The sequence below is a fragment of the Talpa occidentalis genome, unplaced genomic scaffold (genome assembly GCF_014898055.3).
Source record: "Talpa occidentalis isolate TD23 unplaced genomic scaffold, MPIMG_talOcc4v2.1 talOcc4.6, whole genome shotgun sequence".
Classification (NCBI taxonomy): Eukaryota; Metazoa; Chordata; class Mammalia; order Eulipotyphla; family Talpidae; genus Talpa; species Talpa occidentalis.
In genome coordinates, this window is record NW_023604972.1 from 34,331,122 (window position 1) to 34,475,300 (window position 144,179).

Sequence of the window (144,179 nt, forward strand, 5' to 3'; positions counted from 1 at the left end):
TCATCAGAGACAGAGTGGGGAGTAGAACAAGCAGATCCACTGAAATATACTGCTGAAGGGAGCAGCAGGCAAGACGGGAGAGGTCTGCTGTACCATGTGGGTTAGCATCCTGGATGGGGATTGAAATCAGGCTGAGGCTGTGATATTGCTGAGACTTAACCCCCTAGACCACCAGGGGAGGCCCATTTCAGTGAGAGATATCTAAAGCATCCTGGGTTTGCAAGAAAATCTTTGGTTATCAACAAGACCTTCTAGATGATGAAAATAATATGTATTTTAAGTAGAAAACACAAAATATTAAACTAATTCCACTTGGCTAGAGAGGAGCATCTCCTGATCTACAAGGTCAAGGTGTTAACTATTCTTACAAGTTTTAGAGAGCTATCTATAATAATGGTAATACATGAATACCAAAAGAGGTTTTAAAGTTTCAATTAATGGCAGTTATTTAACCATGACAAGCAATACCATAACTAATTTGCATGTTTAATTGATCAATGACAGATCACTACAGTGAACATTCTTCTGAAAGCAAATCAATCGTTGGCTCTTACATTTTGTCAGTCAGTCGATTTATGGTGGATTCGCTCCAGCCAACAAAATCCTATAGTTAAACTTCATTCTCCTTTTGCCTTTGAAACAACACAAGTGCCCTTCTGAAGCAAAAATCAAACCAACCTTTCCTTAGTAGTCACACAGTTCCAGAACAAATGCTCCTCAATTTTCCTACACAAGCTGGACTAGGTTTTGAAGTAGGTATTTCTCAAAGTGTGTGGTTCTCTCTTATTCTGTCTTTAGTTCTGTTCTTGGTCAAAGCTGCAATAGAGGTCATCAGGGCTGGTTCAGGTCTTCACTGTAGATGTCAAATCACCTTGATTTCTTTGCAGAGGTCTAGTTTTAAAGTTTAAAGATCATCAGCACTATTTTGCCATCTTTTTGTCTTAATTGTTTGTCCCAATCCTTTCTATGGCTAGTGACTGCACAGAAGCATTTTAGTCTGAAAAGCAATGAACAAAGAAACATAAGTTATAAGTACAGAGATAGATAAATTTGCTCACAGTGTATATTGTCTGAATACTGTGATTCTGTTTGATAATGTTTTATTTAGAATTTTGGCATCAATATTCATAACTTAGTGTATAGATTTTCTTTAGAGGACTCCATCCATCAGGTTCAAGTGTCAGTTTTATATTATCTGAAACAATTTTTGTCACAATGCAATTTTCTGGTCTTTTACATATTGCTAAACATCCCTAGTGAAAATCATATGAACTTTGATGTTTCTGTGGGATATATTTTTAATGAATTTGTTTCCTACATAGAATTTTGTCTGTTTAGTTTTTTCCTCAACTAAAATCAAATTTGATTCATGTATTTTCCTCAAAAATTATCCATTTCATCTATTTTCAAAAATTTTTGGATCGATTTATAAAATATCTCATTCTTAATACATTTTTATAATGTTCAGTTTTATAACTTTATTTCTAAAAATTTCCATTTTCCCTTTTTTATTTTCTAAATATTTTAGATATTAACTGCTTATAATTTGTTTGTCCTGCCTCATCAATTTCTTCTATTTCCATTACTCCTTACCTTGTCCTTTCTTTTGATCTATTTTTGTCTTTTCTATTTTATTGATTAGTTCATATCTACATTCTTTAATTTTCATTTATAGGTTACTTAAAAGATTATTTTTTCTTCTCTCCACTGCTTAAATGTCCTTTTTTATGAAATATTTATATATATAATTTTAAGAGGTCTACAATTTAAGTATCTTTCATCAAAGGACTTTCAATAGAAAGCTTTCAAAATTCCAGATGCATTTTTTAATTTCTATTTTATTTCTTCTACTTTGTATTTTTATCTGAGTGTGTATAACATTTCAATTGCATGAAACTTAGTGATACTGTTTTAAAATATAATGCCTAGGCAATTTTCTTTTAAAGATTTATTTAAGCATACAAGAGCTGGGGTGTAGGCCAGAGGTTAGGGGTGTTGAGAGGATTCGCCAGAGATAGAGTTGGAAAAAGACAGGTGGATCTACTGAAATGCACTGCTGAGGGGAGCAGCGGGAGAGACAGGAGAGGTCTGCTGCACCATGTGGGTCACCTCCCTGGCCAGGATCTAACTCATGCTGCAGTAGTTGTGGACTGCTTCATAGTGCTAATGATTAACCCCCATGCCACCAGGGAGGCCCCATGTAGGCAATTTTCTATGAATGTTTTATGTGTGCATGAGCAGAAGATCATATTCTTTATTAGAATGTGTAATATTTAAGACATGGTCTTAAAATCTACCTGATGGATTTATGTTAACAACTTTATGACCTTATTGTTGTGTTTAAGTGTGACTGTCTTAAGTGTCCTCTAAATGGGTTCTGTTTATTCATATCCTGTAACTTCTGTTTATGAAGATTATTGCTATGTTATTTTTTGGGTGGAAAGATTCAAAATGTTAATACTTCATTGTGAGTTGGGGCTTTCAGAAACTTAAATTGTCTTAATTAACCTATTTTTATCTTAAATTCCTTTGCCTGATATTAGAATGTAAATTTCTTTTTTCTTGATATTTTCATGTTTTTACCTGTAAACCTTTGCAATTCTTATAGGCTTCATGAGTCCTTTTATTCTAAAAATGTCTCTTGAGTACAACACAGAACTACATTTTGTGAACCAATTTGTAAATCAATCAATAAGTCAAATCCATTTATATGTTCATAAAATTTGTTTTGCTCTAAGTCTGCCATTTTGTCACTTAATGGTGTGTATATATGTAGGTAGGTAGACAGATATGTGTTCCTTTATGTGGTCTAACTCCTTAGCTTTCTCTCCAACTCATTTTAAAACAAGAGATTGTTATTATATATTTATTTTGCTCTTTTTTTTTTGTTTTTCTTTCAGATACTCTAATTCTACATATTATAGATTTTCTTTGTCCCCTGCAAGTATCTTTTTTATCTTATCTTTGTACCTTTTGATAGCCTTATCCTCATTGTCATATCTACTTTCAAGCTTCTCAATGTTCCTTTTTAAATTTTAACTGAGCAGTGATGGTTTTGCCCAATGTTTTCATGTCAGATTAATTCTCATTTTGTAACTTTGTTTTTCATATATTTATATCCTGCATTTTTGAATCCCTGATTTAAGATATGTTTCATATTTGAAAATTCTTATCTAAGAATATTTTATTCAGGCTAGAATGTTGTGTTGTAATTTTCTTCCCTCCTATATATTTGATTGGTGGAAGAATTTTTATCATTTGAAATATTTTTATTCTAATTTCCTTGGTTTTTCTTCAGTCTGAGGGATTGCATAGATGTGTTCTACCTTATTTTCATTTCCTAATTTTATTTTTCACTGGGCCAATGATAACTGCTGAGTACAGTCTTAGGGGAAAATATGGGAGTCTGACAAGGTTTCTTAGTTCAAGACTGCCCTCTGCCATTGGCGTAGTAAAATGCAGTTTCATTGATGGCCCTCTTTAAATTGAGAGAGGAAGTTGAACAATTTCCCCAAACATATGTATGTCTTAATCCCAGCACCTGTCTTACATGACGTGGCAAAAGTGACTGTTGTGACTGAGAACCTTGAAATGGCAAGATTATTCTGGTTTATCTTGAGTGTATTCAAAGTAATCCTAATGGTTCTTTTGTTTTTGTATTGAGGTAATATTAGGTTACAAATGATATACAGGATCTCCCCCTTCAGGTGTTACCACACCACACCCAGCACTGACATACCCATAGTCCTGCAGCATAGTCATTGTGCTCCCTCCTTGCTTTGTTCTCATCTCTCCCTGTCTGGTAGGCTCAGTTCTACAGATGGTGATACTAAAATAGCATTCTTATACTCTGCTTCACAATGTGCTAGGGTTTGCTATTGGTTTGGCTTTGCAACCCTTTGTTTTGTTTCTCTATATTCCATATGTAATTTATATCATCCAGCATTTGTCTTTCTCCTTCTGACTTATTTTGCTTAGTGTAATTGTCTCCAGTTCTATCCAAGTTGCCATAAATGACCAAGAGTTTATCTCTTTTGATAGCAAAGTAGTATTCCATTTTGTATAAGTAACACATCTTCCTGATCCACTCCTCTATTTTTGGGCACCTAGGTTGTTTCCATAGTTTGGCTATTGTAAATACTGTAAATATTTTGACTATAGGCGTGCATATTTTCCTTAAATTAGTGTTTTTTGTATTTACTGGATAGACACCTAGGAGTGGATTTACTGGGTTTTATGGTAGATCCATTTTTAATACCAACGATTCTTGTAAGAGGGACATAAGATGATTCCGAGAGAGAAGACAGTGTGATCATAGAAGCAGATATTTGAGTGATGAGCTTTGGAGGTAGAGGAAAGGGTCAAAGGCAAAGGCCATCTTTTTACCCTTAAGAAAGTAAAAAAAAACTATTTTTCCCTAGGTCCTCCAGAAGGAATCAATCTGATAACACCTTGATTTTAACCTAGTGAAATGACTTGAGATTTCTGGCTTACATAACAGCACAAGAAAATGTGTTTAAAGACACCAAATTATGGTCATTTTATAGCACCAATAAAATAGGAAACCAAGGGTGTGTCTTACAAATTGGTAATTGGCTTGTATTTTAGACGGACCATTACTTTCTGCTTTATCACCCCAAATTTCCAAAGGATACATCCTACAACCCAGTTATCCTGCTAATTAACCTGAAACCTCTTGATTTCATAATAGCTATTCTATCATATTACACACTTTTTCTAAATACTTAGCATTCAAAGTATTATCTGTCTTTCTGAGGGTGAGTGTACCAATGTTCTAGCTAGGTGTGGGTTCTGGAGCTGTTTCTGATGGAATATTTAGTTTCAAATAAAAGTAGATTGATCTGTGCCCAGTCCTAAAACATACATGTAGTAATCATGCTGGCACTGCCGTGTTTGGTTTTTCTGGAGGGATGATGGTAAAGAGGTTTAAATTTAGGTTATTACTATTATCCTGTGACAAACCAGAAATTGAAGCAGTAGTTACTGACTCCTTGACATGGATCCTAAGGGTTTTGCTATCTCAACATTTCCCGCCTTTAAATGATTTATCTAATTTTCTATTGATTATCTTGATAATTTTAATTACATTTTTTAACCTCCAAAACTAAATGAAAAACTTTAAACTTTGTCGATAAGGTTATTAGTAAGAATCACTACATTTTTCTTTCCCCTGGCCACACTCATCTACATGTCTAATTTCATTTTTACTTTAACATGGCAGTGGTGATTTACCCTCTGTTCTTTAGCCACTTGCATTTTCTTGTTTGCTCTAAAATTTAACTTAGTAAATTATGTAAATATCAGTATGATTTTATGAATTTTATTCAATATCAAATTGTGAATTAGAATATTCCTTTACCCAATGGGAAAAAATTAGTTTCATCCTATTAAAGGACATTATTCTCAGGACATAGGTCAAATGGAAACTTTGGTTATTCACTTTAAGTGAGGCTGCACTGTTGATTTAAATGTTTTGTTTTTCTCTACACATCGTTATCATTGCTTTGTTTACAATAATTCACTTAATCTTAATAATTATCCTAATATTCAAGTTGCAACAATGAAGAAATTAAAGCAAGAGCTACTGATGAATATTATAACATAGGTAACAGAACCGATGACCTTTCACAAACCCTGCTGTACCAATGCTAAAACACAGTGTATTCTTTTAAGTCCTCCTATGTCCTCTTTCACCTTTTACATCTTCATCCTCCCCAGAGAGGTCACTCACAGAACTCTCTCCTGCTGTTCCATATAAACAGAATGACACTACAGAACCCAAACCCCACCAACTGGGAGAACATTTTTTCCTATACTGCTCTTGAGGGTTAGAATCAGTGCTTATCGCTGAACCAGTGCTACCGTACACCTGTGCCTACAAAGTTCCACAAAACACACCTGATTTATCTCATTTTTCCCAAACTATAGCCTAAGGTAGTTCCCTAAGAAACAATATTTTAAGAATAGCATATGAAATCCTAGTAATTGATAGACAATTCAGTTGTGAAATATAAGTGCAATTTTTTTTTAACCTTGTGATTTCTTAAAATATTGTTAAATTACCAAAGTTTTTTCATGTCCTGTTTAGGTTTAATCTGCTGATACCATTTTTGTCTTAACAACCCCACTAGGATAAAAACTAGGAAAATTACAAAAGACTCATATTTCTATGAAGAGAAAAGCCTAGCAGAGTATACTAACTTTTCTACAACAGTTTATAGATTACATAAAATGTTTCACAATTTAAAATACCTCTTATGTTAAGTCTGTTTTTTTTTTTTTTCCATGATCCTGAGGTTAAAGATTTTAAATACCTATACTTTACTTGCATTATAACATTTCATTCATAATGCCTATCAAATAACTTGAAGATTATTATTTTAACCAAGGTGAAAGCAAAGAACCCAGTTAATTATGTTTTGTGTTTAAACATATAGTGTTTTCATTGGAAAATATATACCAGCCTGTTTGTTTTCACTCATATCATTAAATGTAGATATATTTTCTGTTACTAAATAAGTAAATTTGAATGTAAGTATTCAATTTTAAGAATTTTTCTACTACCCTACCTATAGAGGTATTCAAAAAAAAAAAAAAAAAACTGGGTTATTCTGACATTGGCCCTCTCAGTTAACCCACAACATACTACATCTTCTCCCCATATGTCCTTTTACAGTTTTTTAAAGGGTTATTAGTTCGTTCTGTGATATTTCTAAATCAGAATTTTTTATTTTGGTTTGTTTTACAATTTGGTATTCTTTTAAATTTAGAGACACTCCTTATTTTTTCTTTTTAAAAATATTTATCTTTTTTATGAAGATTGTGCTTAACTTTGTATTATTCAATATATTAACTGTTCAATAATTTTTAAATTATTAAATTTCTTCTGCAGTTACTTTTTGTCAATTGTCATTCCCTTTTATATTTTTATATGCTTTGGTATTCTAATTTTTCTTTTTTGTAAGACTGGCCTATTTGTGGATGTATAATAACCATTTTCTTTTTTTCCTCTACCAGATTGTCATTCTGAATACGTAGTGTAAAGCTGATAAAGCAAAAAAAAAAAAAAATCCCTAATCATAGTTTAGAATAGGGTTCCTACCAGGCTGTGATTCCCATCCCTCTGAACTCAAAAATGAAAAAAAAAAAAGGTTTATCTCTTTTGTTCCTTAAAATCAGTTCTTGGACAGTTTTTCCTCCTAATTGCTGATTTTATTTTCTTTATTCTCCAGTATATACATCAAAAGCCTTACTTTTCTCCAGTTTATTTTACTACTTTGCTGAATATCTTCTGTACTGCATAGAACAAAATATTTTTAAGGAATTGCAATTGCCATGCTTTTCCTCTACCTTCACCACGCACTCATAGCCATAAATTTTTGCATTACCTCAAATATTCCTGCTTTTCTTCTTACAGAAGTTTGTTAAAATATGTATCAATGCTGTATACTTATATTCCTAAGTGTCATTGATTGATCCCAGAAAGGTACAAAAATATGTATTTGGGTAATCTTTGTTTTTCTCTCCATTGTGTACAGGTTAACTAAAATTCCTTTGCCCACAAAATTTGCCCTCAAATCATGAAGCTGTCATCCCAGAGATCATATAGCATTGCCAAATACTCTGTCCTGAAATAAGACTCCTTTAAAAACCCCTTTTTATATAAGTTACAATTCTGAGGTTCAGATTCCTTTTCTCTTCAAGTTTGCATTACAAAATTATAATTGCTAAATGCTGCCTTTAACCACTACCTCAAATCATTATCTTCCCTTCTCATACCCGCCCTGGACATAAAGCAGAAATGTAGGTGTTACAATGTGTTAGCTACTTCTCCATCATCAAAGTTATTACCTTTTTATTTTCTAATTCCTTATCCTCTTTCCCCCAGCATTTTCTCCCTATGCAGAAGAAAACATTAGCATCCCAGTTTGAAATTTTATTTTTAAATAAATATACATAGTTAGATACATTTAATTAACTAGAATTATTAGAGAGATTGATATTAAATAGAAATGGTTAGCTGTTTCAATTTGTTTCAGAGGAGAATTCCAGTTAGAAAGCACCTTTAAAATGAGCTTCTTTTACTGTAAGAGAGAATTAATAGGCTATTTCTTTTGCCTTCTGAAGACCTGAAAGTGATAAACAACTCAATTCCTAAATGTGAAGGGTTGCTCCATTTAACTGAGTACATGATTTTAAGAATGCTGTTGTTTAAGTGCTTGTCAGCAATGGAAATGTTATGGAGGAAAATTAGTCTGTACATTTTCTGAGAGCATTCATTAGTTTTCTTGTGGTTTTACTCCTTCCATATGTTACCATTCTTGAGTATTGTTGACAAATCTGTAGAAAGATAATGTTCTTGTTTTCAGTATGATGGAATTAAACTCAGTCTTCATTATAGAAATATGTGTACCACTGATTATAATGTTTAAACTATTAGAACATGCAAAATGCACACATTGAAACCAAATGTTATACATATAATTTGCCTTAGAACACATGTACTTTTCCTAATTGGTAAATCATTTTTTTTTAAACTATCCATTTCAAAGTAAAAAGTGAATTTAGACTATCACTGAAATATAAGTGCTCTGCTAGAAATGCAATATTATCAAACAACTAAAAAAAAACCCAGAAATCATTCACTTACTTTAGAAAGTATACATACCAAAAAATTCAACAGCAATATCCACATCATAGCATTTGTTTTTGCAGAGACAGTTCTTTGAATAAGTGTGCTGACAAGTTGATCATTTAGTTTGTCCTAAGTTAAACATATTAGCTACAACTTTGAAAATTTTGTCCCACAATACATTCACATGGATGCTCTTTCTGAACAATATCTTTCCATATAGACAAAATAACTTACCTGGAGTTAAGGCAAAGAGTATATCTTTAAGGCTAACATGAAAGAGTATAATACTTAATTTTTCTTGCAGGTTTATTTCCAGGCCATCAATTCTGTTCCATTGATATGTATGTCTATTTTTATTTCAATACCATAATGGTTTTGATTACTATCCCTCATAATAGCTTGGTGCCAGGGAGCATGATACAATTTGTTCTTTTTCTCGGGACTGCTTTTGCTATTTGGGGTCTTTTATAGTTTCCCCCCTTTTTTTCCATTTCTGTGAAAAATGTGTTTGGTATTGTGATAGAAATTGATTATTTCTGTATTTAGGTAACATGGCCTTTCTAACAAATGAACAGAAGACATTTATGCATTAATCTTTCAACAATTTCCTATAGTCTTTAGTGTATAGGTTTTTATATCTCTTCAGTCACGTTTATCCATGGTATTTATTTTTGATGTGATTGTCAATAACTGTTTTTTCTGAATTTTGCCTGCTACAATTTCATTATCTGCACATAAAAAAAATACCTCACATTTTGCAGTATTTTTATAACCAGCTACTTTAGTGTATTTGGTTATTTCTAATAATTTTTCATTAGAGTTTTTGGGATTTTCTATGTACAGGATCATGTAGTCTGCAAATAGTGGCAGTTTTATGTCTTCCTTTTTGATTTGGCTATGTTTTATATCCTTTTCTTGCCTAATTGTTCTTTCTAGGATATCCATCTCTATATTGAATAATAGTGGTGAGATTAGACATCCTTGTTTAATTCCTGGTCTTAGAAGAAAGACTTGAGTTTTATTTCTGAGCACATTTTGTTATTTTTTTTTATTATGTTGAATATCACATTTTTTTTTCCATTTATGGGGATGAAATATATCACCTTACATAGCAGCCTAAATCCCACTTGACCATGATTATCAGATTTCTTTTTTTTTTGTGATTTCCTTGCCTGGTTTTTAAATCAGGGTAATGGTGCCTTTATAAAATGAATTTGGAAATTTTTCCCCCTTTTCAAGTTTGAGCTGGATAGGTATTCTTTGAAAGTATGGGGACAGGTTTTTTGTTTGTTTTTTTTTTTTCCCCCCTGTTACTCTTTGTATTTACTTCCTAATGATTAATCTGTTTAGATTTTCTATTTCTTCCTGACTGAGTGCGGGAGTGTTGTATGTTTGGAAGAATTTATTCATTCCTTCTAGATTGCAGTATGTGTTGCTGTTTAGGATTCTTAATACTCTGGTTAAAGGTTCATCTATTTTGTTTATCTCTGTCCCCTGGCACGGCTCTGTACCATTCTCCACTTACCTTCTGTCACAAAGATGAGTAGATCTCCTGGTAGTATGTGTTGGTGTCTGAGGTACAGTGGGTGCTACAGGATTTTCAAGGGTGATCTTGGTAATTGTTCTTCCTAGATGTGAAGCAAAGACATCACCTTGATGGCATCTATAATTTCCCCATTGTTTTTAAATGTTTGCTGTATTTTGGGGACTTGTCTCTCATATGCAGGTCCTAAAAATTTGGGCACCAGATGTGGCAATTAAACCTTTCACACACCAGAAACTCAGGTTTGTGAGATCCCTCCACAATGTCAATCACTGCAAATTGAAATTTCTGTCATGATTGTGTCTCAGCCTCTCCTGTCTAGTCCTATGTAAATGTTACCTCATTTGCCTGATGTGTAGAAGTTACTTAGTTTTGGGGGTTTTATTCAGAGGAAAATGTAGCTGTCAATTGTGCCTATGGGATGAGTTCAAAATCCTCCTATCGGGCCTTCCCGGTGGTGCAGCGGTTGAGCGCTGGGTTGCGAAGCTACCCCACGGCCTCTGCAGCAATGGTTTGATCCCCGGCTGCTCCCCGGCCACCGGAGGAGGGTCCCACATGGCGTGTAGACCTCTCCTGCCGCCTGCTGCTCCCCTCAGCAGTGTACTTCGGTCCTTCTGCCTGCTTTGCTCCCCACTCTGACTCTGGTGAATTCTCTCACCTTCCCGCACTTCTGACTGTACCCAGTGCATGTATAAACAAACAAATAAATAAGTGCCTCTTTAAAAATAAAAAAAAAAAAAATCCTCCTAACATATACATGTAAGAATTCCTCCATTTTAGTGTAGAATTGGATTAAAAGTGATATAGTAAAACATTCTACATGACTCATAGATGATAAAAATTCATATTTTTGGCCAGAAGAATTTTCTGAAAGTTATGGTGATACCCAAAGATCTGCTTTCTATCTAAATAGATATAAATTTAGGAGGAAGAGATAGTATATATAATCCATATCTTCACCTTCAAGTTTCTATGATGGTATCTCCAATAATTAATTTATAAAGGGATTTTTCTATATCAACCATAATAACTAGTTAAGTGGATTATTTCACTTTACTGTGCTAATAATACAGTATTATTTTGCTCTCTGGAGAAATGACTCAACTGGTTGTGATGAGGTGGTGGAAATATCATACATTCCCCTAACAAAATATAACTATGCACAACACCTGCACATATTTTCTGGAATATGTATATTCTGATCCATAAGGATGTATTTGAAACTTATCACACAGTGCAATGTAATATCAAGTTGGAGAGGGTAGAGAAGTTTGGATAACATAGCTGTTTTAAGTACATAATGGAAGGCAATAGAACATGCCATCCTCATGATTTAATGACATACTACAGGTTCTCTAGGGGTACAAAATAACCTGTTTGTTAATGATTCTGATTTTAAAAGATTTGATAAAAGTTGATATAAAACTGCTTTGGTATACTTCCATTCATCAGAATTGTCAGACTCCTTGTTGACAATTCTGAGTATAGTGAGACAAGAAGAAACAGAAGCACAAAGAAGGTATGAAAACAGTTGCAGAATTTAAAAAAAAAAAAATATATATATATATTAGATGATGTTGACAATCCAGAGCTCTGTCATAACTAACCTTTCAACTTTGCAAAATAAGTCATAGACTATTAAGGTTTGGTGAATCCTAGTTTAAGCAAAACAGTGACTATTCAAGTTAGTCCAATTTAAAAGCAATGGTTTCTAGTAGTGGAATTAGCTCAAGATGCCTGAGAAATGTTCTATGAGAGTGCTACTTGGGGAGTCATCTCAATAAAACAAAGGATTGCTTTGTTAAGTATGTGTACCATATGACCCTAATATTTTCCTATTCCAATCAAATGTAACAATGTTCAGTTTTCTGCCAAAACTAAAAGTGAAGATCAGAGCTTATAAAGCTCTTATAATCTTAGCTCCTTCTGTTCTTGATATTTTCTATATTTTTGTGTCGTAATTTTAATAAACAGCAATGTGTTTGCTCATGTTTTCTTTTAGAAAATAACATGTGGGTAAGTATCTTGGTAGATAGAACTTCCCAGGCAATACCCTCTTATACTCACCGATTATTGTTTTTACAGTGACAACTAGCATTAAAAAATCCTGTTGGCTGAGCTTATTGTACAGCATAGGTATATATGAAAACAAGAAACAATATGTGTGAAAGTGTTTCAGAAATGTTGAAGTACTATAAATATTTATTAGAAATTGTAACTGGGTATGACATCTCTCACCCTCCCACATATTGCCATCTGTTTTTTTAAAAAATATTTTCATGCCCCTTTCATGCCTTGAATTGAGAAACCTAAATTATGGCATTTTTGTAATGTTTCCAGTGATAATTTTTATAGTAAATAGTGTTGAGTGTTCAGTATTACAATGTTTTAGCATATTGTCTCATTATTGATAGACAAAATTGTAACATTTGATTCATCTTAGTCACTGTTCAAAATATTCTGAAATTTTTCCTTGCATTAACAATTTAAACAAATATGCAAAGTTGAGTAAAGTAACATATATAACACTTCTATGAATCAACTAGTACTAGTTGAATCAACTAGTATGAATTAGAAAGTACAACCATAAATGCCAATTTGGATAAATTTCTAATATGTTCATACATGCTATAATTACTAAAGAAATTTTGTTTCTATAGGAAAAATATCTTTATGCAGTGCTGGATTTCACCTCCATGATTGGCTTCATCATTAGCACTATGATTAGGAGCTTCAAGTTCATCTTAAGGGGTTTGTAAGAAAGAAATCCACCACTGTTTTCTGTACCTAAATTTCACGCATTTGAAGCACTGCTTAAATGTTGTAAAAGTACTCTCCAGTATAGTACCATGATGTTTCCTTATAGATGTTAGCATATCTCAGAATTTCTAGGAAAACATTGTCCAGTATCAATTAGGGTTCTCTAAAGAAATGGATATAGTAGGATATACAGATACAGATTTGGATATAGAGCTTTTAAGGAAATGGCTTAGGAGACTTGTAAAACCAAAATGTGTAGGTTTGATTGGAGTGTCTAAAATTCAGGTAAGAGTTGATGTTAAAGCCTTGAGTCCAAATACTGAATATACAGCAAACATGCTGTAGTTTACTCTTGAGAAAGGAGGAATTCTTTCTAGTAAGGTTTAATTTTTGCTCTTCAGACCTTAAATAAATTAGGCCCACTGACATCAAGGATAATTTGTTTTACTTAAGTCAACTGATTATAAATGTTAATCACATTTGCCAAACAATGGACACTTAGTTGAACGCTATTTAGGAACTAAAAAAAGCAAGAGAAAACATGCATAGTTCTAATTAAAAAATGTAAGCCATGTTGACTAGAACTTAACCATACTTGGTTACTTGCAAATAGTTGGATGTCAGTGAATTTGGGTAAGATATGGATAGATACTCTCTGTTAAAGGAAAGTCTTCTCATTCAGCTTTCCAGTTTAAGTAATGACGTGTAGGCAATGTATCATGTTTTGCAAAGTAAAGCAAATATACTTGTGGTATGTTACCATTTTGAACACAGGCTGGGCCACTATAACAACTTACCATAGACTGGGTAAGTTAAAAAAAACAAACAAAACAAACATTTCTCCTAGTCCTGGAGGCTGAAGCTCACAGGAACACACAGTTTCTGGTAATAAACTCCTTCCTATTTTGTCAAATAGATGCCTTATTGAGCTTACATTTTTAAGAGAGACAGAGAGCAAGATATTCTCTTTTCTATGGGCACTAATCACATCATAGAGGCTCCACCCTCATGACATCATCTAACCTAATTACCTCCCATAGTCTTTACCTCCAAAAACTGTCACATAAAGGATTAGGGCTTCAACACAGGCCAAAAAAAATATTTCTTCCATTTGGTCTTTATGTAAGCTTGATGTTTTCATAAACTTTGAACAGAAATAGATGGATTGCTTAATTTGTAAATGTGCATTCCAGTCTTTCCTGGAGGATGGTATGTTGGATATTTGTTGCTTCTAATCTTTAGAATCTTATGAGATACCTTTTTCTTTAGGTGATAAAAAAAAAAAAAGTTGAAAATCCAACCAGAAAACTGAGCAATAAAAGCTGTAACTACTTATGGAGCTTATTATATGCTATCACCCTCTTTGCTGAAATTTTTTTTTACATTATCTTTATATTCATTCTTTTTACATGTCGGTTGTAGCATTTCATTATCCAGAATGAATTAAATAAGAAAACTGATGTCTGGAGGGTGGGAGTATCATCTTGCCCCAGGAAAAGGCAGCATGTAGTTTTGAATAATAGCCTACCAAGCCACTGTCTACAATAGTTTTGTCTCCTTTGCAAGAGTGTTTTTCTTATTAAAAAAGAAACACCTCTTTGTTCATCTCCTTCCTATCTGTTGAGAAAAATTCAGTTGAGTGTGATTTTGGAAATCATGAATTTTGATTTTGTAAAGATAAACAGTATGAGCACTGAAAATTCAGTCACTATAACCTATTGATGAATATTTTGGATAGAGAGTAGGAAAAAGACGGAATTGCAGTTAACTTAGAAGAGTAAGAACAAGGGAATACTTAGCAATAGTCTCCTGTACATGCAGAGGTCCCCCTTTTTCCTAAATCCAGGTTCTCTTAGCTTCATGGCTCACTGGCAGCTCTGATTGTACTCAACCTGCTGAGCATTCCTTATTGGCAGTTACTCAGGCCAGTGCTTGAAAATTTAGCCCTTGGGGTTGAATTTTTTTTTTTTTTTCATGGAAGGGGGGGGCTCTCTGTGCTCACTACTAGCTTATCTGAGGAACTATCTTTTTTAATCATCTTTCCTTTTTTTAACTCCCTTTCACTTTCCAATGGGGATAAGACTTGTTATAATTCAAGGACATATTCAACTTTCAGTAAAGTCAGAGTGAAGATTCAGAAATCTGAGGTTTAGATTTGCTGCTATTGAAAACATGCCACTATTTGAGAAAGCCTAAATCATTTTATAATATTTCTAATCACTTACAAATCATCTATATAGTTAACTTTTTCTAAACTGTTTGTATTGTCAATGTAGTATAAAATCTCTAGTACTGCATTAAACTCCTCCTCTTAGAGTCCCTGTGAGGATGTGTCATAACAGGTTAGTAAACCAAATATCTTGACTTTTCAAAAACGGCAAGTACACAAAACAATCATAGAAAATAAGATCACCAAGCCCCATGACTTGCATATGGTAATTTTTTATAATTACTATTCTTTTATCTGCTTTGGTCAACTGAGTTTTTCATGGTCTTTCTTATCTATAAGAAATGGCAATGCTGTTCCATTTTAACATTATCACTACTATTCTTACTGTCTGGAATATTTCTCTATTTGACTATTTTCCCTGAGTATGATATCTTTGTAAATGCTTTTTATTCTAATCTTAAAAGCCATTTATGAAAAACAAACTCATTCTATATTTGACTTTCTACTTCAATGTAATTTCTTAAACTCTCTTCTTTTTCTGGTTCTTTTTGTTCCATTTCACAATATCTTTGTTCTTCAGATAAGTCACTTTACAAGTGGAATTAGATTTTAATCTACCCTTAATTTGCAAAGACAACAGCTTTCTAATTTTCTTTAATACTTTGTTGTATATTATACATGCCTTATTGTCCTTAACTTACTCTAATTGAAGTCAAATACTTTTTCTGCTACTTAAATGTAATATTTTACTAGTTTCTGGCATAAAGCTTATCCTAAAATTTGCAATCAGGCTTCTTTAATTATAAATTTACAAAGCTAATTTGGTATTGTAGATTTATATGCATTTATTAATCAAAATATTTGATAAGATGTAGTATAAATATTTGAGTAGTCAGGACAGAAAAACGTATCTTCAGAAGTTGCTAATGTTTCTGACACCATTGTTACAACTAAAGAGCTAAGAGCCTCATGTTGAGTCATTATGCCAGATCTTTTTCTATATTTGCAGAAATAATTAGAGAAAGAAAAATGTTCCTAATCTCAAAATGATGGAGTGAAAAACCTTGCCCCCATATATATAAGGTGATTTGTAGATTCAATGTAAGTGCTATCAAAATCCCTCTATTTTCCATAAAACTGTAAAATTCATATTGAAATATAAAGACCTCTAATAGCCAGAGTAATTCTTAGTAAGAACAAAGCTGGAAGGATCATACTTCCTAACTGCAAGTTTACTAAAATGCTAGTAATTAAAGAAGCATGATAAATTGTCAAAATAGATAAATGTCCAATGTTGGGACATCAAACTGCTCTCAGTAAATTTAAGATTGAAATCATAGGTAGCATTTTTTCTGACCAAAGCATGATGTTAGAAACCAACCACAAGAAGAAAGCTGGAAAAAACATTCATATATTTAGGTAAGATACTTCTGAACAAGTGTAAATCAAAGGGAAATTAATGATATACCCAGAGAAATAAATTAGAATACAGCATACATTATAAGCAAAGAGGGAAGTTGTGGACAATAAAGCTTTATCTCAAGAAACTACAAACACTGAAAGTCAATAAAAAGGAAGGAAATAAAAAATACAGATTAATAAAATTAGAATGCATTCTCTGAAAACATGAAATTGACAAACCTTTAGCTAATTGAGAAGATTCACATAAAAGATGTTATAAATGACAGCACAGAATGCAAAGGATCATTAGACTACTATGAAAATCTATATGCCAACATAATCAAAAGAACTGAATAAATTCTTACAATCATACAACTTTCCAACACTAAATTGTGAAGAAATAGAAAGCCAATTAGAAGACCAATTACAATCAAAGAAATTAAAACAGTAATCAAGTCTCCCGGGGAACAAACTTTCAAGATTAGACGGTTGTACTAGTGAGTTCTACCAAACACATTCAAAGACAAACTAATACCTATACTTCTCTTCCAAAAAAATGAGGGAGAGGCAATCCTTTTAAATGCATTTTATGAGACTAATGTTCCAGCATGATGTGGAATGTGGCTAATAAACTACTGTATTGTATAGTTTATGTTAGTTAATGATGTGTACTGTAATCTCTAAGATACTTTCAAAACAAGAGTTTTAGACTGTATAACAAGGTCATAAAGATAACTTGGCAATTCTACTCCAAAAGCAAGTATAGCAAAAGCAAAAATAGCATTATATCAGTAACAAATCCTAAGCAATCCTAAAATTGTTTTCTACTCTTTTTCCCCTTTATTGACAAGTGGCACCAATTAAAAGAAAAAATAGAACAGATTAAGAAACAACCTTTGTTTAATTATTTTTAAAAACAACAAAATGAGCCTAAGGAAAAGATATAAATAGTTGTCTTTGAAGCAACAGTCATAATGAAAAGCAAGAGGTATAGTTTTTCTAATGAAATAGGACCCCATCCACAAAGAAGATACAATTCTAATTATATAAAAACCTAATATTATATCTTCAAAATACATAAATTATGAATTAAGAATACAGATGCACAACACAATTAAGACAACATAAATTTTTAAATAACTTGCAAAATAAGATATTTTAGATTTGAAAGTTAAACCACTTGACCTAGCTGACGGGCATGAAAAGTTACACTCAAGAATTTCAGAATACAAATTGTTTTCTAATATCCTTAGACCATGTGTGTGTATATATATTTAGATATATATATAGATTGGGGCGGAGCAACATGGCGGCGAGGAGACGCTGCGAGTAAGATCTCCCATTAAAAAAAGTTAATAGGGAGGAAAAGCGGCAGGTCCCAGTGAGAACTGGGACACGGAAGATAAACGGGTGATGCCAGCGAACTGCCCGAAGAAGAAAGTGGCCATAAAAGAGGACTAGAAGGGAGGGAAGCGCAGAACCCTGCTCCCCTCCCCCGCCCACAGAGGCGGCACTCTCTAACCGGCAGAGAGGAGGAAAACAACACACTAAAACGACCAACAAGAACAAATGACGCAGCAAGCGGGACTGTGCATGGAAAGGAACTATTGCAGCCACCACACCCTGTGAACGGGAGCTGAGGCGAACCCTGCAGGATCCGCCGCAGCGGTGAGGGAACGGCTCCAGGCGCCATTAGAGAAGAACAAAGACCCCGGGAGACGCGCACACAGCCCGGGCTGCCGGTAAGCTGGCGCTGAAACGCAGCGGGCTCGGCGCGCTTGAAAAGCAAGTGCAGACCGGGATCGCGGCTGCCCAGGTCCCCGCGCCTGCGACCTAGGCTTGCGGGGAGACGACCTAGGCTTGCGGGGAGACGCGCGGAGGTCCTCACTGATGTGAAGGTCCCTCCCTGAGTGAGCAGGAACCAGGCGCCCAGGCACAGGAGCGGTGCAAAAGGCGCCATTCCCGCGCCACTGAACTGGGCTACAGCCCACGTCCTGGAACTGAGGGCTTTGAACTGAGACCCGGGGCACGAAAATTCGGGGCGTGGGTTCTCCACGACGGTGGGGCACAAGGCAGACACAGCACCCCAAAGCTGTTGAGGTGTACCCTACCATTCCTGCTCTGTTCCCTGTCCCACGGGGTGGGGGGAGGCGAAAAACAGCCCCCCAAGGACAATAGGAGAGATCTCTGGCGCCACCTAGCGACCAGGAAAAAAAAAGTCACTAACACCCCATAGAACAGGAAATTTCTTAAGACTGCTTGAAAAGGGCAGAAGGCTTCTGTAGGACCAGTGGCCAGCCAGGAAGTTATTCCACGCCAGGCCTTCCGACCAGCAGTCTGAGCCCACAGAGGGAGCAGGCACCACGTCCGGGGCAGACCGGGTGCGCAGAAGAGTGTGCCTGAAACCGGAGGCACAGGGACTGCATCCCGCTTCGCCATTTGAGAACAGGGACATTTCTTCAGTAAAAACTGCCTAAAACCAGCAGAAAGCTCCCCCAGAAGACAGAGATGGCTCCTGGAAGAGCCAGAGGGGAGCGGAGAAGTTCACCCAAGATGTCAGTCAGTCGAGCAACACAGTGTCCCACGCATACGACAAATTAGAAAACAGACGTAGGGAGTAGAAGAACCACACGCAACTAACAACTCCTCAGGAAAGAAGCACACACAAAAAGAAACACTCCCCAGATTGCAACGACAGCAACTTGGAAGAACTTCTGAGCCTTCCAGAAAGAGAATTTAAAATTGCCATGATTAAAAAAGTGATAGATCAGAAGAAGGAAATTGAGTCCCTAAAGAGGGAAGTAAAAGAAATGCAGGAGATCAAAGAATTAATGGAGGAACTAAAGAAATCCGGGAAAGCAAGGAAGCAGAATAGATGAAATGGAAGAACGAATAAGTTCTCTTGAAGACACAGAAATAAAAAGAACCAAACAGAAAAGGAAAGAGAAGTACGAAGGAAAAAGAATGAAGAAAGACTTCGGGAACTATCTGAATCCATGAGGAAAGGAAATATAAGAGTTATAGGAATTCCAGAAGGAGAGGAGAGAGATGTAGGAACAGAGAAAATATTCAGGATATAATTGAAGAGAACTTCCCAAATGCGAAGAAGGAGCTGAAAATTGATATACAAGAAGCAAGAAGAACACCAAACTTCCACGACGAAAGGAAAAACACAGCAAGACACATAATAGTAAAGCTCCCAGAATCCAGGACAAGGAAAAAATAATGAAGCTGACAAGAGGGAAGAAACAGATAACATTCAAAGGAAAACCAATCAGGCTGACATCAGACTTCTCTGAAGAAACACTACGGGCAAGGAGAGAGTGGAGGGACATAGTCAACAGACTCCAAGAAAACAGATGCAACCAAGAATACTCTATCCCGCAAAGCTCTCTTTCCTCCATGAAGAAAGAATATGGACCTTCCCAGACAAAGAGAAACTCCGGAATTTCATTGCAACTAAACCCCCACTCCAAAAATACTACAAGGAATCCTAAAGCCAGAACCTCAGAGGACGAATAACAACGAAAGAAGACCAAAAAAAAAAAGTTATTAAAAGAATAAATAAATAAAATCAAAGGAAAGACAAACATAATGGCAAATACAGATGCTAACATATCAATATTAACTCTAAATGTAAATGGACTAAACTCTTCAATAAAAAGACACAGAGTTGCAGCCTGGATTAAGAAACAAAACCAACCTTTTGCTGTCTCCAGGAAACACATTTAGCTACCAAAGATAAAAATAGGCTCAAAGTCAAAGGATGGAAAACAATCCTACAAGCAAATGGGCCAAAAAGAAAGCAGGAACAGCTATACTTATATCAGATAAAACAGACTTCAAACTCAAAAAAATAAAAAGAGACCCCAATGGTCACTACATTATGATCAAGGGGACAATACTTCAAGAAGAAATAACACTCATTAACATATACTCACCAAACGAAAGAGCACCAAAATATGTCAGACAACTGTTGTCCTCTCTGAAAAAGACATCAGAGAAAACACATACGTAGTGGGAGACTTCAACACACACTATCAACAATGGATAGATCAACAAGACAAAAAATAAGTAAAGAAACTAAAGCTCTAAATAAGGACCTAGAGCATTTGGGCTTAACAGACATCTATAGAACACTAAACCCAAAAAAAACGGAGTACACATTTTTCTCAAGCGCACACGGATCATTCTCCAGGATCGATCACATACTGGGGCACAAGACAATCAAACAGATACACCAAGATTGAAATCATACCAACCATCTTTTCTGACCACGAAGGCATCAAACTAGAAATAAATCATAAAAAGAAGGCAAGGAACTATCCTACCTCATGGAGATTAAAAGCCACACTACTGGAAGACCACTGGACTAATGAGGAGATCAAAGAAGAAATTAAAAAATTCTTTGAATTGAATGACAAGGAGGACACCAATATCCTAAATGTATGGGATGCAGCAAAGCAGTAATAAGAGGAAAATATATAGCAATAGAAGCTCACATCAAAAAACAAGAAAGAACTCAAAGAAACAACCTAATCTCGAAGCTCAAAGATATAGAAAAAGAACAACAAAAAAAACCCCAAAACCAGTAGAAGAAAAGAAATAATAAAAACCAAAGCAGAAATAAATGAAATTGAAACTAAAAAAACAATCCAAAAGATCAATGAAACCAAGAGCTGGTTCTTTGAAAAAATAAATAAAAATAGACAAACCCTAGCCAGGCTCACAAAGGAAAAAAGGGAGAAAGCACAAATACACAGGATCATAAATGAAAGAGGAGAAATCACAACGGACACAGCAGAAATCAAAAGAATAATCAGTAACTACTATGAACAGTTATATGGAAACAAGTTCAACAATCTAGAGGAGATGGACAAATTCCTACAACTCTACAATCACCCAAAGCTAGATAAAGAAGAATAGAACACCTAAACAGACCAATTACAAGCAGCGAAATTGAAATGGTAATCAAAAACCTCCCCAAAAACAAAAGCCCAGGGCCTGATGGATTTACAAATGAATTCTACCAAACATTCAGAGACGAATTAGTGCCTATCCTTCACAAACTCTTCCAAAAATTGAGAAGGAAGGGACATACAAACACGTTCTTTGAAGCCAACATTACACTAATACCAAAACCGAATAAGGACAACACAAAAAAGGAAAACTACAGGCCAATCTCCCTAATGAACACTGATGCAAAATCCTCATAAAATTTTAGCTATCAGAATCCAACAATGTATCCATAAGATAATTCACCACGACCAAGTTGGATTCATTCCAGGGGCACAAGGATGGTTTAACATCCGAAAATCAATCAACGTTATCCAACACATCAACAAAAAGAAATATAAAAACCATATGATAATATCAATAGATGCTGAGAAAGCTTTCGACAAAGTGCAACACCCATTCATGATAAAAGCCCTTGAAATTCTTGGGATACAAGGAACATACCTCAACATCATAAAGGCCATCTATGACAAGCCAACAGCCAGTATCATTCTCAATGGTGAAAAGCTGAAAGCAATTCCATTAAGATCTGGAACAAGACAAGGATGTCCACTCTCACCACTGCTTTTCAATATAATACTGGAAGTCCTAGCCAGAGCAATAAGACAAGAGAAAGACATCCAAGGAATCCAAATAGGAAAAGAAGAAGTCAAATTATCACTATTTGCAGATGATATGATAATATACATAGAGAACCCCAAAATCTCCACAGAAAAACTAATTCAACTCATCAATCAATTCAGTAAAGTGGCAGGATACAAAATCAACACGCAAAAGTCAGTAGCCTTCCTATACACAAACAATAAATCTGAAGAAGAAAAATCAAAAAAAACACCCCTTTTATTATTGAAAAAAAAAAATCAATATTTGGGAATAAATCTAACAAAGAGGTAAAGGACCTATACAAAGAAAACTATAAAACACTGTTAAATGAAATAGAAGAAGACACAAAGAAATGGAAAGACATCCCCTGCTCATGGATTGGAAGAATAAACATTATTAAAATGGCCATCCTACCAAAAGCAATATACAGATTCAATGCTATTCCAATCAAAATCTCAATGGCATTCTTCAAAGAAATAGAACAATTATTGATGAAATTCATATGGAATCACCAAAAACCCCGAATAGCCAAAGCTCTACTGAAAAAAATAGAAGGAAATGGAGGCATCACACTCCCAGACTTCAAACTATACTACAAAGCCACAATCATCAAAACTGCATGGTATTGGAACAAGAACAGACATACAGACCAATGGAATCGAATAGAAAATCCAGAAATAAACCCACAGATTTATGGTCAACTAATCTTTGACAAAGGAGCAAAGACTATGCATTGGAGCAAAGAAAGTTTGTTCAATAAATGGTGCTGGGAAAACTGGGTCTCTACATGCAAAAGAATGAAGCTTGACCACTACCTCACACCATACACAAAAATCAACTCAAAATGGATTAAAGAACTAGACATAAGACCTGAAACCATAAAATACATAGAAGGAAATATAGGCGAAACACTATGGGATTTGCACATCAAAGACATCTTTACAGACACATCACCCAAAGCAGTGATAGTGAAGACAAAGATAAACAGCTGGGACTACATCAAATTAAAGAGCTTCTGCACAGCAAAAGAGACAATAACAAAAACAAAGAGAAACCCCACCAACTGGGAGAACATTTTTGCACCCAACACTAATGATAAAGGACTGATCACAAAAATCTGCAAAGAGCTGATGAGACTCAGCAACAACAAAGAAAATAACCCAGTCAAAAAATGGGCAGAAGAGCTAAAAAGAAACTTCTCTGAAGAGGAAATGCAAATGGCCAACAGGCATATGAAAAAATGTTCAACATCACTTGTAATCAGGGAAATGCAAATCAAAACTACCATGAGATACCATCTCACACCAGTGAGAATGGCACATATTAAAAAAACTAGCAACAACAAATGTTGGCGAGGGTGTGGAGAAAAAGGAACTCTTCTGCACTGTTGGTGGGAGTGCAAACTGGTCCAACCATTATGGAGAGTTGTGTGGAGATTTCTGGACCTACTAAACATAGAGCTTCCATATGATCCAGCAATTCCACTCCTAGGTATTTACCCAAAGGACACAGAAACATCAATTCCAAAGAGCACCTGCACCCCTATGTTTATAGCAGCACTGTTTACAATAGCTAAGCTTTGGAAACAACCCAAATGCCCAAAAATAGATGACTGGATCAAGAAGATGTGGTACATATATACCATGGAATATTACTCAGCATTCAAAAAAGATAAACACATGCAATTTGCAGCAACATGGATGGCGCTGGAAGGGATCATGCTCAGCGAAATAAGCCAAAAAGAAAAAGAAAAATACCGGATGGTCTCACTCATAGCAGGAATCTAGAAAACTTAAATAAGGACCAGGAAATGAATATAAGAAAGTGAAAATCAAAATCAACAAAAAACTATGAACCAGAGACACTTTTTGGGGGTGGGGGGCGGGAGGGGAAGGATTGGGGTCAGAATGGGGCATTTGCAATTGTATGGGGGAATATAAAAATAAAATTTAATATTAAAAAAAATAGATATATATATACATTGATAAATTATAATTAAATATCAAAATCATGAATATTATGAAATTAAGAAAACAAGGTAACACATGTGTTCAAGATGAACTCACATAAGTATCAGCATTATAAAATGTCTTTGTAATCACAGATTTAGCAATAGCTTAACAAATTTTTAAGCTTATAAATAATATAAGCTTACTTTTAGGCTTATAAAAATGAAAGTTAAAAAATAAAACCAGAAAAACAATAGAGATAAAGAATTCTGGAAGTTAATTGTTTGAAACAGTGAATCAGAAACCACTACTTTTGAAGACTAAGAAAACAAGGAAAAAATACAATATAATAAATGGGCAGTGCCACATAGAAAAATTGGAAATTATGAATCTATTTCTGCCAATAAATTTTCATATTTCAATTAAGTTAAATTTCAAAAATTAACAGTCTTGAAAGTCTGATTAGTCAATTCCATACCCAGATGGTTCCACCAGTTAGTTTGATATTTAAAGAATAACCAAATTTTTCAAATAGGAAAAATATATTTTCCAGGTGCTTTTATACCACCAAGCGTGATTCCAAAGCAAAAGATACTCAACAACAACAACAAAAAAAAAAATCACAGGGCAACTGTTCTCAAGGACATACATTGAAAATTAAAAATGAAACATTCTTAATCTAATTGTATATATACTTTCTTCTTTAGACTAATTCTGTTTAAGGATATATTCAAGTTGACTGTATAATATCACAAATGAGCTCCAATATCTGTGGCTGCCTGAAAGGCAAGTTTAAAAAAAGATACATAGGGCTCCCCTGGTGGCGCAGCGATTGAGTGCTGGCCTGCAAAGCTGCACGCAGCCTCAGCAGCGCCAGTTCGATTCCCGGCCACCTGGCAAGGGTCCCACATGGCGCGCAGACCTCTCCTGCCGCGCTGCTCCCCTCAGCAGTGTATTTCAGTCCTTCTGTCTGTTCTGCTCTCCTCTCTGGCTCTGGTGAATGCTCTCACCCTCCCGCGCTTCTGACTGTACCTAGTGCTTGTATGAATAAATAAATCTTTAAAAAAAAAAAGAGAGAGAGAGATTAACATGTAAGAAAATAAAAGTTAAAAAAAAAAAATAAAAAAGACACACAAAATTGAAAACACTAGCATATGGAAGTCTATGATCTAATATATTTGATATAAATAGTTGAAAAATAACAGGCCTTTTGAATGACTACCATTTTCTGGGCTAATTCTAAAATCTAGGAATTTCAGTGTTTGTCTAGTCTTTAGACCATCATTCATGAGGTAACATTGAGGTCTGTTGGTATTGTTATTCTTCATGAACTATTTATCAAATTTACAAATATTTTCAAAGCTCACAACCCTTTCTGCCAGTGTTGTTAATCTGTAAGGGTCCAACCATTTAAGAACTGTAGTTTTGGGTTGTTTCATTTATTTTCTATAATATCCAAAGATAACATTTTCTCAGTCCCTCCCTATAAAAGGATGTGTTCCAAACTGCAGAAACATTCATATTCTGCACTATAAAATGTGTCATACCACATTCCAAATGCCTTTCATCCAAAGTTCTATTTTTTAAAAGTTCTCTTAAATAAGTACACCAGGAAGAAATGTATGGGGAAGGGCTTTGTCGTTGGTTCATAAAACTTATATACCTTGTTTAATATTTCTTAATTAATAACCCCATCTTGCTACTGATACAAATGGGAATACAAAAGAGGGAACCAAGAAAGTAAGCACACAGTGGTAGAGGATTGTGAATACTTTGTGGGGGTGGTATAGCAATATAGATCTGAAGAGGTGTGTACCTATTCCCCTATATTGTACACAGTATTGTAAATAGATGATACAATTTAATGGTAAAAAACTTAAACGCAAGTAGCAACAAAATATATTCCCATACTTCAGTATCCTCATATTAAGCTTGATTAACTTGCTGACATTCCTTTTGGCCTTCAAATTATACTCAAATTCAGTGATTTTTTTTTAATTTTATTTATTTATTCATACAAGTGCTGGGTACAGTCAGAAGCACGGGAGGATGAGAGAATTCACCAGAGCCAGAGCGGGTAGCAGAGCAGTCAGAAGGACCAAAGTACACTGCTGAGGGGGGTAGCGGGCAGCAGGAGAGGTGCTGCAGCGGCTGCGAGCAGCTACGCAATCCCGCGCTCAACCTGTGCCACTGGGGAGGCCCCAAATTCAGTGATTTAAAGATGCAGCTGTTTCAGTACTTCCATCAAATCTATACCCCTGCACTCTGTTTCTGAGAATTGCTGTCATTGATTTCTGCCAGTGTGGCCTAGGACTCTGCCCCTCATTTATTCTATTCTCTCTCTATTTGTCTTCAGATAGGTTTGGCTATGTCTAAGGGAAGGCAAAGTGGGTGCTGGTATTTTGTCTTCAATATCCCTGGTCTCTTTTTGGATCTCACCACTACCCTTCCACTGGAATTATTGTTCTAAATCACCTCCCACATGGGTGAGTGGGATAGATTCAATCAGTTATGTTAATATGCACTACAATTTTAGAGCTATTTTCTGGCCGGTAAGGTAGATGATTTTATATATCCTGCCAACTATCCCTATCGTATCTGAAATACAAGATTCTTAGTATCACCCAGAAATACTCCGAAAAATTTATCAAATTGTAGTGCACCTATTGAATATGTTGAAATTGTACCATCATTAATTCATACTCTTGGAACAGAGAGACTAATATTCCTGTGCTCATGATTATGGTCACCCCGAGTCCCTCTCTTATAGACTTTTCATAGGACTATCACATTTTATCGCTCATAGGCTTTATGAAATAAATAAATTTTGAGGAAGCTATTCTAATGGCATTTGTTTAAACACATAACATTTTCACATATATTTGGCACTGATGTAGAAACCCATCCCCAGGTTTCTACAATAACCTTATGTGTAGCATAGATATTATCATGACCACTTTATAGATTAGAAAATTGATGTCAAATGTAATACAGATTTTACACAGCATGGCTGATGATTGCAGAAGCTTTAAAATAGTTAATGTCATGTATCTCTATTTTTCTTATGCCTAGTCAATATAAACTCCAGCAGAAATCATTGCTCTATAGATCTATTTAGATAGCCACCTTTTTATTTCATTAAATCTAAACTTTTCATCTTAATATTTATTTCACATTCTTAGTTTTTCAGTTTTGAAAAAGTGCTTGAGAAAGGAGAACAAGGATATTTGAGTTCACATATGAATATTCTATTTACTTGCTCTATCACCACTTATTTAAATAGTTCAATAATGAAGCCCTTAATATAAGCTATGTTCATGGTAAATAATGCTACTAATTTTATACTTGATATTCACCCCAAACCTAGATTTTTACTTCAAGTGACTTCTTCTCTTGCCTTACAAAATGCTAAATTTCTATCATGATTTATATTTGCTTTTCTCTCATATTACCTCAACCTTTTTCATTCTGTGTACTTAGAAAATTGCCTATGAATTTTTAAGGCCAACATATGGTGATTGTCCCCCACCCCCAGGTTTCCACAATAATTATATGTACAATATTTTATCTTATTTGAAGATATTTCCAGGAGTTAGTATTTAATTTTTATAAGCATGCAACTTTTAGAGTCTTCATAAGACATTTCTCTTGAGTGAGGGCTTTTCATTACATCTTTTCAAGACCCATAACAGAAAAGGGCACTCAAATGCTTAATAGGCATTTTTAATAAATACTTACATTGGAAAAGTTAATAATTACCAGAGAATTTTAAGTTCAGTGCTAATGAGTCTTATTTATGTATTTGTTATGTCAACCTTTATTTTCAGTTACCATAATTATATGTTTTACTACATGTAGTGTATAAATACATTGAGATGTTTAAGATTCTATCAAGAAGATACTCATAAATTGCAATGTGACCTTGAAGCACAATCACAAAATATAACTTAATTACTGTTCAGTTGTATAGATTTTCCTTGTTTAGTCTATAATCAATCTGGTCTTCCATCAAAGCACATACTTATTACTAAGATGCAGAAACTTGTCTGAATGTGTAGTTTGGTTTTAATAAACCAGTGTTATAATTTTAGAAGTAATATTCAGGTTTTTTTTTTTTTTTTTGGGGGGGGGGTGGGCCCTCGCTGGCGGCCAGGGAACGAACCGGTACTGCAGAAGCTGCGGGCAGCCCTGCAGCCCAGCGCTCAACTGCTGCGCCACCAGGGGAGGCCCAATATTCAGTCTTTCTTATATATAATGTCCATCAGTCTCTCTTCACCCTGACATCTGTTTCTTCCCAAATGGCCTGTGGGAATAAGAAGTGATGTGTGTGGCTGTGTATCACTGAGGAGTTGAAATAAAGGAGACTTTATCCTGGAATTTGTTCATATGATGCCTGCATCAGCTGGTCTCTGAACAGTGTCACATGTTCATTGCCCATTGACTTGCCAGCCCTTTTCTGACAAGTTTTGATACTGAAATCTGAAAATGATGAACTTGTTTTATATTCTCTTTAAAAACCTGAAATCCTTGGGTTCAGATATCTAAATCTAAAACTATTTCTTCTATGCAGCCCACTAGACCAAAGATCTACTAAGCCTCTGCTAGAGGGTCACCCCAATCTGCAGCGTGTGGTCCCTCAGCAGAACTAATAGCTCTTTGTCCAGTTTCATTGTCACTGGTAAACACTAAATTAGTTTGCCTGACTTCTGGGGCTGCATCCAGATGACAAAGAAAGGCTTAAGATGTAGAGTTTTTCCAGAGTTTCAAATAGGAGCAAGAAGTGAGTGACAGACCAACATTTTTCCTCTTTCCTCTTCACTATTTTGCTCTTGTCTGTCAGAAGGGCATGAACTGAGTATTTGCCTGATTGATCAAATCCATTTCTCTTTTGTTATCCTCTCCTTCATGGCACTCCCCAGAGTTGAACTTTCTTTGAATGTCCTATACTGGGCCTCCCCAGTGGTGTAGAAGGTTGAGCACAATGCTGTGAAGCTGTCCACAGCCTCTGCATTGCGGGTTCGATTCCCAGCCAGCCAGGGAGATACCCACATGGTGTGGCAGACCTCTCCTGTTGCTCCCCTCAGCAGTGTCTTCACTCTGTCTGCCTGTTCTGCTCCCTGCTCTGTCTCTGGTAAATTTTTTCACCCTCCTGCACCTCTGAACTGTACCCCAGTTCTTGTATAAATAAATAAAAATCTTAAAAAAAAAAAAAAGAATGCCCTGTACCATTCCTCTTTTCCACATTGCAGATAAATCTTAGTGTGTGCTACTATAGTATCCATTTACTGACCTCTGTGCACATACCATCACAAGCTCACTGATAACCGAGGTACTATTTAAGTAGAAATAAATGAAATTTGAGAAACCCTCCCTCAGGACAATATTTAGCTTAAAAGGGCATTGTCTAATTACATAATATTTACTGTGAATTTCAGAAGCTGAATATTACTAACATACCTATTTCCACATTCTATTACAATTCTAAGCTTCACTTATTCCTTCCTCCCCACACATCCACAGACGGAAGCTTGAGGAAACCAAATAAAAAGTTCAGTGCAATTTATACAAAGAGACAAAGTACAATATATTCTGTTAATATACCAATTCTGTTAATAATTTGAATATTACATTAAATCAGTTTACCCTAAGGAAAATGACTATAATTGCAATTTATCCAGCTTTTTAGATTTAATTTCACACACACACAAACTTAATGAAATCTCTAACTAATAGTTATTAAAAGCACTTTCACATGTAACTAGATGTTTCTAGAATACACTTTTGCATCTAGTACCAATTATTTCCATTTTTAATATTCTGTACTATTCTGAATTCTCACTTTAAAAAATAACTTGACCACTTTTAAAATAATACTGTTATAATTAATTCCTTTTGTTTTCTGTTGCTTTACATATAATTTCAAAATAGGACATCTAAAGTACTGTTGAATTTTTTAAAACCATCTAAATATTTTACATTTACATTTAAATTTCAAATTATTGTAAGCTGTGTTGTGAACCTCTATTTATATAAAATATTATTATTTTAATTAAGGTGCTATGAATCTATACTAATGAGTTCTTCTAATATACTGGCAGGCAAGGTCTTCATACACCATATAAATATGTATGGTTTTTGCTATTCAAAATGATAATATAATACAGCAGGTGTCACGTCTTCATTTAAAAGCTAGCTGAAAGTTTTTCAACGTATTCTTTTCACAGTATCTAATATTTTAGTCACAAACTCAAACTTGACATTCCTTTTCAAGTTTTTACTCTAATTAACAGTGACCTAAATGCCATCAGCCTGTCACTGTGTAGGCAATCATCAGGTGGGTGGCCCAGATGGATTAGTTGTCAAGGGAAAATGGAGTTCATGATTTCCCTCTATAGAGAATATTTGTCTTAACTTTATTTTAAGGCATGCTTCTTATCTGAATGACACCTTTATAAAAAGATAAGAAATAATCTCCTAAATAAGAGGTAGACATACAATGGCCTATGGGCCATATATGATCAATCACTTGTTTTTGTAAATAAGGCTTGCTAAACAATCAAAATCACTTTTATATTATCTATGACTGCATTGATGGCAATATTGAGTCATTTAGATAGAGGCCCTATGAATTGGAAAAATGAACATTTGGTGGCCCTTTACAAGTCTACCAAGCCCTAAACTCAACTACAGACATTTAAATATGTACAAGTATACTGATTCAGAAATAAAATGATCTTACATAATAGTAATACTTATACGACATTGGCCTTGTGACACACTATTCTGTATAGATTTGGTGTATTTACTCATCACAGTCATTTTATGAGAAACACTGAGTGGCAGAACTGAGATTCAATCCTAAAAATCATACTTCAGAGTTTTTGCCCTTAACCAGTATTCTACACTTATTCCTGTACATGACATGTTTCTCATCATTGAAGATGTTTAGCTGGTTTTAAAGGAATAACTTGCCAGAGGTTCAGGAAAAAAAAAACGACTTTTAAGGTCATGTTCCACTAAAGAATCCCATGAATTTGTCATATCCAGATCAACAGAGCAATTTGAAAACAGTCAAGTTTCTTTTTTGAAGATTCATTAATAGTTTTATGACATGACAAACTTTAGATATTTCTAATATTAGAAAACAAGTTAAGATCCAAAAAGTCAAATATTTGATCTTTTAACCTCATGAGAAAAAGAAAAGTGGAAGAGGTGGAGCATGGAAATTGTGTTTTCAAAATTCACTTGGTCTCTGATGTTTTAAAGACTATGACTATGTTATATGGAATCTTACAACTTAAAGTCACTTTCATCACAAAAAATAGTGCATAAACAGAAATTCATTAAAACTAAAATCACACTTATTGATACTTGACAATAGAACCGTAAACAAGTATCTGCCTTAGTAATATGTAGGATACTTATGGTGCAGGTATATATAATATCTGTGTGACAAGATCATCTTGCTGTGTTTTCCCAGATTAGTAACCATCTCATGAAACAACATTCACCCTAATGACCATCCTTCCCAAGTCACTGCTACTTTAAAGGCATCTGAATCCAAAAAATCGTTAGGGAATGTCTTTTTCTTATGAAAGGAGATCTACAATGGCAATACAGTCTTATTCCCTTTTTCATGGTCTCATGATATTACTACTAATCCCTTTCCTTGCCCTCCTTTCATCCCTGTCTCACATGGAGACCTTTTTTACTCTAGTGTTATGGTAAGTGAATCTGAAAATAAATGTCAGGTTTTAATTCTAAAGGATTGTGTGGTTGTCAGTGAATAGTACAATTCTACTTATTTCCATATTTCCCATTAGAAATAGAGTATACTAAAACCTACCTTATAGAATTTGGAGATGATAAATGCAAATTAACATAAAAAAATCCCAGAAAAATATTAGCATGCATTGTTAGGTATTCAGTGTGTATTTGATCAGTCCGAAATGATCGATTCATCATGTCTTACTAAAGCTCAGCCATGGGTACATTTCAAGTCATTCTATTATTTCTCACTCAGTGTGTAGGTTTTCATAATGAAATTTATATTCTCTTTAAGGAAATATTGTAATGAGAATCAGAATGGTGGAAGTTATAGTCACTTCACATACAAGAAAATATTAGATTATAATTGAGGAAGTAAAACTTATTTCATAAGATTTAATATGTCTCAATACATTTTGAATGAGACTAAACACAATATGCATATTTGCCTCAAATTTATATTTGCATAAATTATTTCCCATTGCTTATAACAATGCTATATAATTTCCCAAAATATTCTAAAACCTACTGTAAGCCATGAAGCTTAGCCTTGGAATATTGGGATGAAAAACAGTAAAATCAGGCAAACTCACCCCTGAACCAAAGCAATGACCTTACACATTTTAAGGGAATATGATTTCAGCAAAGGCTGGGATCCAAATGTGGCAAAATCTACAAACAATGTAATCAAAAATACTGCACTAAAATACTGCACAGCATCAGCTTCCCATCATAATCTTGTCTTTTTCAGCAGATCTACAAATAAGGGAGGGAGAAAACTGACCATGTGACTATCAAATTTTCAAAAAAATTTAGCAAGTTCGCTTCTTCCACCATTGGCAAAGATTTAGTTAGTCTGAATCAATGTTTCAGCGATACCATCTGCTTTTGTTGTTACATAGTTTGACTAAGGATTAAAGAGAATATGATGCATGACTTGTTTTGAACATTACCATAATAGAAAATAATATAATGCTGGAATAATCTGAAGCACCTTTGCTTTGTAACAGCCCCGTACTAAAGACTTAAGCTCACTAGAGTTCTTCTCTTTTAAAATGATATTCAAACACAGGAATGGTAGATTTTATACATTTTCAATACTTATCAGTAGTCAATTTATTTTCAAAAGTAACATAAATATGAACTTCTGGCAAAAAATCTGATTTCTGATGTCACACAAGAAAAATTAGCTGTTCTGAATGTAAGTTTAGGCAACATAAATGAAAATTTTGAGAATTGTGTGCTAGGTGTTCTAATTTGAAATTAAGTGTTCCTATGAGGCATAAGAAAATAACATCTCTGCCTTGTTAAGTGCATTTTGCATATGAGCAAAAGATTTGTTTTATAGCATTGTTAATTCAATTACATGCAATATTTGTTGATGTTTATCATCAATACTGACACTTCACACACATTAATTCAGCTGTCATAGCATTGTCAGAAATCTATCAATTCTTTCATTATGATGAATTTTCATTCATTTCTATGATACATCCATTAAAGCATTAGACTAGTCCATAAATTAAACTATGAAATTATTTTATGAATCTCATATTCAGAAGTACATGTTCAGCATTCCTTTAAGTAGTGTTGTAAATACATAGATTACATTTCTTTGCTCCTTGTTGGGCTATATTGTTCCTCAACTCTTAAAAAGTAATTTATCAGTAGTCCAAAACAATACTGAATGATGCACATATTCTATAAGCAACAGAATAGAATTGGCACATAATTTACTACAGTTTGAAGACATCATGCTGCTTGACAACTGTAGAGGCTTCCTGACTAATTAGTGTCCTATAAGTATGTAATGTCATTTTATCACAATCATATAAATGAGGTCTTCCAGAATGACATTGAGTAACTAGTCCAATATGTTGAAAGTAAGTCTTACTCCCTTGACTTCTCCTGGTTACTAGTTCTTAAAACAACAGAAAGTTCCCACCTGCATGCTAAGGACAGTTTCTGTTTGGAAAGGGAAATGTTTCAGCAGCCTCAATCTCAAAGTTGTCGGTTTGGAGTTTAGTCACAGCCCTGGTATTTCACAAACAATGATTATCAGCTTCTTTATAATTCCCTTCATTATCACCTACCTTGCATAAACTTTTGTACTGACAGTACAGATTATAATGTACCTGAGAGTTTCAGAACACATGAATTGGAATCATTATGTTTACTTGGTCAAAATAGTTCCTTGGTGTGGGATATATAAGAACTCTCTGTACTATCTTCACAGACTTTTCTGTAAATATAAAACTATTCTGAAATTAAAAGGGTATTTTAAAAAATCAACTCCTCTAGGTCCCAAGCTGTATCTACTGCATTTTAATTTCTAGAAGGGGTATAAAAGAAAGCACATTTTAACTAACACCCCAGATGATTCTTTTGCACACTAGTTTCCACACTATCCAGTAATAGGGCTACCCCTATTAATACTGACACTGTCCAATTCCTGACAAATCCACCTTCAATGAGAATCTAGAACCATAAATGTTGTTATTTCTCTTTGCCCATGACTTATGTTCTTCGATGTATCTATTGAAACTAGCTGCTTCCTAGGGCTAGAAATTACATCCTCACCTGGGTACAGTTGTTGAGCTATCAAATCATCACTTGGAATTAGTAACTGGCATAAATACTAAACACCCTCACTTTGTCCAACTTTAAATCCTAGACTAATAGACCTCTCTTAATCATTTTTACCCAAATTATGAATCCTCCCACTATAGTGATTCTGGGTTAATGGAGACAAGGAGAATGGGAAACTTTGAAAAAACATAAAAGTAGTGAATGGGAGGATTTAATATGTTTTCTATTGCTTTCTAGAGCCAGAACATTTATTATTTCTTATTTTGTTTGCTTATTTTTAATTTTAAAAAGTTTTCTATTACGTTAACACAAATTAAATATAAGTCACTAGTTAATTGTAATAACTGATTAAACTTGCTGAATCTACCCAGTAACATCTGAAGAAAATCTAAAATGTGTCACATTCACTTCATATGAGGTCTTTTTAAGAATTCTGAAAATTGTTTTGAGAAAACAGCCTAACCATTATTAGGTCTTTTAAAAAAAAAAAAATCTTTATTGTTTTTACTCACAGGAGCCCATAAAATAATATGTTAAGGCACAAATTGGGCCACCCAACCCACTCTATCCTCTCATTTTCCCTTTAAGACCATCTTTCTACACTTTTCAATTTAAATGTACCATTTAAGTCTCCTGGTCCCAAAATGATTGCAAAGAGTTATGTTTCCAACAAATTTCTTAAATTACTTGATTTCAATCTTGTCTGTTTTCATAAGATTTAAATTAATGAAGAGAAAATGTCTATGTGTGCTTAACTAGAGCAAAGTCTGAAATATTAAAACAATGTGATGAAACTTGATTCACATCATCCTGTGCTGGGGAGCCAGGGTCAGGCATCCTGCCCCCCTTGCTGCTCTCGTCCAGTGGGGACCATACCAGAAACAACTAGTCATTGTGGAGAATTATTTTAAAATGAATGTGCTGAAGATTTTCTGATCACATCCATTATTCACTGACCTGTTCTCAATGGATTTCATAAAGAGAAGCAAAACTAATTACCTCAGGCCAGGCTGTCTGCAAAATAATGGCACAGTGATTTAAAGAGAAGCATTCATGCTGTAGGGGCCTGTTGGAAGTGTATTTTTTCAAATTAAGTACACACATTTTATGATAAAACTTTTTCATTTGAACTACTGCACCATTCTATTTTTTTTTGATTAATAAACAATGAAGGGCTTTGTGGGGTAAATATAAGTATGATTAGTTTGCTTTAAGTCCTCTTAAACTTGAGACTTTGCACAATATAGGAAATTGTATGTGTGTGGATGGGTATAGAAATAAGGAAAAGAATATGACAACCTAATGGAAAGTCTTAGTGTAATTCTGTACCATTAGTTACTATAACTTTTTTTTTACTGTAAAATAATTTTGTTGAATAAAACACACATAATTGACGAAGTTTTTTTTTCATGTCTTTTTTTATTATTTTTTTATAATAAATTTTATTTTTATATTACCCATACAATTTCAACCCCCCCATTTTGACCCCAATCCCTCCCCTCCCTCCACCCACCCCCTCCAAAAGTGTCTCTTGTTCATAGATTTTTGTTGATTTTGATTTTCACTTTCTTATAGTTATTTATTTTCCTGGTCCCTTATTTAAGTTTTCTAGATTCCTGCTATGAGTGAGACAATCCGGTATTTTTCTTTTTCTTCCTGGCTTATTTCGCTGAGCATGATCCCTTCCAGCGCCATCCATGTTGCTGCAAATTGCATGTGTTTATCTTTTTTGAATGCTGAGTAATATTCCATGGTATATATGTACCACATCTTCTTGATCCAGTCATCTATTTTTGGGCATTTGGGCTGTTTCCAAAGCTTAGCTATTGTAAATAGTGCTGCTATAAACATAGGGGTGCAGGTGTTCTTTGGAATTGATGTTTCTGTGTCCTTTGGGTAAATACCTAGGAGTGGAATTGCTGGATCATATGGAAGCTCTATGTTTGGTAGGTCCAGAAATCTCCACACAGCTCTCCATAGTGGTTGGACCAGTTTGCACTCCCACCAACAGTGCAGAAGTGTTCCTTTTTCTCCACACCCTCGCCAACATTTGTTGTTGCTAGTTTTTTTAATATGTGCCATTCTCACTGGTGTAAGATGGTATCTCATGGTAGTTTTGATTTGCATTTCCCTGATGACAAGTGATGTTGAACATTTTTTCATATGCCTGTTGGCCATTTGCATTTCCTCTTCAGAGAAGTTTCTTTTTAGCTCTTCTGCCCATTTTTTGACTGGATTATTTTCTTTGTTGCTGTTGAGTCTCATCAGCTCTTTGCAGATTTTTGTGATCAATCCTTTATCATTAGTGTTGTGTGCAAAAATGTTCTCCCAGTTGGTGGGGTTTCTCTTTGTTTTTGTTATTGTCTCTTTTGCTGTGCAGAAGCTCTTTAATTTGATGTAGTCCCAGCTATTTATCTTTGCCTTCACTATCACTGCTTTGGGTGATGTGTCTGTAAAGATGTCTTTGATGTGCAAATCACGTAGTGTTTCGCCTATATTTCCTTCTATGTATTTTATGGTTTCAGGTTTTATATCTAGTTCTTTAATCCATTTTGAGTTGGTTTTTGTGTATGGTGTGAGGTAGTAGTCAAGCTTCATTCTTTTGCATGTAGTGGCCCAGTTTTCCCAGCACCATTTATTGAACAGACTTTCTTTGCTCCAATGTATATTCTTTGCTCCTTTGTCAAATATTAGTTGACCATAAATCTGTGGGTTTATTTCTGGATTTTCTATTTGATTCCATTGGTCTGTGTGTCTGTTCTTGTTCCAATACCATGCAGTTTTGATGATTATGGCTTTGTAGTATAGCCTGAAATCTGGGAGTGTGATGCCTCCATTCCCTTCTTTTTTTTTTTTCAGGAGAGCTTTGGCTATTCGGGGTTTTGGTGATTCCATATGAATTTCATCAATAATTGTTCCATTTCTTTGAAGAACAACATTGAAATTTTTATTGGAATAGCATTGAATTGGTATATTGCTTTTGGTAGGATGGCCATATTAATAATGTTTATTCTTCCAATCCATGAGCAGGGGATGTCTTTCCATTTCTTTGTATCTTCTTCTATTTCTTTTAACAGTGTTTTATAGTTTTCTTTGTAAAGGTCCTTTACTTCTTTTGTTAGATTTATTCCCAAGTATTTGATTTTGAGACTTTGCACAATATAGGAAATTGTATGTGTGTGGATGGGTATAGAAATGAGGAAAAGAATATGACAACCTAATGGAAAGTCTTAGTGTAATTCTGTACCATTAGTTACTATAACATTTTTTACTGTAAAATAATTTTGTTGAATAAAACACACATAATTGACAAAGATTTTTTTTTTTTATCACCCAGGTGAGAGAATGAAGATGTGTTATATATACACAAAGGAATATTACTCAGCAGTCAAAAAGATAAACTTATGTGGCAACATGGATGAGCTTGAATGGACAATGCTAAATGAAATAAGTCAAAAGAAGAAAGTGAATGTTTTCTAATGAAGTTTGTCTTAATACAAGTGCTTACTGATCCTATTGACATGCAAGGGAATTCTGTGAACCTTATAACTCAGTGCATAAAATGGTGGAGACAACATAGAAATCTAATGTTTTACAAGAGGACGACAAAGCTATCATAATTTGGTTAGTACAAATATGACATGTGGCCCAATGCATTGTGGAAACTAGTAGAGTTTGAAACTTTACAGAACAGCCAAAATAAAAGGGGAAGAACTATAGGTAATTACTCTCTCATGACCACAAAAGTAAGACAAATCAACAATACAGTGGGAGCTTGACCAAATAGTGGATAGAGCAATCACTCCTAGAAGACTTTATAAGGGGTATTTTTTCTGGCAGCTAAAATATATATATATATATGTAAATTAATAAAGAGGAGATATAGAATCTTACTCCAATGGTCTAGTTGACCTCACTTTGAATGATGCATGGAAGGGTTTGGAAGATATATTGGAAAGTGAGGTCAAGAGGGAAACAAACTGAATAATATAGAAAATGTTAGTGTATGTAAAGTATAATATTTAATACATCATTTACACTGAAAGAACTGGGTCAAGTTCAAGCAGTTCTTTTTTTCCTTCTGAGTATTCTAAAGTGATTTTAAGTAGCAAATCTCATCAATCTTTACATTGTTTCACTAGTGTCTGAAGAGCACCTTGGAATGGGCTAAAGGTAGAAATGACTACATTTGCCCATTTCACATAGAAAGGGCTGTGGGGTAAGAAATGAAAATCAACTGGTAAAAATTATGTTTCTATTTTTAATTTTTTTCTCCCCTCATCTTAAAATGTCCTGCTCCCTATAGATGAAAGCAAATATACATTAATATCAATTTCCTTAGTTTTATTTTGTGGATCTTGACAATTCCTACCAATGCACAAGAAACAAACTTATTTTGAGCCTAAAAGAAAAAAGTATTATTTCTGAAATATTCAAGCAAATATACAATCTTTGGTTATTTATAGTAAGTACAAATAGAACTAATCTGCTTCCAAAATTTGTAAGACTGAAAATATTCATACAAATACTCAGATGCCATGTTACATACATTAAACTAGATAGGCAAATTTTATTTTTATATTGACTGGTTGTATAGACAACAAAGAAGAATGCCCAAAATTAATTCAGTGTTATTTTAGTTGTATTAGCAATAGTATTATCTAACTTTATGCCAAATTGGTTATGATTGCCTGTTCTTTGTTTCTGTCTAAATACTGTTGTAAATGTGATTGTCATTTAGCAAATTGTTACTCAAGGCACTTGGATAGAGATTTTCTTGTTGACCTCCCAGAGAATACCTACTACTATATATCTACTACTTTATAACCTTATATTAATGTCTCTTGTACTAAAGTCATACCACATTATGATTATCGATGTACCATCAATATACTTCTCAGTTGCATGCCAAATAGTTGAATGTTAAGATTATTCTTTAGAGGAAAAAAATCATCATACTTGAAGAAAATCTGGCAAATTATACTAATTGTTACTTATGATTGCAATTTCCCTACTAAAAATATTAAAAGTCAATTCTAATACTTTGAAAATTTAGTTAGGAAAAACAAATTCTCCACTCATTTGCAAATGTGTTTAGTGAGCATGCAAATTATCTGGGGTAATCTGTCAATGAAGCCACTGTTGTGGTAATGTCTTATTTAGGAAAAGACTTGTCAGATCTTTAATTTCTATATCTCATTATATTAACCCACCTCAAATTGGAGTTGTTTACACTACTTGAGAAGATCCAGCATAATTTCAGAAAACTTAAATGTCTTCACATATACTTTTATCAGGAATATTTTTGCTTAGCTATAACTGTCTAAAACATTTTTTCCCCTTAATCTTGGGTTTAGAAGTACAGCTATGAAGAAATTTATTAAGTTTAAATATAACAAATGTCCAAATTCCCAACTGCATCTCAACTTTCATTCCAGGTATACTAATTTCAGCATGTTCTGTGAAGCAAAATGTTGGGAGACTTATTTAGGCAGGCAGAATATAAAAAATATTTCTGCTCTCATCATACCACTTTGTTAGAACCTGCGAAGGAAATGTAACAAATAACTATGTTCTCTACAATCAAGCTAACTTGTATGTTGGTTTTGGTACTTGCAGAGTATAGTGTTAAAGCTTTCTGTAATTCAAATTTTTTTTAATGTAATAGCTTCTAGTCCATCTTGCTTGAATATCTGATATCTGACAAAGTGTCTCTAATATTAATCTCATGTCATGTAGATAGTTTTTGGATTAACTAGAGTGGCAACACTATTTTCCAACATAAAGGCAAGAATTCTATCACATTTTCTGTATTATACTTACTTTTCTAACATAATTAAATCATGTGGAAAAAATAGCCATCATGTCCTCATTTACATGTCACTTATAGCCTTCATCACATCTGTTTCATTTGTCAGACACATTTATGTGACATTTTCTTTATTGATATTCCATTCCATAAATAATTCAATCAGATCCACTCAGTGTAACTAGGTGGGATGCAGAAATTTCTCAACAAGACAGAAAGGCATGGTTTAATTCAGCATTTTATATTGTATCTGACTAGATGTGTAATAGTGAAAATAGGAAGAGTACACAAAAATGCTGGCAAAACAAACACACCAGATTTACCCCCTCAAGATGCTCATAGCTAAACTGTAGCAGAACAAATACAATCATCCTAAAAGATAAATGCACAATGATAGTACTTATCAGGAGCAATGATTTGGTAAAGGAGTAGAAATATAAGTACATCATTTACAGTGATGCAGGTGTACTGCCACCCTTTGGAGGGGGGTTGTTTGCAGCTGTACATACTCCAATCTAGGACACTAGGTACCTGGGACTATACTGGAAAAGGGGGTACAAAAAGTTGACATACAGGATAGAGTATGTACTATAGGGGGACTATAGGTACAATATACAGTATAATGATAATAGATTTGAGTTGAAGCCGGAACAGGGGAGAAAAAGGAAGGCTCCAGATTGACTTGACTGTCTCCTCATGGACAGATAACTACTTGCAAGCTGAAGCTGCAATATTAAAAATAAATGCCATCCTTATACCCAGGGCTAAATTTGAGAAAACAACTGAACATTTTCAGTAACCGGAGCCTAAGAACCTATAAACAGGAGCAAACACCCTGGGATAAGGCTTCATGTAGGGGGTAACAAGGACAATTACTGGTTGCTAACCATGTTTCAACTTCATCTGTACCCAGTGTTTCATCCAGTGCTCAAATATGGCCTCAAGATGAAAACTGACATGCGACTATATGGGACACTTAGACCAAGTAGCTGGACTGAAGGAGGGAATCACTGTGAATGTCCATCACAAAGTCTGGTACCCCACAACAAGGTACGAAGCTTGAATTCATGATACCCTTCAGGGCTCTACTAACCAGGTTCCTTTCTATTACCCTATTACCCCTTGCTAGCACACACATACACACACATACACTGAATGAAGGAGCACCAAGTTAAGACAATTACCAATAAAACTAAAGAGATATTGACAACACAATATTATTAAGGCAATTAAATACTCCACTTACAAATATGGACAAATAAGGGCCTCCCTGGTGGTGCAAGGGGTTAAGCACTGCACTATGAAGTAATCCAAAGCCTCTGCAGCACAAGTTCGATCCCCAGCCTGCCAGGGAGCAACCCACATGGTGAAGCAGACCTCTTCTGTCTTGCCCACTGCTCCCCTCAGCAGTGTATTTCAGTTAGTCTGCCTGTTCTGTTCCCCACTCTGTCTCTCTTGAATCTTCTCACCCCCCAGACCTCTGGCCTATACCCAGCTCTTTTACACAAAAATAAATCTTAAAAAAAAAAGGACAAATAAGCAGAGTAAGTGAGAAGCTAGACCAAATAGTGTTCACAGTTATCTACAGATCACTCCACCCAAAAACCTCTACATATACATTTTTCCAAGTGCACATGGAGCATCTTCAATGTTGCATACATTGGGATAAATATCAATTGTCAAAACTACAAAGATCAAAATTATAACAAGTACTCTCTCTGACCTTAATGCCATAAAGGTAGAAATCAAATATTAAAAAATACATAAATACATGGATACTGAACAATATGCTACTTCATAGTTATTGCATATAAGAGAAAATTAAAACAATAAAAAAATACTTTGTTAAAAAACAAAGATTGAAGCTGTCAGAATCAATGGAATGCAGCAAAAATGGTCTTAATCGCAATAGGGGCCCAAATTAAGAAGGAAAAAAATCCCAAATAAACAACTTATCCTACATCTAAAGCAACTTGAAAAATGGGAATAAACGCGACCCAAATAGGCTAGAATGAAGGGGAAAAAATGAAATTGAAAAGAGATCAGAAAGACTAAATGATTGATGAAATTAATAGCTGGTTCTTTGAGATGATAAAGTACACAAACATCTCGCTAAGCTGATTAAAGGAAAAAAAAAAACAAGAAAATGTTAACAGAATCAGAAATTAAACAGGATAGTCAAAATAGCTCAGAAATACAAAGATGACAATAAAATTGACAATCATGAAGCTACGGACAAATTTCTAGATCACATAATGAAATATAAATAGGGAAAAAAACATGAGTTGAAAAAACTGATCACAGACATGGAAACTGAAACAGCAATTAATTTTTTTTCTAGAAATAAAAATTCCAGGAACAGGTGGCTTTACAAATGAATTTTATCAGACTTTCAAAGAAAAGCTAGATCCAATTTTGCTCAATTATTTTTAAAAATACAAGAGGGAAAACTTCCTAATACATTTTACAATGCCAACATTACGGTCATATGGAAACCAGATAGACAGCACTAGAAATCAACATTATAAGAACAATATCCCTGATGTATATGGATGCAAAAATCTTTGAACAAAATACTTTCTAGAAAACCAAATTCAACAATATAGCATAAGGATTATACATTATGATCAAGTGGGATTTATCCCAGGGAGTTAATGATAATTCACACAAAAAACAATAGATGTTACACAGCAAAACTAAAAATGTATAGAAAAATCATGTAATATTAAAAGACACTGAGAAAACATTTGATAAAATTCACTAATTATTTATGATACAACCTCTAAATAAAATGGGAATAGAGGAAATATACGTCAATATAATAAAGACCATATATTATAAGCCAACAGTCAATAAAATACTTAATGGTGAAAAAATGAAAGCTTTCTATTTTAGAACAGAAATGCCCCCTGCCACCACTTCTGTTTATAAGTTGTGTTTGTCCAAAGTTGTCAGACAACAACAGGAAATAGAATCCAAGGCAGAAAATAAGTGAAACTATCACTACTCATTGACATAGAGTTACATATAGAACACCCTAAAGGTTTCACTAAAAAGCTATGAAAAACAATAGATGACTAGAGCAAAGTTGCAGGGTAAAAATGAATATACATAAATTTTAACATTTTTATGTACAATCAAAAATCAAGAAGAGCAAGTTAATAAATAACTCCATTTACAAATGCCTCAAAAATAGCATCTCAGAGTTAACTAAGGAGGTGAACAATCTGTACAATGAGAACTAAAAAACATTTTTATTTTTAATTTTTTTAAAGATTTTATTTATTTATACAAGAACTGGGGTACAGGTCAGAGGCATGGGAGGGTTAGAGAATTCACCAGAGACAGAGTGGGGAGCAGAACAGGCAGACAGACTGAAGATACTGCTGAGGGGAGCAGCGGGCAAGACAAGAGAGGTCTGCCATGACCTAAAAGACATTATTAAAAGACAAAGACATTAAGATATAGAAGGCATTCCCATGTGCACTATATATGAGATACATTTTGATATATATGATATATATATAATGATATATATATCATGATATATGTGATGATATGATATATACATATATAATACAATGACCAAAGTACCAATAACATTTTTCAAATAAATTTAACAAAAATATTGATATTTATATGGAATTATGTAAGGCCTCAAATAGCCAAAACAATTCTGAGGAAAAGGGATAGAAATGGAGATATCACAATATCTAAGTTTTCACTAGAACCAACAGTATTAAAAACACCATGGTAATGGCACAGAAATAGATATAAGGGTTAATGAAGCTGAATCAAAAACCCAAGGGTAAACACGTACATATTAGTACCTAATCTCTGATGAAGTTGTCATGACTGTACAATGGTGCTGGGAAAATTGGAAGGTCACACATTAAAGAATGGTGTTTGATAATTTTCTAACTCTACACACACACTCCAAATGGATTAAAGACTTAGATATGTCTTGCAACAATAGAATGTATAGAAGAAAACATTAGTGATAGTGATAGAATCCATGACAGCAATGATAAAGATATTTTTTGGAGACTAATTATAAGCAATAATAAACAATTGTGATTACCTCTAGTTGAAAGGCCTTTCACAGAAAAATTGAAAATAAGTACATTAAAAAGACATCTTAAGCAATGGGAGAAGGTATTAATACAAAGTATAAGCAACAAAAAATTACTATCTTTGTCAGTACATGAAACAACATACATGAACAGACAATTCACCAAAGAGGATATCCATAAGGCCAACTGATACATGAAAAAAGTTTATCATTGATTCCAATTAGAGAGATGTAGTTTCTAATCACAATGAGATAACATCTCACACCCTTGAGTAAGGCACATATCCGAAAGACTCCCAACAAATGCTAGAGAGGCAAAAATAATTTACCTTTGTTTAAAAACAAACAAAAAAAAAACTCTACTACACTGTTAGTGGAAATGTAATTTGGTGTAACTCTTATAGAAAACAATCTGAACTATCTTAAAAAATGAAGCTACACTAAACTAAAACTAAACTAAAAATGAAAATACCAGCAATAAACCAGCAATTCCAATCTTTGGCATCTATCTAAAGAATATTAAACCATCAACACACAAAACTATATACTTTACAATGTTTACTGCAGCACTATTTAAAATAGCTAGGACATCTATCAAGAGGCAATTATATTAAGATTGGTACATTCACACTATGGAAAGTTATTCAGCCATAATCAAAAATAAAACACAGTCATTTAATGCAAAATGGAGAGATATGAGGGAATTATGTATACTAAAACAAGTCAAAATGACAAAAACAAATACTGGACACTTATGTAACAGTTTATTTTACAGAGTAAGTACAAAAACTAGTAGACATCAGAAAATGCAGGACTCTGAGGTTAAGAAGGAAGAGTCCGGGGAAAGGGATATGAGGGATGGTGTTTGGTAAAGTATAAAACTGCCTTTGGTTAAAACAAAAAAGACTTTTGAGAGAAGTCACAAAAATACCCAAGTACAATTGATTAAACATTGCTAACTTATTTGTTGGTATGCACAGCACAATGTGTCAAAAACTAGTTGTTTCAGTAGTATACTTTTATAGATAGAATTGTTAGAATTCATAGCTTGGGTTCAACTAAAAATTACTTGATATTCATACACAAAAACACATGACATTTTATTACAGTCATTTCAATTAGGCTTTGCTCAAAAGTTTTGCCTTAATAGGATTAAAGTCATTAAGGTATCTACTTCTGAATCACTTGTGATAGTGCTATTTTGAAGTCTGATGAATTATAACAAACATATGGGTCTCAGTACATTATTTCTCTTCAACATTTAACATTTTTTTCTTGTTTAATATCAGAATTGAAGATGATTTATCATGGGCATTTTGGGGCATTTCTCCCTTATGAAATTCTTTGTGACATTCTGTTTTTAACTGGTATTCTCAACTGATACAGAATTCCCAGAAAGAAATAGCAAGGCCAAAGCCAAATTGTCATGCTTCCCAAAGTATGTGTTTATTCAAATACCTTCTCCACTAAACTACGAGACTCTTAGGAAATTTATTTTCTCTTTCGTAGCATCAAGAATGGAACATGAAAAATATGAGAGAATCAGTGATCCCTGGTTTACTGAAAGAATACATGTTTAAAATGAGGCAACATGATGTAATGGAAAAGTATTTATGTTCACAAAGATATTTTTCCTTTTGCTGGCATTGTGATATTTGGCAATTTAATTAACATCTCTGAACATAAATTTCCTCCTCTGCAGAATATCCCTGAAACTCCCTGTGTTGTTGTGATATTTATAAGTGTTTTAAAACACCAGTACAATGCTTGCCATCCAGTTGGTGCTTAATATGGTGACTAATAGGAAGGAAAAGAAGTGCATTAATGTTTGTATTGATTAAAGAATTATTTGCTTGCTAGTACATAAGCACATTTTAAAGAAACTAGTTTTCTGAACACAATTTAGTGAACTGAAAAGAATAGTATTCTTCCATTAAAATCTCAAATTTTTATCTTTGTCACAGTATACCTCAGGGATACATGAGATATTTTCTGAGTAGAGACTTGAAGTTTATCCATTTAATTCTCAGAATGAAAAATAACCAAATTTTATTTGTCCAATGCCTATGAATGTTTCTGCATTTGTGTCATATTCCTATCAATTATAAGGACAGTCAATAAATCATTATATTATATCCTTACAACCTCCATTATTTCTAATAATTAGTAGGACTTTTTCTTGATTTCAAAGCAGCAAACTCAAAAAAACCCAAAATTTTACTTCTGTGAGTTCTGCAAACTTCCAGACCTATATGAGAAATTACCTTAATTACTCACATTCTTCCCTCTTTCTAATTCCTTTAAGTACTGGAAAAGTATATTAACTACAATGATGTTTTAAATGTTAATATTCCCATCAGTCATTTCATTTTCACATTCTCGATTACTGGTACTAATCATTCTTTGTATAAATTAGATTTAGGTGCAAAGATGTGCAAATATTTTTAAGCTATTGTGAGCCTACTACATATTTTATCCTCCCCCAACGATCTAGGCTCTAAGAGAGCATTTCAGCTTGTTTTCTAATTAATTACCAGCAGCTAGCATATAGTAAGTGTTCAATAAATACTTATTGAATTACTGGAAAAGCAGATTAACTGATACATTACATCTAAGAGATAGCTGTTAGTATAACAAATATATCTGCATATATTTACAATTGGTATATCTGGTATATGTAACCATATATACTTCTCCAAACAACACTAAATGCAATCTAGTTTTATAGATAAACACTAGACCAAGAAACATTAAATTACTTGCATGATATCTTGTATCATGGGGTTTTTCCAAAACTAGCATTTGTGTCTAGGCCTCTTATCAAAGATGCATCTTTTATCCAGAAAAATGAAGATAAAACATTAATAAATGATCAATTCTCAGATCAAACTTCACATTAGAATGACCTGAAGAACATAAAACAAATTACTGTGGGTCAGACATCATTTTAGGATAAATGAATCAAAATATTTGAGAGCAGGGCATGGGCAAATACATAGTTATGATTCTGACTGGTTTTTTAAAAATCTAAGCTTTTTTATATAACTTCCTTTCTTCAGACTACCAAAAAAATACATAGGGGCAAATATTAAGTAATGTGAGAAAAGTACACTCTGAGGTTAAAAAATCAGTTTATATATATTGGCAAAGATAAAAAATGCAAAGATTTCCAGAAATAGCAGTGCAAAATAAAACTTCAATGTGATACTTTTATACAGTCCCTCTAACATCAAGGTTCCTTTTTCTCCTAATCTTTGGGAGCACTTGTTTTTGGTCTTTTTAATATGGGCCATTCTCATAGGACTGAAATTGTAACTCACTGTAGTTTGATTTGCATTTCCCTCATGATAAGTGATGATTACCCAGAGTCAGAAAGCCAAACTAAAACACTCTCCCTGGAAAGCAGACAATAGAAAGAAGGCAAGAGGAGAGGGTCAAGAACAAAGTTGGAAGCAACACATGACAACAATGCCTGAGGGCAGATCACACACTTCTAAAAACAATGGTGTAAAACAATGTTAAAATTAGTTTTAAAATTAAAAAAAAAAATTGAGGAAATTCAAAGAGTTAAGATTACAAATAGAAATTTCAATTAAAGAGGCATAAGATAAGGAAAGAAAATGACCTGTACTATGTTGTTTCTGAGGTATAAAGGGTGAGGAACATGGTAAAGTCTGAAGAGATGGTTTGGAGCTTCTGAGAAAGATTTCACTGCCATACTGAGCAGCCAGATTTGAATTTTGAACCAGTTATTCACTCAAAACCAAAGTCTTTAATGTTGATTTTTTAGGTCAGTAACTCTACAATAACTAGTCTCTTGACATACTATGGGAGTCACAATGAACTAATACTTTAAAGGTGACTACATATGATGGAAGTTAAGAGTAGAAACGTTGGAAAGGAGGCACCACAAGACTAGAAATCTGGCTCATGCCGTGAGCTAGAGGTGGGGGTAGAAATAATTAACATCATCATTAAACTATTTATAGAAATGAAAAATTCTTTGGCGCCAACCTTTAGACCACCTAACCTCTTGATCATGAAGTGCAGACCCAAAGCAGGTAATTAGACTGCTGTAGACAGTGTCAAGGGGCACAGACAGGAGGTGAGAATATGGAGATTTAGGGTCATTGTAGAATCTCTGGTCCTTTTCAATTCCTACATAGTTATTCAAAGTCAACAAACATGAACCACTCCACAAAGGAATGAGCCCCTCCTGAGAGAAGAAGACTATTATTAGTGCAATTTCTGCACTGGTATGGGGCAGCAGTCCTTCTGCCTTCCTGTGTCTATGCATGTGCTCCTTGCCACCAACTCTATCCCTCTGCAGGGCAGCATCCCTCCTGCCCACCTTTGATCTGTGACCATGTAGATGTCTCTCTTCACTGACCTCCATGTCCAAAGCAGCAGAAGGCAGCTCTCGCAAGGCTGCCCACCTGTGACCATGCAGTGATCTCTCTTTTAGCAAACCTATGCCTTTAGGTGCAGATCTTTCTGCCCACTTGTGTCTGTGCAAGCATACTTTATTCTTCTCTCCCTTTTTCATAATAAACCCACCCTTTTGGATAACTAAGGTCTCTGCCTCGTGGAGAAACTCACCACGGGTCACTTAAAGGGGAGCTCTGGTGAAATATTTCCTAGAGTTAACCCAAGGATCCCACTTTCCAAACCCACCATCTCCAAAAACAACTTAATATAAACAAAAATCACTCTAGGACAAATTGACAAACAATCATAACTATTGTAAATACTGTCATTTTCTTTGCCCCATTTATTATTCATTTTTAACCTTAGAAACATTTTCCTGAAGATATATCACCCCCAGTCATTTTCTTAATTGTTTCAATGAGTCATTGTGGCTAATCTTTAAGTTATGGATTTAAAGTGTTTAAAAACTTACTTGTTTCATATTTTTTATGTTTAATCAGAAACTATCTGCTATTATTTTCCAGGTATCTGTCAAAATTTGGATGTGGTTTAACCACCATGGTAACTAGCAACTAACTCTGCTAACATAAATTGGAAAGTTACGGCTAGTTGCCTGAAGTAAATATTCCTGACTCTGTCTGCTTCTGTGTCTCCATGCCATTAAGTTATTCTGACAAGCAGCACCTCATTTCTTTGGAGTAGGTATTTCTTCTGTATGAAAATCTCAATAAAGAAAATGAATCGTTGACAACAATGACCATATATTCACACATCCCATTCTATTTTAAGACTGTTGCTAGGTATTAGCTCAACTAGTCTTCCACAATATAAAGACATAATTCTCATGATATTAATACATCCTACCACTGGCTTTGTTTTAACGTGCAAAGGAACTTATCTCCCCCTTGTCATAGATTAGTATAATAGTAAACCTTGATTTTAGCCTGTGCATGTTACACTTCTTGAAAATTCTTTAGTTAAATTTGGTTTGGTTGGCTGTCATACACATTTAGAGAAAAGAATTACAAAATAAATGGCATTGTCTTATCCCTCATTTAAAAAGTTTGGCTTCAGGGTTACTTATTAACAAAAAACATAGATTTCCACATAAAAGAGATAAAACAACTGATCAAAGTTTCCTTTAGCCAACCACTTGTCTCACTAGCATTTTAGAACACCAGAATTTGAGTTTTTGGTGTATGTTCAAACCTAAAGCTATTTCTACAGAATGTATCCAGAATCTACAATCAAATTGGCATCATTTGACCTGAAGACCTTTATCATATATTAGTTTTCAAATATCCCTAGAAATGATATAAGGTGTTACTAAGTGGATATAATTTTAGTTGAAAATGAGGAGAGTTCTGGAGTTGGGTTACATAACAATGTGAAGGAATTTATGATAAAGAATGGTAAAGATGGTAAATCAAGTGTATTTTACCACAATTAAATGTTTTTATTAAAAAAGAGGATATTTGTGAGTTGCTTAATTAAGCCCATCTATACCTTTAAAAACATTGTTATCTGTACCATAAAGACAATATTAATCTCATTAAGTTAACAAAATACTGAAACCATCAGTTCAATGAATTGCCTAGAGTTAAAGAGACTTGTAAATGGAAAACTTTTTTGAATTCAGAACATTATATATATATATATATATATAATCTCTTTTTTATCCCACAAAAAGTTTGTGGAAATATGTTTAGGTACTAGAAGAGGGTGGGGAAAAGGTGTAACATTGAATGAAATTCAGAAAACTTATGTCAGAAATCTGATAAAAGCAAATCATTGCAAAAAGTCTGGGAAACTTGAAACCAAATCACCTATGCCAAGACATGCATTTTTTTTTTAACCTGTGCTCTTCCCTACCTATTACAATATCTCATTTAAAAAAAATACCTAGTACTGAAGAAGACACCACTTGCCTTATTGTAAGCAAGGATTGTGAAGAAAGAAGAAAATAAATCACTCTCAGGAAAACATGTAAAGAAAGTAGAAATAAATGAAGATAGCCAAAATGAGAACAAGTAGACCATTCAGATGTTGCTATCTAAGGAAGTCAGCTGTCTATCACTTGACTTCAGGAGAGACTCAAAAGGGAGGAAGGTGAGCGGAAACTTTAAGGTGGTGGGGTGAAGGCTCAAGGTGTGCTTTATTTGGGGTTGGTAACATGGGGAAAATGGAGGTGAAATGCTTAGAAGAGGGGGATTCTAGGTGACTGATTTTGCAAGCAAAGGCTTTCTCAGGTTGGTTTCATAACAAAATTAGTCCTCGTCCTTACATGATTATTGACAATCTTGATCATCTGTGCTGAATGTTTCACAGGTTCTTAGACTTGTTGAACTATTACAGACCACAGAGACTCTAGGTCTAAGTTCAGTTGTAATATGTGTTCTGTAATATTTTTAGTCTCTAACAACATAGGAAATGTTTAAAGATTTCATATTAGGATGTTCTATTGTGACTTTTTCATGTAGCTGCAAAAGTTTTGATAGAAATAAAAGTCCAAGGTGATCTCAATAGCTAAAGCAAAATACGAATAATACTTGCAGTATTTAAAAGATCTATTTAAACAGGCACGATCTAAGTCTAACAAAAAAGGGGGATCAGCAACAAAATATATGGCTTTCCCCCGCCCCTCATTTCTTAGTGAGTATCTCATTTTTTCCCAGAAATAGGAGTTGTAGCTTCTTTCTCAAAAACCTGTCAAGTTCTCAATTTTTGACTACAAGAAATCTTCATTATTCATTTAGGGAAGAAATCATTCAGGCATATACAATTTGCAAAAAGAAATTATGCAAAAGCTTAACTTGAACTCCATTCAATATATTTTTCAATATAGAGTTCTTTTTATGAAATATGTAGTCATTCAGATGTCTCAAATCTACTTAGCTACATTTATTTCCACTGTTAAATGTGTCAATCCATTTAAGAGTAAAAGTCATTAAGATAACTTTTACAATTATCTTTAGAATATCAGATTAAAATCATCCCAATTTAAGAATTACAATGAGGGAAATGATTTTTTTTGTTTTCTTTTTCCCTCCTTGCTCTTTCTTCCTGTTCCCTTCTGTTATATCTTTTTCTCTTCATTCTCTTCCTTTTCTTTCCTGCCCCCCCCACTTTCTTCATTCCATCTTTTATTCCATCATAGAAACATGTTTTCTTTCTTTGTGATTTTATTATGTGTTTTATTTTCAGATGCTATGACATCTTATGACCTTGCTGACGTGGAAGAGACTGACATTCCCATGGCTAGTCAATTTCTAGAGATACTAATATACTCACAAGCAAAGTGTAATTTCACATGCAAATTAACCAACTAAAAAGTCTATCACCTAAACCATCTGCTTTATCCAGTGCTCACTGTACGCTTACACCCTAAGACACGATCTTTTCCTTATTACCTACCTACTGGGTAGCAAACAACTGGAGACAGTTCTTTAACTTCAAACCTGCTGAAACTATTCAAACTTCTCAATACCAAACCTTACCTGCCTATCCTCTTTATTGCAGAAGCCAAAATAAAAGCTGCTGCCAGAACTTTTTCCACTCCTGCTGCCTCCTGCCTGACTCTAGTGTAGCCCCCTTGGACCTACATGTCACAGTATGTCCCTCTTGAAAACTAAAAGTAATAAACTAGCTTGTCAATGACAATTGTCTCCTGATCACACCTGAAAAATGAAATCTACATTTTCAAAACAGTGATACCTGATGGAAAGGTGGCAATGGATTGCTGAGTTGGGGGAAAATGTGAGCTCACAATTATTTTACAGACTTTGAGTTCAAACAACTGATTGGTTTTCTGATGAATTCTCAAGCTCCGCATGTATATAGTCCTTAATGAGCACTAATGCCCTGACCTTCTTTGAAGAAAGCATTCTGAAGTAAATTTATGGTAGATGGAAAATTACACTTAAAGCACCTGGAAGACTTTTAATTTTCTTATCCTCAGAAAATAGAAGAGTCATCAGACTTGCCTCTACAACTAGCTATGCATTTCTTCAGAAAAAACTGAATAGCGTCATTCTTCAAAATAGCCAACATATAGAAGCAGCCAAATAATTAAATCACCTCCCTACAAATGAAGGATTAAAGGCAAAGAGAGCTCATGAGACATATACACAATGAAAACATTCCCTAAGATTGGCACGATTAGACTGCTAATCTAGAGAAAATAGAGAAATGTTAATAGAGAAAATAAAGCTGGTTGGTATCTAAAACCTGTGTTCTCCAAACACATTTGATGGCCCCTCCCCTTGAAACAAAATCCTGAGCACATCTCTTAGTATAACCTCATTTCTAAAAACGTGTGCGTACATGTGCCATCTGACCAATTAAACATTAGTGAAACAATTTATTTTGTGATTTCTAGACTGACTTAAAGAAATAGAATTTATTTTCTTTTTTACCTCATTGCATCATTATGACAGTCCCACCAATACACACATCTTAGAGAACTTCAGATTACTTATAGCTTGCCATCTAGTCCAGATTATTCGAATGACCTGCTTTTCTTGATCCCTATGCCTTGGTGTCCCTTAATCCCTCCACAACAGTCAGTGATATTTTTAAAACATTAGTCAGTTGTGTGCTTCTATTTAGATTCCTCCAAAATTGCCCAACTGTCAGAGTTTGAGTTTCTCAGATAAAACTCTAAGATGAGATTTGGTATGCGAGTGGTTTTATAAGAAAATGTTCCCAGGGAAATTGTAGGGAACTGTTCCCAGGGGTGGGGGGAGACTGGGAAAGCAGAAGAAAGGGGAATATGCAGGCAATGGTGTGATCACAAGCTGTGTCCCAAAGAGGCTCATTTCTGAAGAGGAATTCCAGGCACAGTATTAAACCATAGGGTTTTGTTGTTTTGTTTTGTTTTTTTTTTCCCTCAAAGGCTCACCTATGAATTACATAATTATTGGTTGGGGGATGGTCATAGACAAATTTTCAGATATGTTTGTCTCTGCAGTGTGGACTAGGAAGGCTCCAGCGACTAAGGGCATTCATCCAAAAAGAAAGTCACAGGCACTAGTTTTTGGAAGAAAAGCACACTGAAGCTGAAATATGCACAAACATGGTCATACAGATCCCTGGAAATCTGGGCACTAATATTATCCATTGCATAATCTCACTTAGAAAAGCATGAAAACCATTTAAGATCATTTCCGAGAATTTAACCTTTATTATATCAGCAAACAATTCTCATACCACTCTTCCACCTCACCCCCCCCCACCATACCAAAGCTAACCTACAGTCTCAATCTTTAACCAAGTTTACTCCATACAGTTTTAATGGCTTTACACACTTTGCAAGAATTTTCTGAACTATTTATTGGTCATGATTAACTCCATTATATAATTCTTACTATAATTCAAATGACATTTTTTACAGAGACCTTTCCTTATCTACTCCAAAGAAATTTCCACTCTCCATGGACTCTAGGTCATGTGAATTTGTTTCATTTTCTATAATCATATAGTGTAATCTGAAATCCTATTTTTTTTAACTTAGGCGACATTGATTCTACTACACTATATATGATTTAGAGGTAATAGGTACAGAGCATATTCTTCAGGTGTATGTCACCAAAACCACACCCACCACCAAGGCACCAATAATCCTCCACTACAGTCCATCATGCCCTCCCCACTTCGCTCTCCCCCTCACCTATTTCTGTTAGCTTCAATTCTACAGTCAGATTTCTAAAGTTTGTTATTGATTTTATTTTATCCAACCCTTTGTTTTATTTCTCTCTAGTCCACATATAGGTGAAAATATCCAGTATCTTTCTTCTTCTGACTTAAATCACTTAGTAGAGACCCCCTAGTTTCATGCATGTTGTGGCAAATGACAAGAGTTTATCATTTATTTTTTGTAGCTGAGTAGTATCCCATTATGTGCATATATCATATCTTCCTATTCTACTCATCTGTCTTCTGGTCTTTCGGCTGTTTCCCTATGTTGACTATTGTAAATAGTGTTGCAATGAACATGGGAGTGCAAATTTCCCTTCAAATTAGTGTTTTGTATTCTTTAGAAACTTAGGAGTGGAATTGCTGGGTCACATGATAGATCCATTTATAATCTTTTGAGAAAACTCCATACTGTTTTCCATGGGGGTTGGAACAGTCTATATTGCCAACTGAGTATCAAGGTTGCCTTTTCTCCACATACTCTCCAATACTTGTTTCTGGTCTTTTTGAAATGGTCATTCTCATAGGTTTGATGTGGTATCTCATTAAAGTTGTGACTTGCATTTCCCAGATAAGTGATGACTCGATTTTCATGTGTCCATTGGCAATCTATATGTCATTTTTGGAGAAATGTCAATTTAACTCTTCTGCTTATTATTTTTTAAGTTGTAAATTCTTTGCATATATAGCACTCCCTTGTCAGATATATGGTATGCCAGTATTTTCTCCCATCCAGTAAGGTTTTTTTTTTTTTTTTTCTAGCTATCTTTCTTTCACTGTATGGAAGCTCTTTAGTTTGATAGAGACCCAATTTTTTGTATTTTATTTGGTTCCTCTCGCTTTTGGAGATGAACCCACAAAGAAACAATTGAAGTCTATACTATGGAAAGTTTTTGCCTGTTTTCTTCATGTATTTCATGCTTTCAGCTCTTATAGACAGTATTTAATCCAATTTAAGTTAATTTTTGTATGTGGAGTGAGTTAGTGGTATAGTTTCATTCTTTTGCATGTGATTATCCAGTTTTCCCAGTACCATTTATTGAAGAAAATCTCAAATGTACACTTGTGGGTCCTTTTTCTCTCTCTCCTTCAAAGCCATGTGATCATGTCTATCTTGTTCATTTATCCTCACCATGCAAAGTGGGAGGGGTCACAATAGTTACTTATTTAATAAAAGGTTATAAATGACTTACTTATTTTCTGTTCAACCTTCACCTCCTTGGATTACTATCTTCTATTAATAGGAATGTTTCTGGGAATTGGAGGGCATCTCATTAAGAATAAATTAAGGAAATAATTTAAGAAAGAATTTCCTCAGCATAAAATCAAACAGTTATATTAGCTATGAAAGTGCACTGACATGTTATTCAAACTACCTGTTTGTGCATCTCAATTATTGAATCTTTGATCTCACTGCTGTCCCTTTCCTTGAACAGACTGAACAAATATGAGAATCTATTTGTGTTTACATACACTGTACTCCAGAAAGTAATATACCTGAACAAAATAGGAATGAAGTACACCCTGACTTTTCTTATTTCTAAAATGGCATATGTGGGTGTCCAAATTTAATTCTGATTACTTCAATTATAAGAGAGAAATATGCCTAATTTAGTTTGTCTACAACCAATGACTGTTACTCCCCAAGTTTCCATTTACTGATTAGAGAAAAAAAATTAACTTTGGATACTTTTGGTTTAAATTTAAAAATTTAAAAAGTCCATGTAATCATTTAAATCTAATGGCATGATCTGAAGAATCCACTTAATTAATGATCAGTCTTATGGAAAAATTGCTCAGTTGATCCCTGGTATGAATGCCAGAATCTCTGGCATCTACTTCTTGCCCTTGATGCTAACTAGGGTTGGATATAAATATGTGGCGAAAAGATGTACCTTATGTATACATATGGCCACAGGAAGGAAGCCTTTATTGTCATTGCTCCGGTTTACCCCTGGACTGTCTTAGCTACTTCCCAAAGGACAAAGTATGTGATTAACATGACTCAAGTATTTTCTTTTTTCTTTCTCATGTCGTTATGACATATTCTGAGATTACATTTTATTATTATGGGTAGAAAATATATTTTTCTAGAAAATTATATAACTATTTACAATAAAAATAGATATCATGAAGATTATATCTCTATGTTTCTTAATCTAATTATACATCACATGTCAAAATTATTTCATTTACATTACTGCATATATTTTCTCTTGCATTTTGTCACTAAGAATTCTAACATTTTATAACTAAAATATTGGAAATAAATCCATTTTACAAATAGAAAACTAGGTCCTAATTACCAGTATATCTTTCTCTTTTCTTCAAGGATTCATGTAAGATTCTTTGCATTTCCAAAACTGATGTTAAAATTCAAAGGGCATTTCTTAATTCCCCTTGGTATTTGACAATGCCTTTGGTTTTACATAGTTACACATTATTGCATCTCCTCCATGTAGTATTCTTTTAAATTTTTTCTTAATGCTTCCTTCTACTCATTCTGTACTTTAGCTAGAAGAACTACTTTTCAACAAAGCTGTTTCCCACTTTCTAGTATCTCCCCTTTCTCAGGACTCAGAATCATTGGTTCTATTTTTCTCAGTGGTTAAAACTAAGTAGATGAGTCACAAATTATCTTTTAAAAACTCTTTAAACTTCCTTCTGTCATTCCCCACACTAATGAAATTCCTTTCCAAGTAATCACATTCTATTATCAGAGACTAGTTTTCCCTATTTCAGAAATTAGGTATATCCTAGTTAACTTTACATTCAGGAATAAAATTATAACCTCAACAGATAACCTGAGCCTGTGTTCTTGTAATTGTTTTCCTTGTGATTCAAAGTAAGTGACACTTCTCATTTGGTGATGTGAGGCTCCAGTGATTCTCACAGACTAACCATCCTCAAAAGAACAGGAAACATCCATTTCTACTGCATATGTATATGACTCCCCTGTATGTAAAACTTTTAAAATTATTTCTCTCCACTTAAATTTAAATACTTTTCTTGACTTATTTTCCATAGAAATTAGATATTTAGGGCCTCCCCTGGTGGTGCAGCGGTTGAGCGCTGGGCTGCAAAGCTGCCCGCAGCCTCTGCAGCACAGGTTCAATCCACAGCCACCAACTAGGGTCCCACATGGTGCACAGACCTCTCCTGCCGTGCCTGCTGCTCCCCTCAGTAATGTATTTTGTCAGTCTGCCTGTTTTGCTTCCCGCTCTGCTGAATTCTCTCACCCTTCCACTCTTCTGACTATACCCAGTGCTTGTATAAAATAAATAAATCTTAAAAAAAAAATTAGATATTTAGCTCCAATATTATTAACATGTATTTTGTTGTTTACTATAATTTCTTATCAGTTATTGCTACAGAAGGGTAATAAAATCTTTTTAAATAGATCTTATATGACAGCCATGAACTGTTATTCTTATAGTATCATATATTTTAATATTGCTAAATCTTTTCTATAAGAAATCTATTATTTGAAAATTTAAAAAAAATAAAAATGTGTTCTAATATATTTGTATAATGCTTTATGTTAATTCTGCTATTTTTCATTACACTTGAATTTTCAACTGTAGAACTGAAGAAAAATCCATTTAACCAAAAGTCACATATTATGATCTCTTCTGTCATTAATCTCTGGCAAATCAAACTTTCTAGATCACTTTTAGAACAACTTTGAGATATTTAATATGATAGCACGTTTGTTCCAACCCCTCTTCTCAACTCCATATCCCATTCATTCATTCAGAGAAAACCCTGTTGTACTTAGTAGGAGGTGTTAGGGAAGAACACACATTTCTCTCCTGATGTTTCTTTGCACATAACAGAATGTCTGATGAAGAGATTTAGGAGAATGTATAACATATAGCTATGTTATACAGCTTCTTCCACCTGGCATCTGACAGGCAACAGAAATCCTAACCTGGGTCTCAAGTGATCATTAAACTTGATTAAATATACAAGCTCTGACCATAACTTTAGTTTTCCACTAGTCAAATGTAGCTTCGCTCACAAATAAGTGGTAGATTTTTCCATATAAATAAATAGTAAAGGAGATTTATGAGAATATCCTATCTACTTACATTTAATCAGATGAACAAATTAATGACATGATTAGAAAGTTAAAGGCTGATAGAATCTTATAAAATTTGTGCTTGAAACATCTGGCTTTAAGAATTATTCTCAGAGAATCAAGTGAGGTGATTTGAAAAACAAGGTCCAATTCGCTCATCAGATAAAAGCTAGTAAAATAAAGCAAAAGAAACTGATTATACTGAGAAAAGAGAATTTTCTCCTGGGAAAAGTTGAATTTTAGAAAGACATTGAACAGATATAAATTGTAAAGTGATCCTTGAAGTCTGGATAGAGAAATATAAAGGGAAAATGATATAGGTATGAGAATAACTGCTGATACTAGAAAATATCAGGAAAAATCATGTTTAGTTGTTATCATATATGATAGTACCACTTCAGAACAAAAAAAAAAAGCCAAGATCACAGAAAGCAGACTAAAATGATTTCTCAGGTAAGACTTTGAGTCCAGGAAAATATTGAGAATTGCTCCGTTGGAGTAAAAAAAGACAGGAGCCACTATAATCTTGCACCTAAGGGCTGTTACAAGCATATCAAGTGGTTACTGAACTCTTGCACAAAATTTTAGAGATTACTATATAACTACACAATCCTGAAAGAATGGCTATGTGGTTTCCCACGTGAGTCCTTTACTAGAGAGTGAGGTACAGGATTACCTATGCCCTGGACACACATGACTGCAAATGAATTAAACTTTAATTAAGGCCACCTCTATCCCATAAGGCAAAATCACATAAATTTAAATAAGTTGCTCTGTGCTTTGAAAAGAACATAAAGTCACGTAAGGGCACACAACCCTTTAATGGAGATGTAGAGTGCATACCTCCTTTTGCAGCTTACAACCTACAAGCCAAAATGTCCTCTGAAATGAACTCTGTCAAAGGGAATTCAGGAAGATCTATGCTACATGTAGTTCAAGCTTGATGTCGATGTTAGTTTGATGGAAAAATAGTTCTTAAGTGAGATTATTCAACTCAGGATAAAACAGAGAGATGCAAATTTTTGAATAGTGGATTTGCAGATCTATATTTCCCATGAAAGGACCCCCCCATCCCAGAAAATCTTAAGAAGTAGATTAATACAGTATAATGTAAAAAGTATAACAGAAAATGCAGAAATGTAAAACAAAAGTGGTCATTACATACCAACAAACCATATTCTTTCATATGTTACAAAATGAAAAGTATCAGCCTAAACAGATTAAAATGTTAAGAAGGATCATTTAATTCTTCCTTAAGAAGTAGGTAACTTGTTCACAACACTGTCTGTACATACTCATACACTGGAGATACTTTTGAAAAGTAATTAAAGATCATATCCTAGCTCAGACTTACTGAATTTAAAACTTATGTAATGAGTTTTTTTTTTTTTTTTAAGAACTTGCCCAGTGATTCCCAAGTATAGTCAGAGTTGAGAGGCACTGCATTACAGAAGATTCTACTATGCATAGTGACACAACTAGATTGGAATGCTATCCCAAGTCCATCCCATCCAAAGCTGGAAAAGACAATGACTTGAGACCAGCAAGGTAAGGCTATTATTGTTCACTCTTCAACCCCTAACAGAAACCATTGGGATAGACTGAGGGTTCCTTCAAATTAGGAATCTTTGGGAGGTAATTCTACAGCAGAAACAATTATGGGGACTAGGTAAAGTTTCCCTAAGAGATACTTTTCACTGGTATAAGCAACTCCATAGCAAGAGACAATAACATTAGTGAATGAGTAGAGGGCAGAAAAATGCCTGCTCAGGAAACAATAGAAAAGCTTTGTCACCAAGAAGAGCTCATGCTCAACACTGCCATCAAAGACTGAGACATGGAGAATCAGGGGGAAACAAAAATTAGGTATCTTAAACTATTGTACATTAAGCCCTGAGGGCTAGAACTTCAATGTTGTAAATTTCTATTATTTCCGAATACAGGAATTATTCAAATGCCACTTAGAAAGATCAAGCAGAAGTTTTACTATGTTTCACAACTAATCACCCTGATGTTTGGCAGAAATACAAATCTAGAACAAGAAAATCTAAAGCCCCTGCTTTTCCTATTGATGATTCTACAACCTTTCCAGGCCTTATGTATTCCCTATGAAATAATGAGTAGGCTTATGAAATAAACCTCTTTTTCTGCTTTACACTTCTTTATGGATGCCTGTTCACAAACTGAAAATTCTGAAGTCCAGGAATCCTTTTTTTCTCATGTATAGCCAAATTTCTTCTCTCTCTACCAACAAACCACTTCACTCTTTGGTTAGTCCCAGATTCAAATTCTTGTGTTTGTCTTCCTTATCCAGATTTTTTTATGTGAAAATAAAGGAAAAGTCCTACCATAATGTTAGATTTATGATCTAAAAATCAATCACATACAATGCAGGTCACAAAAAAAAATGCAGTTTTGAGATGAATGGAATGACTGGGGTAGATCTGAAATAGCCAGTCTGTCAAAGAATCTGAATCTGAGTTTCAAAGCGATCCAAGTCCTGCCTGCAATTTGGTGCCACCTGGTGGCAGCTATTCATTCCAGCTTAAATAATGGAGATAACTCTGGGTCCTGTGACAGACTGGAACTTCTTGGACAGAAGAGTGATTCCAGGAATCAGTATAGACCTAGTGCTGATTTTATAGACCCAGTCTGGAGTTATTGAGCCAGGAGTGTAATAGGGATAGGAGAATCCAGTTTCTCAAGATGCAGTTGTCCCCTAATGCCCTCCTTGGCCATCTCTTCCTTCCTGAAGGAGAAAACTTTAGACTAATCCCATTCAGAAACACTGGTTGAGTACAGAATGAGAATTAACCACTAAATTCATTCATTCCAAAACTTGATTAGCTCAGACTGAATGATCATCGACTTCTGCTGTTTTTTTTTAGTTCATGTCATTTTCTAATTTTACATTTTAGTTTCTTTTTCAAGACCTTTGTCATATTTCTAGACAATCACAGCAAGATCAAATGTACTATTTCTTTCATCATGAATCAATTTTCAAATGAGGTAACAGATATGAAAGTACTCAGGTTTAATGGAACAGATACAAAGATGTAAACCTACTTTACCTTAGTAATTTGGAAAAAAATTTTTAAAAAAATGTACAAAGACAATGGCCAGTGGCTTCAACAAACCTTTGAAATGAACCTACTTTTAAAAATTATTTAATTCAAACATATTTTCCTAAATATTTCCAGTCTTCTTCCCCTGACTTACTTGAATACTCTTCCTCTAACCCTCACTTGCATTCTGCATAAAGTTTGTTTGTTTGTTTTTTTTTTTTTTTCGGGCATATCAGCCTCTCATAGTGTATTGCTTAGTCATATGCCCTCTGGACCTTGAGTTGCTTTCAGATAATGACCTCTATTGTATTCCCAGTATTGACCACAGTGCCCAGAACATTGATGATTATGTAGGTGTTACTTTAGTGATCCCCCCATTTTAAATATTTGTAAAATTACAGATCATTTCCTCATTGGTCCTTTAATACTTGAAAGAGTATTTTACTGATCATATAGCAGAATCACAGTTTATTTAAGCAAATACTAAAAAAAATCTTTGTCTAAAACTTAATATTTACATCATTGATTTAATATAGAAACTAAATATTGACTTCAGGATATTAATTTTTAACATTACCACTGTCCATATGAAGTTACCTTTCCCTTTATCTTTCCTTTTTCCTCTTCCTTACCAATGTCAGACAACTTTTAATCACCAGGTCATTTGTGTCCACCACTATGGACAAGACATATGCTGGGCAAAGTAGAGGACAAAAAAGTAGCTGTTCTATCCTCTTCAACTTAAAATGCAGTTAAAGAAATTATATTGGGAAAGTTGAAAATAACATAGTCAAGCAGATTATATACTAGGTATTGTGTTATTTTTATAATGACCTGAAAAACATTTGTACATTTCCAAACCCATGAGAAGTTTGGGGATGTAAAACCTGCCCAGATGTAAAAAGTGAATGTTTTATATCAATGGTCTATGCTCTTAGCCAGGCTATTACTCACAGGTTAAAAACGATATTATAGGCAGGGTAGAAAATATTGTTGTGAAAGATGAAAGGGAAAAGATAACATTCAGGTGATTTATTCAAGACAAATTTCACAAAAGAAGTAGAATTTGGACCGGGTATTGAGATCTATGAAGAGGACAGAAGTTGAGGGTGAATTAAGGAAATTATGTCTGGGACACAGGTGACCAGGCACCTGATTTCATATTACAGGTTTCTACAATCTTTCTTTCTTTAGTTTTTAATAAATCTCTCATTTCTTCCTTCTATGATGTGGCATTCACATTGATTTATTGTTAAGAAAGACTGAGTTCACAGGGATCCATCTTCTTACTAACTTTTTGCCTGGGACCTTTGAGAAAAACAAGTTTGTAGATTCATCTATACAAAACCATCTATCAGTGTGTAACTATGCAGTCAGATCAAATGTACTATTTCTTCCATCATGAATCAATTTTCAAATGAGGTAACAGATATGAAAGTACTCTGAAAATGAATGGTGATTGAGAACTTTATAGTATTGCCATTTCTATTATGTTTATATTATCTTTCTATTGTACATATAAATCTTCCCCCAAGATATCTAGTAATCATTCCTCTGTAGAAAATATGAGCTTAGAAGTATTCTTTCATTGAAAAATAGTAGGTGTACTTAACTATTTTGCTTAGAAATTTCTGCATCTAGAATATTTTTTGTCCTTATTTTATTTTGTCCTTAAATATGTCACATACACATGGTCAGATTATATAAAAAAAAAGTTTGGCAGGTCAAAGTTTCATAATAAAGATAGTTTTAAATCACCATTCTGTGGGGTCTTTCTGGTTCTCTAAATATATTCATAAATTGTATTCCCTAGAAAATCAGTTCCTTAAAATTTTAACTGAGGGGTTTTCTGTGATTAAAATATGCACTAGATTTAAATAATTATAACCATAGTCATACTAATTGACTAGTTTCTAGAAAAAAATTAGTACTAGAATAACTTATTAATAGCTCAGTCTTTCCATTTTACAGGTAAGCAATTAAATTTATTTAGAGCTGCTAAATGTAAAGTCACATGGTTGATTGCAGAACAAAGACCTACATCAGGCCTTTTCTATTGATTTTGAAATTGCTTTCACATTAAGAAAATAATTCTTATTTTTGACCCCAGACAATCTTCAGTCATTTATGTTAGTATATTAACATGTACCACATTCTATGCATCTCTAAGACAGCTGAGAGTACTTCCAGTCTTATTTCAAATGCATAAGAATCAGGTAAGCCAATGATGCAAGTTTTAGTCTAAAGGACAACACATGGGCCTCCCTGGTGGCACAAGGGGTTAAGGCAAAACCTATGAAGCTGTCTGCAACCTCTGCAGCATGAGTTCTATCCCCGGCCAGGGAGCTACCCACATGGTGCAGCAGACCTCTCCTGACTTGCCCGCTGCTCCCCTGAGCAGTGTACTTCAGTCAATCTGCCTGCTCTGTTCCCCACTCTGTCTCTGGTGAATCCTTTTACTCCCCTACACCTCTGACCTGTACCCCAGCTCGTGTATGCATAATCTTAAAAAAAATTAAAAAATAAAGGAAAGCATGCTTAATATCCTAAGGGAGATAATTTTTTCAGATTGAGTCTGAAGGCAGGAATATGACTAATGTCCAGCTCAAGCAGACAGGTGTCTGGAGTTTCCTTTTAACTCAGTCTTTTTGTTCTTTCCAGGTTTTCAATTGATTGAACTAGGTCCACCCACTCTGGGGAGGACCATCTGCTGTATTCTGTCCACCAATTCAAATGTGTGTCTCATGCAAGAATATTATCACAGTAAACCCAGGATGACTGATAAAATACCTTGGCTTCTCATGTCCCTGTCAATTTACACTTACACAAGCTAATAAGTTTATCTTTGAATCGAAAGGGAATAGGGATGTGATTTTCTAAAATCCTTATGACAAATGCCCTCCTTTTGATGACCAATTCTTAAGACCAGTGTACTATAGAACATCTTTCAGACATGTTGCTGAAGGATTTAGAGACTGTTACTACATCATATTCTCTTCAGAAACTTGAAATCCTTGAAAGGAGTTATTCCTTTTTTTTTTTTTTTTTAATCAATGTGCCCTTAGAAGAAATAACCCTAACAGAATCTATTAGAATGGCGGGGGGGGCTTTATTTTTTTAGGGAACTTTGGTAGAGTGTTACAGTAATGGTCTCAAATTTGTTCATATTTGTCTGTACCAATGCCCTTACATGACCCCATGACAGACTAACACTATACTTGGTGATCCCACTTTCTTTTGTGAGACACAAGCAAAGATTTGAAAAGTAATTGAATATTGGATTTTCTTTCTTTTGCTGAATTTTTTTATCTTCCTCAATGACAGATTATGGCCCAGTCTTCCCTGTCCCCTCTGCTGATTACAGTCAATGCTCGAAGCTGAGATACTTGCTTACCAGAGGTGACTTGCAGATGATTGTGTTTATTCTAGTTACAACCAGCATAATTACCAACCATCACCTGAATTCAGGAAATCTGCTAACCTGCAGAATCAATCATGCCCAAAAGCGTGTAAGTCTTGATGAGATTTGTTATTAAATGTTTGAAATTAAAAGACAGAGTAGTACTACAAAGTTCTAAGTGACTCAATACCTGCAAACCTTAGCTTTTCCTCTTTGAAGTTAGAACAGTAATAAAATTTACTATATACTGCTTTAATAATTAAAGCAAATAATGTACTTGAGAACTATTTGGTAAACTAAAAATAGTATCCACAAATCAGTTATGAATTTTTTCACATAAGAGCCTATCTATCACTATCATTGGTGATCATAAATCATTATCATTGGTATTATCTGTATGACATTGTTTGTTCCTCATTCAACCAGTCCTCCCTCAGCAGTTGTACAGATGATTTTCTACCTTAACCACATGAATGTGGACCTGGTCCTTAGACTACAAGTAGAATGAAAGTTCAGAATAAACAGTTTGGTGTGCCTGTTCAGTCAGTACCTTATGTTGCCCCCATGGATCTTTGTGGGTAATCTTCAGTAAACTCAGTTCATGGAGAAATCTTTGCAAAATATAATGGATTCCAAGGACTAATTCTGCTAGACCCTCTACAGCATGGGAGAAAGAGGTGGCCAATCTGAGCCACCTCAGTCAGCATGGTGTCAGAAACCTCCTTGCTTGACTTCCCTTAATGTTACTTGAGTTTCCTCTATCTCAGCTGCTTCATCTACTGAAAGTGGGAAACTACATATGTTGATAGTATTATGAGAAATAAATGTGTAGATGCTCAGAACAGTGCCTGAAATATTCTAAGTACTCAATAATATGCATCATCAATATTCAATAAGTAGATAGCTATTATTACTTTACTATCACTGTACAGAAATGGTACTAATATACAGCTGCTACTGTTTTATTGTATTACTGTTGTTTGGACTTTTCGGTCAACAGCACTGCTGGTGCTTTTATTCTTTAGTGCATTCAAAAGCAAGCATAAATGTGCAAATATTCTAAACCAGTCATCTAGACAATTTTTACAGCAGTTACATTTAGGTAAGACAATTTCTTGATGATTACATTCATTTCATTCATTCAGTATTGATATTTCTGGTTTAATGAATTCCTATGTATCCTATGCCCCTTACTGATATCACATTGCAATTTAGAAGTTGCAGCGCCAAGTTAAAATTGTTTGCAGAATATCATGAATATATCAAATAGATAAAACAGGGGTTTTTATGTTTGACAAAGGTACAATAGGCATACTTATATTTTATCAACTTTAAATTTCCTTGAACAGAGATCTAATATTAAGTATCAGAGGAAGATATTAGTATAAAAATAATAATGATGTATAAAACTTCTCAAAGGAATTCACTGTCATAGGTTTGGCAAGGAGATTCTTGAGGATACTGAGAATTGATCTTCAATTCTACTGGAATGCTAAGTTCACACTCAAGATAACATGTGGAGTATTAAAAGAAATTCAGAGGTTGTAAATAGAAGATTTTCAATGTAAGAGTCCTCTCTAAGTGTATTTAGGTTTTTGTACTTCATAGCAGATGAAAAAAATTGATTTCTCTGGTCACAAAATTAATTCATTTATAAGCCATTTTGCATATAAAGAAAGGGCTATGATATGGAAATGCAGTTTATGAATATAGTAGTGTGAATTTAGATAGTAATTAACAAATTTTGAGTTGAAGGAAATGCACATAAATTATCAATTACAGAATTAAAAAGTAGCTCTTACTTTAGAAGGCACCTAAGAGAAACACTTGCTTACTGGATTTTTTTCTCTATTAAGAAATTGGGGTGGAGGGTATTTTTAACTAAATTAAATTATTTCAGATAAAGGAAAAGGTCAGAAGTTTTTTGTCATTGTTGCTATTGTTGGATGCATGAATAATTTCAGTTTTCTTATTCATATTCAGCATTAAGCTATTGGTGTTCTCATCTTCAGAAAATGTTATTTATGATAATGTTATACAGAAATATAGAAGCCATGAGCAGCAAATACATTACACTGAGAAGCTCAACTTATAGAAAATACTACACCTGATAATCTTATACTACCCTCCACTAGACAGTGAAGGAATCAATGAATGAAGCAATAAAACATAAAAACAACATGATCAAAAAGAATTGTTTTTATACCAGATGGTCACAGGATAATCATGAAAGAACCCTCGTGAATGGATTAATAACCATACAAAAGATATCAATGAAATCCCTACCCCCTTTCACCAGATAAGAGCAAGGTGGCAGTCTTCAATCCAAAAGACAGGAAGAGATGAAGACCACAATCCAACCATGTGGATATTGAGTATCTGACCTCCAGAATTGTAGAAATAAATTTCTGTTGTTTATAAGCCACCCAGTTTGTATATCTTATTATAGCAACTAAATGCACTAATACCTTAAAGTATTTTATCTTTGATAAATCAAGTGAATATAGTTTTCCTTTCATGTTATTATAAATATAGAAATGGAAATAAAATTATAGGAATTCTGGTAACTAAATTCTCAATGTTTCCAATAGGATTAATATTTAAAAAAAAGTTTTTTTTTCATCTTTTGTGCTTGCTTTCTAATGCTAACAATTAAAGTACCGCAAAGAGATGTATAAAACAAGATGCATTAATCATCTATGGCTCAAAAACCAGGAATGGAGAAGCTACGACCTCTGCTCAAAGTTTCTAGGTGTCAACAATCACTCATTTTCATTCAAGTCTTACTTTCTTCCAAACTTAATGGTTATTGGCAGATTTCAGTTCCTTGCCATTATAGAAATAGAATCCCTCTTTTCTCTATGAGTGTTAACCAAATATCACTTTTAGTCTTAGAGGCCATCTTCAACTTCTTGCCTTCAATAGGAAGTTCAAAATATGGATTTTATTTCAAGGTCAACAGGAAAAATCTCTTCTACTCTAAATCCATCTAACCCTTTTAATGGCTCATGTGATTAAATCAGACTGAATCAAGGTAATCTTTCCTTTGATTAACCTAAATCACTGATTAGGAACCTTAATTACATCTTAAAAATCCCAGTGCCATATCATGTAACATAATCACAGGAATGATATTTCATCATATCACAAATCCCTCTCACAGGAGGATGACATACACAATATGTTCGTAAGCTTGATGGGAATCCTAGATACTAATTCAGGATTTTGCCTATGACAGCTGTAATTGGGGTATTTTCAATTTTCAATTTGGATGTTATGCTACCTCCAAAATTACATAAACTCATAAATTTGTGAACAAAAGTTAAGTTTCAACATGAACTTAGGAAATACTACATAGAGTCATCACACACGATTTCATGGCATTGATTGAAGTTGGCTATTTTTTCTCAGTAAAGAAAATTATTGGCATTTTGCTGGATTTTCTAAATAACTACCTGCTTATATTGAAAGGCCAGGTAAACACCTGGCTACACAGATCTTTAAATAGATTGAAAGTTGCCACTTCTGTTATTACAAAAGAAAAATATGAATAAAATAAAGCAATGACATATTTAGCCTATCAAGAAACTGAGGTCTCATGGAAAATTGCCCCCCAAACATTGGGCAGAAAAATACAATCACAGATAAGCTCTACTTGACTAGATCAGTAACTGCCAGAGCCACACATTAATAGTAGGAACACTGAAATAGCAATTTGATGACCTGAAAAAACCTGGAAGCTGCAGTTCTGGTGATCTCCCCATACTTTCAGTTTTTACCCTCAAGTTTTTTCTTAGAATCTCATATTGGAGATTCAAGAGTGATGCCCTTGTGACTCTAGGTGGAATAGAGTAACTGGAAAATATGCCCAAGACATTCGTCAAAACAAAGATGTGACTCCAGAGGAAAAACTTTGCCAGTGCCTTTTCCAATCTGGGAGAAAACTTTGCACTTCCCATCCATGTTTACCTTTCTATTACATTTGTGGGAAGTGTACTATATACTGGAGAAACACTTGTGATGGTCACAGTATAGAGACTGATATCTTCTGATTAATTCTTAGTCATTGAGTTGATGAGAGAACACTTCCCCTCACCAAATTATACCAATACTCAAGTGGGGTTGCAAGGAACTGAGCTGTAATGGAATATAAAAGAATACTTAAGGAATCCCAGATTCCACAGTAGAGACAAAGCAAGAAATATGAAGCCTCTGGCATGCACACATACAGTAAATATTAAATACACCACAATTTCTGGTCAAAGTAAGATGAAACCACACATGATTGGTCTATTTATCACAGCTCTAATTCCCTAAAACAGCATATATGGCTTTAAACAAAAATTACATTCACCAAGATAGACTATACTCTGGACCATTAAAAAAATAATAAAATATAAAAGAACGAAATGATACAAGGTATGTGCTTATATCATTATGGACTAGAAATCAACAAAATGATTTCTATTTTGTCTGGAAAATGACCAAATAGTTGGAGATCAAAGGAAACACTCCTGAATAAAGCATGGACCAAAGAAGCGGTATCCAGAGAAATTAAGAAAGTATTTTGAACTAAACAACAATGAAAATGCAACCTAATCAAATGGATGGAATGCAGTGACTTGATACACAGCCTCAATTAGAAAATAAGAAAAAATCTAAATAACCTGAGATTTCCTCTTAGAAAACCATAGAATGAAAAGCAATTTGGCATCAATATAAAATTTAAGAAAAAGCAGAAATCAATAAAATTTAAAATAGAAAAGTAAAAGCTAATGCCTTTGAAAAGAATGTTTACTTGATAGACCTCTTGCCTGGAGAGGCAGGGAGGGAGAAAGTGATCACAAATTTACAACATCATGCAACCATATGGTAGACTATATAATTCAGCAATGGAAATCAACTGGCTATGAGGCCACTAAATATACAGATGAATTAAGTATATATTGCTTAGTATATGAAGCCTTGTATGAAAACATTAAATATTGCCTTATAAGGCAAGATAACTGATAACTGAGATAATAAATAGATCAGTGGTTGTTATTGTTTAAATAGGTAAAAATCACATTTTTTTTTAGGAGAAAAAAGAACAATTCTGAATGATATCATAATTATGGATCATTGATAACTTCTTAATGCCTGTAAAATATAGCACAAAGAGTAAATGAAATGTATATAAATTTTAAAAATCTATTTTGGAATTCAGAAGATCCCAGTATAGAATGCAGAATCTGACAAAATAATTTAACTGTTATAAATATATGAAGCATGACTCACAGTGGGGGCTGGGGAACAAAGTTCCCAATCTAATTTTGAAAATCAGTAGACTTTGCAAAACAAAGACCAAAGAAATTTTACATAAGTTGTGTGCTGTTGTTAACAAAATTCATTTCACAGAACTATGAGCTGACAATCCCAATGTCTCTATACATGTATACTGGTAAGTGAATAGCAGATAGTGGGACTGAGATTTCTCACTGTTGGAGTGGAGTTGTAAACAAGTAGGGCCTAGAAAAATTCACGTAGTAACTCAAGTTGGAGATAGCAATATGAACTATCGTTTACTTTTCATTAATATACACATGTTTATGTGTACTACATGCACAAATATATTTCCTCTCTCTGTCAACAGAGGGTATAGAAGCCAACCACAGCAGCACTGAGAACACCTGCTACATAGAATTTGTCTTCTATACCATGCCCCAATTAAAAAAAAAAATCAGGGTCCCTCGGAACAACTGATTCTAGAACTAGGACAGGAAATATACACTCAAATCATATTATCATACAGAGTGAAGCATATTGTCATGTCATGGAAATAAAATTGTTCAAAATATTTAATTTTTTGAAAGAAAATGCAATAATGGCAGCGCATCAAAGAAATAAAAGCTGAATCCCAATAGTCAAACTTTAAAAATAACTTGTGCAACAAAGTAGTATTAGATTAAAACCCAAAATATACAATAATTGCCCATGAGTATATACTGATAGAAATGATAAACAAAATTCTAGTGGAGAATTCTAAATTTTTATAAGCACTCTTTCATCAAGCAGATGCCTTAAACTTAAGTGTGAGAAGCCAATAGCACTCACCTCCAGAAAGTATAGTATGAAAAGGAGACAAAAGTACCTTCACAGTGGAGAAACTAATAGACAACACCTCAGCAAAGTAATCAGTGTTAACATCAACAGTATGTCACACTGACAATATAACCCTTGAACTGATGTGATGAAAACAGCACGTTATGTCTGATTGTCCTCCAAAAGAGGCATAACCCCAGTTCAATCATGACATAATCATGAGACCAAATACAACTGATTTTGTAACATACCTAATCAGTAATCCTCAAAATTGCCAAAATCATCAAAATGAAAGTGAGTGATAAATGGTCTTAGCCAAGAGGAGTGTCATGAGAAATAACCACTAAATGTAATGTGATATCCTAAAGGGGACACCATTGCCAAAAAAGGAGGGAAGATAATAGAGGCAGGGATGGGAAAGCAAGGTAAAAATTAACAAGTGTAAAATTTGAACTTCAGTTAATAATACGTGAACATAAATTCAGTTATTATAATAAATGGATGATACTAATGAAAGATGCCAATAACAGGGGGGCACTGAATGAGGGGCACATGAGAATGCTCTATACTGTTCTGAAAATGTTTCTATAACCTAAAACTCTTAATATTAAAATTTTATTCAAAAAGAAAAATATTTAACCTGCTATTATGGACAAATTGTATCCCTCCTCCACAAAATTCCTCTGTTGAAGTTCCTAACTTCTAGTGTGATTTAATTTAGAGATAAGGTCTTTATGGATGTCTTGATTACATTAAGGGTGGGACCCTTTTGGCTATGTCTATTAAGAAGGGGAAGAGAGACCCGAACATTTTTTTCTCTCTCAGGATATACACAGAGGAAACACAATATGAGGACACAGCAAGGAAGTGGTCATCTATAAGTAAGGAAGAGAGAACTCACTATGAGACTATATTTCTGATATACAAGCTACCCAGTCTATGGTATATTATTATGGCAGCCAAAGTAGACCAATACACAATCATTAAGAATGAGCTCTGAAAGAGATGCCAAAATAGATTTAGAGGATTTGAAAAAAAATTGTCATTAAATGTAAATATACTCAAGGATATTAATGGACTTGCTGTTTGATGTGCAATGAAAATAAAAATAGAATGCATGTCTATTGTGGGGGAAGTAATTCTGAATGATGAATAAGCTTATTATTCAGAGGGAAAAATTGTGCTTAGGCAGCGATTAGAACTGTAACTCACCCACAGTGTTTTGAGCATTTCAGTGTGCTAGCGGGCAGTATTTGATACATTTCTAGTCAAATGAGGTATTTACTATTTTTAGAAATACAGAGTGAAGTTAGTAAGAGAGTAAGCTAATCTCAGTACCTTTGTAATTAACTCATGGATCAAGCTACTAGTCCACGTGTGCTTTAACTATTTCTTCAAATTGGGGCTATTCCTATATGTCTGTATCTTTGGGTAAACCTTTTCCTATGTTTTAGTTTGGATTATTATGATCTTGAGATATGATATCCTCACCATTACTGTCATTATGGACTTATACATTTCTCATTTATAAAAAGTCACATCCTAACTAATCACCAGAATTGTATTTTTTTTTTCTAAATGAACATGTAATAGTTTTGTTGGGTGAAAATTCAAATAATGATGTTTAGAGGTACAGCACTTATTCTCATTAAAAAACATTAAATATCTGCCTCCTGTTTTGACTTAATTCAATAAAATCATTGAAGTAATTTTCCACTTTACTTTAGAGAATGGGTATTAGGAAGCATTTCCACCCACTCCAGAACCAACATTATTTGGAAGGTTTGTAAAGTAGAGTTTTAATTACATCTCTTCTCAAAGAATAATGAAATTACATAAAAAGTTTATTTGACTGGGAACAATGGAAAGCTAGTAACTCATTGGACACTTCTCTCCAAAGGCATGGTTCTTAATAACCTCAGTTAAATATCAGAATATTCTTTTATTAACTTTAATAACCAATAATTAGAGCTTTGAGCACCAAATTACATAAAAAATGCACATGTCCAAAAAATGTAGAAGACAGTTCACCATTTTATGTTTCAGCTCTTGCTTCCTGAACTGAAGCATACATTCTTGGGTGACAGGGATCTTTGTTTAATCACTATTCCCAGCACTAGACATGCACTGACATAATAAGCAGTCAATAAATGCTTATTTAATGATAAATGCAACTATTATGACCATCACAAAAAGTGACAACTTGAAAATTATTTTCTTTTATCTGAACTTGTTTTCCCCCTAAAGATATAAAAAAGGCCAACTTCTCTGGAAAATAGTATGGAGTTTATCAAAATATTAAATAATGAATCTGTATATGATCCAGCATTTCCACTCCATATCTACCTGAAGAAAACAAAAACACTAAATCAAAAGAACAGGTTTCTCCTATGTTCATTGCAGCATAATTTATAATAGCCAAGCTATTGAAACCTAAGAGACTGAAGACAGATAAGTGGATTAATAAGATAAATTCTAAAACATGCTACACATTACATATCAAATATAATAATACATTTATGAGCACCTATATACAACTTTCACGTATTAACCGAAAGCTAGTTTAGTAGGGTTACTGTTTACCATTCATTAAACTAGTCTCAAGAAGCAGAGAAGTGAACAAGTGCTGTTCTGTCTTCATAGAGCTAAGATAGCTCACTATGCATTCCTCATGATCTAGTCACTAATGCAGTTTACAGGGAATGACAGTTCAGGTAATGGGGCAGAGCAGAGAGGGAAAAAAAATCAAGAAAGCTGAGATATCATGTAATATCCTGCCAATATTATACAACTATCTAGTGGCTCAGTCATATTAGAACCTAGACTGTTTAATTTCAGTGCCCCTCTAGGTAAGATCTTTCAAAAAAAATCCAAACATTCATGTAAATTTTCCTTATTTTATGAGACATTTTTATCAGTATCTCCGTTAGCAAGTTAGTGAGTTTTACTTTCTGGAGTTTCAACTTTTCATTATTACTACTAGTCTTTTTGTATGGTTCATATTTAGACAGGAAATATTCTTTGACAGCTGCATAGTCCTGACATTACATATAGAAGTGTGATTCTCAATTTTCATAAAATATTGACTTACAACAGATTTATAAGCTTACTTTGACCCTTGATTATCTCCATTTTTAATGGAGCAAAAAGTGATCATAGTTAATTGAATGGGCTGAACTCATTAAGGTATAGTTAGGAAATAGCTTTATTTTTATTGAAGTACAATATACATGGAATAAATAATGTTCAATGAATTTTCATAATCTGTAAAATGTCTGTATATCATAAATAACAAAGCTATAATATCCAAGAAATGCCTGCCGTATTCCTTTCTAGGCACAATACCCCTACTCCTATGGGTAACTGCTATTTTGAGTTATAATATAGAGTTCCTTTATCTATTTTTGATTATTATACAGCTGAAACCACTCTATGTATACTCTTCCATCTGGCTTTTTTTGTTCAACTTTGTGTTTATATGAGTCATTCCATTGTGATACCACATTTTTTTTTTTTTTGCAGTCTAGTGTTTATGGCTATTTTGCTTATTTCCTCTGTGTTGATTACAATTAGTGTTGAAATGAATAGTGTCACTTCTTTTCTGTTGAAAATATTGGTGCATTTTATTGTGAATATGCCTAACGATGGAACAGGGTGTATATATATATATATATATATATATATATATATACACCCTGTATATATATATACACCATATATATATATATGTTCATCTTTGATATATATTAGAAACTATTTGTCAGTATGCTCTACTTTCACTAGCAATGCAAGAATTTGAAGACTAATACACTGAACATAGGTGGCATTTTTCCATCTTGTTTTCATTTTAGGCATCTGATGGGTGGAAAAACCATCATACTTAATGTGTCTATCCACAATGACTAATGAAAATAAACATGTTTTCATTGAACATTGTATAACATCTATTGTGAGAAGAGTATTCATGGTTTTGCTCATTTTTCTCTGTGATTTTTCACATGTAAAGCTTCAATATTTTTGATATTGGAAAGCTTAATATATAGGTCTTGGGGTTCACTAATATATAAATTCTATAAAACCAGAAATATTACTTTTCTGTTATTTTTTTCCTAACAGCACCAGTTCCTGAGCCAGTACTGTTAATGTATTTTCAGTAAATATTGAATATATTAATATAAAAAACTTAATCATTAATTTACATATGATAACATATATCAAGTTAGACTTTAAGTGTAAGAACCTATCTTAAAGCTTTAGTCCTTTAAATAGTTGGATTTTGTTAAAAATTATCCCATTATCTAGGAGATCAAACAGTTTGTGGTATGTTATCTACTTGTTTTCTATCCACAAGACAACCTCTACAGATCCATTTATATTTCCCATCATGAAGCCTGGCTCTACAATTTTCATCCTCTTTAGAAAACCCTTTTGTCCTTAACTTGTATATAATTGTCATATTCATTCACAGTATTAATCTGAACAGTATGTTCCCTCCAGCTCTAACTGCCTTTTCAGTACAAAAAGTAGAAAAGCAAACACAGCTTCTTTCCATTCAAGTCATCAGAGGAAGCTAGAAATCCAATTTCACGATCCCCAGTTCTGTTTTAAACAAAATACTACTTAGTGAACTTTTGCTACTATACCTTTAAAAAGTTCTAACTTTCGTAGTCACAAATCAGCATGGTACAGTGTTCTTCAAATTCAGAAGGCACACACAGAAAGGAACAGGGAAAAACAAAGTTGTGAGGAATGTAATTGGGTGGGATTTGACTTTAAAACATTCAGTTTAGTTTACTCTTGAATTCTACATACCCGGTATCTTGGCATTGTCACTTGAAATTATTAGGGTTTTGACTCAGAAAAGAGTGAAATAAACAGAAAAGACGACTGCTGGCTAGAAATAAGACACTAGGCATGTTAATAAATAAAGACAATGCCTGGGGTAAAGGATTATAATTGTGGATTCACACACAACTATACATTAAAATATACAGATCATACATAATAAAGACAATACCTTTTGAAGCCCTTCATTAATAAGTTAGAAACTAAGCCTTTCACTGGCAAACTTATGTATCTGATAGTAAATTAGAAATACTAAATCAAACCTCATAAAATATTACTGTAAAATAAAGATGTTGCACTGAATTATATTGAAATTGTAAAGAACACTGAACACTATCCAAATATTATGGGCATTACTCACATGGATATTACAAAATAAAATTGACACGCTAAGAACAGAGACAGGCATTTTCATAAAATGAATTTCTTTTAAGTTAATAGCTGGTGTTGTCATTGCTTTTTTGCTGTTAACTACAATGTGAACTGAAAGCGGGAGTTAAACAGAAAACCAGTGAAATTACTGGTAATAGCAGGTTCTGCATTCTCTCTCCCATCCCTATAAAGAATGTTCAATAAAATTACCAGGATAGAATGCTTCTTTTGCGACATTCATTTTTTAAATGAAAAAAAAAAAAAACATTCTCAAAGTAAACTGTATTCAAGGTATTTCTTATTTTATTTAATTGAGGTAACTTTAGTGTACAACACTGCACATGATTCACAAGTACAGGATCCTACCTCTTCAGATTTATGTTACCACACAGTGCCTGATACAATGGTACCCATAATCCTCCACACAGTCCATCAGCTCCCGCCCTATCCTACTGTATCTTCTTTTTAAATTTAAAAAGAAATTTTAATATCTTATCGTGTGAATCATCTACAGGCTAATTCACATCACTTTCTGAAACAGTTTATGAAATCTGGTCACATTTACAGTATTTATTGACAATAAAATATAATTTGGTTTCTGGGATAGTAAATCAATGGATAAGGACCACAGTATCTAACACACTATTGTGCATTTCAAGATTCACAGTAAAATAAGCCAGACAGAGCACAGCAAATGAAAAAAAGCCATATCAAAAAAATCCCTACTATCTACTATATATTCAAGAATATGAATAACTGCTTTATAGGTCAAGAGGAAAAGAAAAAAACAAGGAAAAATAATATTGATTAAATGAACATAGGTATAGTACTAAAGAAAGATCTGCAAATAGATCAAAGCGATCTAGAATCAACGACGGAGTTTTTTTATTATATCTAAATAAACAATGAAGAAATCATCAAAACCAGTGAGGACAACATACACAACAGATGATTTATAGTAAATATTTAAATAAAAACAAGAAAAAAACAAGTTTTGCCTCACACCAAAATTGTTAGTTCCAGATTAATGAACACATTACAATTATAAATATTCTATGTACTAAAAATTAATTGAATTTCTATTTAAGCATTACACAAATGATTTAATGATGGACATAGACTTTAACAAAAAGTCACAAACATATCACTAAGAATAATGAAGTTTGTCAGTAAGCAGACATGGACCTTTTCTGTCGACAATCTCTTACTAAATTGCAAACTAAATATTGACATTTGGCAGTGAATATATGAGACAAAGGGTTAACTGAATTATACAGCGTATACAAAGTAATAAAGTATGTCATTGGAAAAATGAGGAAACAACCTTGAAAAGATAGTTTGCTTCTCTTGGTAATAAATTAAAAGATAAATTTAGGATAAAATACTTTCTCACATTTTAAAAATAAGCTTGTAGGAGTCATCTTTATTAAACATTTAGAGATACTGAGAAATAGTATGGTGTAAGAAACCACACGATAGCATAACAAATGATGAAAATTAGAAACATGAATTTAGGGATATTTGATTAAATTACACTATGGCTACGGGATAGAATGATTGGGGATCTATTATTGGGGGATCTATTGGGGATCTATTATTGGGGCTCTATTGGGGATCTATTGCTTTCTCATCTATAATAAAGACCCAAAACTTCAAAATATAGAAGTAGGTGATGAAAATAAGCATCTAATTCTTTGAATAAGGAATTAGTCACTGAAATGTATTTAATTATATATCTACTCACCTACCTATTTAAATACTTCCTGAAAGGAAACAGACAAAAATATCAATTGATGGCTTGCAGTAAAAGCCATGTTCTTTTATTTAAACTGTGCTTTTCTGTTTTCTGCCATAGCATATATTAGTCACATTATAAAATGAAATATTATATTTTAATCTTATATAGATATCCTGGTTAGAAGAAAATGTCATACCTAAAAGGAAACAGCTTTACTGCAGAGTGAGGGGGTATATAAGCAGAATTAGTAAACCATCATTACACAATTTAATTTTGAGCTTAAAAATACTTTACCAGTCATACATTTTGCTTAAAATATTTAATGTGCAAAAAAAAAACACATTAAAACATTTTTACATAAAGAGTGCACACTGGAAGTAATAATTAAGACAAAAACATATTGATGGTAAATTATACCACTGATCAGTGTAGATTTATTGCTTATCAAAATGACTATGTCAACCCTTGACAGTTCTTTCTTCCTTGATTTATATCCCAATCTTCAGCACTAGGAAAATAAAATGACATTTATATTTTCTGGTAAATTTTCCAAGCCATAAAATGGAAATTATGATGATAGTCCTATATTTTTTCACAAGATTCAAAACAAACTAAAATTCAAAGCAGTGGGACAAGACGACGTAAAAATTCACAACAATAAACAGATTATCCAAGTTATATTAAATACTCAACTAATTTTTATTGTGTAAATGAGCATAAATCTGAGTATTTATTGGGATGTCTTTGAATGCAAGTAACAGATTTAATCAACACTCAGAAGGAAATATTTTGGCTTGTGAAAAAAGAATTTTCATGTTAAATTCAAGTAGGTTTCATCCTGAGACAGTGTCAACAAAATCCAAACCTCTAATTTATTAGCTCTACTTCACCTCTGTTAATTTCATTCTCTATGTGGATCTTATATCTAGTAACAAATTCAGAATTTGACTATTTTGTTATTTTTTATATCCAAGTGCCTATGCCTAATAGTTGTTATGTAAATATTTTGTTAGATGAATAAATCGATCAATCTAAGCAACTTAAATACAGCAGAAAGGAGTCTGTTCACCTGTATCAGTAGCACCAGTCCAAATCTCATGAGTCTCCTTAGCCCATTTGCAAACCAAATACTCTGTTCAGGCATGAGCAGTGACTAATCCCAAAAGGTAACTAACCTAGCTCAATCAAAGACAGAAGAATGGGTGGTAACCCAGAAATGTGGTATAGCTGTCAGGAACTCAAAAATATGGCAAATAGTTACTACAGTATATCTTTGTTAGTAAAAATACCTATACATAAACCCAATCCTAATATTTAAGTTATGCCTATGAAGCAATAAATATACTTCAATTCATGAAGGGAAGGCTTGAAAAACAGCCCATAAAATAATTCAGGGTTTATGTTTTGCAAAATGTCTTCAATTTGTCTGACTGAGCCAAGAAACTAAGTTTGCACTGGTCACTCAAAATGAAATTGATATATGCTTTTCTTGGTAAAGGGGATCACATAGAGTATAAATTTAAGACTAAAAAAAAAAAATGATGACCTATTATGATATATCGGTTGCCTTTGTATTAAAAAGTAAAAGCAAACTACAAAAATGGATGACCCCACTCACTGAAGGCCTTCCCATTATAATTTTATCTTCAGTATTCTTCAATGGATTGGTGCAAAATGCATTTTGAACTTGTTTCAAGATAAATCCATTGATTTACTCAGAAGTTCAGCTGTCAATACAGCGTCTCCAGGATGTCTGGCACACCAGTAACCTCCAGGCAATGTTTTAAATGAAGGGTAGGTAAAATGACTTTATATTATTGTAGACTTTAATCTATTGATTAATAATATGCTAAATAATGAAATGTAAAAAATTGCCTGTTGCCTAGTATTTTTCTAAGTTGATGAGACTCAACATGACACTATAAACCACTCCATAATCTGTTTGATGGTGCTTTATAAACATTTTGTAGGTATACCCTTTAAGTATTTCTTGAGGATAGTTCAATTTAATCATTTTTTAATTCAGCATATGCAGAAATTGAAATGTGAATGTTAGTGTTTAAATATTGAGCCCTAGAATTGACTATTTCAAAAATTCATGTTGTAATAATTTAGTGAACACCCATTAAATATGACATGTTTTAGAGCATGAACTCTGGAATCAAACCACTATTTCAAAAATTCATGTTGTAATAATTTAGTGAACACCCATTAAATATGACATGTTTTAGAGCATGAACTCTGGAATCAAACCCCATTTTTACCACATGCCAGCTACGTTACTTAAAGTTATTTAAATTTTCTGTTTCAATTTCTTCAATGAAAAGAGATTATGAGAGTATCGGCATCTATAAGGCTTTTTTTTAATGCATTGATACATGTAAACCACTTAGGAAAAACTTCTGACATAATAAATGCTCTATAATGTTGGTTACTAGTGTTATAAGTAAGGTGTTATAACAACACGGTCAAGAGTTTGATAGCTAAACATACAAATTATATGGACTGTGAATGCATGGTCCTTTCTTGTCCTGTTAAATATAGCTATGTGACTAAGCAATTGCTAAGGAAATATGAGATGCGCCAATGCTATAAAAACTTCCTTATATTCAATGGTCATACTCCCTTGTGATTGGTTCAAAAACAACTTGGCAAAAATGACAGTTTCTGATAGTCTGAGTTTCTGGATTTTGATGAGTTTCACAGCTACTTGCCCAGGATTTTCCATAAACATGAAATAATCTTTTGAGTAGAGCCATTGCTTTGAGGGTTTGTTTTTATTTTTGACTATGGTCTGTGCTCTTCTAATTAATATAGGTAGCAAGAATAAAAAAGATCAATAAGACACATTCTTTAGTTAAAGGAACTTACCAATTTATGGAGAAGCAGAAATGCACCAATTAAAAGCTCAATGTGAAAAGTTTTTAAAAGAAAAAAAATCATGAATTATAGGAACTTAGACATTTCCAGGAAGACAAGAGATAATGCTTGGTTGGGAAATCTTTGAATGTTCTAGCAATTGTGCCTTTTGAACTGTGACTTCAAGGAAGGGTGGAATCATATCACCCTTCAAGGAAGGGTGAAAAATATATCTAGTGTCTCAGGCACAAGGAACAAAGAGGTATAGTGAGAAAATGCCACATTTTTAGAGAACAGCAAATACTAAGTTTTCCTGGAGTGAAAGAATGAATTACCAAAAATGGGAAAGTGACTTGTATCAGATTATTTAAAAATCTTCATGTCCATGTATAAATACTCAGAATTGATTTGTTATGGGATTGAGAACACTTGAACGTATGAGAGAAGAAAGTGCTTACAGGTATGCTTATAAATTGTATACCTCTTTATAATGTAACTCTGCATTTTCTGCTTTTTATATTCCATAATCCAACTATATCACACTACTTGAATATTCCCAACTTTGGTATTTCATATTTTATACCATTGTGATACTGCTCCCTTAATTGCAATACCACCTAGTTTAAGTGTTACCTTTGTCAACAAAACTCACCATTCTCCAGGTTAAATTTTTCATTATTCAGAGACTACATTGTGAATATGAGTTTAATGACTGTAATTCTGCTGTAGATTGTCTCACATTCGCTATCCTTATTATAACACAATAAACCCAGAATCAAGTATAAAAAAGTAATGATCTGTGAAGGTATATGTCTTATGTATGTGTTATATATATTTAGCATAATCCATAATATTTATCAAACTCAACTGATGTGTGGGGCCTCGCTGGTGACACAAGTGTTAAAATATAAGCACTATCAAGCTAAAGACAGTCAATGTGGCATGGGTTTGATCCCTGGCCAGGGAGCTACCCACATGGCACAGCAGACCTCTCCTGTCTCACCCGCTGCTCCTCTCAGCAATATATTTCCATAGATCTGCCTTGTCTGCTCCCCTGTCTCTGTTGAATCCTCTCACACCCCACTCTCCTCATCTCTGGCCTACACCCCAGTTCTTGTATGCATAAATAAAAATCAATCTATAATTTAAAAAAAATGATGTGTGGTTTGGATTTATTGGAAAGTAGAACTTTTATAAATGCTACCTAAATTCTTATCCTTAAATAAGCCAACATAAGGTTATCCCAAACACATTTTTCATGTTATTAGATCAACATAAAAAAGCACACTAATGAATTAGTAGCTAGTTCAATATAAATGAGTTTGGGATGCCACAGGCCATTTTTAAAAAGCATAATGTTCTTTGGATTGATGCTTTAAATAGTGGTGAGACTGAAGCTGATGTACTCTCAGCAAAGTGAGACACCAAAAGACCCCTTGTATAATCATATTAAATCAAAGCAGATATAATTTGTAAACATTGATGTAACTTAAAATATGACTCAAGGTATGGTAACTAATGTTTAAGAGAATTGTTAAGCAGACTTGTAAAAAAACCTGACCAATGCAACTAACTTATCACTTCTGTCAGTTCCTAGAACCTTAACTAAACATTTCAGTTTAGACTGTTTCTTTTAAAAACACTTTTAGTTAGCTTTTTTAATTGACAAGGTGATGTTGGTAAAATTATAATTCAGTTGTCTAAAAAAAATTAATATTAGTTTACTGATATATAGAGAGACCATAAAATATACAGGATATGAAACCCATTGTTCCTGGTGTTAGTAAAACATTCATGCATGAATCATTAGGAAACAACTAAATCTCTTGACATTTGACTTAAATTGGTTTGACCATATCCTTATAATTGAATTGACATGCTAATTTCAGAGACATCTCAGTCTATGTGCTTATAGAATTGTCAGTCCTTAAAATACAAAGATTTCATCATGTTGTGTAGCATTTTATTTTTGTTACTTCTGGCCCTTCAGAGCTTCACTTAAATACCATGGTTGTGTAAGAGTTCTGGGAGAATGACTTCTATACTGGAATTAAAGGAATTTATAGATTTTTGGCTCAGTTTTTGATGAGTACAATGCTTCCACAAAGAGTATCCTAGGAGATGTTTCTTCCATCCTTAAAGGTTAAGCCACCTGTGAGTATAGCCTATGTTGAACTATCAAGTATTTCCTCAAATACCAATGAGTGAAATGAACTCAACGTGCTCAGAGTTTCTGTTTGTCTATTTGGTTTATATTTTCTTGTTTTATATCCTTTTATCTTAGTTTACGTAATGATAAAATACAATGAAAATAATTTAGGTGTGAATCAACTGTAGAAATTCTACATTGAGTGTCAGGTGAAGTATTTAAAAGCTCTGGATCTGGTGGAAATGATTATAATCTCATATGTGGTATGACCTTGGACAAGTTGCCCATCCTACAGGACCATGTTTTCTCATCTGCAAATGGAGGAAAATACTAGTACTTGCCTCCCAGTATTGCCACAAAGATGAAACAAGTAAATAATGTACATAACTCTTATAGAATGTAAGCACTGTAAAGTGTTTGTTTTTCAGTATCTATATACCTAAGCTTGACCCTATAGCCATACTTGAATCCGCTGCTCCTTAAAATCACTACATTAATTTAACCTAAAACCAAATGCTTTTTTTTTTTTAATAAAAACAATCATTCCTGTGGCCCTTAAAAGTTCACTTGCTGGGGGCCTCCCTGGTGGTGCAAGGGGTTAAGACATAGTACTATGAAGCTACCTACAGCCACTGAAGCACGAGTTTGATCCCTGGCCAGCCAGGGAGGTGACCCATATGGTACAGGAGCCCTCTCCTGATGCACCCACTGCTCCACTCAGGAGTGTATTTTAGTCCATCTGCCTGTTCTGTTCCCCACTCTGTCTCTGGTGAATCTTCTCACACACCCCTGCACCTCTGGCCTGTAACGCAGCATAGTTCTTGTATGCATAAATAAATAAATCCTTTTTTTTTAAAGATTTATTTATACAAGCACTGGGTACAGTCAGAAGCACGGGAGGGTAAGAGAATTCACCAGAGCCAGAGCAGGGAGGAGAGCAGGCAGAAGGACCGAAGTACATTGCTGAGGGGAGCAGCGGGAGGCAGGAGAGGTCTGCGCCGCCATGTGGGACTCTCCTCCCGTGGCCGGGAAGCAGGAGGAGATCGAACAGCAGGGGATCGAACCAGCGCTGCAGAGGCTACGGGCAGCTTCACAACCCAGCGCTCAACCACTGCACCACCGGGGAGGCCCCAATAAATCTTAAAAAAAAAAAAGTTCACTTACTTATCTAACATCTCCCTATTCTCATGCTTGAATAACTGCAACTGCCTTTTATCTGGTTGTTCTACTTCTAGACGTGAGGTCTTAAAACAACACAAAGAACTAAAAATACCACTTTAATCCGGTAAGCTGAAGACAGCTCTTATTGATACATAAAAACCAACTAATAAAATTTCAGGGACCCTTCGAGTGAATTACCAAATTATTGGTAGCTTCAAAATGGCCAAGAAGCAAGTATTTGTACTACAAAAGTTAACAAACTTTTCAGTCAATTAACCAGCACACAACACACTAAATCAAGATTAATACTTTCAAAGCTCAATTGTGATGATGTCATTTTCATGCTTAAAAAAAAAAAGTCAATTAGTGGACTTTTCCCCTTCCTACTCAACTCTGACATTTGCTGTGACCAATAAGAGATCAATCTCCACATCTTTGCTGTTTTTCTATTTATCCAATCCTGTCTCTGCCAATACACATATCACCTTGTGCCTGCCCCAGCTCACCAGAATCACCAATCACTCAAAATCTTAGAATTCTGTTGCCCACATCTCCCTGTTTTGTATAGCCCTCTCCTCCAATAAGCCTGTTAGCCCCTATATTAGATAACATTACCGTAACTCTAGTCCCAGCCATCCTTTGTAATCTGGGCTGTACTCCTCCAACTTTATCCCTTCCTTCCAGCATACCAGTAACTCCAGAATTCCAAGGTGAGTTTAAATTCTCTAGTTTTGTTATATCTCATTGAAGACAAAGGTGGCGCTGGGTCATCATCACCTAGCATCAGGAAACAGGGAATAAAACTATATCCATATTGTGGCAAAATGTTGGTTTTCCTATATTTTTTAATGAACCATAAGCTAGGGCTGGAATATATGGTATGTTTAGATATGGAAATAAAATCACAAGATCAATTAACTCCTGTAGCACAATATGGATCATTCTCACACCCTCAACATCACCACTAATAAAAATGATCAAATTATGGAAAATTAGTGGAATATTAGCAGTATAATATAAAAGACAAAGAAAGAAAACATAAGATTTTTCCACAATACCAACACTCCAGTCTGATCTACTGTGCTCAATAGAGCTGATAGAAGTAAAAATCTTTGCAATGATCTACCATCCTGTCAGTGACCGTGAAACCTGCATGTCAACAGATTACCTGAAGATTACCTTCTAGCACTGAGAGTTCCCTTCAGTGTCAATTAGAGATTTTCCTCTGTTGATTCCAAATATCACTGTCACATATATGTATATTAACATTTTTTTTTAAATTGGAGAGTATGTAAGTCCTGCCAGCTAACTGCCTCCTGTGCATAAGCTCAACTAAAACTCTCAAAGAGTTGATACCCTGAGGAAATTACTTTGACCACTGAGTGATGTCTAAGACATATGAAGAAATGTGATAGTTTGTGATACCTGTCTTTTAAATAATCACAGTTGAGTAAAAGTCATATGCCATAATGAAGTATTAATACATGGTAATAACTTCTTATTTTTGAACAAATAGAACTATAAACTCCATGATGGAGTTTACAAAACTCCATGTTTTGATCACCACCATATCCTCACCTAGATACTTAGCATATTCTAGAGGCTTAATGAATGTTGATTTAATGAATACATGGGGCTTTGAATGTGTTGGAGAACTGTAGAGAAGGGAGCCAACAATTTTATTTCACAAGCACTATAAACTGTTCTGCCCCACATGATATAGAATAAGTAACATGATACAGAGTAAGTATAGTTCTGTCTTCAAGGAACTATCAGTTTAGATGAGATCCCAAAACTTAGATCAAGATATTGATTTTGTCTTCCTATGAACATAGCACAGAAGTCAAGTATCTATATCTCTGATGAATGTATTAAGTGAAGAAAAGGCTCTATTTGTATCCAAATTCTTTGTTTACAATGAAAAACAGTGCAAGTGTTCTGGAATATACTTATAACTAAAAGAAATGTGTCCTGACATTGGAAGGAACAAGGCACTGGGCCTCTGTATCTTTGGCCTGCAGAACAGGTCTCTGGACCTGATGAAGGTCAGTGTGAAATTCATTGCAGGAATGGAGAAAGTGTCACTGCTCTGACTCAATCCACAGTCCATGACTCAGGCATAATTTCTGCCAGTACAGACAAACTTGGAGAAAACTAGACTTAAAAGATTATATTGCCTCTTAAAATTTTCCAGCAGAGTGGTTGAATGAAACTCAACAGTGATATGAGTTAAAACATAATTGTATAATCTCCTGGGAACCTCATGTAGCCTGTGGAAAATGCCACCTTAAAATAAACTCACTTTCCTACTGGTACTCCTTTCTCTGATCTGGGACTGTGACCTTGACTTGGGGATAATGAGGTTCTCATGCTCTTCTGGTTCTCTGAACATAGAATGATGTTTCCCTAGGCCAGCTGAATTTTAGAACCGGAGCATCAACTTATAGTTCTATTTTAAATAAGCCAAATATGAAATGATCCCTGATGTTATTTGTGTGTATAATGAAGATTAATAGGTAGCTATTATTTGAGTCTTATTTTGTTTTAGATATCACCTGGTATATGACAACAGTGAGTTAGAATTAGAGGACAATTGTCAATGAAATAAGCCACCAACAGTGAAAAGCAAATATTAGATGTTGATCTTCAAGTCATCAGCTAAAAGGCAGATTTTAGATGACCTATATTACATGCTAAAATTTCTAGCTTCTCACCTTAATTATATCATTAAATTTACTTGAAATGACATATAAATTATGTCATAATTTTACAATTACAAAGATTATAAGGCAGGAAGATTGAAAAATGAGAACAAAATTTAAGGGAAAAATCAGTAAATTGGCAAAATTTATAATAATTCAAGAAGAGTTACAAATGACCTTTATGTATACCTGAACCATCAATGTTAAAAACAAAACCTTGTGACTGTAAATACTGATTTTCCATCATATTTTGATTTTGGGTATATAGTAAGATTAATATGCTTTTTGTCAAGTTATTTTTTAGAGACATTACCACATGCTAGTTAAAAAATGTTGGGAAATACCTACCCCAAGACCTGGGTGAGTGAAAGACGCCAAGGAAACACATGCCTGGTCTGGCTGAAAACATATCATAGATCAAAGCAGCACCCCAAAGTAAGGAACACAAAAGGTGGACATAAGGTAGAAACAGAAGGGATAAATAGGAGTAAACAAGATGAAAATGGAGGCAAAGGGGAAAAAAAAAAGAATTGGTTTCTTTTTGTTGAGTTGTATAAACTCTTCATAGATCTGACATTAGTCCCTTGTCAGATGTAGTACTGGTGAGGGTGTGGAGGAAAAGGAACCTCAAAAGATTTAAAATGGATCTGCCATATAACCTAGCAATTTCACTTTTAAATACCAATCAGAAGAATAAAAAAAAAAAAAACTTTATTCAAAAGGAAATTTTCATTTCCATATTTACTGCAGCACTATTTAAATAACTAAACTAGGGGACTCCCTGGTGGTGCAGGGGTTAAAGACAGTGCTATCAAGCTACTGCCAGCCTCTACAAAATGAGTTCAATCCCCAGCCAGCCAGGTAGCAACCCACATGGTACAGCAGACCTCTCCTGTCTCGCCCACTGCTCCCCTCAGCAGTGTATTTCAGTACATCTGCCTGTTCTGCTTCCCACTCTGTCTGTGGTGATTCCTCTCACCTCCCGCACTTCTGGCTGACACCCCAGCTCTTGTGTGCATAAATAAATAAATCTTAAAGAAAAAAGAGCCAAGCTATAAGACCAGCTCAAGTGCCCAAAATCAGATAATTGGGTCAAGAGAGGAAAACTCAAATATTATACAAAAATGAACATTGATGTAAAATATACATATTTAAATAAATATATTTAATTTTAAAAAGATGTGATATACATACATGATGGAATACTATTCAGTGATTAAAGAAGATAAACTTATACCATTTTGTGGCAACATGGAAGGAGCTGGAAGGGATTCTGGTAAGCAAAGAATGTCAGAAAGAGAGACACACTGGATGATGTTACTTATATGTGGAATACAGAGAAACTAAAGTGTCAAAGACAGACTTTAAAAAACAACCTTTGAAGCTGACTATAAAACTGAGGCATCCAGAGAGGGTGGGGCAAAGATGGGTGGGGGGAGAGCACAGTGGATTTTGGTTGAAGACAATGGGTAGATCAGTGGTGGATGCACTGCAGTGACTACACATGAGGGGAGAAACTAATATAGAAAACACAAACAAGGAAGTAAGCACTTAGAATTTTAATTTAAAATAAAAGATAATGATCAAACCTCTAGACTGATAGGTAGCAGGCATACTTCCCTTTGACTAGAGCAGAAGGTACAGCAATGTCAATATCAGTATATACCACAATGCCTGATATGTATTAGGCACACTCTAAATATTTCTGAGTTACATTACTTTAATTATCCACATCTTTCATAAATGTTTTTACTTTTACACTAAAAAAGGGAACATTAAAAATAAGTTATAATAGGTTTTAAATATGATACCCCAAATTGCCAGATTTTGCAAACCAGGTGGCTGGGGATGTTTGTTTTCATATAACCAATCCACTAAAGCACATTTGCCATGTATATTATAATTTTTAACTATAATTGTTTTCATTGTCCAGCAGACTAAGTTCTTTGAGGACAGGTGTCTAGATCACCAATATCCCTTAGCACCAAACATAGTTCCTGAGGCACACTGCACGTGTGTGCCAAATAACTCTAGACAGTTATTTGTCAACATTTGTGTACTTAGTTTAGATATCTGCCCATCTCCAAATCTATACATCAATACTTCTTGAACATTTCAATGGAGGTCTCAAAGACACTTGAACAAAAAATTTCAAAGCATGCCCCTTTTCCATACTCCAATATTAGTAAATGGCAACATCACAATTGATGTCATTAACTTTTCATTACCCTAGATTTTTTCTTTCTCAATTACTGACTGATTCCCTTTGTTAATTACTATGACCTATACATTCTCCCTTCCTAAATCTCTTGAATTCAATTCACATTTGCTATTTCTCCAGCCATTCTCTAGTCTCCGATTCATTATTAACAGAATTATAGTTATATCTTTCTAATTCCAGCAACTTCCAGCTCATTGTTACCACGGTGATCTTTCTAGAATGCAAATTTGATTAGATTTTACCCTTTTTATATCCTTTAATATCATTGGGATACCATTTAGGATAAAATTTTAGACTTTACTTTAAGATAGTTCTTAAAATAATCTTTTAAGATTAAGAATACCCATCTTTACAAAGAATTTACTGCCCCCAAAAGGATTTGTAAATACTCCTAAGGTTTTGCTCTAAAGTATGGGATCTCTACAATGTATAAAATATAGGAAATCATGAGTTACCTACTAAAGTAAAATGTAGGGTATTTTTTTTCACTCTAGCATTACCAGCAGATTCACTCCCTATTATAGCTTTCTTAAAGACCCATAAATTTTTTCATATGTTTTCTGCTTTTTTTCCTTTCCTGATTTTTGACATTCCTAGCCATGCTGACCTTTAGGCCTAGATTAACAGGACACTTCCAACTTTTATGTATCCCCGTTAAGTCACTGATACTGAGGAAGGGTCAATAATAATTTCAGTGTATTTTCCTACGATTCTTGTCTCTTACTAATTTCTAAAAAAAATTTTCTTGCCTCATTAAGTATTTAAGCTGCAAGGAACAGGCAATAGTCTTCTCTTGTTTGTTCTACAGTATAACTGTTCTTAACTGCAATTTCTCTAGGGCAGCAATCTATTATTTGTCTCAGGTTGGTCTACCATGTACAGAATCTGTCTTAAACAGTAAATCATCTCCATTTTTTAGCTGTAGTGTACAAGAATAGCATATCCAGATTGACAAAGCAGCTCACAATGCAGAACATTACAATCACCTTAGGAACCCACATGTGCATCAAAGTGGTAAAAAGTCCAATTGCCCTTCCTATCTAAATGAGTCCACTCATCTATTTATTTCCTCACTAAGCTACATGCTTGTTTTCCTAGTACATACTTAAGTCCTATAGGTAATTCACAAATTGCATAGGTATTTCTGTCAATAATCTTAGATTTGCTTCCATTGACTGATTTATTGGTTTTATACGATGAGACTTCAATTTCACAGAAAACCTTAACTTCCTTCAACTCTGTCTCTTGCGATGGACACACTATAGGTATTTCATTTTAATGCAATCAAAATTTACTTATTAGGCATCTCATTTTGAATTGACCCAAGGCTTCAATTTTTACTTTTCAGTATCAAAAGTCATTCTTATGTTTTCTCTTGCACAATGTAAATTGAAACATGGAAATTTCCAATAAAATACTACAAATAAATCTTGTGTATAAAAATACTATATTCAGGTCCAATTGGTTTTTACAATATTGTTTTTACAAAAAAATTGTAATTACATGAGTTTTCTCAATTTTATGTGTGTGTATATATATGTTTATGTATATATGTATATACACACACACACAAATATATAGAGATTACCCAAAAGTCACAACTTCTTTTATCCCTCTCTGTATGTATATTTGCAATTTGATTTTGCTATCATGATTTGTGCTCTATCACTCCATCTTTTGCATCTACATTTGGTCATTGGGCCACTTTAACTGGACATTAGTAAGTGTTATGTAAAAGGCTTGAAAATCACTTTTACAGTGTGACTCAGTTTCTTTTACTGTTAGGAGTCATTTCCGCACTGTGTGAAAGAGTCCAGATTGTTTAATGAAACCACATGGAGCAGAAACAAGCCATATCTATAGTTAGTTTCTCCAAATAGACTAACTATCAAAAGGAAAATAAAATCATTCCACAATCCTCATTCCCACTCTGGTCATCAACTGAACATAGAGATCAACCATGATAGCCCAGACCAGAGCAATTACCTACAAGCTACAAAAGAAACAATGGCTATTTAAACTTTAGGGCTAGTTTGTTATGCAATAATATTAACAGATACAAGATGATTGTTTTTTGTATTATGAACAAAGAGTGGACAATGGTGCAATGCACAACTACAAATTAATAGATTATATCTTGTTTCTACTGCCAAGAATTAATTATTGGGCCTCCCTGGTAGCGCAAGGGGTTAAGACTCAAACTATGAAGCTGTCCGCAGCCTCTGCAGTGCGAGTTCTATTCCCAGCTGGCCAGGGAGAAACCCACATGGTACAGCAGACCTCTCCTGATTTTCCACTGCTCCCCTCAGCAGTGTACTTCAGTGGATCTGCCTGTTCTGTTCCCCACTCTGCCTCTGGTGAATCCTCTCACCCCCACACTCCTGGCCTGTACCCCAGCTCATGTATGCATAAATAAATAAATCTTTAAATATAAAGTATTGTTTAACTTCCTTTAGTCTTCCCTATGTTTTTTTTTTTTTTTAAGTCTCAACCACCAAAACATACTATCCAAAATCCCAAACCAACCAAGAATGATTGATGCAAAGGGAAAATCCATAAACTATGCAAGAGAAATGATATGTACACATTTAATTGCTATCAGCTACTGATCAGCATGCCTTTTGTATTCATTTCATTGTTGAAACTAGCTTTGTGTCAGTTCTGGTGCAGACCCTACAAAATAAGCATACAGATAATAGGAATTTACACATCTATCCATAAACATGCTTTGTTTTCTGTTTTGTTTTTTGTTGTGGTTGTTGTTTCTTTGTCTTTTATATGTTGTTTCTTTGTCTTTTATATGAAACAGCCTGCTTTAGGTCAGATGATAGCATTAAGTAACAGAATTCTGGGGATGGGGGTTGGAGCAAAGATCAGAATGATGGTGTTTAAGTATACAAACTTGTAATGAGTGGTAAACAAGCCATAGAAATCCAATGGGTGGTATAATAGACAATACCATTGCAATACAATGATATACTTTAAATATCCCTTCAATGGCAATCACATTATCACATGTAAATATATCAAACTGAAACACTCTGTAACTTAAATTTACAAAATGTCAAATTTATCAATTAAAAAATAATTCAGAACTAGAGAACATTGGCAAAGCAATAGTCATATTGAGCTTACTGGTAATAAGGGAGACTCTTTGTTATCTTTAGTCCATACACAGGCGCGATGGTTAAATATTATGCAAAAAACTCTGGTCTTGTGGTGTCCTCCAATATGTGCAGAACTGCACTGACCACTGAGCCTGGAATATGCCTTTAGGAGGATTAAAGCTGGCTGTAGAGACTCCCACACATGCAGTATATATCTTTCTGTTTTTAGTTCAGTGATCAGGCAAAATGAAAAAGAAATGCAACCCCATTTTGAAATTGTCATCTAGAGGATCTTCTACCCTGGACCCACCATCCTCACCTAGCAAAATGTATGCACATATGCTACTTTATAGCTACTCTGACACTTCTCCAATGACTTGGGCTTTGCGCCTCCTAGCAAGGCTTCTGTGACATGAATATAAGCAAAACAAGCACATTAATAGCATTATCCACCCCTGAAATATACCCAAATGTAGCATTGTACTTTTAAAATTCTCTCCTTTCAAAATAATAATTTACAACCTTAAGATATATTTTCTATTTCCTGTGTCTATGCAAATTAACTGGGGCTGTAATATATTGTATTATTTATATTCCTAGATTTTAATCCCTTGGTGCCTTAAAGTGGTATAATTTATAAGATAATCTTTTCCCAGTATCATATAACAAATAGGTCACCACAATTTTTCTCCTAAACTTAGTAGTGTGAAAAATGAAACCAGACAGTAAGAGGACCTGAGACCTATGAGAACCAGGCTGGGAGGGGAGCCCACAAGTGTTATTATCTGAAGTTTGCCATCTGCCAGGTCTTGCATTGAACTTTTGGTTAGTTACATGCAAAACAAGCACATGAAAGAATTAAAACCATTTTTTTGTTGTTGTTAAACAGCAAGTACATGGATATACAAGAGACTCCGTACTCCCCCAAGGTAATATAAGACTCAATCGGTGTCATGGGATAAACTCCTTATTGAAAGTAAACTATGGATTTAATTTTTCTATTTCCTGGAAGCCAAGGCAATAAAGACAATACAGTATAGAGAGCAACATATTCTCTGCACTAAAGTCTGGGCAGTACCCACACTGTGCTTCCTAATATAAGGTTATCATTATAAGCAGTATTGTCAGATATGAATTTGTAAAAGATACAGAATCATTGTTAAAAACAATGTTCTATAATATGCCTTAGTAATGAAGTCTGGAACATGAAACTAACAGGACAGCATTATATAAGCACTAAACTATATGTCTTTTAATTTATCATGCTCTAAATACAAGGGATGGATATAGAAAAACTATTGCCTAGATGAATGATGTATCACAACACTATTTTAATAACCAAATTATGGAAACAACTTAAGTGCCCAAGGACACATGAGTGGATGCACACACACACACACGGACTACTTAGCTAAAAAAAAAAAAAAAAAATGTTCAACTCTTGCCTTTGCAACAACATGGATGAAACTGGAGGCAATAATGTTAAGTGAAATAAGTCAGAGGCAGAAATATAGATAAGGGATGATATGACTCATGTGGAATATTGAACAAAATATAAAAAACAAAACAGACCCTAGAAAATAACTGCCAAATGGAAGCTACTGGAAGGTGAAGGCCAGGGTGAGAAGCAAAGGGGTTGGTGCCCAATAGACTGTGGTGAAGGATTCTAAGTGCTCTGGTGGTGGGTTTGGTGTAGCAGTATATATCTGAAGAGGTGTTACCCTATATCCCTATATCACATACAGTACTGTAAAACATTATTACCATTTAAAAATTTTACCATTAATACAATTTCTTTAAAAAAAAAAAGGATAACCATTGACCTGCTCATTAGACTTTCTCAAAGAAGTTTGCACAGAGATTTTGAGATTGTTCAGTTATATATGATTCAAATTTTAATTTTCTATTTCTATTACTATCAAGTTTTATCCTGTGAAATGGTTATGGGGTAATAGCTTTTATAGCTCTTTGTATTTTAAATAACACTTTCTTTTATATCATCCTTTCTTATCCAAGAAAGCAAAAAACCTTGGTTTATATTCTTTTTCCATTTTATAGATAACTTAGCAAAAAGTGGATTGTCCAAGACCAGGATATTTAATACACTGACATTAATTATCTATTCACTACCTCTTTTGTTTTTCCCTTCATTATAGATTAATTTGTAGTGGGAACACATGGTAAGTGACTACAAGACAGATGTGGTCTCTAAACCGAGTGTTCCACACAAATCTCTTTCTTTAACCAGATTATCTGACTTCCATCTTCAAGGTCCATCACAACCTTAATCTCAAATCCAAATCCCGTACTCTACAGAGATGCGATACAGCAGTAAGACACATTTATTGCAAGCTGGTCCCTAATTTATATCCAAGATCAAGCAAATGTCTTTTTTATTGCTGAAAACCAAGCCTGATTTTCGGTTAGTTTCTTCACATCATTGTGAATGTCAAGAGCAAAATCATTCAAGGTAAGTTCATATGTTGAAACCTGAGGCCAGCCATTTACCAATTTTGCACAGTACATTATATATGCAAGATTCAGTGTCCTCAACAATAAAACAAATGAACAAACAGGTAATAACATCTGGAATGATTTTCATCAGCATCACATCTAAAATATATTTTAAACAATACCAAGCATACACTAAACGCTTATTAATCCCTAGAAGCATCACAGCAGCACATGTGAATCTCAGCTCACATTAGAACTTAATTATCTTCAACTCAGCTTAATTACCTACACCAATCTATTCTGCTCAAATGGCTAAATACTGACCTCAGTTCTCAGCCCTATAGAAGGTTATGCCTGGGGTTACTGGGGTGGCAAGGAGAAAACTGAGCTAAAGGTCCTCTGTCATCAGTGGGCTCTGTTGTGTGCTACAGCCTTCTGTCCCACACTTGAGACAGGGAAATCCAGGTCATGGCAACTTCATTTTCTCTGAGATGTCCCCTGTGACCACACCCTTTAGGGCTTTTTCTCTCTCTCTATCCTAAGACTGAGATATTCCACATTCTCTAGGTTTATCCATCACTATACAATTAAATCCCAAAATCGGAAGGCGAAGGTTTAACCTTTGAGACAGAAAAAACAGCCACTACAACTTTTTCCCAATTTCCTCATCATCTTCCAAATACATGAAAGCAGAAAAACACATACACAAATGCTTCAAAATATTATCTTGGTTATAGTCCCCATACAATTCCCACCGCCCTTGTTTTGATCGTACCCCCTTCTCCCCTACTTCCGCTTCTTAAATGTCTGAGGTTTTGTACTGCTGTCTGCACATTTTCCTGATGCCTATTCATGCTCCAGCTTCTTTTAAAAACAATATCTATCCCCGATGTCAGCACGTCTCCCCACCTTTGTGAGGAACGCCGCACCCTCTTACCTCTGAGAAGTCTGTCTCCCAGCCGAGATGCTGTGTGGGACTTTTCAGGCTCCACCACAGGCAACAACAAAAGCTCGCACTGGCCACCCTCATAGGGAAAGCTGCCACTGAGTGGGACTAAGGACTCGTACTCGCCACTTCATCCCAGTCTCCAGAGCTGTAGTCCAGAAGCCGTGACCAGCAGCCATGTTCTTCCCTACCTTGGCGATCTGAGACTAGCTGCCTTTTTCCAAAGGCCTCCCCCAGGTGCCTCTCCTTAAGACCTCATTATAGGGGAAGGAGGAATCTTGAACAGCTTTCTCCACTCTGATTCTGTTTCAGTCACTCAGCTTTCTCACTGTTTGCCTTCTCTTTCCCCTCACTGCGGGACTGTACACTGAGGCGCCTTTTGTTCTGGGTGAGTTGATGGCCACGTGGGCCCTGATGCACAGACCCGCACCTGGCCACCATTCTATGGGGGGTGAAAAGTGCAGAGTCAGCACTCTCTCCTCTTTTGTCCCTTGTTTACACTCTTACAATAAGTGGTTGAAGGTTATTTTCATTTTTACTTTTATCTTAATCAACTACTTTAACACCTGGCAGTTCAGCTCTCTCCAGTTCAGCCCATCTCTGGTCAACCTCCTTTACTTGCACCTTGTCTGGACTTCAGTCTATTGCTATATTCCTAGAACCACATTCCATTCAGGACAGAATTTCATAGCTTGTTGCTTCATGTCTTCCTATCTACTGTGATATGGAAAATTCATTTAGTCCCTTTAGTAGTTATGTCAGGACTTGCAGATGTAAATTAAAATCAAGAGTATAAGGAATCACCTGGCCCTGTACCATGCTATAATAAATGAAATCATCACTTCAAAGATCTCTTTCCCACTCTGAATCTTTATAGTATTATGTTACTGGATATGGAGAATAATTGCAGCCTTCACCAAGACTATGAAACTTGACCAAATGATAGACCAGTATATGGAATTGATAAAATGTCAAGGAATGTTTTAAACAATCTTATCAGCTTTGTCATTGAAATGAGGCCGAGTATGGTAGTCATCCTCAATAGAATTCAATCTAAAATTTATTTGCAACTCTAGCCAAAGGAAGGGACCACGCAGGATCTCTCTGATGCTATGCAGACGGGTGAAGGAGGAGTCCTGGAGCCCTCTGTGGCTTTTTCAGGCTTTTATTGAGTTTACCAGGCACATGGTAGGCAGCCTCCTAGCCCCCAGTAAGTCTTTCCTCTTTCTTGGCTCTCCAGTGTTCTCTCATGGTCTCGTTCTCTTTTCTCTGTTTGTTCTCTTGTTCTGCTGCTCTCGCTTCTCTCCTGGCATCCCCATGATGCCGCCCTTATAAGCCCAGGTGAATCCAACCTACAAATGTCACACCCTACTCCAGGTGCCTGCCATCAGGCATGCATTCAGGACTGCAGGGATCCATCATCAATCCTAATGGCTGGAGGGCAGAAAAGCCTGACAATTATTTACCCTATAGTAACTAACAGCAGTTTAATAAAATTTTAATAAAAACAACTTACTAATCAAAATATAATTTTGATAGATAAGCATTAAAATGTTTCTAGAATTTAATGGAATGAATCAGATACTATCTTTTTGTAGTCAGCCCCACACCAGACCTTTAGGTATATAGAGAAAATTAACTTTTTAAAATTACTGATTTCACAAATACACATCCACCTTGCTTTTATTCTTCCAGCAACAGATACAGTAGGGGTTTCTTGTGTTTATTGAAGTCTAAGTAAAGCAACATTCCTCCTTTTTCTCCCCAAATCCTTCCAACACATTTATAATACTTCCCTATGGCAAAGTACTTTATTCAAATATATAAAGTAGTTGTCTTTCTGTCTGGATTATCTGTGCTAATTTTTTTTTTTTTTTGATTTACAAACTCACTCTCCAAACATTAATTGATTCTTACAATGTTTGAAGGATAGGTGTATGGTAAATGGAAGTTATCAGGCTTAGGGCAGGACTGGATACAGTGCAGGTTTTCTGATCCCATGCAGATCGGTAAAGGAGGAGTCAGAGTCCTCAGTAGTTTTGCAGGTTTTTTATTTGGGTTCACCAGGCATATGGCAGGCAGGGTGCTGGCTGGGGGCTGGGAGGCTGGCAGGCTCCCAGCCCCAGCAAGTCTTATCTGGGCTCTCTGGCGTTCTCTGCTTCAGGTTCTACTGCTGCTGGCTACGCCACCCTTAAAGCACAGTCTTAGCTCAGCTAATCCATCTACCTATGCCCACACCATTCCAGGTGCCCGCCATCAGGCATGCATTCAGGACAAGGATCCATCATCTATCCTGATGGTGGAAGGGCAGAAAAGCCTGACATTACCCTACACCTGCTATTAGCATCTATGACCATCACCTGTAGTCTTGCACATGTGCTATTGGAGTATGGCATTGTGTGCGTAAGTGTGCACAAGTGAGCCCCGTGGGCTGAGGCTCTAAGGGTGTCGTCTCTTGGCTAGGCTGTGGTGGGCCAGACAAGGCTGCAAGAAGAAGAGATAAGGAGGTAAAGAGAAAAGCCAAAGATTTGCCCCAGGGGTGGGGGGCTGTAAGTTGTGGGTTTCCACATAAGACATTGCATTCTGCTGCTGAGGCCATAGCAGCTGGGAACATGTGGCTTTCCTACTTGTAAAGTCAGGACTGGGCACAGTGCAGGTTTTCTGATCCAATGCAGACTGGGTAAAGGAGGAGTCAGAGTCCTTAGTGGGTTTTTGCAGGTCTTTTATTGGGGTTCACCAGGCATACGGCTGGCAGGCCTTCCAGCCCCCAGCAAGTCTTTACTCTATCTGGGCTTCTCTGGCATTCGTTCTGCTGCTTCTCGGCACTGCTGCTGCTGCTGCTGTCCCCGTTATGCCGCCTTTAAAAGCACAGTCTTAGCCCAGGTGAATCCCATCTACCTATGCCCATTCCAGGTGTCCGCCATCAGGCATGCACAGGACAAGATCCATCATTATCCTGATAAGGACAGAAAAGCCTGATATTTTCTTTACCCTACACTACCCTTGACCAAATTAAATGCTTTGCATTCCCTCCTCCCATTATCAAGTCCTGATTGCTGATATAAAAATCACATACTCATGTCTCATCTGCCATAAAGCACAAAAGAACTCAAGTTTTATAATTGCAGATAAACTCTAACGAACCAAGTCCATAGAGTAGAATGTTCTCCAAAGAAGATAAGAAAGGGGGGAAATGAGGATAATATGTGGACAGACTAGGGAGAGATGGGGACAGGAGAGAAAGGAATAAGAAGAGGAGGGAGGGAGGAAGAAAGGAAGGTTGGGTTTTATCTAAGAATAAAAATGTGAGAAGGGCATAGAGACTGCATGTGAACAACAAGCATCTTGGGGCTGTGAATGGTATGTAAACATGAATAAACTTTGAGCCAATTATTTTTTCTCTTAGCCTCTAACTTGACTCAATTTCTTCATGTTTCTAGTCTCTAACAAAAAAGAGATGGTAACTATATGAGTAATGAAAGAGAACTCTTTGTTATGTGATAACTCTGTAACTCAGGGCATCTGGTGTAATTGTTGGGTAATCTATTAGTCTCACCTGGAAGATTGTTTCTTCCAAGTTTTAAGTTTTTCAGATGAGTTTCATTGACCATAAACAGGATATAACACACCTTTCTTTATTCTCTTTTTTCATCTCTTTCCGAAAACTAGAAATGGATAGGTAATATCTTTCATCCACAGCATATGTGTACAAAATGTAATGATAGAGGGCATCCCCAGTGGCGCAGCGGTTGAGTGCTGGGCTTTGAAGCTGCCCGCAACCCCTGCAGCGCCAGTTCGATCCCCGGCCTGCCGGCGAGGGTCCCACAGGGCGCTCAGACCTCTCCTGCCGCATTCATTGCTCCTCTCAAAAGTGTACTTCGTCAGTCTGCTTTTTCTGCTCCCCGCTCTGGCTCTGGTGAATTCTCTCACCCTCTCTCGCTTCTGACTGTACCCAGTGCTTGTATAAATAAATAAATAAAGACTATAGATATGAGTCTGATTTATTTACAAACATTTAAAGACAATGAATGTTCTAACAGCTTTGCCCTTTGAAGTCTATACTTTATTTTAATAATGCTATTTGTATTTGGTTACACCGGGAATTCCTCTTTCAGAAATAACCATCTCATTTTTTTAGAACATACAAAAATTATTCTCTTTGTTCTTAGTTACATTATATTTTTACTAACCATACAAATATATTATCAATAAAAACACAACCTTTATTATATTATTTATTAGACTTGGATAGGAATAATTTTTGCACTAATTTTTCAATCCATATTAAATAAAATTGATTTTCCCACCTAAAAAGAATATTTAAAAAGTAGCATTGTCTCTGGAAATAATTTCTAAGTTTATATTTTGCTGTGATTTTTGGAAAGCAGTTTCATTTGATTATAACATCTCTCATGCTTGTATTTTTCAAAATATATAAAATAAATCTCTTTGCTTTAACACATATTGTGTGAAACTGATCAGTTTTAGATCATGTTACAACCTGTTTAAGCAATTTGTTAGCCCTGGTTTCTTGTTATCTCACAATATGTATTTACTAACAAGAGAAAAATATAATCTATGGCAAGAAAGAAAAGAATAGAAAATGGAGTAGAGAAAATAAATGATATAGTCCTACCATTACATAGGCAGCTATTTAACCCCAGAACCTTCACGCCTCCTGGCTAGATTTCTCCGAGAGACATCTTGAAAACTAATTCCATTTCCTTAGAACTCTCTAAAAGCTTCAATTAAATTGCGTACATACACAGAAGCTGAACCAAAGGTCACCTACCCAAGCAAACAGGGAAAACGCATAATTGTAAAACATTCAATAAATGTATTTTAAACAACTGCAAAATGTGCCAGGTTAACTTCCAAATTATATAGCAGAGTAAGGAGTTAGCCTAGGAAGCTGGCACTTATTTGTTTTGCCAGCTTCAACTTCCCTATTTCTAATAGCATCTATGATGTATCTTAATCATTAAGAAATTCCCATTATTATTTAGAGTGTTTCCTTAATTTCTTTAAATCATGTCCATTAGCTTCATCTAAATATGCATTAATAAATATAATTATAATTGGCTCTGGGCTCCTGAAAGGAACAAAAAATAAAGCCAAACATTAAATGCGTCTTTAAGTAGCTATTTGAGTCACTAAAATATGAACCATTTCACAATCAAACAAAAACCCATTTCAGCAATCCACAAAGGAGGAAAATATAAATGGACAGGTAGGAAAAAAATGGCTATCTCTTTTCACAGCAATTGTTTCTACAATATTTGGAAGAGCAGAGAGCTGTCACTTTCTCCAACTTTATTTGCAATATTTCTGTAGCCAAGCCTATTTCGTCTATTTTATTTGTTTGTGAAGCATTTGTTTTTGCAAGGCCACAGCAATAAAAAGAAATAAAATATAACTATAATGCATCATATCACAGCCTTACTATTTTATCATCTCACAAGTGTGATGGTAGAAATAGAGCTTATATTTTAGAAATTAATCAATTTTTCAAGGTGCATAAATGCAGGCAGTTTTACAAGCAAATATTGTACACTTTATATTGTCCAATGATTAGGAAAAAAGTGAGAGAAAATGTTGCTTTTTTATTGAGGAGTGGCAGGTAAGCAAACTTTAAAATAAAATTGATGCCTGGATATGTAAAAATGAAAGACTACATTGCTATAAATAGATATGGTCAACTTAGAGTGTGTTTCCTGAAGATTTTGCAGGCTTTTGACCTTCTATGTGTTAAAGAATAAAGGATCAGACAAAATAATGAACTGGCATGAACTACTTGCTTACTTTTATGAAATCAACCCAGATAATCTATTGAAGTCAGAGAGAAACTTGGATTTAAACCAGTGATTAAACAACACCAACAAAAATTCCAGCAACAATAATAATGACAAATCCACAAGTAGTCAGAACATTTTCTTCAACTGTTGTGTGTTAGATGTAGAAGGAATGAGGTTGAATGTGTCAACCCAGGATCAAGGATTGCCATAGATGTCAAGATGAGCTTAGAAACAGAAGTTTGCATTCTTCTCTTGCCTCTCCCTGCAAGACTTCAGAAAATCATACTGACGTCTATCACCAGAGCAATCAACAATAGCAGTCCAGATGTAAACACAGAAGTCCACGGGAGACTGATCAGATGAGCAGAAGATCTACTCCCTACTGAGACAAGGATTTGAAGGAAACAGAACAGAACTGATCCAAAAACCACAGAGAATTCACTCCACTACTTCCCTTTCAATACTCATATGATTGGATCACAGCCTGAAGTCAATGCCTCCCCACCAACAGATTTCTCTCTGTATGTTTATAACAACTTCACCCAAGACATAGATTAGCCTGTTGTGGCTGTGGAATTGTTCCTCACAGTGTTCATCCCCCTCTAAATTCCATGATACAAACCCAGCACAATGTCTGGTTTTAGTCTTTTCTAATACACAACCCAAATAGCATACCTCATATATCTTCCTAGAAGAGCATGAAGTCACACCCGGGGACACTTAAGGTATATAACTACCATAATATAAAGTAACTTACTGAAAAATATATCACTCTGTTGCGTGAGACAACACCACACTGACAAATGGGAGTCATGGAGCAGGCTATATAATGCAGGATGCTGCTGAAGAGCAAGATCCTGGCCCTTTTATTGACACACATAATTGGTTTTTAGGAGATTAGGGAGATTAAGGAAAGGGGAAGGGTGTAGAAGATTAGAGATTGTGAGTCTGCCCTCCAGGCACTTCTAATCTACTTGATGCTACACCCTAATCCCCAGCCATGGTTCTAATCTTATCAACAAGGCTCTCCACTGATCAGCTTCTGGGGTCCCTTGTCATACATCCGTCCTAGGCCCCCTGGGCATTCTGGTCATACCTCTGTAACAGGGTGGTCCCCAGGAAAGGGGGAGGTTTGGGCTACCCCTCTCCCTGTCCTATAACACCTCCTGATGTATAAATCTGGAGTATATGTTATGTATCAGTCCTCAGCCCCCTGGGCTTTCTGGACATACCTCCTGATGCACATGTTATGCATTGGTCCTCAGCCCCCGGGCATTCTGGACATACCTTGTGATGCATAACCTTCCCAGTGTGATCCAGCTTTGTGCTCTTGTTTGATCTGAAGGGCTTAAGGGTTTGGGCCCCTGTTTCTAACTGGCCGGACCACTTTGACCTTGTTTAGGTGACAAAATGGCAGCCAAATAGGCTGCCTAGGACTAGCAGGCCCACATCACTCAAAACAGAGTTACTGAAAGGGACACACCAATAGTTTTAAATAATAATGATAGAGCATTTATGTTTAGGCAATAAGAAAAAAGTCATGGTTAAATTTAAATTAAAAATTGCAATAATGAATCAAAAAGAAGAAAAATGAGAAGAAATAATACATATTACATAAATAGGAAGATGGACTTTGCTGAAGAACATATTAATGAGTTAGAAGATCAGATTCATGACTTATTGTAATGATAGAAGGAAGAGATCAAGAAATATAAAGAATATGACAAACAGATATGCCAGTAACAATAAATAAGTCCCATAGATGAAATTATAAAAACAGACAGATGAAAGATGAAAATCCCCAAATTTAAATGATTCATTCATTGACAAAGTAGCTGTGAAATGTAAAAAACACTAAAGACGAAAGACAATTCTATAAGCCTGTAAAAAAGAGATAATCTACAAAAGCACAAGAATCAAAGGCTGTCAGATGTCGCCATATAGAGGAAGACAGTGTAATGCACCCAAAACATTAAAGGAAAATAATATCAATCCAATAATTTAATATCTAGCTTCATTATAACTTAAGGATAGCATAATAGCAACAAAAACAACAAAAATCCTAGCCTTATGAGGTCTTAGAAAATGTGCTCTGTAGAGACCTGAATTGGAAATACTTTCAGAACAAAAACTCAAGTAATAAGGAAACTCAAAAATGTAAATATCTGTGCGGTATTTGTACCTCGGTCAGTCTGCTTATAAAATTCTGTTTTCACTCCACCATACTAACTCTAAAATTAAAAGTGGTGCCTATTTATAATTTAAAGCACAGTTTAAAGCACAATACAGAATCATACACTCTAGCACTATTTTTTAAGCACTTGGTAGGAATTTTGCAATTATTATAAATTCAACTAACTTAAATGGCATAATTTCCTTTACATATTAACAATATTTCCATGATTTTAATAATTTTACTTTATGATCATTGTGTAAATCAATAAATCAATACATGTCTGAGAAAGAATGTGAGAATCCCAAAATAATTAGAGACAGTTAACATTCCAGTTGAAACAACTCAAGTATTTATAGAACCCTTTTTTGTGTGTAAGACATTGTGTTGGCATTTAACAAGAGTGAGAGGAGATGATGGTTATAACAGCACAGTAATTAAAAAAATAATTTCATTTTTTCTACTTGATGACATAAGTAAATACTATTTATTTTACCATCAAAATGTATGTCTACTCATAGCTGTCACCATCATGTTCTCTACATCTACATTTTCTCCCTTCTATATATTGTTTCCCCACAATAGCTACAATGATCATTTTAGCACTTTGGTTAGTATTCTACTCATTCTTTTTCTAGTGGTTTCACATACATTGAAATATATGTACATTTTCCATGTGCACAGCACCATATTAAGTATTGATTCATTTATTAATACCTAAAACATACCTATGTTTCTGATAAGTAAACTAAAGCAGCAAGAGATGATGCATCTTACCTTAATTTATCTAACCAGTATGTAGTAATCAATTTGGAGTTCATGGCCTTTTTCTTTGCTTCAGCCTTATCCAAACTACCTGATTGATGAATTTAAGCTCCTTCAATATCACTTTTCTTCTACTCTCTTACTATTTAACATCACCCTTACATGGACACATGGGTATTTCAGATGAATACCTTTTTGCCCAGCCTCACTTGGGGTTAATTTTCACTATGTGCCTAAGTTACAGCCAAAAATATATAATAATAATAATAATAATAATAATAATAGTTTAAAAATGTAATTTTTTTCTGAAGAAACCAAAAGAGAAATTTACTCATCAGATATCTAGAGGATGCCTTTTATTCTTTCCCATCTCCTTACCCTTCCTAATGGCTGAGAAACAGTAATATGGCAGGTGCATGAGCAGACTTCTTGGAGCTGAGATGGACTAGTGGTGGGAGGGGAGAGACCTACACTTCAAGGATAAAAGGGAAAGTTAGAAAAACCTGGGTTCCTTATCAAAGCCAGTCTTGGATATCTACCTTTAGGTTTACGGAGGAAAAAAAAAAAAAAACTCTATCTTGCTTATGTACTGTCATTTGAGATTTTTTTTGTGGCACATGTGCCCAAAATAATCCTAACTAAAAAACTTTCAAGTGAAAATGTTGAGTATTTAAGTCAGCTGTAAGAGAGAGTTGAGGCCTTTTACATTAACTATAGGTTATATGTAGAGCCTGAAGATATAAATAGCACATAGATACTATTTAAAGACATGGAATGGATAAATATTTGAAAGTATACAGGCAACTTTATCACATTTCTCAAATAAGGTAAATGCATGGGTAAGATTACTATGCATATGATATTTGTGAAATTAGAATGTTTGCAGTTTCCAATTTTTGAATTTGGTATCAAAGCTGATTATAATAAAAGGAAGATATTAAGGACTTACTGTGTTCTCAGTACTGTTACATGTAAAATTTTGCTAGATTTATGACATTCCCAGCAAACCAATGATGTAGGTACTCCCTCCATTTGAGATAGGAAACCGAGACTCAGTGAGGTAATAATCAATGACCAAAGTGTTTATAAGCATTGGGAATTGGAGTTAAATTGCAAAAGTCTAAGTGTATATACATATACATTCATTGCCTCTGTCAGAGACTGTTTTATCAAGATTATTGCTTTTTGTTGATTTTTTCTTAGTTTTTGATATTCTCTAGGCAAATAAATAAACCTCATGCTGCAGTTATTTTAGTGTGCAGTACACAGGAGAGTCATTGAATAAATATTTTTGAATGAACAATAGAATTGATAGATATTAATTGAACTGAGTACCCCAACTCCCTATTTATTAAATCCAAAGGAATTGATTCCTAGGACATTATTATTCCCAACATTAAACACAAGTGTCCTACACTTACATTATATTTTAGGCTGCAGTAAATCTATCCCTTCCCATCAGTGAAATAAACTAACAAGTAACTCACATGGTACCCTGTCTGACACAATCAAAAAATTATCCTGGAATTTTCATTTAAGAATGTGAGTCTGTAAATTAAAGCATTAAAATATGGTTCCAATTAAGACATAGAACTTGATTGCAAGATAATGTAAAGAAATGTTTGTTCCAGATAAATCTCTGCCACTTTTATGGTGCTAACTGGTTTTAAAATGTTAGAGTATTAAGATAAAATACCATACATTAGGTTTTGGTTTTGTGGATTTGTATGAAATTGGCTTTTTTCCTCTTCTGAATTCATTTTTGTTCTGCTTCCACATGGACCAATTCATTTATTCCAGCCAAGTTCTGAAAGATGCTGGGTTTTTTGTTCTTTGTTGCCCATTGGCTCAGCATTATATCCACTTGCATACTTACCTCCACAGAGTCACACAGTTAGATTTTTGGAGATGCCTGTAAGTTGAACAGTTCCTTCCTGATAACTAAAAGGCCACCTCACTACTCCCTTCTCTGTTTTTGTTCATATAGTTGTATATGTGGAAGCACAGATAATCATTTTGAATTGTTGAAAGTCAAATGTTTTCATGCAATTGCCTTGGCTCAATTCCTACCTCCCAGCAGATGTATGAATATTTTCCCAACCTTCCATTACAAATCAGAACCTGCATTCTGCCAAAAAGAGCCAATAAATTCCAGACTCAAATCCAGAAACTAAAGAATGAGAGACTCATGGAATTGAATAAAACCAAAATAAGGTTCCCAGCAAGATTCTGAACCATTACCAAGACTCACCTGATCAATTACAGGTATAAACATCACTAATAAGTGCCAGAGACTGGGGGAAATGCCGGCAGAAGTAAAATAAAAAGGCCTTCCTCCAACTTGTTCAGAAAATCCTAATAAAATCCCTGTGCCTTACTTTGCCAAATCATGGCATGATGAATAAATGTAATAAATTATATGCATTTAGACTAGAAAAATTTCCAATTATGAACACTAGAGAGAGAGATACAGAGAGAAAGAGAGAGAGAGAGAGAGAGAGAGAGAGAGAGAGAGAGAGAGATTGCATGGCAAGATTTCTAACTTCTTCCTTTCTATAAAAAAAAAAAGGATTTAAAGCTGTATCCTTAGATCCCAAGATATTTTGTTTCATTCAGGTCTACACTTTTTTTTTTTTTTTCAATTTGGACATTGTATAAATGCTGTCAAACATTTACTAGTACCATTACATGCATCATCCATATTCCCTAATGGGACCACATTCTAGAATTTTCTAGATAAACCCATACCTGAATGGGAGTTGAGGCAATGCCTTTTATACCAACACTTTCCAATGACTACTATTCAGATACAGTGCTCACCACAGTTCCATAGATCAAAGCCATGAAGCACAGAGAAAATGAGTCGGGGCCATTTCTGGAAAAAACAAAAGATAAGAAAAGGATCTCTTATTAAGCATTTACAAAGTACTAGCAACTTCCTAAACATTTAATACATATTCCTTAAGTTTATCCTCTGAGTAACTCTAATTATTACTATTGTTGGCATTTTATTTCATAGATGAGGAAACTGAGTCCCCCAAAATTTAAGCTATTACTTAAGATCAGAACAAGTAAGTGATGTGCCAAATTTGAATCCAGGAAGTCTCATTCCAGAGCCTACTCTCTTAACAGTGATAACTCTCATAATAACTAACATCATTAAGCATTTTCCAAGTCTTTTCTAAGTGTTTTGCAGATGTGGGATCATGAGTAGCTGTAACTTTTCAAGACACTCAGCAATTTTGAATCTTAACTCCTGATGTTCAAGTCACAGTTGTCCAGTTAGAGTATTAACTGTTAGATTTTTGGAGATGCCTGTAAGTTGAACATTCCTTCCTGATTACTAAAAGGCCACTCACTACTTCCTTCTCTTTTTTTTTCTTCATATAGTTGTATATGTGGAAATGAGGCAGAAATATTCTGTAGCGGTATGAAAGGAATATATTTGGTTCACACCACTAAAGCTTTAAGTTAACCATGACCTTCACAAATCTACAAAAATAGCACAAGATTGGCATTTTGATTCATGATTCATTTTTTATTAAAAATTATTTTATCCCAGGCCTCACCTGGTGGTGCAGGCGGTTGAGCGCAGAGCTGTGAAGCTGTCCGCAGCCTCTGCAGCACTGGTTCAATCCTGGATGGCCAGGGAGATGGCCACATGGCGCAGCAGACCTCTCCTGTCTTGCCTGCTGCCCCCCTCAGCAGGGTATTTCAGTCAGTCTGCCTGTTCTGTTCCCTGCTCTGTCTCTGGTGAATCCTCTCACCCTCCTGTGCATCTAGCCTATACCCCGGTTCTTGTATGCATGAATAAATAAAAATTTTAAAAAATTATTTTATCCCTACTGTCAATCCCTTCTTATATACCCAGTTTGAGATTTAAATATGCAAACAACTTTGGGAGATCTGAAGAAAATTTAATCTGACTACAATGTGATTCGTGTTCACTTCATTTTATTCTGAGATTTCTTTTTAAAGATTCATTTATTTATACAAGAACCGGGGTACAGGCCAGATGTGCAGGAGGGTGAGAGGATTCACCAGAGACAGAGCAGGGAGCAGAACAGGCAGACTGACGAAATACACTGCTGAGGGGAGCAGCGGGCGAAACAGGAGAGGTCTTCTGTGCCATATGGGATTCTCATGGCCAGCCGAGATCAAACCCACGCTGCAGAGGCTGCAGACAGCTTCACAGCGCGGCACTCTCAACCACCTGTGCCACCAAGGAGGCCCTGACTTTATTTTAAAATGATATGTCATTGATTTCAGAACTCTCAAATTATAATTGGAATGAGGAAATGAATTAGGAATCTTGGTAGGAGGAAAGAAATTGATAGATACCTAAAGATGTAGCAGAAGCAAGTATTGCTTTTAAGGGAAAAGAGGGATTTCATTGCCTTTATTTTATTAACCATTTAGTAAAACCTGCCATGTCCACAATGTTAGGAAAGTTGAGGAACGTAGGGAATATCTAAGCATGAGTGAAAGCCAGACAAGGAAATAAGATTACTCTTTATGAGACAGTATGTGGAAATTTGGAGTTTGCTAACCTAATGGATGTAGCAAAAGCTATCAAGCAGAGGATGAGGTCCAAAGAAGCAATATAGTAAGCAAAAGATAGCCTACAGCATGGAAGAAATGATAAATTTGGAGACAGTTGTTTCCATTTGATTTTTTTTTTTCCCCCTTTGGGCCCTAATTACCCTTTGCTATCCCCGTCAGTAAGTGTCCATAATATCAAAAACATGTGTGAATGGTGATTTAGGACAATGAAGGGAAGGCTCAATATGCTGGGTCTGGCATGATAGCAGTTTCTGGAGTTTAGTGTGATGATGAGAATGAGCTTTCAACATTGAAACCAGATGCAGTGTCTTAGAAGTATGCAAACACCCTGAAAGTGATGGGAATATATATAGGCCATAAGAAAGAAAGGGGTATTGGTTCTGCCCACAGCCTCTGCAGCGCCGGTTCGATGCCCCGGCTGCTCCCCGGCCACTGGAGGAGGGTCCCGCATGTTTTGCAGAACTCTCCTGCTGCCCGCTGCTCCCCTCAGCAGTGTACTTCGGTCCTTCTGCCTGCTCTGCTCCCCTTTCTGGCACTGGTGAATTCTCTCACCCTTCAGCGCTTCTTACTGTACCCAGTGCTTGTATAAATAAATAAACAAATAAATCTTTAAAAAAAAAAAGTCTGAATTAACACTTGTAACTCTCAGAGTAGAGAAATCCCACAGAAGTCACTGCATCCAGAGACCCAGATCCCAAACTCAAAATATAATCACATTATCATCTTTTCTCTTATAAAAACAATGACCTCAATGCAGTGAGTTTATTCAAAACAGAATGGAAAAAAAAATATTGCATTAGGCTGTAATTGTTTAGCTTTGTCTGCCAATAGCAAATAGTATTAGTATCATGTAGATGAAGGAAAGGAAACAAAATTTAAACAGAGTTTGACACTTTTAAAGTCTGGCTGTGCATCAGCTTTCACTTAGTGACCAGGATGCCCATGAGCACCTGCATAAAGGGAGTAAGGAGAATACAATGTTGAGCTGATGGTGGGACTTTTACATATGTCAGAATAAGTAGAATCATACAGAACAGTTCTTAATCCTGAAGACAAGAGTTAGAGAGAAACACATAGTATTATATTTATAAGGTCATGAAAATGACCTAACTTAAATAATTAGGGAGGAGAAGGAAGTAAAAATGAAAGAGGAAAAAGGAAGGCATGGTGGACAGGATGGAAGGAGGCAAGGAGATGAGAGGAAAATAAAGGAAAGAATTTATAATCTGTAAAAGTCCACTTTTCAGAACTCATAGGGAGGTAAAGAGCAAGATAATAAGTGGAGCTACTTAGCCAAAGCAAGCAGATTTTCCTCATTTCTATATTTGTATTATAGAATGCATGTCTTAGACTTCACCCCCATCCCACCCAGGTAGTATATCTTAGTCTATTTGGATTGCCATAAACAAAATATTATTGACCGAATGAATGGCTTATCAACAGACATATATTTCTCACAGTTCTGGAGGCTCAGAAGTTAGCAGATTCCATGTCTGATGAGGGCTCACTTGTTGCTTCACAGAAAGCTGCTGCTGCTGTCCTCACATGGGTAAAGGAGCAAGAGAGCTCTCTGGGATCACTTTTATAAGGACACTAAAACCATTCATGTTGGTTCCACCCTCATGACCTATTCACCTCCAAAAGACCCCACTTATTAACACCATCACATTGGGGGTCAAAATTTCAACAAGTGAATTTTGGGAGGACACAAATGTTCATTCCTTAACAGATGGTGACACATGAACAGACATGAAATGATCAGTCAGCTTCTAGTGAAAGAACATGGAATTGAGTAGGAGGCTGACCTAAAAGGGGTCACAACTCTGCTCACAGCCTGGAGAGAACAACTCATCACTCTCTGTAATTTATCAAGGGACCAAACCTCTTCTAACTCAGTGAAAACACATGCCATTCAGTGGGTAGAACTTTTCTAGGCATTTTATGTTATTTCAAATTAAGAATTGTCTCTAGGGCCTCCCCCGTGGCACAGCGGTTGAGCGCTGGGCTGCGGAGCTGCTTGCAGCCTCTGCAGCGCCAGTTCAATCCCCAGTCACCGGCCAGGGTCCCACATGGTGCTACAGACCTCTTCTGCTGCTCCCGCTGCTCCCCTCAGCAGTGTATTTTGTCAGTCAGCCTGCTCTGTTCCCCACTCTGGCTCTGGTGAATCCTCTCACCCTCCCACCTTCTGACTGTACCCAGTGCTTGTATAAATAAATAAAAATTCTTTTAAAAAAATTGTCTCTAGTGCTGTATCCCGTGCCCTAGGATAGAGTTGCACTAAAGATGTGATTTCTGAATTTCTAAGATAGAGTATGTATCAGGAAGATACATACACACGTTCTTTTTTGGGGCTTCAAATATTATATGCCATCAGATTTGTGTTCCATATCCTTGGAAGAAATTAATTTATCTTTTTTAGTATATACTTCTCACCTCTCTCTATACACAGTCATTTGGAAACAAAGAATTTACAGGTCATAATAAATTAAATATTATTTTGCAAATTGATAACTACAAATAAGAATGCTGCAGACCTTGTTTCTGCTTTGTTATACTCAGGACTTCTTATGTACAACTGCTTTGAAGAAAGGGTTGGCAATTTTTTATAAAATTAAACATGTACTTACCCTACGATGTAGCATAATGCAATAAAATAATAAGAATTATAGTATATCTGCTATCACATTCTGTCTTTAATACAATCCATAAATATAGTTCCTTATCTTGCAAATGAGAAAGTGATTAAGTAAATCAAGACCAAACAGCCATAGTAAGGAATAGCTGCATCATCTGTTTTGGTGACCATCCCATGTTCAACCAAGTATTGGCACAAGATTTATTCAACAAGTATTTGTTGACAAAATGGTCCTGTTTAGAAATAAATCCATCCTTCTACACACCAAACTCTGCTATATTTACCAATACATGTTAATATATTGTAGGTTATATTTGATAAAAATAGGGGAATATCTTAGATAAACATGAAATAGGGTGGGAGTAGCATTTGGCCATTATGTGGTTAAATGTGGCATCTGAATAACATTACAGCATAGTAGTAGGCCATCAGGAAATATATTAATAATGATTCTGATGGTGATACTACATAGCAATAATTTATTATCATGGGTAATAACCTCATATCTATAACCATATATAATGTCATCTTATTTTCCTCACATTCTTTAGAAATAAGTGTTGTTCCATAAATTTTTCAGGATCCAATAGATAATAAATGGCTGTTCCAGGATTTATAATGTGAGATGTCTGATTTTGAAGCCACTATACTAATACCCAAGAGAAGTGCTTTCCTGGCCCAGGTGAGACATGATGAAGCTAAGGATTAAAGTGACAGAAATGTATATGGAAAGGAAAATGATTAATAGGGTAAATTGGTAATGTCATTAGAAATTTTAAAGAATAATTAGATGTGGAAATAAAAGACAAGCTAATGTAAAAAGTGGCTTTAACATTTTTAAGAGTAATTATAACATCACCAGCAGAGATCACAAGAGCAGAAGGGTTAAGAGGGTGGAAGTGAGGTGGACAATGATTTAAAACACGTTTCTCAAAACATTCATTCCTAATAAAGTGAAATATAAATTACAATAGAATGGTTGGAGAAAAAGGGTGAAACAAGAAATGGAAAAGCATACCTCAGGATATATTAATAGGTTATATAAAGATGAAAGAAATAGAAAATATAAAATTGCTATTGCTCAGGAAAAGCATTTGTGCTTAGCTGAAAAGAAAAAAAATATAAATCTTTTCTCTGACAAATTGTTTATAAGATGCACTACCTTACAAGTAGCATGAATAGAGTAAATGATCAATACAATATTTGTGGTTGATGATAATACTTTTTTAGAAGAAATATCTATCTCCAATATTTTGTTCAAAAACATCTTAGAGACATTTTTTTACATTTTTCTCTTTCCCCCCAAACTGAATTCTAGCCTTAATTTCCTAGGCAATAGATTTGTGATGATTAGTCTTGAATGCTTTAGGTTTACAAAGTTAATTCATTGTTCAGCTAAAGCGACAGGCCATCGTCTCTCAGCCATAGGGAACACAATTTTACATCAAATGCTGTTTCCACACACACTAGTGTCAATGTGCCCTAGTCAAATACGACATTCATTCTGGTTCTTGAACTTGCTGGCTCAGGTCCATCTGCATTGGTGGCAGAGTGCCCATTCACAAGATGCTCTGCTGCTTTGTCTGGACAAAGGTACAGCCAAAGGAGGTTGGGAAAAGGAGTTTGTTTCACATACAAATAAACATACTATATTAGTAAAAATGCACCTAGTCATTGAAGATGCTAGATCTGAACTGTGAGCACTGAAACATTTCACACCATTTGATCAGTATAAACAATATCCTTCAAAATATTTCAAGATTTAGTTTGTTCCCCAATGTGTTAATCACGAGTCTCTCTCATTAAAACTGTAGAAACTGTTGATTCTTCAGCATATCACTTCAGATTTTAAAAGCAGGATGTTTTTGTAAAAGTTAAATTTATATAATGAAACATATTCTGTAAAATTAGTGTTGTAGAAAAAGAATAACAGAGAACTCAATAATTAAACTCTTCCTGATTGTGGCTAAATGAAATTGTTCAAATATTTGGTCACTCTTCAGTCACTATTTTGTCATTTTGCTCTTTATATCTGCGACCTCACCTTATTTTTCTAACATATGTGACTGTTGTAATTCCAGTGTCATAAAAATGTCATGTAACTTCTCTTGAGAGTATAATATAAACTTGAACAATGTTTTAGTAGAGAATCTAGATGCTACAAAGGCAGTCACCACTTTTTTTAAATTTTTTTTAAAGTAAAACAGTAAGATCTCTGTAGTACCAGATAAAAAAAATTACATAGCTAGCCAGTTATTAGAAATAAACAATTTTGCTATTTTTGCTTCTATGTCAGAATTACATTTTATTAGTCTACTAAATATTCACCAATTATTGACAAATTAAAGATTTTACTTATTCAACCATTCCTTTTTGAAAATTGTTACTTTACTAATGACTAAACTTTCCGGGAAGTTCTCAGTACACCAACTACATTTTTAACCTCCACTTACAGGTATGCACTTCCTGTACTCTAACTAGGAGCTTCTTTTTACCCTTCAGAGATATTTTTGTGATCTAAATAGACTTTTTTATTGTATAACTTTATATCACTGGTTTTCCTCATGGCACTAATTATTACTTGAACATAGATTTATTTCTTCATTAATTTGTTAATCATATCTTTCCCAATTTCAACTTTTTTTTTTAAAGATTTATTTATTTATTTATACAAGCACTGGGTACAGTCAGAAGCGCAGGAGGGTGAGAGAATTCACCAGAGCCAGGGCGGGGAACAGAACAGGCAGACTGACGATACACTGTTGAGGGGAGCAGTGGGCGTGGCAGGAGAGGTCTGTAGTGCCATGTGGGACCCTCGTCTAGCGGCGGCTGGGAATCGAACTGGCGCTGCAGAGGCTGCGGGCAGCTTTGCAGCCCAGCACTCAACCGCTGCGCCATCAGGGGAGGCCCCCCCAATTTCAACTTTTACATGCACTTTGATGTCTGCTTTAATATGCCAGCATAAGCAAGTGAACATTTAAACCAGTGTCTTATGCTCAACAATTCTTTGGAATAGATACATATGTGAATAAAAATTATATTATGGTATTTTACGGGGCTTCCTTCTTTCTACATTCAAACTGCTGTACTACTTCAAGAATCTCAGTTGCAAAATATTCTCCTATTATAACCTATAACTAACTCATAGAATTTGGGGGAAGCCCAGACAACTAAATTTGATGCTAAGTAGCCAAAATGACCCCACCAGAAGCTATAATCCAATGTTACCACTAGAAACTGCTGATGCTACCACCTGCGGTTTGACAGTCATAAAAAGCAAAAGTCCGTACATTCATACATCAGAATCCTCTCGACAGATGTTGTGGGAATAAAAGTCCTCCCAGCACAGGCTGGGAAACAACTAGCCTCTGTCCTCGCCTTCTCACTTTCAAGTATGTGTGTGTTTTTGGTGGAAACAATTCTCATTGGAATTCTAGATACATTAAAAGCTAAGGAATATATTCTATAGCTTCACAGCCACTGATTTATAGAAAAAAAAAACTACAAGAGAGACAACTAGGGTTAAATGAGCCAATCTACAATAATTTCAACAATCTCTGTGACTGAAGAGCATATAAAGTGATAAAGAATGGAAAGAAAGCTAAGATAGCTGAAGCACAATCAGGTGAGTGTGCACCAGCTCCCTTGATTCTCACCACAATCTTCTCAACCAGACAATTGATAATTTAAACCCATTTGTATAAGTACAGATCTGAGTATCTACAAATTCAACTGTATTTCTTATACCATTATTATGAAATAGTGAATAAAACTCATTCAACTATTGTTCCCACATTACATAGAAAATATAGAGACAGGTGGATATTTCAGGACTTTAATAATTTTTTTAAATTTGCATAATTTTAGACTGTTTTTCAGCCCCTTATTTGTCCTTTATTTCTGTATATTTTAAAATCTCCATTATTGCCCATTTATAAAAGCCTGAGTAGTCCCACATGATTCCTGAAAATGAGCTGTCAATGTTAGTTTGTCTTGTGGGAAACAGTCCAAAAGTATCCTGTTGGTCTACTTGAACTCAGTCATGCATAATTTACTGGATAATCACTAGTGTCCTAATCAATAGCTCTACCTACTCACTAATCCAGTTCAAGAACTATGTGATTTAACATGCAACAGACTCAGGACTAGCCTTGGGCAGTATTGGGATTTGTCTGTGATATCTTCACTTCTCCCTTACCCAACTATCCTTCAAATTTAGACAGCCCTTCTCATAAAATTTAAAGAAAAATAAAATGATTCTAAATGCTTTTTAACTATGTCCTTCCTCTGCATATGCAGCAATTGAGCTTACAAAGGGTAAGGACTGACGTCAGGCCATCAAATTAAACAATGACAAGGTCAAAGCTAAAAACCTTGGCCTGGGGCATGCTGAGTCCATGTTACATGTAACTTCCAGGGTCCCTCTCTAAAATATTTCTAAGACTGTCTATGACTCATGGTCAACGCTATTATACAGTTATTAGTAAAAAAAAACAAAATGAAACAAAAATATAAAAAGAGAGAGAGAGAGAGGGAGAAATACATGACAGTATTTGATAGAATAAAGGTCCTTTTAGTTACAGCTAATGAAATTCACATTAGCTTTAAAAATGCTTTGAATACTAAAAAAAGAAACAAAACATAAAAAGAAATTCACTGGGTTTCTAGTCTAACTCTGGCACTACCCAGTCCTACCTCTTATCTAGGGCAACTAATTTCACCTCTCTGGGCCTTAAAAATAAATTATTTATAAATCAAGAAATTGGAATTGATGACCTCTAAATTCCCCTCAGGCTTCAGAATTTAATGCAATAGCAATTCTACTATATCCACTAAAAGGAGGACCCTATACTAGTGATGGCAAATTCATAGCATTTTTATATATGCAACCACATGTCTCAGTTTGACCAGCTTATCTTAATTTATATCTATTGTCCCTGTGTAATTAAACACTTTCATTTTCAAAATTATTCTGGTTTGAAAGATAAACTCTAAAAGTAATCTTATGCATGTAGAAGCAGTCATATTGGGTCAAGTTGATATATTTATATACTATATAAAGTACTAATAATGAAAATGACAGTTTCTACACTTACAAGAACAACTGCTATGTGCTTATACACTGTTTCTTAATTATTCCGGGGGATCTCATATCAGGTTACTAGATTCACTCCTAGTTCTGCCACTCACTTACTACATAAGCTACTAAAAATCTCACGTTCTTCATTCAAAATAATGACAGAAATGTTTATAAGAATGTTGTGTTGTGGGCCTCCCCAGTGGCGCAGCGGTTGAGCGCTGGGTTGCGAAGCTGCCCGCGGCCTCTGTGGCGCAGATTCGATCCCAGGCTGCTCCCCGGCCACCGGAGGAGGGTCCCACATGGCGCGCAGACCTCTCCTGCCGCCCGCTGCTCCCCTCAGCAGTGTACTTCGGTCCTACTGCCTGCTCTGCTCCCCACTCTGGCTCTGGTGAATCTCTCACCCTCCCGCGCTTCTGACTGTACCCAGTGCATGTATAAACAAACAAACAAACAAACAAATAAATAAATAAATAAATAAAAAAACATGCCTCTATTAAAAAAAAAAGAGTATTGTGTTGCATAATTTAAAGAGTAAATTCAGGACAAAGTATTCAATAGTAGCTGGTGACTTATAACTGTTCAATAAATATTTGGTATCATTATTCCCAAAACAGTATATGATGGATATCATTAGACATGTTTTTACAGATTCTTTCTTTAAAAAAAAAAAAAAAGACTTATTTATTTATACATGCAAGAACTGGGGTACAGGCCAGAGTTTTGGGTGGTGAGAGAATTCACCAGAGACAGAGTAGGGGAACAGAATAGGCAGATCTACTGAAATACACTGCTGAGGGGAGCAGCAGGTGAGTTAGGAGAGGTCTGTTGTGCCATGTGGGTGTCTCACTGGCTGGGGTTGAACTCATGCTTCAGTGGCTGTGGTACACTTCATAGGTTGTGTCTTAACCCCTTGCGCCACCAGGAGGCCCTGTTTTTAAGGATTCTTATTCGAGGTTTCTGGAAGGCTTAAAATCTTGCCTAAAAGGTTTATTTTCCTTCATTCAATTTTCTACCATGCTCAATTTTTGCATGCTGCTTAAGATTCCTTTCTCATTGCTTCAATAACTCTTCTTCCATTCTTTTTAGGGACTCAGTAAATATCCACCAAGACCAACTAAGCCGCAAACTCCAATTTCTGTTAGTTTTTGTCACACTGCTCTGCTATTCATAGCATGGATCTCAGTGTTTAATTATATTTATTTAATTGGTTTCCCACTTATGCCTGTTTTCTTTACTAGATTAGACACCCAATAATAATAAGGTCAAGATTCATGATAGACTTTTTCATTATAGCATATTTAGTGCTGCACAAAGTAGTTGGCACATAATAAACACTTCAATAAATTTCTGAAAGGATCTTGGTGATGTTCAATGAATGGACAATGGTAAGTGCCTAATTCATGATTTGAAGTTATTCATTTGAAGTTCTATCAACAGTATATAACATGACTTGTTGATGCATTCATTATACTGTACATGGGGGTCAAGAAGTCCTTTGGGGCCTCCCCTGGTGGTGCAGGCAGTTGAGTACCATGCTGTGAAGCTGTCCGCAGCCTCTGCAGTGCTGGTTCGATCCCAGCCGGCCGGCGAGAATCCCACATGGTGAAGCAGACCTTTCCTGTTATGCCCGCTGCTCCCTTCAGCAGTGTATTTCGTCAGTCTGCCTGTTCTGGTCCCCGCTGTCTTCCCGCGCCTCTGGCCTGTACCCGGGTTCTTGTGTAAATGAATAAATAAATCTTTAAAAAATAAAAAGAAGTCCTTTGGAACCATTAGAAATAACATTGAAGCTACATGCCTTAAAACACAATTTCTAGTCATTTCTAGAGTTTGTGTTATCTCAAACACAGGAAAAGAGATATATGTCTTAGGTTTAGCCACTTAAAGAAAATATTTTTACAGGTTACTATCAGTTAAATAATATCCATTCAGGAGAATAATTCATCCATTATAAGGATATTTCTTGTTGGTTATTATTTTGAACTATGTATAGCTACCCTGATATTAAAAACAAATGATTTAAGGGCCTCCCCTGTTAGTGCAAGGGTTAAGCACTGAACTGTGAAGAAATCCACAGCCTCTGCAGCATGACTTCGATCCCCAGTCGGCCAGGGAGCAATCCACATGGTGAGGCAGACCTGTCCTTTCTCGCCTGCTGCTCCCCTCAGCAGTGTATTTCAGTCAGTCTGCCTGTTCTGTTTCCCACTCTGTGTCTGGTGAATACTTTCATCCCCCTCTGCATCTTGTATACATAAATAAATAAATCTTTAAAATAATATTTAAAAATAAATAAATAAATCATCTAGAGGCAAATGATTTACTTATAAAAAGAACAAAAGAAACTATGAATTCTGCAAAATGGATATTCATTACAAGTACCTAAAGATAAACTAAAGAAATTAATTTTTTTTAATGTTTTGACCTTTTTTTTTTTTAAAGATTTATTTATTTATTTACACAAGCATTGGGTACAGTCAGAAGCACAGGAGGGTGAGAGAATTCACCAGAGCCAGAGCGGGGAACAGAACAGGCAGATTGATGAAATACACTGCTGAGGGGAGCAGTGGGTGGCATGAGAGGTCTGCGCGCCATGTGGTACCCTCGCCCTGTGGCCGGGGATCGAACCGGCACTGCAGAGGCTGCGGGCAGCTTCTCAACCCAGCACTCAACCACTGCGCCACCAGGGAGGCCCTAAAGAAATTAATTTTTACTAAATCTTATATGAGGACTTCTATATCTATTAGGGTAATCTTGTTATTAATTATTAGTTTTCTTTGTTTATGCATATTAATTTAGGGTCAATAAAGAGCATAAGGTCAATATAAATATTCCTTTCATATAGCACAAAAGCCATTACCAAAGAAAGTGAACCCAGGCAATTCTATCCAAAGGAAACAGTATTTAATTACTAAAAATAAGGGAGATGGTCATGGTTTTAACTATTTTTAGCAAAAGTTACTTTTGTTTCTTCATTTTATACTAAAACTAGGCAGATGTAACCTAGTTTCATAGTCTCCCTGGGACTGAGGTTCTTTAAATAAAGATTAAATTAGATACCACAGCTGATTACAGTGTTTAAGAAAATTTATTTCTAGGTTTTCCCTAATTCTCCCCATCATATTCAGTTTAGAATTTAGCATCTTGAATGCAGTATATTTTATATTATAAGCAGGTAATTAAATAAAACTGCAACTAAGAATTAATTAAATCTTTGAAATGATTTCCCTCCTTCCATTCTTGCATGAATCATACACTAGAAGAAACATCATCTGCAGGATGAGAAGATTAGCAGAAGAGATTGTTTAGTCAGTTTTCACATTAACAGACAGACCAGTTGAAATTACTCCCCAGACTTGATTTGGACTGCAGCCAGATGGTTGATAGTCTTAATAGAGAAAACATCTGTTTACTCTAATGTGTTAGTTTGCTATGCTTGGAGGTCCATCAACATGAACCACTGTGCACAGGTATCATGAAAAGAGTAAATAAATTTTTTTGAATTCGGAAGTCAAAATTATATACAGGAATTTTGTTTTATAGTCCCTATATTAGGCCATGTTCAAACCTTGAATATAAAGAATTACAGACAAACCACTCAACAAGGTGCTTTCATTTATTTTAAGTATTTCCCCTCCTTCATTCCTAAGTGAAATCATGCCTTTATATGTGTATTAAATATATATTATATATATATATATTTAGTATATATGCATTGGCTAAAATGAAGCAATTGATAAGGAAAATATATACATTGCATATAGTTAATCAACAAATTCAACAAAATCACCTATTATTTAATTCTGTGTCTTCTCTAAATTAGTTTCAGAACATCAGCCTGGAATTTGCATCTGAAAGAGCAATACCTCATTTACATGTTTTACAGAAGTCACGTCAAATTCACAGATGGTACTGAAAATCCAACACTGTGAACACATGAAGCCTTGCAAACTGTCTAAATGTGAGAAAAAAGACACAGAAGTAGGATATCTCTTCAACAACCTGAGGGGAAAAACCGGTTCAGAGACATTCTTACGAAGGTCATAATGTGACCAAGCTCTTGTACTATCTTGAGTAATTATGCAAACCTTCATAAATAATTATTGGTTATTGAAGTACAAGGAAAACAAGTTTGAGTTTATAGGGAGAATGTCATTACTTAAATGTAGACTGTCTCATTGCTTTGTGGGATAGGCTAATGAAAAATGTACTTGCTCACAACAGCAAGAATCAGGGCATGAACTGAAGCCATAAAACTTTTATGGAGCTTCTCCACAGATACCACATGGCTTTCTTTGCTTTTACTCTTTGCAGTACACTTATAGGGAAAAGCAATGTGCAATACCAACATTTTAAAAAGATTGCTCAATCTGAAATTATTTTGCTTTGGGGCTAAAGGAAAGAGTTTTTCTCCAGTTTTGCTGGCTGCAGGTTTTCTAGGAGGTAAAGTCACGCTTCATGCAGTGTGGCAAGTACAAAGTATAAATCAGGTTTCATAAATATGCCCATTTGGTGTACTCAATTGACTGTAAAATAATTATACTCCGCTGTGTAATTGTTGTGCTATGGAAGAAAGCAGGACTTCTAAACATTTAACGGAAAATGATTATACAACCTGTATTAAGACTGTATTTTCTTCTACCCATCTTTTGTAGCACAGCAAAAGAATTTTGTAACAATTTCATCCTAAATCTATAGGGGGCAAGGCTGCCTGGGTATTACTATACTTTTTTTTTTCTTTCTCTTTTGTGTTTCCTACTTGTTTCTGTCTATTCGTCCTCCTGCCCCACCATTTTAGATGCAGACCATAATTGTAGCACATTTCAGTGAAAATATCAGAAAGTTCTTTTTACTCTGGCAATATTTTCTTCACTGAACGTCTATTGGAAGGTGAACATCAAGGCTTTGGGTAGAGATACTCATTGGTTAAAATATCTTGTTTGGTCTTTTCTGTTTTATTTTAAACTTTTTCTAAAAAGTTGGTAGTTTATGTTTCAAAAACCACTCATCTGGGAAACTTTGGACATATTAATATAAAGATTTTAGACACACATTGAAATGTCTACCTAATATTATAACAGCATCAATTTCCCTATCATGATAGAACTTAAAAGAAATGTAAATCTCTGTGTCCTTTGTATTTTTCCAGATATTTCCATTGCATTAAAAAGAAAGAAATTACATCAAAAATAAGTTTAGAATTTCAAATGGTAATATTTTCAGTTCTTACAGTTCACTGTTTTAAAAAATCAATAAGTTCTCATTATATGAACCATGTGACAAGTTACTGACAATCCTATTAAAAACTTTTCTATTTACTAAATGTACATTTTAACATGAAAACAACTTTCCCACATCCAGTCATCAGGGTTCAGAACATTTGTGAGTTAGTATATACTCATGTCTAAGTACCCTGAGTACTGTCTTAATGTGAGCCATAGTGTGGTGGCACATCTTAGTTTTTTGTTTTTTGGGTTTTTTTAAAGATTTATTTTATTCATTCATACAATCACTGGGTACAGTCAGAAGCGCAAGAGAGAGAGAATTCACCAGAGCCAGAGCAGAGAGCAGAGCAGGCAGAAAGACCGAAGTACACTGCTGAGGGGAGCAGCGGGTGGCAGGAGAGGTCTGTTGTGCCATGTGGGACCCTCGCTGGTAGCCTGGGATAGAACCGGTGCTGCATAGGCTGCGGGCAGCTTCACAACCCAGCGCTCAACAGCTGCGCCACCGGGGAGGCCCTGGCACATCTTAGTTTTCAAATGCTATCCTTACAGAAGTTGCAGTAGATATACACAATGGAGTACTATTCAGAGATCAAAGAAGATCCACTCATGCCATTTATGGTAACATGGGTGGATTTGGAAGAGATTACCCTATGAGAAATAAGTCAGAAGGAAAAGATAAATATCAGATGGTTTCACTTATTTGTACAACATAGAGAAACCAAACAAAGTGTCAGGAAACAGAGAAAACATGCAAACTGACCATAGTTCTGCAGTATTCAGCAGGGAAGGAGGATGAAGAGGGATCAAACAGGAGGGAATGGGGCCTCCCTGGTGGCATAGGGGTTAAATCTCAGTGTTACCACCATGAAACCCTGCAGCCTGAGTTCAGGGAGCTAACCGCCATGGCCCAGCAGACCTCTCCTGTTTTGCCCTCTGCTCTCTTTAGCAGTATATTTCCGTTTACCTTCCTTTTTTAATCCCCACTATGTCTCTGGTGAATCCCCTCTCCCCCCTACCCATACCTTTAGCCTGCACCCCAGTTCTTCTACACAAAAATAAAGAAATAAAATCTTAAAAAAAAACAGACAGGAGAGGGAAGAGCACCAGGCACTATAGTGATGGATGTTGTGGTGGTGGAAGAACTAAGGGGAGAAATCAAATACTGTACAAAAATTAACAATGATGTAAGGAAATAAATAATTAAAACAAATGCTATTCTATACATGTAGAAAAGCCTCTTTAGAAGCAATCTTTTAATCAATTCTTAGCCTTTCACATCCAATTTGCTATATGTTTTAAATTTTTTATGAAACTAGAAAAGAAAATTGGGAAAATGGTAGCTGTGAGCTCTTCAATCCATCATTCTTAGCTTCCCTTCTTAAAAATAATGTTCTTTCCAACACAAATTTGTCAACTCTATTTTGTGTTTTCTGTGACAGTTTGCTACCAATTACAACCAATCTAGTCTACAAACCTCAGGGTTCTCATCATTAAATGATTCCTATTTTTAAAAAGCCTACCTCATCAACTTTTTCTTAGCCAACTCAAATTTTGTGGTTGCTGAAGAACTCTGAATGTCTAGGGTAAAACCATTATTCTTAGTTCTAGGTTTCTTCAAAGACCATCAAAATCTATGGGGTGGCTACTTTGAAGTTTATCCTTTTTCTACATGTTCTTTGAATACCCAGGAGGCAAGCATTTAATATTTCTTAAATCCAGAGCCAAAATGACTTCCTGCTCCAATGCTGGTCTCAATTATGTTGTAAGAAAATTAACGTCTCTTAATTAAAGGAATCATAGTGCTTTCTTGGAGCACTGAACAGTAAATTTCCAGGGGTAGGATGACCATCTTTAGATCAGTATAAAATATTTTGCTTTTATATCTGCTCTGGCCATAATTTTGGAATAAAATCATTTCTATGTACTTAATATGCAAATAACACATGTAAATACCTAGAATTTGTTCAAATAGAAAGACAGGGTAGACATTCAAAAAATGATAGAGTTAACAAAGCAATAGCAATATTAATTTACTTAAAATTATTGAATTGAATATGCTGCTTTTCTGGAGAAAGAAGAAAATGGTAGACTAGCTTTGAAGAACATTATTAAAAACTTTGGTGATAAAACATTGCTCCTTATTTGATCGTCAATCATTGATTTATAAAATCTTTGGAATATATAAGGCAGTATGATTTTTCAAAGCCTGATTGACGAATCTCCTTCTAAATTATTCCACTAGGTGAAATATGTGCCTTTTTTTGCCTCTTCATCCCTTACTTATTCTTAGATAGTAGATAGAGAAACATTTCATTATTTTAAGTTCACAATCAGATTCTTTAGTAACAGTCTATTAAGTGCACTCATCTGCAGCACTTCAATTAGAGCAATGCTGTCTAACAGAAATTTCAGTGATGATGGAAATGTTTTATGATCTAAACTGTCCAATATAGTAACCACTAGCCTCATGTGGATATCAAGCACTTGAAATGTGGCTAGAGCAACTAAGGAGCAAAGTGTTTAATTTTAATTAACGTTGGTTTAAATTTAAATGGTCACATTTGGTTAGTACTGTATTGGACAGTGAAAGTTAAAAGACATTCCATACAAATTCTCAGTAACTTGGTCAGGCATGAGTCTTACAAATAAATCAATAAAAAACATTATATGGTTAATCACTTATGTGCAAATAGATATTCTGTAGCAGTTTTATATATATATGTATTTATTTATTTCATACTGTACTACTCTAAACACAAGAATTAGTCACAGTTTAATATTCTCATCTATATTATATCATAACAGTATTCCCTTAGAAACTGATGAGTTGAGAAGAATGACCAGATCAAAACTCTTATCAATAAGATTTTAAATGCGAAATCCAAATGTTTCATAAAGTTTAGATGAATTTTCGTACCATCCAGGTAGATTTATATGTGGCAAATGTAAAGTGTCACCTAAGAGTGCTAAAGCAGTAATTGCTGTACAAAGTCAATTCTTAATTGTTCTCTACCATCTTTCTTGAACACAGGACCTTTGCACTGGCTGTTTGCTATAAGTTTTCTCCAAGGCACCACTGGAATTGCTATGCCACCTCCTTCAAATCTGCATCACAATCATCCTTTGAGTGAGGTCATCTCTACCCCCTCTATTCAAAAACACATCTTGCCTGTTTCCTCATACTCCCAGGTACCATTACCTGATCTGTTTTTCCCCACAGCATTTATTACTTCTTAACATACTATAAAAATTATTCACTTACTTTTATTTCTGTGTTCTCCAAATAGATGTGAGATCCATGAAAGCTAATAATTTGGATATTTTTTTTTCCTCACTGATGTATCACCAGCTCCAGACAGTTGATAGCCCTCAAGAACCATTAGATACTGTGCAAAAGACTTAATGAATTACTTAATTCACAGATTGACAATGGTATTTTTTTTCTACCAAGGGTAAAATAGTATATATTTTTAGCTTTATAGGCCAATTATGCTTTCTATTACAAATTGGTTTCTATTACAAAATTCTATAAAAATGTAGAAGCTTTTTTAGCTGGTAGATAGTGCCAACAACAGACTGTGGCCCAGATTGAGCCCACAGGCTATCATTTGCCAACCTTGGTCCAATATAACAGAGAGGTACAACTGAAAAATACCCACAGGATGAATAATCCTAGAATTACATATATTTGATATTGCAAAAAGACTTTGTGATCATGTATGCTGTATCCAACTTCCCTCACCTAAAGAGGAAACAGTATTGTGGTAAAATTAGTCAGAATGGTCAGAAAACAGTCTAACTTGATAAGCAACATGCTTTCCATTCTGCAGTCTACCAAAATTGGTATTATGGATCTCTAATAAAACATTAATACCAAAGTGATGTTTGTTCTTTAATAGATCATGAACCCCATTTAAGAAGTCAATAAAGATTGTAGACTCTTTCCCACCAAAAAATGTATATATAACCATGATTTTGCATACTGATTTTAAAGGCTAATAAAAATCACTGAAGCTTGATATTAAGAATCCATTCTCTTCTCTTTATATTTGCTATCTCTTTAGTTCACATGTGTTTTGTGTATCGAATACAATGCAACAGTTTGCTCTAAATTGCCTTTCCTTCAAACTTGTCAAATAACATAGTAAAGAATATCAGGGCTTTAATCAGAAATAGTACCTAGAATTCAGCAATTTTTTTTTTGTTTGCCTGAGGTATAATTTAGGCAGACAATTGCTCTATTCATCATAATTTCATCAAAATGAAAAATATTTTTAACTGTGTTTGTTTTCAGTAACCAAGTCCATAGCATCCTTAGATACCTCCTTGGTAAGATCCTCAGTCTTTCATTTTGAGGGTTGACTGTCCTAACACAAATAAAAACAAGAGTATGACTCAGTTTCAGTTCTTTCAATTCTTTGCTAGTGTTACCAAAAAGTATAGGAAGTTTTTTTCCCCACCTTTCTAACATAAGCTATTACTAATTTCCTAAGAACAGGTTTAATAAAAGAGGCATACAAAAATAGCCATTTTACTAATATCAGAGTTTTCAGCATTATGTTCAGGCATTAGGTTTTTTTTTTTTTTAAAGATTTATTTATTTATTTATTTATTTAATTATTTAATTATTTATACAAGCACTGGGTAGAGTCAGAAGCGTGGGAGGATGACAGAATTCACCAGAACCAGAGCGGGGAGCAGAGCAGGCAGAAGGACCGAAGTACACTGCTGAGGGGAGCAGCGGGCGGCAGCCGGGGATCGAACCGGCTCTGCAGAGGCTGTGGGCAGCTTCGCAACCCAGCGCTCAACCGCTGCGCCACCAGGGAGGCCCTCGGTCTTAACCATTATGTAGAATTGCAATTCTCAATCACAGTTAATATAAAGGTGTGCCTTCTGGTGAAAGGCATGTTAACTGAATTGTTATTGATAATATTTAAAGCAACACTTTTCCCAAATAATCCACTTTGCAAAAAAAATGTTTAAGGAAAGCTGTTTATCATTATTCCTAGAACAGCAGTTCATTGAACTTTAAATAAACATTTATGAATAAGTGGGAAAAAGTAAACTCATGGTGGATGGACAGGCCTCCAGTGTAACTCCATGGAAACATGTTGGTCATGAAAGCATTATCTCTCAAGTAAGTTTTGGCAGAAATTAGCAAATTATGGGCATCCTGTTTAAATCCCAGGGACTAAAATCAACTGCTTAGGCAGTTGAAAATATAAACTGAAAATTATTCTGTTGTCTAGCTAATCACAATCTACTTACCGAGGATGCTTGGGAAGAAATGAAGACAAATTTGTGGCAAAGCACGCAAAGATTAACAATGTTAAGGTCAAATTCACATATATTGCTTAGAAATGATGAAAGTCACAGAAAAAAGAAAAACTAAGATAGAACGAGGATAGTGATTTTTTTTTTGAAATAGAAATGGATAGCTGCCAAAAGGAAAAAGGCTGATTTATTTGTTTGGTGATTCATAAATCCTGTTGCCCATTGTAAAGACATCTCTGAGTCATTTTTTTTTTTTTTTTTGCTTTTTAGTTAAAGAAAAACCAAAAGATATCCCATTAGCCAAATACTAGATAACATTAAAAGATCTGAATTTGAGATGTATAGCATTCATAAAAGGACAAGTCAGTTATGAGTAGAGGGGATTTTATCTCCTGTTTCTTCCAAATATAATACTTTTTTTAAGATGAGAGTGCATATCATATGAAATTAATAAAGTAGAAAATGACACTATTTACCTCTATCAAATAATATGTCAAGAATTTTATAGCTCAGTTCCTGGAAAATCTGTCTTATTTAGCCTACTGCTTGGTATAGCATTTTAATAGCTGGAAGCAAATGAGAAACATAAAGCATGCTAGGCAAAAATGTTATTTTTAAAAAACTCTTGTGTATAGATTCACTGTGCAATATCATTCTTTTTCTTTTCTGAGTGGCACCTTCTAATGTTACAGAAATTAACATGTGATATTAAGTCATTGAAAGTGACAGAGAGTTGCATGATAAACAACTAGCTAAATCATCAAAGGAAGACATCTTTGGCAAGGTGACTTCATGTTGTCATGATCCCAGGCCCCTCTACAGATTACCACATGTTCCCAAGAACACCAGGGTAAAGGTCATATTTCAAAGAATGAGCATAAAAGGGGAAAATTTGCCATTCCAAATCATGTTAATGATCCATTTAATCTAGCATCTTTCCTAAAGCAGTGGTCAGTGTTTCAGGAGAGGGATCCTTCTATAGCTTTTTTACCATTATCATAAAAGTGTGTATTCTATGTGAACTCTGAAGGGAAAGATGAATTCATTGTTCCTACCATGAATTAAGAGCATTTCTTTTTCATCTGGTATTTGTAACTGAGAGCAATAATAACAACAACAACAACAACAAAGCAAAATGTAGTCTTATTATTATCAAATCAGTTTCTGTTTTTCCTTAACAATTTGTTGATTGAGAATATAATAGAAACTGTTGGAGGCCAACTCATTTATTCTAGAAGTTATTTATCTCTACCTCTCTCTCCCATTATGCCTTAGGACACAGTATATGTTAAAGCTGTTCCATTTCCTTTTACTTGTTTTTCTTCACTTTTAATAATATATGATTTTCTTGAAGACCAAAAAGGTCTTCAATCCTTATTTTTGTGCCTAATTATAATAACTATACAAAACAATGGAGTGACAATGAGGGAAATGAGACTGGCAACTTCATGAGTACCATTTCTTTTCTTGTCTACTCTGAAATGCCAAAATATAAGCCAAACACAAAAGTCAAATTCCAAGGATAACTTGTATACAGGATTTTAATCTAACAAAATTCCTAGAGTTTTCATGTACACACAATTGTACTTGTGCTGCCTAAAAATATATTAAACCAAAGGTGTAAAATTTAATTGTTTAAGGGAACTAAGTCTATATTAATTTGATTGTCAATGTACTAATTATTTCTACTAATCTTCACATAATGTAGTAAATCTTTGTTATTTAAGATTTTGTTTCAATCCATTAAGCTTAAATTTCTATTTACCTGCTTTTTCCATTGCCCCAAGTTGCCTTAATCCCTCCATGACTATGTTTTTAAATTAAAACTTTAAACTCTTTCCACAGCATTTTCTTCACTTTGGGACTTGATTTAAATTACTAGAAAACAGCAATGCTCTCAGATATGGTACATAATTAAACACAATAGCCTATAGTTCTCTCATATAAGATGAAAGAATAAGAGTAAAACTGCAAATGCAAAGATTTAAGTAAAATAGCTGGAAGAACTGTCATTGGGAATTGTATACAAAATAGATTTTCTACATAATTGTTATAGACAAATCAAAATTCTGGAGAAATCTAGGATATTATGAGATTGATCATTTTCTGGAATTTTGAAAGTACAGCTTAAAAGCAGCATCCTGAACATTTCTTCTTTGGGGATTTCCATTTCCACAGTTACCACAGATTTTTTTTTTGTCCCCATTTTCTCAACTCTCTCCAAAGGAATTTTGAAACTCTTTCCATTTCAATCCTGACACATTAAAATTAATCTGGCATTAATCAGTCATCACTGATTTATTTCTAGTCTAACATTATTTGTAGTCTCTGCTACATCTGGGGTTTTTCTTGTTTCTTCTTGAAAGAACTATTCTGTCTTAGCTATCCATGACAACAAAATCTGCCTGTTTTGATTCTCCTTTTAAGTTTTTGATTCCCAATGTACTGATACTTATCACTCCATTGATTTGTTTTCCTTGTCATGTCCATAAATATTTGTACTCACTAATATACCATGTTCAATCCCTTTTCACCCTTCATCATAAATTTCCTCACTGTGAAATCTCATCTACTTCTGAGTCTTTCACAACCATAACGATGCATAAGGTTTCTTTCACCAAATACATAACCATGTTTAAACTGTCTACACATTCTCAGTAGAATGACTCACAGATATATTTAATTCAACATATGTAAAAATGAAATTTTTTTTAGGTAGGCATTACAGGATCATGATTAAGAGCTTCATTCTAGAGCTTACCCAGGCAGCTCCCCCATCTACTAGATTACTATCTACTTGAACAAGTTTTTAACTTATCTCAGCCTCAGTTACTATATCTTCAAAGTGAGGAAAGAATTATATTATCTTCATGAAGTAGGTATAAAGTGTCAATAAGCTATTAAATAACATAAGTGAATGACGGTACAAATTACTTAGCATAATGCCTTGATAAAACAGAGCCTCGATAAAAGAACCATTTTCCTTTTTATTTTTCTTTCTTTCTCAATGAAAATCATCAATAAATATCAATTTGCTCAAGTTGAGACTTTGAAGTAATTTTTCCATCTTCCTCCCTGCCCAGATATTTAGTTCATTAGTAGATACTTCCTATACTTTTGAAGTCTCTTGCAACTCTTCTTTTCTCCCTCCTACTATAAATGGCATAATTCTACACTATGATCAGAACATTCATTTTAAACTTCCTTATTATGTCCTCTGTCTCTATTCTCTCATCTTCTGTGAGTGTTCTATTTGTCAAAACAGAGATGAATTTTTTACTTTTTTCCTTCAAAATTGGTGTCTACTGATTGCTTTTGTTATAAATTCCAAACTCCATAGCATGGCACAGAGATCACACTCTGCCCCATTCCTTGCCATTAGCCTCTGATGATATGTCCCTGTTCATGTAAACCACTCCCTTGTAAGTGTTCTGTGCATGAAAATTTTGCCTAAAGCATCTTTTCTACATAGCAAACTCTTATTCATTCTTTAGGCCCCATTCCCAAAATAGCTCTGTCACACTTTTGTCATTGTATTCTCCCTTCCTCTGAAAAATTTCCTTACTTTTTTTTTTTCCTTTTTCAATCTGTCAAAGAGATTTTACATTCCCTCACCATTACCTATTTTTCTACTATTCTACTCAGCCTTCTGTCTAAAGGACAAAAACAATGTGGTCTCCAGCATGTTCTAATAACTAGTTGATTGTTTGGTACTACATTAGTTTATGCTAGTTACTTATAAAAAAATACTCCCAAATATAAAAATGGTACAAACACAATAGAAGCTTGTTTCTAACTCACAAGGAATGCTTATGCCATCAGGGAAGTTCTGCTAAACATATTGATTTAGGGACATTGGCTGAAGGAGACTCTGTAATCATCAGCTTGTGGTTACATAGGTTGGTCATGGAAAAAATATCTGACTGACAAAGAGAAGAGCTTTCAAAAGCCTTCATGGAAAGATCTTTTGTCTTTTCATTGAAATTACAAATCACTTAGGTTCACACTGTATTGTCTAGAACTCATTCACATACCTAACTCTAAATGGGGCTGAGAAATACAATTGTTCCAGGAAGGAAAAAACAATTCTAATGTGTAGCTATTAGAATTTATTACCACAGAAATATGATAGGTGAACATTCACACACACACACACACACACACACACACACACCCCTGAGTGAATTCAAAGGCAAACTAGCTCTTAGTAGAATTCTCTATGACCTTTTTTAAAAACACTAACACCTCAGCCACTACCCTAAGCCTTGTGGTTGTAAATATCCACCTGTAGAGTTTAGAAATCTGTATTTTATAGTTTCATGATGTATCTGCTATGTAGGCAGGGTAATGACTCTACAGATACTAACTAGACAAACTGATCAACAGCCCTTTTTAACATATAGAAATAGGATTAATCATTATGGTGCAGACTAATCAGAAAAAAATTATAAACAGGTTGAATTCTCAATAGAGCACAACAGTCTATCTCATTAAAAAAACAATAAAATAAATGTTGTACTCAATACTTTAGAACTCTAGATTGTATTATTTATTTCCTTAAATTTTCATCTGTAATAAATACATACTGCTGATCAACTGAAGTATAGTCTCCGAGATGACTTTTTTTCCTTTTCTCCTCTAAGAGCACCTCCAACAATAATTATTACATACTTGGGATCAATAGATATCATAGGATTAAGTTCTCTCATTTGCCCTTTGCTTTGTAACAGGTTTGGTTAGAGGACTACACATAAATTAGTGAATGACTTGAGAAAATGGATAAGTGGCTTTACTTTACTGATAATGGCATCTATTAGGTTACATATCTATGTGACACTCCCACTTCATACTTGTTTTAACTTTAATTTTGTGTTTCTGAATTGCTTTTGGGACACCTAATTGGTTTATGACCTGTAATCAATTTAAACTTGTATTATTCACTGTGAAAATATTTATTCATAAATGGCAAAAAATAGTAAAATTATACAGAACTACACTCACCTATTCTGTGTTCACTAAATTCTCAAGACTTCTGTCAGTTAATCTCAATAAATATCAAACTTAGATAGACATGAAAACAAAAAAATCTAAAAGATTATAAATAAGAAATAAATAAGTATCAGATAAGTTTATATGCACAATGCAAATAATTTCATTCACTATACTGAAAATCATGAATCAGTAACAGGTTTACATGTAATTATGAAAGATTACAATTACAATTACATGTAATTGTGAAAGAATACATACAAATTGTATTTATATTTCCAAAATGATTTTTTTTATTATTATGAGCTTATTTCAAAGCCTTCAACAGTATTTCTTGACAAGGGAACATTTTCCTCAGATCTATACTGCTATTTGGATTGGTCCCAAACTTACATAAAGATGGGGTAGGTCAGGTCCTTTGTGAAAACATTGTTAAGATATACTTGTTTCATAAAGATGTGGTATTGATTTGTCATTGAAGCTTGAAGGCTTACATGGCAATGGATTTCTACTTTTTGTCTAGATGGTGCTAAAGCTGTGGACATGAGGCACTTTTTATAAAAGGTTAGGTGTTAACAATAATGAAAAGGCTCAAGGAAATTGTAAAAAGATTACTGTAATAGAATGGAAGAGAATCACATTTATTGTACATATATGTAGTAGACTATAGCAGAGTATTTTTTTAAATGTTGCAGTTATAATGAACTGAACAAAAATAATATCAAGGGATACCAGATAACACTCTGTTGAAATGTCAGACAATGGAAGAGCTTTGGTTTGCTTCTTTATTTAAGGATTCAGTATTCAACTTTGCAGTTCCTGAAACCAGTTGTTATACCAAAGAATGGAGCAAGTTCACAGAAATTATACATGAAATATAAGCGCAAAGACAGCTAAGTAGTAGGTTCAAATAATATTTTTCCCCCAGTGGTTATATTTGTAGGGATACTATTACAAGGCAATTAGATATTATTGTCCATAATAGTATATGTCGTGTGTGTGTGTGTGTGTGTATATATATATATATATATATATATATATATTGCTGTAGCTACTTATCATATATATACTTGTCATGCATATCACTTATGTTATATTAACTTATCATCCATATAGTTGATCAGTCAGTAATTCAACCTTTACCTATTTACCTAAAAGAATGTATGCAGATGATCAAAAACAAAATGTACAATATTTGTTAAGAGTCAAAATCTGAAACAATACAAATGTCTATGAACATCAGAATTAATCAATTGTGACATATTCATACACTGCAATACTAAAGATCAATCATATGAACAATCAATTCATTATATAAATGCTATAAATCCATAATTATGAGTGAAAAAATCAAGACATAAGAGGACATAGTTTATGATTCAATTATGGGGAAAACTCATATGTGGCATTAGAAGGATACAGATTATCTTAAGAAATTAGGGGGTTTACAGGGAGTTGATGATATATAAATTCTTCATAGAGATTTTAAATATATGTACATAAAGTAAAACATACAGTGGAATATTTTCACTTGGTGAAAATTTATACACTGTACATGTAGGATTTGTAGACTTCTCTATACATCAATAAAATATTTCAAAGTATGTTTTAATTATTTTAAATGCTGGGAGCATGGTAGAAATAGGAAGATAATGTAGAAGGAATAGATTGCCCTTGAATCATTGACTGTTCAAGAGAATTGATGATTACAATGTGGTTCTTCACATCATTCTCTCTTCCTGTACATATGTTTGAAATTTTCATAATAAAAAAAAAATCAAGATTCTATGGAAAATGTCTATGAAAGTCAAAGTTACCTTTGTGAGCTTGTGTTAGGCATGTAAGCTATTTCTTTACAATATACCAAAAGCTTGTTTTCCAAATAAATATTTGGATATTTGGAAGATACCGAGGTAAATCACCATACTCCATTTATTCTACATATTTATTAAGTAGGAACGCACATAAGAAACGATATATGAATATCATGTTTCCATAAACACTCTACCAGCTCTGAACACTTTGAGAGGCTTTGGGCAATTCAGAACTGAATTGTATGAAAAAGAAAACACTCATCTCAAATAAAAATAAATTCTGAATGAAATGAGAAATAAACATCCATTTTAAAAGATATACATCTGAACAAAACATGATGATAATTAGAATATAAGTATAGGAAGATTCACAAATAAAGAACAATTGATCTTAAGGCAAAGAGTAGCCTTACATAATTTGGTAATAATCAAACTATATGTGACCAACCCTGAGTGCATTTAATAAAGAGACAAACCTTTTCCTGCTGTGTAATTCACAGCCACACTTGGCAAGGAAAACGCGGGCAGGAAAAGGTTAGTCTTTAATGACCTGAATCTTAAAAGTACTTGTTTGAGTGGCAGTCATCAGAGAGAGGCTTCATCCCTAGGGATTCAAGAACATTTGCCTATTTGTAGATTCTAATCCCTGTGGATGGCTCACTGTTAGACACCATTTCATTAAGTGTAATAGGGATGCTCACCCATCTTTAATTTTCACACACAAACTCATTTTTCTCCTCATTTTTTTCCCTCACCAACAAAAAGAACCTGCTAATGACACAGTTCTTTAATAAATCTAACCTCATTTCTTATTATATGTGCTCTCATTTGGTTTCTTTAATTATTCCCTATTTTGCTTATTGGTATTATCCAGGGTACCACAATTTATTATCTATCTCTTAAAAGACTCATTTACTGTTCTTGTTCTTTCATGGATTTTTATTAATATTGTTTAATATTTTTTTTAATTGTTTAATATTTTATTTTATATAATTTTACTTCATGTTTCATTTTTGCACAATGTATGCATTTTCATTTTGGTTATATTCCCCATACAATTGCACCCCCTCTTATTTTGACCCTAATACTTCCTCTCCCCGCCCCGCTCCCTGTAGTGTATCTCTGGTTTATAGTTGCTTGTTGATTTTGATTTTTATTTTGGATTAATTAGTCTTTTTTCTGGTCCCTTATTTAGGTTTTCTAAATTCCTTCTATGAGTGAGACCATCTGGTATTTTTCTTTTTCTTTCTGACTTATTTTGCTAAGCATGATCCCTTCTAGCTCCATCCATGTTGCTGCAAACTGCATGTGTTTATCTTTTTTGATTGCTGAGTAATATTCCATTGTGTATATTTTTATTATCATTTTTAATTGTGATAATTTAGAGAACCTTCCATACTCCCCTCTTCTTTTCATTGTATAACAGTATTTATCTTTAATGTCTCTAATCATTATTTTCCTAATTTATGCTCCTTCACATTGCTTTTCTCATTATATGTTCTTAATCTAGTTCTTTCTAAAGGAAATTTATGTCTGTCACAATTTCTGTTAAGAAAAGATGGTATATAAAAAAAAAAGAAAAGATGGTATAAATGTCACCATCTAGGAAAATATAGAAAAAAATAAAAGAAAATAAATGTTATTCGATAACTGAATAAAACACTGCACTCAATTCAATGAGTTGAATTAATTATCCCAAATAAATAAATAAACAGCAATGAAGTTTTACAACAGAAATAGCATTTGCAGAAGTTGTCATATAAAGTATCTAACTTATCGTTTGGGGAGAGGGCTTTCACCCATATCTATAGTCAAGAAACATATATTATTCTTTCATGAGACTTAGAATGCTATTTTAAGTGGTGATAAAATCAAAGATGAATTTTTATATTATGTACAATATTAGCATTGTACAGATATGATAAAATGTATAGAGTAATACAGGAAAATGCAATGTGCCTTAAAGAGTCAGCAGAAGAAATTCCTTCTAACTAGGAAAATCATGGAAGTCTTTTAGGGAGAGGTTAATATCTATCTTGGAATTTAAATAACATTTGGAATATTTGATATAATGACTACATCACATAGAAAAAGCACAGAAGCAGAAAAATAAGGGATGCATTTTGACGATGGTAATATCATTGGGGCAGAGAAAATGATCTATGGGGAAGAGCATAAGATCAAGTTTAAGGAAAGGTGGGCTTCCATCAGAGAGAACACAGACAACCTGGGAAAATATAGCCTAAGATGCAATAGAAAATAATTCAACAATTTAAGTTTGAGAGGAATAGGATTGCCTGTGTAATAGGAAAACTAATTTTAAAAGGGGAGGCATACAAGTTATAAGACCAATAGACTAAGTCAATTTTGAACTAAGAGGGCAGAAAGGGAGATAGAAGAAAGCTGGGTTTAGTGCTAAACTTAGGAGATACAATAAATATAATGACATGAGGATAAGACTTAACACAGCCAGTCCAAGATTCTGCACTCAGGTAACTAACAATAAAAATGTCACTATCAAACACTTATGAGAGGTTGCTAAATTTTAAATCCTCCAAATGCATTCACTTATTAACCCTCAAACCATTCCTATGAAGTTAAGGAACCAGTGTGCCATTAACAGAAATTAGATTTGAAGTGAAAGATAATGAGCTTGCTTTTAATTTTGTGGTTTTAGATGCAGCTTTAGTCAAAACAGGGCAAGAAATGCTAAAGAAAGTTATTGCCCATAGCTCAGAAATTGAACACAATGAAGGTTTATTTTTCAGGTTCATTAAATGTCTCACACAGACTTTCAGATTCTGCCTCAACACTCCAAGGCTGATGAAAATTCTACTTTCTTTTAGCTAACATTTAAAACATAGGGTCTTCAACAGTTTCACAGAAGGAAAAAAATAGGAATGGCATAAGCACAAGCTTTTACCTGCATCAGCCTGGAAAGGACCGACTTTATTCTCACACACAGGTCTCTGCACAGGACTAATTACATGGTCCAAACGTAAGTGAGAGTAAGGGTAGGACATATAGGGAGCATTTAGTGAACGTTACTATCTCTGCCACATGCACCATCTGCTCCTTTAAATGACATGATACTCTAATAGAAATGGAGTCTGGGCCTCCCCTGTGGCTCAGCGGATTGAGCACAGTGCTGTGAAGCTGTCCGCAGCCTCTGCAGGGGGGATTTGTTTCCTGGCCGGCCAGGGAGATTCCCACATGGCGCAGCAGACCACTTCTGTCTCATCCGCTGCTCCCCTCGGCAGTGCTTTCGGTCTGTCTGCCTGTTCTGCTCCCTGCTCTGTCTCTGGTAAATCCTCTCACCCTCCCGCATCTCTGGCCTGTACCCCAGCTATTGTATAAATTTAAAAAAAATCTTTAAAAAAATAAAATAAATAAATCTTCAAAAAGAAACAGAAAAAAGAAATGGAGTCTAGGACCAAGTACAGAGTTCTAAACTATTTTTTCCAAGTTTAAGTTCAATTATAGGACCCAGAGACCACCATTTTCTTTATCTTACTTTTGCCTTCCATCATGTATGTTAAGAATTTTTAAGATTACTCTTAGTGACTTTCAAACATAAAATACGGTATTGTTAATCACCATGGTGTATAGTACACTGTCAGAATTAGTTCTTCTATAACTGGAAAACCTTTTTTAAAAGTAATATATTTGAAGAAGTTTCATTGCCAGATTTCAAGAATTTCTAAAAAGGTATTATAATCACACTGTGGGGTATTGGTGTAGGAGAGGAAAATAATTCAATAAACCCAAAAAGAGAGTTCAATAATAGAACTTGCAGAAACTTGATTTTCATCAGCATTGCAATGCAATTCATAGAGGAAAGGAAAATCAACAAATGATACTGAAACAACTAAATAAACATAAAAATAAGGTAAAATGAAAGAGTTACCTCATACCATATACAAAAATTAATTTGGCATTGATCAAAAATCTAACCATGAAACATAAAATTATAGACTTATTGGAGAACTCATTTGACAGTATTTTCATGGTCTTATAGTAGGCAAGGATTTCCTTGAGAAGACATTGAATGCCATAATGTTAAAACAAATACATACACACACACACACACACACACACAGAGGATTTCATTATAATAAACACTTAAATTTTCTGTTTAAGAATAAAATGGCACAACTTTTGAAAACTAGGTATTTCCTTACCTACCTAATGTCCTATAGTTTTACTCTTGGTTTCTTACTCAAGAAAAAATATTACAGAGGCATCTCTATAAAACAGGAAGGTAGCATAATCTGTACCCACTTAATGATGGGTAGAGCTGAGTAGCCAGATGAAGCTCTAGTTGTTGTGGCTCAACATTCACTTGGTACTGCTGAGAAGAAGACATGGAAGTAGACACTTGCAGGAAAGACATGATGAGACTGACAATATAATCCATTATCTTCTTGTGGTATCTCCTTTTGTCCCAGCTTCTGGGACCTGCTTAAGAACACCTTTCTATAGTTCTCTGCAAGAAGGTGCCTTAGAACTGTAGTAAGACTTAGACCTTAATGGCCTTATTTCAGGCTGATCCTTTTTGGCTGGGCATTTACCCAAGTGGGGATGGTAAATATTTGGTATTTTATTGGGAAAAGAATATCCTTTTTCTCTTCTCTCTATGCACACTAATTCTATTAAATGTCTTTTTTCTGTAAGTGCGCTTTGTCTTGGTGTGCATGGATGGCTAACACCCTTCAGAGTGTGCAAGTTTGGGGGCTCCATGATACCCCTCAGTAATGCACTAACAACATGAAGACATCTGTATATAAAAAAGGTTGTGCAAAAATGAATATAGTTGACTTAGTCCTGATGGTCACTAACTAGAAACTACCCAATGTCCAACAAGTGAATGAATATGTCAGGATGCAAAGGAAATCAGCCTTTACTCCTTTGGGTTCTTTCAGACTAGGAAATAATCAAACAAGCATCAGGCAGATTGATAAGCGAAAAAGCCATATCGAAGTTTAATAATGGTGTGTATATATATATGTGTGTGTGTGTGTATAATCCTTTATATAATGTATCCTATATATATAGGATACATATATATAGTTTTATATAGTTTTATATATATAGATACATATATATATATATATATATCTCCTTTATACATGGGATAGACCCAACATTATTTACTAACCCGTGAGACTTTAAATGTTATCTTAAATAGCTAAGACAGGGGTGGTTGGGGGGGAAATGTGGAAGTCAGGGTGTTTACTGAGGAAAACAAAGGAAAAGAAATGAAGGGGATTAGATCTTCCTGGAAGGGACCCCTACAGAGAGAAATTTGGATAAAAATATAGAAAGTAGCCTCCACAAATCTTCAGAGCTTGCCTGAAATCAAACTTTTGCCAAAAAGAACATTTGATTGTGGCACATTTTTGTTCCCCCACAGATAATACATGGTGATATATGCATATATTATCATACTACTGAACAATTTACAAAATGAACTATAGAATAATCTCTGAAATAATATGTTTAACACAAAAAGAAATGAACTATAATTTTGATTGAATAATATATGTGTTCAGAAGGAATGAACTCTCATTCGGACTGAATAATAAATTCAGTGAGTCAGAAATTTCTGAGTCCTAAATTCCTTTTAATTAAAGATCTACAGATCAACGCAGAGAGGTAGAAGATGGCTATAAAGCATTTTATAACATTCTTTCATATCAGATTATTCATAGTAGAGTGTTTTTCATTCTCATATTCAGATGCCATTGAAAGTACTAAAGCCGCATACGGAAAACCACCTCTCTTTCCCGAATATCATTTTAGGGATGACCCAAGGGACATCTGTATTATTCTGCAGTTCAGGGTGCAAACATGGAAGGTATTAGAAAAAAAGGTAGGGAAGGATAGGAAGACAAAGAATCACAAATAAGCATTGAGTTTGAAAGTTTTTTTATACTTCCTTACTGAAATATATGCTACTATTATCTCATTTCACCATAATTCATTGGGAGTTGAAGTTTTTCTTGTAGAAGGTAAAATCTACCTTGGCTCATGAGTGTGTGATTCATCACCATAGTTCTTATCACAAAACTAAATTCCAGATGGACATTATGACAATTTCATAAAAGGAAGTATTTGCTGATAATGGAAAGAAAAGTCTCCAGTAAAGTCCTTTTTTTTTGGTGCTCAGAGCTCTCATACCCATATATCCATGCTACAATGAAACAGCTGGGTTAGAAATTAAAAATAAAATCCTTTGTATGCATCTGTAGGTTAAATGGAAGTGATCAGGTTTTTCCAGCCCCCATACCACTAGCATCAATGATAGACCCCAATGGCCTTACACGAGTGCCTGACGGTGGCACCAGGAGTGTGGTGTATGTGTGTGAGTGGACACACCTCAGCATGGAGGCTGAGCATCTAAGGGCAGCTCAGGCAGAGAACTGAGTGCTGCAGCAGAGTAGAAAATGTGGTAGTGGAAGACCGTGTGTCGGGGAGTGGCAGGTGCAGGAGAGACCAGTGAAGAGACCAGGAGAGAATACCTGAGAGCCCAAAAAGTGTAGATTCCTGGGGGGTTAGGAGGCCTGCCAGCCTCCTGGTCCCCTCACCTCCCTGCCTGCCCTGCACCTGGTTGCCTAACTACAAATGATATAGAAAGATCTTGGGCCTCCCCGGTGGCTCAGTGGTTGAGCGCTGGGCTGAGAAGCTGCCCGCCCTGCTCCCCTAAGCAGTGTACTTCATCAGTCTGCCTCTTCTGTTCCCTGCTCTGACTCTGGTGAATTCTCTCACTCTCCCACACTTATGACTGTCCCCAGTACTTGTATAAATAAATAAATAAATAAATAAATAAATAAATAAATAAATAAATAAATAAGTCTTTTATGTCTGCCCAGGTCATAGAAAACCTGCTCTGTGCCTTGCAGCCACTACAGTACTGTCTTCCATTTATCCTACCCCTCACCTGAATTGAGTAGGCAGTGGATGCAAATGACCCTGAACTCAGAAACCAAAGCAAACAAATAGGGTCTTCGGATTCTCTCTACAGTTCCAAACTGAAAATATTGCACAATGAAATCAAGAATTCTCTTCCTAATTTGTCTGGTTTTAATAATTATGGATACGACTGGAAGACAAATGGAAATTATTTCAGGTATATATATTTCTGGTTCTCTCTGAATTTACAAATCTGCATCAGAGAAACTCAATTACTTTTAATTACAGCGACTTTGGTCTGTCCACCATTCCTTATATCTCCCAATTAAAAGCCTTTATTATGTAAAGTCTCCAGGTGAGGCCCACATAATTCTGAAATTTTAAGCAAATATGACTCAGCTCTTCAAACTTTAACTTCTTCAAGGAAAAAAAAATAAAAGGAAAGAAATCAGAATCTAATGCTATAGCTGCCTATAAAATTTGGGAAAGTATGTTAAGTGTGTGTCTTTACAAGGAGTTGGATGGAAACACAAACTGTGAACACAACAGGGCTTGCTTTCAATTTCCATGTAGTTTTGGCTGTTGCTATTTTTAAGCTCACAGGTACCTACACAGGTGCTGTATCAAGGAGCAGCTGAGCCAGAAGGGGTCCAGAGATGACTGGTGTGTATCATTAAGGATTCTAGCTCCATAAACAGAACTCAAAAATTCCAAAGGTTTATGACTGTCAATAGCCATATTGTAATTGCTGATGAGTCTTGCGGCAAGTTGGCTTCTTCTGATTCTTCTTTCTTTGTTGTTCATTGTTGATTAGCTTCTGGGAATGCCAAAAGATTCTCTTTGGTGAACAACATTTAGGGTGATTTATTATTCTTCTGCTCATATTTAGACTTTGGCTGTTTTGTACAAAAGCACAAGTTTCTTTAAGTTTCAGTGTATTCTGAGGTACAAAATGACCCAAAACAGGAAAGCAGAAAATGTATACAAAAAAGTCTAGTGGACTAAAAAGGTAATGTTAACTTCAGGATAAGGGGTTGCAAAAGATTATCAAGAGCATTCTCTTGTCTTGAAATAAAACATGATAGAAATATTACATTTCTCACCTAATAAAAGATTCTAAGTACTTCTGATAAATGCTATGTACTATCTCTCATCAGTCTCAAAGCCCTCGCCTCCAACACACATTAAACTCCGCTTCTCCCTCCCCTGATAGAAAAGTGATGCAAATGTTCCTTATCCTCATTATTTCTGTCTTTGTCTCTCTCCCTTACACACGCATATACACAATCCTGATCAAAAAGATGATATTATTTTCTCTTTAGAACTACCAAAATAGCAGTAGCTCCAAACATCATTGTTTTAAAAAAAAGGTACATTTAAGAAGATACAAGTGGACATATATCGATAATTGCTCACTACAAAAATAGGTGTTTTTTTTTGTTTTGTTTTCTTAATCTTCACATATGCAGCATCAAACTCCCAATGGCATCATTCTGGTTTTCTCAAAAGGTGGCGGCAAATGCAACGCTATCCATTCTATCAACTGCTGTATATTGTGCTAGGCTAAGACATACTACACATGACGGTGGGGATGGGAAATGATGCCTAATCTTGGCCAGTGTGGATCCCATTACAGGGGATTAGGTTGACACTAATGGGGTTGATTCTGCAGCCTGTTCATCCTCTGTCTGCCAATAGTCAGAGTGAGCAGCCAGAGAACAGAATATCTGAGTGTTCATGCCAAGACAACTGCAATAAATGAGGCTTGCTGCTATCAGTGCCTCTTCAGAATGGAAGCAGAAAGTAACAGAAGAGGATGGCAGCTGCAGGGCTTTCAGATTCACCTGGCATAAAGGGGTCAGAATATTACGAGTCTTATTTTGTTACCGATATTGCTTATTTAGGAAAGGTTGATTCTCACCCAAGTATGCACTCAAGCTGTAAATGTTGACTTGGGGTAATCAACATTGCCAGGATTATTACAAATTCAATAAATAATGGTTTTTGCTACACTAAAGAAGAATGTTTATTAGTGTGCTATAGATAAGGATTGCATTTATATATATTTTTTTCCTAGCACAAAATCTGGCAAAAAGGTAGAATTTGTGTCCCAAATGTAAAGTTTATATGTATTTCCACAAAAGCCTTCTTTGCCGCCAGTTGATGCAGCCACAACTGATATCCCTGAAGATACCAGAGGGCAATTTTCAGAGGTAGGAGGAAGGTAAAATTGGGTCCTAAATGTCTAGTCACCCAAATTCACAGGATGTCACAGGATTTGATAGTCTATAGACTTTAATTGATTTTCCAGAGAAAAAAGAATAGGCTTTCTCACCAAATCAGAAAACCAGAGAACAGATGGTCCTGAGTTAAAATGGTTCAACTTATGATTTTTTAACTTTACAATGGTTCAAAAGTCATACACATTCAATAGAAATCATACACTGAATTTTGCATGTTGATGATTTTCTGGGCTTGTGACATGTGGTGATTTGGGGCAGTGGCAGCAGCTCCAGTTCCCAGTCAACTGGGAGATCATGAGGGTAAACAAATGATACACTGCAGGGCCTCCCTGGTGGCACAGGGGCTATATCTCGGTGATACAAGCTATTGCCAGCCACTGTAGCATGAGTTTGATCCCTGGCCAGGGAGATAACCCACATGGCACAGCAGACCTCTCCTGTCTTGCCTGCTGCTCCCCTCAGCAGTGCAATTCAGCACTGCTCCCCACTGTTCTGCTCCCCACTCTGTCTCTGGTGAATCCGCTCACCCCCATCCTCCTCTGCATTGCTGCTCAGTTCTTGTATGCATAAATAAATAAAGTAAATCTTTATTTAAAAAAGATACTCTACAGCTTTCTGTGCTGCAACTTTTTTGGATATAGTCCAAAAAAGTTTTTGGACTATATTTATTGAGAGTTAAGCACACTTTAAGTGAAAGTATGATCTATAAAGTTCTTGATTGGACAATTAGCATCTTAATTTCACATCCATAGATGTCACTATATTGTTGTTCAATCTGTCCACACTTGGCAGGAGAGTTTAAAGTACCACATGGTCAGGCCTCCCCTAGTGGCACAGCGGTTGAGTGCCTGGCTGCTGCGAAGCTGCCTGCAGCCTCTGCAGCGCTGGGTTGATCCCTGGCCACCAGCGAGGGTCCCACATGGGGTGGAAGACCTCTCCTGCCATGTGCACTGCTCCCCTCAGCAGTTTATTTCATCAGTCTGGCTGTTCTGTTCCCCGCTCTGGCTCTGGTGAATTCTCTCACCCTCCCGTGCTTTTGACTGTACCCAGTGCTTGTATAAATAAACAAATAAATAAAT

General features: G+C 34.8%; 1 long non-coding RNA gene across 2 annotated transcripts; it reads right to left on the reverse strand.

Moving 5' to 3' along the window:
* Window positions 1-427: 427 nt before the first annotated feature.
* On the reverse strand, window positions 428-107,174 carry LOC129144764 (uncharacterized). Of its 2 annotated transcripts, none has more exons than XR_008549321.1 (3): window positions 107,120-107,174; window positions 10,182-10,284; window positions 428-997 (listed from the first exon to the last, which is right to left on the reverse strand). It is a non-coding gene; the product is annotated as an uncharacterized LOC129144764 (long non-coding RNA). The 2 variants fall into 2 exon arrangements; XR_008549320.1 differs by lacking the exon at window positions 107,120-107,174 and adding an exon at window positions 95,630-95,825.
* Window positions 107,175-144,179: the final 37,005 nt, after the last annotated feature.